We start from the raw sequence: 144,179 nt of genomic DNA on the forward strand, positions 1-144,179 counted from the left end.
TATTTCACATTTGGCAACAGGTTTTGATTATTTGAAATATGGGGAAACTAATAGAAATCAGAGACTGAGTTCTCAAAAATCTGTTTAGGTCTTTTCACATTCTTGCTCAGTGTGCAACCTATACACCGTTACATGTGTGATTATAGCAGCTCAGTGCATGTGTTCTGCAACAGTTTTTACAGACACCCTAAGGGGACGTCATTAAGTATAAGTTCCTAGGAAATACTCACAGCACTCAGGCCTGGCTGTGTGCTGGGTGTACAATGCTGAAAAAGTTATACAAGCAGTATTCACTCAAGAAGGCCTTTCCTCCAAAAGACACTACAACTAACTTGATTCTTCTGTTGAAATAGACATGTATAACTTCATAATTCCAGTCTGATACATATATATTTTATTTCCACCTGTAAGAAATTTAAGAAGTCATTCTATGATGGCAGCAAAATTCAGGTGATTTTCTTTAAGGAGGGTCTGTCAGAAATATGTGACAAAACATTTGGAGAAGTCTTAGAGGATCTTGGTGGCTTTTGCGGGGGGAGTAAATCTAGAGATATTTGCTTTACACTGGTTATCACGGCAGAAACCAAGGAAGATGAACTCTAAGTATAAATCTTTTATAAGCTGAGGGCTGCTCTATTGGCCCAGATCAGAAGCCACTAAAACTTAGTGAGGTTAGGATTTCAGGCTAAATTAAGATTTTTGTTATTTGCCAGTTGCAAAAAAAAGTGACTTTAGCTTTTTTTCACGAGGAAAAGACAGTCTTCTTGGCTCTAGCTGAATAAAATTTTAGTCATGAGATATAGATGGATCATTGATGTAGGAACCAAGTTTCTATTACTCGGTGGTTGACATTCAAAACTGCAGACAGGCTGTGCAAATGTCTTTGGGGTTTATTCAAAACCTAAGCATACGAGCAATGGTTCTGGGTGATTAATGAGCCCATAACAATGCCGGGATTTCATCCACCCTAACATGGCAACAGACACAGGAAACAGCCTGCATTTAGGAACGGTGGTTGGCTCTCAGAGAGCAGAGAGCTAAGGGCAGACTGTTCGTCAGATAAGAGTAGTTGTACTTTTTATTATTTCTCATGAACATAGTTGCAAGAATGCTCAACAAAAATACTAGAAAATTGAAATTAACAATATATTAAAATAACAATAATACTACATCATGGCCAAATGAGGTTTATTCCAGGAATGCAAGGTGGGTTGTATATTTGAAATCTAATGATATAATTCACTATATCAACAGATAAAATAATAAAAACTATCTCAATAGATAGTTTGACAAAAAACAATATTCATTAATGACAATAATTCAAAAGAAACTAGGAATAAAAGGGGTTAAGTACAAGATAAAAGGAATCTACAAGAAAAGCTTACAGCTAACATCATGCTTAGTGGTGAAAGACTAAATGCTTTCCTCCTAAAATCAGGAACAAGGCAAAGATGTCTCCGTTCACCTTTCCTATTCATCATCATACTGGAGGTCCTAGCAGAGTGATAGGCAAGAAAAAGAAGTAAAGTGCATATATATTGGGAAGGAAGAAATAAGCCTGTCTCTATTCATAGATGATATGATTGCCTATGTAGAAAGTCCCAACATGTCAAAAAATGTCTCCTAAAACTAATAAGTGTGTTTAGCATGATTGAGGACATAAGGCCAACATACAAAATAAATTGTAATTCTATATATACTAGCAATAAGCAATTGGAAATAAATTTTTTAAGTACCATTTATAGTATTGCCAAAAAAATGTGAACTATTTAGACATAAGTCCAACAAAATAAACACAAGATTTGTATCCTGGAAACTAAAGACATTGATGATAGAAATCAAATAAGATCTATATAAATCAAAAGATATATCAAATTCATGGACTGGGAGACAGTATCGTTAAGATATGAATTCTTCCTAAATTTATCATTGATTCAATGTACTGCCAATCAGTCCCACAATACATTTTTTTGGTAGGAATTGACAAGCAGATTCTAAAATTTCTATGGAGGCAAAGGAACTTGAATAGGCAAAATGATTTTGCAAAAGAAGGGCAAAGTTGGATAACTCATATTATGTGAGTTCAAGACATTACAAAGCTACAAAAAAAAAAAAAAAAAAAGACTGTGGTGTTGATGTAAAGATAAACCAATGGAACAGAACATAGAATCCATAAATAGACCCACACATACATATCAATTGAATTTCAATAGAGGCAATTGAATGGAGAAAGGCTTGTCTTTTCAACAAATAGTGTTAGAACATTTTTTCTGCATATGCAGAAAAATAAAAGAACATCAACCTATACCTCACATCTTCCACAAAAATTAGCTCACAATGGATTATAGACCTACAACTGAGAGCTAAAATTATAAAACTTCTAGAAGAAAACATAAGAGGAAATCTTGGTAATTTCTTAATTATTTCACTAAAATCACAATTCATAAAAGAAAAAACTTGATAAACTAAACGAATAAAATTTAAAACTTGTGCTATATAGAAGACACTGTTAAGAAAAGTAAACAGTCAAGCCACACACTGGAAGAAAATATATGTTAATCATGTATCTGACAAAACACTCATTTCCAGACTACTTAAAACATTTTATAACTCAAAAATAAGTAAACAAGCAACCCAATTAAAAGAAATGGACAAAATATTTTAAAAGACACTTCACTTCGACGATATCTGGATGGCACATGAAGAGATGCTCAACATCATTAGTCATTAGGGAAATGCAAATTAAAACCACAGTGAGACATCACTGCACACCTGTGAGAATGGCTAAAGTTTTAAAATAGAAAAATCCAGGTGCTGGCAAAGATGTAGAGCAACTGAAACTCTCACACAGTACCAGTAAGAATGCAAATGGTACTCCACTTTAGAAAGCATTTTGACAGTTTCAGACAAAGGTAAACACACACACACTTAACATATGACTAACAAAGTCCACTTCTGGAGAAATAAAAGCTTATGTTCACAGAAAGTCCTGTACACGAACATTTATAGAGGCTTTATACACAAGCACCCCAAATCAGAAACTACTCAAATGTCCTTCCATCTGGTAAGTGCATAATCACACTGTGGCATATTTATACAACGGAACAGTACTCAGGAAGTAAAAGGATGACTCCATGTGGTAACACCAGGTACGAATCTCAAAGGCATTAAGCTCATTCAGAGTGAAGGCAGGCTCAGAAGTCTGTATGGTCCCTTTTACATGACATTCTGGAAAAGGCGAAATTATAAAGACAGAAAACAGGTCAGTTGGTGACAGGGCTGGCGATGGGGAAAAGGAATTTTGGGGGTGATGGAATTTAATTATATTGGTGGTTACATGACTGTATGAATTTGTCAAGATTCACAGAGATGTACGCTACAAAGCGTGAATTCTGAACAGAAAAAATTTTTAGGTGAATAAAAACACGTTATACATACACACACACTCACACAGGAATGTTATTCAACCTTAAAAAAGGAGGTCATGTTTGAGCCCAGAGGACATTAAGCTGTGTGAAATAAGCCAGTCACAAAGGGCATGTACTAATGATTCCACTTATAGGAGGAATCTAAAATAGTCAAACTCATAGAAGCAGAGAGTAGAATGATGTTTGCCAAGGACTGGCAGAGGGGAAAATGAAGACTTAGTAGTCTACAAAGTTTCAATTATGCAAGATGAGTAAGTCATGGAGATCCACTGTACAGCATAGGGGCTATAGTAACACTGTATTATATACTTGAAAATTTGCAAAGAGCATAGATCTTACATTGTGTTCTCATCACATGCGAAAATAATAATAAAGAGGGTGTGAGGAAACTTTCGAAGGTGATACATATGTTTGTGGCATAGATTGTGGTGTTGGTTTCACAAGTGTAGACTTATCTCCAAACCCATCAAGTTTTATATATTAATTATACACAGCTTTTTGTATGTCACTCATAGCTCAATAAAATGGCTTAAAAATAAAAAATGAAAACAAAGAATGAATCTGTACTTGGAAAGGTCTCTGGAACTTAGTAAGGACTTATTACAATTGGCTATTATAGATGTATGGATGGATGTATTAATGGTGTTCACCTTGTATTTGAACTGTGAAGCAGATTACAAGGTATATTCCAACTCAATCAGTACATGAAATATCCTGACTACAGGCAAAGCCGTGAATTTATACCAAGAAAATCTTCTGGACTGGTCAACAAGCTTTGTACCTCTCAGACCACCATTTGTTTTTCATTAACCAGAACATTCCCAAGGGAGAGACCACATTTTCCAATTCAGCATCAAAAGCTAACAGAGAAGTCGTCACCAAATAAATATTTCCTATACAACAAGGCAGCCCAGAAACGTTGCAAATGGAATTTAGAGAGTCTCAAAACAGCTGTGCTTCACACGGACATAAAACAATAGAGATGACAGCTCACAGAGAAACAAACATAAAATACCCATCACTTAGATATTATTTCACCAAGCTTCGAAAGAAGTCCAGCTTTTCGAGTATTGTCTTAGGGTAGAGTGTGAACTCTGAGATGGGCATGAACTCTGTGTGTTTGTTATTCATTCACACTCCCTGGCACTTGTTGTCATGGAAAGTTTGTTGAATTAAAGAAAGGATGGATAAATGCTGAACAGTGGAGAAAGCCTGGCATTGTTGCTAAACATCACCATGTACTGAGGGCACAAGTTAGGTGGCATCCACTCTCCCGACATGGCCCTGGGTCTGCAGTTGGGTCCCATGAAGTCCTGGGCCAGAGTGAGCGTGTAGTGCCTGGGAGCAGCTGGCCATACACAGTCATTCCTGAAGGATCCTCAGCTTAGTAGGGCAGGACCAGCTCCCATAGAGAGCTTTCGAGATCCATCTGTGAATTGCCCCACTTTTTCATCCTGAGGCAAACCCATACATTTCCAAACCTTTCAAGGTTTGGTAGTGGGGTGGGGCTTACTGGGGTCTTGTTAGGGTCTCGTGAGGGTGGCGGGCGGTCTGGAAGCGATGCCTGCGCAGGGCCAGGTGGGAGGGCCATGAAGCGTGTGTGCGCGGCACGTGCGCAGGGACGGACGGGAGAGAAGGCAGAGCGCTCCTGAGTCTGGGGTCCCAGGAGGCGACTGGGAGGAGTAACCCCAGGTTCAGCCCCGCGCGAGGAGAGGCGTGGGTGCTTTTCCCCCTGAAGCTGACTAGACCTTTGAGGGCAACAAACCCAGCTTCTCTCCCTTTGGCCTCGGCAGCGGCCAGCACAGCGCTGAGTGCCCAACAAACGCTGAGCGAGTCCTTGATAAATGGAACTAAATGAGAAGCTGTTGCTGAACAAAGCCAAGTTTGTCAACTAAGGCAAAAACGGGGGTGGAAAACACAGAGTTAATTCAAACTATCAATTCTCCTCTATTCCAACCACATAATATGGGGCCCTGAGAAGGAAAGTTTAGTTTTTGTCAGGAATCAAAACTAAGAGACATTGGGACTTCCCTGGCGGTCCAGTGGTTAGGAGTCCACGCTTCCATGGCAAGGGGCATGGGTTCGATCCCTCATCGGGGAGCTAAGATCCCACAGGCTGGGCGGCATGGCCAAAAAAAAAAGCCCAAGAGACATTTACAGGGATGAGACAGTGTAGCGTGGGGACCGCAGGCATGTCTGAATTTGACTACGGGTGCTGTTCAGCTGAGAGCACTGCTGAGAGGTCAGCGTTGACAGTGATGCAGCTTCTGCCTCGATCAACTGGCGACGTCCGCCACAATCAGGGAAATCGTGGTAGCCGGATGCTCATACCTGCCATTCCTGCTGCTGGGAGAGCAGGGCCTGTAGCTAGCTGTGTGCCTTTGGCAGGTGATTTCAGCTTTCCGGGTCTCAGTTTCCTTAACTATATGATGATTTAAACTAAATGTCCTTGAAAGTCTCTACCAGCTCCAAGAAGAAAAGGGAGTATGAAGGCCCTTTCTATTTAAATGAGCTCTCTAAAAATTGTCTTTAACTAATTTTTGCTAATGGTATCATGATGGGCTAAAAGTAACGAATGATTGCAAAAGATGCATTAGCACTTCCCAGAAGTGGTAGATGCCTCTAATCGTGTCTCTGCAGATCTGCTCTCTTCCTTTCTTCACCCTGCTCTCTGTGGCAGGAGCCAACCTGTTTCAACCTCATCAACCAGCCTCCTTGCCACCTGGCTTCCAGGTGGGTTTGGGTAACGAGGACCCTGGCAGGAAATAGGAGGGAAGGTGAGAGGAAGGGGAAAGAGAAAAGGAAGGGAGGAGAGTGAGCAGGGGAAACCTGGGCTCCCTCCCTGCAGGGTTGCTTGATCCATTGAGTGAGGTCATCACTTCTCTAAAGCTGGGCTTGTCTGTCAGACTGTCCTTCTGGATTCTGCCAACCACTCCTCCCTCTGGCCCTCCAGGCTGCAGGTAATAACAGCCCACTGATGCACTATTCCTTGTGGTTCCCCACCTGCACCCACATAAACAATCCCTTTCTTAAACCTCCTTTAATTATCCTAATTTGAAGGTGACATCTGTTTACTGGTGGGGTGCTAATCCATCATCACAGGGCCTTCTACAAGTTAGTAAATAATAAATGTTCGCCTAATTAATGAAATATGTATAAGGTCTATATCTGCTCAGATGGCTGCATCATCTTTGAAGAAATGGGTCAAAAGTTGCAAACAGCAAGGATAGAGAAGAATTTGTGGAGCAGAAACCAAGGTTTCTGATTGAGAGCAAACATCTGGACCAAACAGACAGATGTGGTACCTGTAGACCAGCGTGGCTCTTCTGGCATCTCTCTTGCTCCCTGAGCCTCTCTCTTGGTATCACTGTTGAAAATCTTGATGGTGTTATTACCCCTAATCTATCTATCTATCTATCTATCTATCTATCTATCTATCATCTATCTATCTATCCATCCATCCATCCATCCATCCATCCATCCATCCATCCATTCATCTATCATTCTACTCCCTACCTACCTATCAACTCCATAAAGGGATATGTAATCTGATGGATGCATCTCAACATTCCCTATTGTCACGCTGTAGTTCCAGAACTGTTCTTATCCAACGAGAATTGGATAGTGTAGCCAACTTTTGCTCCTTCACAAAGCTGCTTTTCTCAGAAAGGGACAGTGGATTGAAGCGTAAATTGCAGGTGCTCTGAGGGGTCCTGTCCAGTACAAGTAGACTGCAAATACATGAAAGACAGGCCAGAGAGGAGCAGGAAGGCAAGAAGTCAACATAGAGATCCATCTTTAGAATCTTTCTCACCACCCCTTCCCTAGCCTGAGACACAGCTCCCACCCAGGCCCTTCTACTACCTGGCATCAACCAGCCTTCTGGAAGACAGGGGAAGGAGTAGACTTCTTGGGGCCCCTATTTGCATGGGTTTTTCCTCCCCTGCTCAATTTTTTTTTTGCCCAACTACAAGTTTCTCTGCTATCAGACAGAAAGAAAAAAACGAAATAGGCTTGATTTACCAACCTTTTATATTCCAGGTTCTATGTTACAAATGACCTACAGTGTATCTCATCTCCAATTTCTAAATGGAAAAAAAATCACAGAAACCAAAAACATTGTCACAGAACTGGAAATAAGCTAACAGAGGACCATTGTCAGACACTGGACAGATTTCTCCGTGCCAATGGGACTTCCTTGAGAAAATGATCTTGGCCTCAAATTCTCTGAAACAAAGTGAACAGGGCCAGCAGACCGAACGAAGTAGGACACATAGAAGAAATGCACTCAGAGGAGAGCACAGAGCACCAGGGTCTGTGTTAGATGGCAGGATGTGATATAGTAAATGAAATAACAGATGTGGCCTTGTTACCGAACCAAACTTGGGTCCGCTTGGTCACTCACAGCAAAGCCAATCTACTGAGACTGGGTTGTGCTGAAAGAAAGTGCAGCATTTATCGCAGGTACCAAACAAGGAGTCCAGGAAGTTAGTGCTCAAAAGACACGAACTCCCCGAAGACTTTCAGGGAAAGGTTTTTAAAGAGGGGGTGAGGGAGGGGGATTGTGGGGTGTGTGATCAGCTCGTGGACATGCTTCTGATTGGTTGGTGGTGATGTAATTGGGAGTCAACATCATCAACCTTCTGGTTCCAGCCATTCTGGGGTCCACATGCTTGTGGCAGCACACAGTTAACTTCTTCCACCTGGTGGGGGTTTCAGTATCTGAAAAACAGCTCAAAGGTTATGGCTTAGGATATTACCTATAGCTCTTGAGGAGGAACTAAAAGTCCTTGACTTTGTTTAATGGCTAAACTATTATTATTGTGTCTTGCCTGACTGTTTTCCTCTCTTTCTGCAATTTCTCACTTCTCTGATTAAACTTATTCTTTGACTAAAATTCTTCTACAGACAAAAGGCAGGCAGATGACACAGTGTGATGGGGGGGGGGCATCTGTTCTGGGAAGGCCCCATAGGATCCTGCTCTGTTACAGCCTCTGCCTTCATAAAACTGATAATTCAGTGAGTGGTGGAAATTGGTATGGCAAAGTTCCAGAAAAGATAGACACCAATTAATTTTTCTGTTGGAAGGGAGATTTCAGCTCATCATGAGGTAAATGCCTTTTGTTCTGGGAAAATTACAAAAGGACCCTTTTTCCACCCAAACATAAAGTCAGTAGCCAGTCACTGTTGAGAGGAGGGACGAGGCCTGGCTGGGTGATTCTGGGTGCAAGACCCCTGCTGTCCCTCTCCTCTCCCCTACTGATGTGTGGAGCTTGAAGATGGGTGATTAGTTGGATGGGTGGACTTGGATTGGGGTCAGCCCTCCTTTGGGTGGGACAGGAACAAGACGTTTTCCTTTATGGTGTCAAACTTTTAGCAACATAATGGGTCAACTAGGTTAGTTCTACTGAATTCAAAGACCAGAAGATGAGTATTATTTTATTATTGCCTTTTAAAGTCAGGTCTGAGGTCCCACATGCCAAGGCAGAAACCCTTCGGTCTCAGGGGTTGCTGGTGCTCCCTCCATGCCCACCTCCCTTCTCTCCAGCCACTGAGGAGCCTCTTCACTGCTTTAGGTCCCCACTTGCCCACGACACAGTCATCTGCTCTGTTTGTCCCATTCACTTCCACCAGCTGACACCTGGTCACTGGCTTGTGTGTCTTCTGTCTGCTCCGCGAGGATACAGTCTCCACGAGGGCAGGGATCGTGTGTATTTTGGGCACCCTGCAGCCTGGAAAAGGGTCTAGAAGGATGTCCGGCATGGATTTTGGATTCAGTTGACATCTGCTGAGTGGATAAGAGGCATAGCTGTCACTAATGCAGTGTCCACACCCAGGCCTCCGTGGCCCTGGAAGGCAAACACCCTCCTGCTCCCCGCCCCGTGGGGTGGGATGGGCTCGGATGGGGTGAGCTGGAAGCCTCCCTTCACCCAGGTCCAGCCTCATCAGCTCCCCACGGTCATCCTCACCCCGCTGTGTTCCCAGGGAGATGGAGAGAGAGAGGTCTGTGGGGCCCTGCTCCTCCTAGAACCCCAACTAGCGTCCTCCCCCCGTCTTGGGGGGATGTCTCCTGCACTGCTCTTACCCGTCTTCCCCCCAACTCCACAAAGACCCCGTAATACCCACCTTCCTCCTCCCCCACCTCAAATAATCTATTTATGTGTTTAGGCTTTTGAAAGAAAAGCCAGGGGAGAAAGTCGCCAGAGTCACCCTGAAACACCAAAGCCCCTGAAACAAGGACCAGGAAGGCTCGGATGCCTTTGGAGCTGGGAGGGAAGGTCCAGGTAGGAGATGGTTCAAGAAGGACACGCTGTCAAGTGCCGCCGAAAGATCACAACAGAAATAGCCTGACCAGTGTCCACTGGATGTAGCCACCAGGAGAGACCTGGGAGAGCTGAGCTGCGAGAGGCCAGGGTGTGGCCGTGTAAGAAATACAGGGGAGTGGGTGGCGAGGGGATGGAATGGGGGTGATTAATTCAGGAACTGAGCTCAAAGCCAGCACAGTGTGAAGGGAGTAGCTGAAGGGGACCACGGGTGTTGAAAAATTTTTTTAATTCGAATTAAAAAATTTTTAAGATGAGAAGCACTAGAGCACGTCTGAACGTTGGGGAAGGATCTTCCAAAAGGGAGACACTGCAGTTACAGATCAGAGTCTGGTCCTGGGCCGGAGCGGGCAGCTCTTTGTGAGGATGGCAGGATGGACGCGCTGCAGGTGCGTGGAGATCTGCCATCTGCCTGGTGAAGTGAGGTGGGGTCTTCCGAAGTGGGAGGGGAAGCGGATGGAGGTGAGTGGCGACGCGGGGTGAAGCGTGAAGATCATGGGCGTGGTCTGACAAACCGTTGCAGAAAACCACAGGGAGCTGAGAGGGACTCAGACGGCTTAGCAGGCTGGAGGGGCACATATTTGTTCATGGACAGGGAGGCAAGAACAACTGCTCGCTCACCTCCACGACCTGGCAGCACCTCCCGCAAGTTATTCCCTGTCCTGAGACCACGTGGTCCAACCTCACTTAAACCCTTTCCTTAACACTTGAGGGCATTTCTGTTCTTGGCCAACAAACAATCTCTGCTTGAGAGAGAACTGCTTTCCCAATTTGGACCAAGAATTTTTGTGTGTGTGTTAAATTTATCAGCCTCCATTTCTGTGTTGATTTTATTTCCCTTTATCTTAAATCCTTATGTGCTTAGCTCTCATCATGATTTTTTAAATGTGTACATTGATAATCTTACAGTTAATATTTAAACTCGATCGCCATTCATGACAAGTACACTTTGTGTTTTCATACAATTTTCCTGACTCAGCCTAATCTGAGAATGGGGACATGGGGTGATTGGGAAGATATTTTCAAATTCACTTCTTGTCTCCAATTGTAAACTAGTTACATCTTAAGGAGATGATTTTAAGGCATCTACAACCTGTATTCTGTTGCAGAAGTGTGGGCTGATTCTGTTGGTGGAATTGTTTTATTGTTGTTGTTGTTTTAGAATTTTGTAAGAAATACATTTGTGCTTTTCATTAAGGAAGGATTTTTGCATTGAGTTTTACTTTTCTACCTGACTTTAAGATAACTATATATACTGAAAGGAACCACTCTGAATCACAAGGCTCATTCTGGCCTGATCCACCCAATTTGATGCCGTGTATCCTTGAACAGTCCTTTTCTTCAGTTTCCTCATCTTTATTTTTTTGTTTGTTTTGTTTTGGCTGTGCTGAACAGCATGCGGGATCTAGTAGTTCCCCGACTAGGGATCAAACCCGTGTCCCCAGCAGTGGAAGTGCAGAGTCCTAACCATTGGACCACCAGTGGGGTTATAATTACGCATAGTGACTGAGATCTGTGTTCTGTACAGAGAGGCAAACGCGTTTTAACCCCATTCATCACCACATTCTCAAATTCCCCACCCTCCTGAACTGACCAAGATACATGGCTTGAATAGGTCAAAAAGGGAAAAATAAATAAGTCAAGACTCATCTTGTAAAAGCTGGAAATTATGTTTTAACCAAATGGTTATATTAAATATGCATGAAGTCCCCTAGAGACCATAATACTTCCTGAGACCACAGCACAGAGGGCTTGACCAACAGGAAACTGGGGGACCCGGATCAACTGCTCAATGCAGAGTTCAGATTTGCTAGTTAGATAATAAATATAACTCAAGTCAGAGAAGAGCCAACAAACATCTATTAAGTAGCATGTGCTAGTTTTAAAATCTGGACTTTGCTAAAACCTTCTTTAAACCTCAAGAAAACTCTAATCTACAGCTATACAGACTTTGTCTTATAGGGTAAATATTTTAGGCCTTGGAACCATGTATGGTCTCCATTGCACAATATTGGTGTTTTTGCTTGGACTGTTTGTTTACAACCCTTTAAATGTATAGAAAAACCATTCTGAGCTCACAGGCCAATTAAAAACAGGCTGAGGGCCTCAAATTGCAAGTTTAGACATTTCCAGCTATATTTAAGGGTTTTCAGGGATGAACATCTCAGTATTTTCCAACAAGGCTCATTTGGTAATTAAACTCCTCTAATTTGACATGGAATGGTTTCCAGACCCTCTACTATCTTGAATGCCCCCTTCTTGGCACCCCGCTGCCAATGGAGTCCCTAAAACGTGTCCTCCAGGACCACACAGCACTAGAAACTTGATGTGACCGCTGTGGACTCATTTGAACTATTGCATAACCTAATTTGGAGAGAATATTGAGAATACGATCACCTTTGCATAAATTCAGTGTTTTTGTTTTGGTTGCGCTATCATCTGGGATTTGCAGTAATTTCTATAAAGAACTGCAAACATCTCTTTGTTATAGAAGTTCAGCTTTCCAGAATCAAATACAGTCTAAGGTTCCAGATGGGGCTCAAAAAACATTGCCTGAATGAACACCAGTGATATCTTTGTATTTCTGTGAAGTAAGGAAATCCTTCTGAGGGAAACATGTCCTTTTGTGTATGAAATGAGTGTAAAACCTTTCAGGGTGAGGCCGACAGGGAACACGACGTTTAATGTGTGAAAGTGTGAATCACAGAGGAGAGGTGCCTGCATCTCTGTGTTGGACCTGACCCCCCATCTCTTCCGCGGGAGGCCCCAGAACAAAGATGGGTTTATTAGGAAAATTCACTTATATTTAAAGATCTTATCCTTGCTTGTTATTGTGAAGCATGTTTGAATGTTAGTGTGGAAAATAGGTGTTTTTTAGACACCCTTTTAAACAATTCCCCTTTTATGTACAAGAGCCCCAGAAACCCAGAAGATTCCTATCCTAGTATTTTCCCAGACTGTCAGAACGCCTGCATTTTCTTCACTGTTGTTTACCGTAGAAGAGGGAATTGTGGCCACTGGGGAAGATGTCAGCTCCCGCTGCCCCATCACAAAAATCCCGCAGTGACTTATTTCCTGTTTTATCTTCAAACTTAGCGGACACATCAGGCTTCACCTCAACACGCTGCTGGCACCGAAAATAACTGATTCCAGTAGGCGGAATGCTTTCTGCCATTACATCGTTTACGTAGTGGTACAGCCCCCGGGCCCCAGAAGTGTGTCTGCCTCTGGCTCATTCCCACTACTGGTTCTTCTACCCTGAAACTTAGGAGAGAAGAGAAACCCTTCGTTCCCCAGAGCTGCCTGAAGACGTGGAGGTGCCACTCACATGGAAAGGACACCAAGTTTTAAGAAGAATTAAAGTGTCATTAAATAAACCCTCTCATGCTGCAGTTGAGAGGGGTAAGATGCTTATGTTTCAAGGAGTAGATACTGAGCTAGGCAGGAGAGGCGAAAGAAGTTTTTTTAAACTGGATTTTAAAATCATCTGGGACCTAAAATCTTAATCTGGAAACTTACTGGATATGTCCTCACAGAGACCACCAGCCCATTTCTCACGTGAGGATGGAAGGTGGAAATCACTCAGTTTGCCACTGGCTCACAGCTCGCATCGCTGCACCCCAATCATTTCCACAGCTCGGCAGCATTCACAGAAAGAACACATACCTTTCCATTCCTGCCGTGTTATACAGAGTACATGTTCTTTGGACCCTTCTAAAAAGATGTTAATAAACAGCACCTCTGCTCCAAAAAGTCCCACACACATTTATCTAGTGAACAAGTACAAATTTAGCAATTTTAATCAATGTCTTTGCAGACAAGTGTGGATATGTATATGCATATATACATATATATATATATATATATATATATATATATATATATATCAAAATTGAGAATTTACAAATAAGATTTGATACAATTGGTCTAGTGGTGGGTAAGTCCATAGAATAAATCTTAAGTAGGCTACATTTCCTTTGGTGGCATTTTTAGTAATTCAGTTCTACTGCATAGAAAGGGATCCAAAGCTTAAATTTAGCTATTTTTGGAGGAGTCCAGTGAGAACAAAGAACGTGGGTGGTGTTCCACAAAGCAAGCATGGCGTGTTTATGCTGGTCCCTGGAGATACCAAAGCGTCTGAACTTTGTGCCTGAAAAGTATGAAAATCACACCAGGCGTCCCGGTAGCTGCGCATTTCTGCCGTGTCTGGGATGAGCTATTATAAGCAAAACATGTGGAGAAGCAAAGTCAACAGCAACATTGAATCCTGTGTGTGGTCCAGGCCAAGAAGTAGGACTGAGCTCCAGATCAAAGATGCCTGAAGTGTCCGGTGTCCACCGTGTGGCCTTGCTGACACTGGGGACAGTGAGGCCTGGGACACCACCTCTTCTCCTGCTCACGGGCCCTAGTGCAAGTCAGTCGAGGGGGCCGGGCAGGGCGGGCTTCCAGCACGACCGTCCTGGGGTTACCACTTCCCTGGGATGGAAACCCCACACTCGTACCAGCCCACGTAGTAGTAGGGGCTTCCAAAACCTATGTTGCCAAAGCTGACCGGCTCCTGGCGGTACTGGCGATAGTAGCCTGGAAGGCAAAAGGAAAGAGAGGGAAAGAATAATGAGTAATATTGTGATTTATAATAGAAAACGTATATTTGGTCTTCATCTCCATTGTTGGCACAGAGCTCCTGAAGCCCTTGGGATTTCCTGAGTGACAAGAGCTATAAAGGTGTGTGGAATATTATTATATTCATAGTAAACCCTGTTCAACCACACCGGAGTTTATGCTAATGACGTGACTTTCCAAAAGCACCTAAGAATGAGGGCTGGTCGCCAGAGGAACCAACCGTGTGATTGTAGGCTGGGAAACTTCAGCCCCACCCACAACCTCCAGGGAGGAGAGAGGGGCTGGAGATTGAGTTCAATCACTAATGGTCAATGACTTCATCAATTGTGCCTATGTAATGAAGCCTCCAGAAAACCCCCAAAGGACAGGTTTGGAGAGCTTGCAGGTTGGCGAGCATGTGGAGATTCAGGCAGAGTGGTGCTTGGAAGGGGCATGGAAGCTTCCTGCCCTCCCCCATACCTTGCTTGCCCTATGCATCTCCTCCACCTGGCTCTTCCCAAGTTACCTCCTTTTATAATAAACCTCAATTTAGTAAGTGAAGTGTCTCTCTGAGTTTTGTGAGCCCCTCTAGCAAGTTAATCAAATCCAAAGAGGGGATCATGGGAACCTCTGATTTATAGCCTGTCCTTATCAGAAGGACAGGTGACAATGTGGACTTGTGATTGGCATCTAAAGTGGATGAAGAGGGGCAGTCCTGTAGGACTGAGGTCTGAAACTATGGCATCTGATGCTCTCTCTGGGTAAATGGTTTCGGAATAGAGTTGAACTGTAGAGCACTCACTGGTGTTGGAGAATTGCGTGGTGGTGCGGGAAAAGAACCCACACTTGGAATTGGTGTCCGTATCGTAGCATCAAAAGCACCTGAACCAACAGGAAGAATCCTCACCCTTACAACCTCCTTTCAGACAGAAGATTTCTGATAAGTTGGCCCTGTGACAGAAGTTACTTCCAGATAAATATGACCATTTTTGTGTGGAGTCACAATACCCACCCTCTGAGGTTTATCCCAAGGATGATTTGTGGGGCTAATCCAGTCACCACACGTGTGACACAGGTAGGAAAGAGTGCTCATTAGTCCTCCCTCTCTCCCTCTCTCCACAGAGGAAGATCATTTTAGTCAATCACAATGCAGCACTCCCAGTAGGGCAGGTCCTGAGCTGGGCAAGCAACCTTAACCAAGATTCCCACAGGATCTGGGGCCCCTGACTTGCCTAGAACCTCAGGCCTCCAAGATTTACTTCTTGGAATCTGCAGTAGACTTTCAGATCTTTCAAGCAAATCTCTCAGAGGAAAGAATCCTGTAGCAGTTCTGACCACTTCTCCTTTCAAGAAGAAGTGATACTCCAACCTCCTCAGAAAATGTTGGCAACTCAACAACTGCTCTCACCCCTTTGGCCCTGTGTCCTCTTGTAAGATGAAAGGTTACCTGCCATTCCACCAGTGAGTTTCTGATGAACCAGCACCTCTGTTCAGAGCCAAAACCATGACAACAGTCACAGAAACACAGTGAAATACAAATAATGCATTTAGTACTAATCCTGGGGCACTGCAAGATCCTGAAACAATTAAGAGATGTGGTGTATTATGTATGTTTATTGTGATTGTTTATTTTCTGTGTAAACTTGGCTAGGACATGGCATCCAGCTATTTGGTCAAATATTATTCTAGCTGTTTCTGTGAAATGATTTTCTAGATGAGATTAACATTTCAATCAGCAGACTTTAAGTAAAGCAGATTACTCTCCACAATGTGGGTGGGCCTCATCCAATTAGTTGAAGGCCCTAGTAGGAAAGGACTGACTTTCCCTGAAGAGAGGGGTCTTCTGCCAGAAGCCTGCCTTCGGACTAACTGCAGCATTGGCTCTTCCCGGGGTCTCTAGCAGGCTTGCTGGCCCACCCCGTAGATTTTGGACTTGCCAGCCTCCACAATCATAGAGCCAGTTCCTTAAAATAAATCTTGTTCTCTCTCTCTCTTTCCCTCTCTCCATCTCTGTCTCTCTCTCTCTCTCTCTTTCTCCCATTGGTTCTGTTTCTCTGGAGAACCCTGCCTAATATACTTGTTTTACTGTTTTGTGTATTTTAATGTATCTTAATTTTTTGAAAATGGGTAATCTTGGTACCACCGATGGTATTTTTTTCCAAACTAAAAAATGTTAAAGATCAGAACATCTTATATCTTAAAAAATGCCAGATCACTAGAAGTGCTGGACTTCATTCAGTTGTTCTGTTTATTTGTTTATTTGGGGGCTTGGGGTAGTTAGTAATGTATTACAAGTTGTTAACTTTGAGATTAATACACTTATTTTCACCTTGCAATGCCATCATGAAATAGTTGACACATGATCTCCTGAAGCATACCATGGTTGGTTTGTATTTGTTTATTTTTTCTTTCACTGGACTCTTGTTCATGGCATTCTCCACCTGGAAGGCTCTCTAATCTTTGCATGTATTTTTATGACTCAGCTCAGACTCTGCCTCTTCTGAAAACCTTCCCTGGAAGCCTCAAGTGGCAGCCCGCACTCTTTGAACTCAGACAGTAACTATAATCTGCACAATTACCTGACAATGGGACAATCATGTGACATAACTCTTGTCATTATTTGTACTTTAAGTTGCTTGCTCTTAGTTACCTTTCACATATTTGTCCTCCCTTCCCAATTACTGACCATGTTTCCTGAGAGTAGGGGTAAGGTCTTATATTCCTTTGTATCCCTACCTCTCCAAGGCTCACCCTAAACCCAGCATGTGGTAGGAGTATTTTGGTTCTTCCTTATTTTTATGCTCCAAAATTCCGCTAATATCCATCTTCAAATGGTAAACCAAGTGCGGAGCTATAGTGAATTTTCTCCTTATATCAGCCCTCCTCTCCACCCCCCAGTATATTACATTGGGCCTTTGTTCACATTACCTTGAATGGCAGGGAGGGCTTCTATGTAGGACTGAGGTCCTGTTCTTCCATCCAGGTGAGAATCCACAAATTGACAATGGTCTTCACCTCTTCCCCAACTGTCCCCAATGCTGTAGAATGTATCTGCATAAAGGAATACGATGAGTCAGTGACTGCTCCAGAACTGCCACAGCTGGCTTAGGAATTTGCACAAGCTTTGAAGTGGGCACATTACTTAAACTCTGTGTGTCATACTTTCCATGTTTGAAAGATGGTGATAATAGCACCGATCTCAAAGTGTTACAAGGATTCAGCAAGATCATGTAGGCTAAACACTTAGCAAGTGTTCATTAAAATGGAAACTACTAATATTATAGGCATTTTCAGCCTGTAAATGGGAGACCTTTCTACTCTTTGTTTTAAAAAGAAGGAGGAAACTCTGATAGGCAGAGAATGTATTATGAAATAATTATGAAAAGCATGAATACCTAGAAAAATAGAAGAAACTATTTTCATACATAACTAGAGGTAGGGTGTGTGTCTGTAGCATGTGGCGCTGTCCTTGGTCCTGAACCAGAGCTGCACAGTAGGGCAAAGTTGTTTCTCTCAACCCTGGGATACCAGACATGGCTGTGTAACCTCTCCCGGGAATTCTGAAGCAGAAGAGTAAAAGGGCAGTGTGCAAGAGGGGAAAAAAGAGCAGCAAGAATCAAACAGACTGGTTGTAGGGAGAGGCATATACACGGAGAAATTGCAAGAGTGGGGGATGGTTGGGGAGATTTTGACATTATCTAGAAATGATGAGCACTAGCAAGAAACAAAACAACAAAAAAACTGACCTATGACAAAATATAAACCAGCCGAGGAAAAGTTTTCTTTCTTTTTAAATGTATGTACTAGAAAAATTAAAAGTCGTGCAAATTTTGAAATACAAAACAATTTTCAGTAGGTGGGTGAGTTAAAACCAGCTGGGTAGAAATGGCATTTTGAAATGTTAGTAGTTCAAAGTAAATACTTATGTTATTCTTTGTTTTAATCCCCTACCATGATGAAAACAATGTAACTTTTGGACACAGAACAAATAGTGCAGCTCAGGTATGTTTCACCATCTACATTGTTTCTCTGTAAAGTTGTTCCAATGGCAAAAATCATAGGGGGTACTTTTCCTCAATACTTCCAGCTTACACTCATACCTTAAAGAAACTTAAAGGCCATTTTTCTTTGTTGTTAATGTTATGGGATTAACAACAAAGAGAAACGGCCTTTACGTTTCTAACAGAATTTTGGATTTCATTCCTAAAAAGTAGTAGATTTAAAATATATACATATATTCCTGGGTACCAATGTAAATACTAGTCACTCCAGAATAGAGCCTGCAAAACTGGTTTGCACTTGAGCCAGACTGAGATGTGATGCGTCCATACCTCAAATGCATTCTGATGCACCTGCTATGTCAAGATAGCATCTGATAAACTAAAAGCTTTCCACACCTTCCCATAGCACACCGTCCCTAAAGACCTACCTTTCAGGTTATCACTGAGGTAGATCTTATACCGCAGTGAATTACAAAGAACAACTCCCACAAACTTTCTGTACCACGTCCGCTTCACATACTGTCGGCCGTGGCAGTCCGTGTAGCCAGGGTCATGTTTGAAAGCAAATGGGATCCAGATGGGCTCACCACCTAGACAACACACAGCACACCTTCTAAGTCATGGCGTTTCACAGTGTTTATTCTTGCACAAAATACCAGAGAATTTGATTTATTCACTGGGACTTCCCCTTCTCTCAGGGCTTTTCTGAGCAGTTTTCCCACCTCCCAGTGGTCTCTCTCTCTCTGTCTGTCTTTTCTCTTCTTTCTTTGTACTGAAGTACAACTGGGGAGTTCCCTGTACCTGAATGCAGTTAACGTATTTGCATTTCTATAAAGGATTCTCAGAGTAAGAAAAAGCCTAATTTAAGCCAAGGAACATAAGCTATAATGGCAAATTTGACCTTGCCAGGGCATGTCACCCTACCTCCCCAGCCCCCAAATCCCTCAGCACAGGCACCTCCTGTTCTTGTCACTCATAAGACCAGTCTTGAACTTAAGCAATAGGTCTTCCTTGGTTTATTTGCAAAACAAAGTAAAATTTTGTCGTACACTTAATGCATTTTGCTATCTTTTCAGCAATTTAAAATATTCAAAGGGGTTATGGAAATAAAGTTATCTATTTTCATAGATACTGGCCACCCATAATGGTTTTTATAGATATTGGCTGCTATGGCCCTATTTAATAATTTCCAGAACATGCTTTTCCCTAGATTAGGATGATGGGTGCAAAGAAACCATAGAAGTTGTCAGAAAATTATGAAAATACAAAAACGGTTCAGCGTGTCTACCTGTAACCATAACAATCTCATATTCAATATTCAACTTGATTACTAGAATGTCAAGTTTATCAAGAAGAGAAACTTACCTGGTGGCCTCACAACAAGCAAAGGATTATCTGTAGAATGAAAAATAAATAATTGACTTCACTACTTCATCACACAGCCATGCAACTGTTGGAATGTTTTTTTTGTAATTAAAAGAACTAACCAAGCTAGAATAGATAAAGAAAGTGTAAGATTCATTTGACAGATGCCAAGACATTCCCTTAGTTTTTATTTTCTAGGCATTTCCTTTCAAGAAATACTCTTTTCTATTTATATTGTCTTGTTATTTATATAGAAGGTGTGGGTCCTTGAAGATAATATTTTGACATTGGGTACTACAAAATAATTCAATACTCATTTTGTTTTAAAATGTGTCCATCTTGGGAAAACAGTTCAGTGGTTTCTTAAAAAAGTAAAAACACACACCTACTATGCAATCCATCCATTCTACTCTTGAGTATTTACCCAAGAGAAATTAAAGCATATGTCCTGAAAAATACTTGTACATGAATGCTCATGGCAGATTTATTTGTAATAGTCCAAAAGTAGGAACAATCCAATGTCTATTAACAGGTGAAGAGATACAAACTGTGGCACATACAATGGAATACTGCTAAACAATAAAAAAGAATGAACTACTTATAAATATGACAACATGGATGGATCTCAAAAGGATGCTAAGTGAAAGAAGCCAGACAAAAGAACTCACACTGTATGATTCCATTGATACAAAATTCTAGAAAGTGCAAATGAATCCATAGCGACAGAAGGCCAATGAGTGGTTGTCTGAGAAGAGGGGAGAGGATGGGCACACGGGGAGGGAAGGGAGGGCTGGATTGTACAGCAGCAGGAGGAAACCGTCGGGGTGATGGAGCTGTTCACCAGCATGAGTGCAGTGACGGCCCCAGGGGTATAAACATACCTCACACCTTCCTCAGCTGTACACTTTGAGGATGAACAGTTTACTGTATGCCATTTCTACCTCGATAAAGCTGTTTTAAAACATGTCTATATCTTAGCCCAAATAGTGCCACTTAATATGAAACTGCATTGTAAGGAATTCTGCTTTAGAAGAAGTTCATTTTTATAAAATACAGGCCAGGTAAACATGGGCCATCCTTTTTTTTTTTTTCTTAATTATCACAGAGTAAAATTACTCTTTTAGGGTACACATCCTATGAATTTTTAACACACGTATAGACTCATGGAACTCCACCACGATCACACCGAACATTTTCATCACCCCAAATCTGCTTTGTGCTGCCCCTTTGTACAGCCCGTTCACTCTGACATCATCTGCTATCTATAAAATAAAGTGACATACCATTAGCTGTAAGTGTAAATGCTTGTTTTACTCTCCTGCTCTTAGGAAATAATCTAACCAAATGGAAGCGACAGCCACGTTAGTGTGGAGCCGACCCAGCTGGGCTTCTGTAAGTGCCTGTCTTGGGACCATGGGTACCAACTCTCCAGCCTGGCTTCCTATACAGAAAGGCTGCCAACCCGGCACCTGCCACCATGGGCCAGCTCTGTGTGTACCGCCTCAGAGCACGACGACGGGGACATTTCCCTGAAGGGCTTGAGAGCTCTGCACACCAGCATCCCAAAGTAGGGACATCCTCTGAGTGATATTGCTTGCAAGACGGACAGTATTTTAATTAGACCCTCCATATTAAGTAGAGACATTTTTGTCTCCTAGTAAAGGAAGCAACTTAGAGATTTGACTAATTGAAAGAAACAACTGCTCCTCAGGTCACATGACATTTATGCTCTTCAGCTGTTCGCAATTAAAAACACAAAAGGAATTTATCTCTGTAACTAAATCTCTACAGATAGATTCAAACTTTTCCCACACAGTTGAAAACTAGATTTTTTTTCCCCCCCTTTTCATTGGAATTTGACCTTTTCACTTCCCAGGCAGTTCCAATGAAGATTACTTTAAACTTTATTATCCAACTTTTAGCTTAGCAGAAAGAAAATCATGTTTATCTTATAAAATGACATCCAATATGAACTGATTAAAGAGAAGAGGATTTAACTTCTTCAGTTTTTATTCTATTGTAGACATGATTTCAGATTACTTGTTTTTAAGAAAAGGAAAAAAACGAGAACATGAAGTCACCCATACCTGATTCTGTGACAAATGAGACCGAAGGGCTGATAGGTCCATAGCCGTGAGGATTTTTGGCCTGAACTTTAAAATAATACCTGAAATTGGAAGAAAACATTTTTTGAAAGAGAACCTTGTTTAATTTTTGTGTAATGAGACAAACACCCAAACTATTCAGCACCTACTCTGTGGCAGGGTTTGAGTCCTATTTTTTACAAATGCATACACCACTGCTATTTCTTCATGTTATTTCTAAACTTTCTCATTTTCAAATAACTTTTCAAAACAATACATGTGACTAATGGGAACACAGGGGCATACTGGGCAAACAGGTCACTTAGATTGTGTGTGTTACTTAGAGCATCAAGGGTTGAACTGCCCCGCGCAGGCCCGTCCTTGGATGGAATGGTCTCCTCTTGTCCCGTCTTGAGTTCTACTGACCCAGAGGGAGAAGCCGGAGCAGTGAAACGCTTACCAAGCAGAATTCCAATTTTAACCTAATTCTAATCACTGGACTTTGTGTGAAAAAGCAGCATGTTTGACAGTGTGATGATGCAAACCCATTGTTGGCAGGGAGAAGGCTAAGCCGTCCAGAGGCTGGTCTCCTCGGGGGAACTAACATGACAACAGTGTTCTGGGTGCAGGACAAGTGCTATGCTTGGCTCTGGAGCCTTAAAGTCACTGAGTTTCCAGCTTCTGTGCCTCGAGGAAAGAGAAGCAAGTCCGGGAAGGGGAAGTGGAAAAGGCCTGGAGAGGCTTTGCTGTGGATTAATCTTTTTCTTGGAACAGAGAATGTGCTAGAAAGCACATTGTCTGAATCAGCCTGTTCATCTAGAGGGAGAATGACAAGCCCGGTAGATTGGGGGTCCCAGAGCATCTTACTTTGGACTCTGATGACCTATAAGGACCAAAAGTAGTGATGAGAAAATACCGGAAACCAACACAGTTAAGACCCACTCTACCTACTGCTAATCTCTGTGTTGTCCTCCCCTCTGGGATTCCAGGTATTATCTGTGGTCTCTTAGCCCCTAACTATCAATACTTCCAGGTAAAGAAGGCGGGTAAAAAAATCCCTGTGAGGGGAAGCTCTCCACCACTTCAGAGAGTTCAGAAGGAGTCTTGGTTTCCAGCCAGCAGAAGCTACACTTCAATGTTACAAAATCCTGTATTTGATTGTCAGACACACAGATCACGTGCACTAATAAAGATACCCTAAATTTTTAAAAGGAGAATTATTTACATTTAGAGAGCAAAGGCATGTGTCTGCGGCACCTCTGCCCTGGCACCAAGCCTCCTGAGTTTCTGAGCTTCTGAGAACCCCAAGGGAGCCTCTGGTCTCACAGTTACACAGAGATATTTGACTTGGGGTTTGATTAAACAGAGAGCAAAGAAAAGCCCATTCGGTAAAATCAAGTCTTCTTTTAAGCTTTCCAAGAAAGTATACTCACACCTCATTTAGGACAGAATCCATTTTTAAATTTCATTTTTTTTAAAAAAAAGGTATGCACAATTAAGAACATAGGAATTCCCAAATCTCAATTCACTCAGCATTTCGTGTTTTCTCAGTTGTGCGTACTTTTAACTCGGCGGTCGTGGAGTTATTTAAGGCAAACTCTGCTGGCAGTTCAAGCAGTGGGTTGGGCATACATCAATGATAACAGTCAAACTTTATGGATACTTTTTTTTCCTTAAAAAAGTAGGAAATCGAAACCTAGAGAGTGACACTGATATTCGGAGGCTACAGGGGACCTTTCTGTTGACTATTTCTCAAGCCATCCCTGGAGCCAACCTGCTACCCCCTCCCCAACTCCACAGAGGGAAACACCCTGTGCAGTTGAGGAGATGGCAGAGGGATGACCAATTGGCTGAGAGAGACTATTCCGATTTCTTGCTTGTATCCATTTTGATTTACCACTGAAACCTACGTATTCTCCAAATCTACCCCCCTGTTCACACAATAATTCCAGCCCTCCACAAAGCCCACATGGCCCGGTTCTAGAGATGTATTCCCACTTGAACTCACCTAATATGTCAAAGTAAGTTTAAATATGCTGAGCTGAAAAACAACATGGGATTATGAAAGAAGTAAAATTCCTATTTTCAAATACCACATTAAATTTTTCCTACAGACTAACATGTATATTTCATACCCTGAAGAGTCTCTGTCTCACCCAAGTAACAAAAGCAATCCATGCCTTGCCTTCTTATACAAGCTTCTGGCACCTTCTTTTGAATAGCCTGCCTCCATGGTGACAAATCTTTGTACTTTAGGTATGGACTTAAAATATGAAGATTCCAGAAAGCGATTCAGGGCTGAGTTGGGTGAATAAGGTGGACAATGCCCACTTAATCTTGTCAAAAAAGAAGATTCAGTTATAAAGAACCAAAGCCAGTTTTTACATCCTGTCTCCTCTTGGGCCGGACCGACTTCTGCGTCTCTTACAAGGACTCTGAAGGGGGTCCTGAGAAGCCCTGAGGACTGTGCAGAGGATGGGGAGACGCAGCCTCCGTGGAATAAGCACGTGGATACTCCAGTGAGCCCATCGGAGATGCCCTGTGTTAGGGTAACGCGGGGAAAAATGAGCGTCCTTACATCGTGGCACGCTTCCCGAGCTGTAAAAATTCAGCAGCTGTTGGAGGGGTCCGGAGGAAGTCTCTGTGGGAGGCAGCACACGCCCCGCTTCTTTCCGGCCAGCCCACTCCCTCCGCAGAACGAACGAACCACGGGGCAGAGGCAGCTGCTGCTCTCAGCCTGTCTATCAGGGCGCTCAGTGTGGGTGGACGCAGGACTCGAGCCTCAGGGGACACTAGGGCCCTCTGGGACCGGCTGGTCCAGCCTCCAGCCTCCTCTCCTCCACATTCCCCCGTCCCCCCACCACATCAGCCTCCTTCTCTTCCTTAAACACACCGGCTTCCCAACACCCTTCCTGCCTGGAGCAACTTGACCCCCTCACCCACCTTCTCCAGGTGAAGTGCTGCTTATCTTACTCGCCATGGAAGCTCACCTGACTACACGCTAACCCCCAAGCTCAGGCAAAAAGCCCCCTATTATACCCTCAGAGCACAGTGTACTTCTCCCTCACGACACTGGCCGGGGAAAGTTCATACTTATGCGTCTATAAACCATCTGTCTCCACCAGGCTGTGCGAGCCATGAGGGGCCGCGGTGTACTGTGTACCCCTGCCCCACGCCCTCCCCACGCCCACTGCTCTCTCCTGTGTGAGGCCCGGTGCCTGGCCCTGAGCAGACACCCAGTAAGCGCTTACCGGTGGATCGTGGACACTCAGCCATACCTACTGAAAGAATGAATAAACCATCCTACATGACCGTGCCCTGATATTATGCAAACCTCACCATCAGTTTGGTACCAAAAGTTGCCACAGGAACGCTGGACTGTGGAGGGTGCAGGAGACTGGGATTTGCAAGGAGCCATGAGGCCAAACATCCCTAAGGCCTCTTTCAGCTGATACTGAGGCTGTGCTGTAAAAACGTTCACTCTGCCCACAATAAAAAAATGGGATGTTGACTTCGTTTTCTTTAGTTTTATTCTTTTTGTAATGAATCAACTTTTCGTTACTACGAGGGAAGAGCTAAGAAAAGTGCTCTCTCAGTTTCCTGTTTTTTATTTGCTGAATCTCAAAATTTATAACAGTTTATGAAAGCTCAGTCCAAGGGAGCCCAGGACATTAACAGGCCCTGAGGAAAGTTCTCCGCTAGTGCAGAAGCCTCTCGGTGCCCGAGGATATTGTCCAGTTTCTATCCCTTTCAACACATTTCCGTTTAAGGAGAGTATTTTGTTCCAATCTCCTCTGTGTTCCTCTGACTCTATAAAAAATGGGAGACCTGGGTCCAAGTCACTTCACTTAGAACACTTTGCTATGGAAATACAGTGGCTTGACGTGACACGGTGTGCTAGAGCCATTCTACAGGCTTCAGAGAGCCGATCGTTAAATATCAAGAATTCCGCAGACCCAGGGTAGCTCAAAATTGGCCATGGTGGGAGAAATTGGCAAATACCATTAACCAGTTGTTATTGTTTTTGGTTTTTTTTTTCCCAGAGAGCCAGTTTACAAGCACACCACAGTTCGACCATTGTTTTCTTTCCTGATGGTTGTTACCAGCAAAACCAGATAGTATAAAACAGGAAATGCACACTCATGCTGTTTGTACCCTCGAAACAAGTTCTGCATATTTCACACTGGGGGCTCACTCTCAGATGGCCCTCTGGCTAGCGAGCCACTGCCCCGACTAGGTTACATGCTTCTTGTAACCGTTATTAATGTGTAAAATACATCTTTCTTGAATGATCTGAACTTGTACAGTATAGAGTCTGAGTAATTGCTGCTCCATCAATGTCACGTACAAAGCTTGTGCTGCCTAAGCCACCATGGGGTGAGTGCAAACAGATCGATCCCCTTTCAACACACAGAGCAACCTTTCCTTCCCCAGTGGTGGGTAGTTTTAGTCTCCGGAAAATAGGGAACAAAATAGAAATACAATAATCTAACAATTACGGTGCCCATAGTGCTTTCTCCTAAGAAAAATACATGACATATGGTAAGCATTCATTGATAGTCTATGAGAACTAACTAGAGAATTCAAAAGAAATCATAAAAACATTTTTGATTAATCCTTTCCTTTTCAACCTAAGGATATCCATGACCAGGCACGCAGGTCTCATTTTCCGTTTGTAAATGAGTGACACATCATACCTTGTGTTTGGCTTCAGGTTCTCAATGGGCAGGTGAGTTACTGATGAAGCTTGGGTGGACCACTTGTTCCTGATGAAGTCTTCATAGGATGCACTGTAAACTAAGTAACCTACAAGTGAAAAGGAGGCAGAACCCAATGAGCATCAAGGAACCGCATCACACCGGAGGCATAACCCAGGGGAGGATGATGGGGAGGAAACAGTGGCGTGGAGGCAGCTCTGTGGGAGAAGTCAAGAAGGGGAGTGTGTTGGGTCAGGATGGGGTAGAACGCTGGTACCCACTGGTGAGACCAGACGCAGATAACAAAATTAAAGACGCTTCCCGATGACTAGCTGGTTCCCTACTTCTCTTCCTTGTCCTCATCTCCCACATTCCCTGGCCTTCCTCATCTCCTTAGAACTAATAACATCTGTGAACACGCAGCAGAAGAAAAGAGCAGTGACCTCCACACAAGTATTTAAGAAGTTCCCGGTATAGATATATACAATTGTCCTTCACGTGAAACAAAGAAACCGTGATGGTGAATGCCGTGTGTGTGGCTGAAAGACCCCAGACTCACGGTGGGTGATCTCCTCACCTACTGCTATCGGCTCTCCTTTGGTTTCTAGTTGTTGAATACCTCTGCCTGCCCTTGACCTCATGTCTAGTGACAACAATCAGGCAGCTCTTTTCTCTGCCTTATCTGCTGTTAATGGGCCTCAGCAGGTGGGCCCTCAGCCCTGGCACCTGCCCAGCCTTCAAGGCTGCCTCATTAGGCCAAGTGAAGCTCACGTCACAGCTTCACACATTCTTTACTTACGTTGGAAGGAAATCGTTGTCAAGTACTTTCTACGTGCCAAACATTATGCCGAATCCTTTGGATTAAGTTTTACTTTGATGAATTCTCCTGGTCCTAGTACATAGGTTTCCCTGCCCTCATTCTGACACATGAGGAGACTGAGTCTTAGAGAGGGGGTAAAAATCTGGTCCAAGTTCACACTCGTTAATTCATTCAACAAATATTTGTTGTGTGCCTTCTATGTGTCAGACACTATACTAAGTGCTGGAGGTCAAATGGTGACTCGCTTTATCTAAAACTCCAGGGGCAGTAGGCAGGCAGACAAACAGGATTATACAGCTGTGATGAGAACTAAGAAGGAGCAGTCCATGTGCTGGGGGACGGGGGGTGGGCAGAGCTTCCCCAGGGCCCCGAAATGGGGCTGACGACTGAAGGATGGGAAGCAGCTAAGATGCATGGTAGGAGGTGGGGTGGATTCCAGGTAGAGGGAAGTCCTGGGCAAAGATGCTGAAGAGGGAGGAACCAGGAGAAGGCGGAGCCTCAGAGTGGCAGGGTGGGAGTGGGGGCGACATGAAATGAAGCTGAGGAAGCACAAAATGGAAAAAATATGCAGGGCCCTATGGTCATGAAGGCTTTTCCTTTTCATTCTAGAAGAAATGGAACACACTGAAGGGGTGACACAACAAGACTGTCTTCAGCGCATCTCTCTGGTGCCAAACGGAGAACCGACAGGCTGTGGGGCATGGGTGGGGTGGTCTAGCTGGACAGCTGTCACAATATCCAGGTGAGAGGTGGTGACAACTCAGGTACCGTGGTAGTTAATGCAGAGAAACGGATGTGTGCAAGAGAAATCTGAAAGGTGAAGCTGACAGGATTTAGTGATCAACTGAATATGGAGGGGAAATAAAAGGAGATTTTAAGATGACTCCAAAGCTTCACGCTTGCAAAAATGGGTGGAAAAGTGAGGGCTTCTCTGCGATAGAAAACCCAGATGAGCAGGTTTGGGGCTCAGAAGGATCATGAGTTTGCTTCTGGATTCGCTGACTCTGAGATGCTTTGGAGACATCCCGGTGTCGATGTCAAGTGGACATGATTTTACTGTTTGAGGCTCAGAGGAGAGGCGGGCTGGGCCTTGAGCTATAAACCAGTGACTCCTCTCCCAGATGAAGTAAAACCGTGTGCGTGCGTAAAATCCTGGAGCGAGAGAACACAGAGTAAGAGGAAAAGAGAACTTAGGACCAAGGCTTTGGCAAGTCCGATCTTTAATGTTTGGTCAAAGAGGGTGAGCCTGTGAGGGAGACTTGGGTTGAGAGAATTGGATCGCAGGGCAAGGAGGAAAAGATCAAGAGCATCAAACGCATCTAAGAGGCAGACAACTTTATCTAGCGACCCGTTCTCTCTGACTGCCTCCAGTAAGACCTATTCTGGGGATGGAAAGAGCGGATGAGAGTCACACGGCTAATTACCAGGCACACAGGGAGCAGAAAGCAGCAGAGGCACTGGGCTCTGAAGCCCTTCCACGCTGCTTTCCGGAGGAATTCATTCTTCTCTTTTTTCAACAAGTATTTCATGGGGGCCTGGGAAGGGCTGCTGCTCTCTCCCTAGGGTTCCCTCCTCCTCTGAGGACAGCTACATCAAGCCACACATGCTGCATATAACAAGGGCACATCCTCGCACATGTGCCCGAGGAACCCTGTTTTGACGGGTCTGCCTGGCTCACCCGCCTTGAAATCAACTCCATCAGAACCCTGTGCTTCGTCCCACGTGCTACGCAGGTTTCTCTGCTTATCCTTGGGTCTGAATTTTTATAATGTGCTTTCTGAGCACGTGTAACTCCTGCTTTCTCTGTTCTTGTCAAAACCTGTCCTGGAAAATCTCAGAGGCCATCATGTGGGTGATTTCCTACGGAGTCACTCCTGACGGAGTAACTGCCTCATTCACTGGGACTGATCAGGGAAAGCAACGGGTTGCAGGCCTATTCACTCTGCAGGAGTTTCGTATCGTTTGGATACCACCTGGTTACATGTTGACTCAACCGCTTGTGAAAGAAAGTAGAGCTGGTGGAAACCAGCAGAGCGCTCAATATCTCACGGAGCTACCAGGACCCAAATGCCCTGCAGTGGGTCCAGAAGTGTGATGTTCTGTTTGGGTCTAGGAGGTATCTGTGTATCCACTTTGCTTCGCTGTTCTACAGCTAAAAGAGCTGGTGCTTGACTCATTTGCTGATGAAGAGCTCCCACGATATTCTCTTTTAGCCTCTGGGGTCTAAACAGCCCTGCATATTGCAGGGCTGTCGTGCGCTGAACTATTCCACAGTAAACAGCTTCATAGTATCCGCACAACTTCTACTGGGAGTGCCCGAATCCCTATAAATACCTCAGCCATATTATCTATGCTCGTGGCATGAGTACTCGTGATTAGGGCACTGAGGTTTGGTTTAGGGTTAGGTGTAGAGTATGTGTTGATGAGATGACCTCAAAGTCTCCAGGGAGCTCTGGAAGGCTTGGGATGTGAAGTTAACAAGAGCATGTGTTTCAGAAGCACGCCCTCTATGGGATGATACAGGAACTGCTTCGGAGTTAAGTCCAATGACATTTACCGGGAGTTCTCTGAAGGCTCCTCACGCTCCAGCCCTTGAGGCATGTCTAAGGTGGCTGGCGCTCTCATCCTGTATCCATCCTTCTGTTTTTCAGAAGCCCCGTGGCTCAGGGCACAGTGGTATATTTATTCTAAGTAACATCTGTTATGCAAGAGATCAAAAGCTAAATAGCTTAAGATTTTCCATTATTTTTTTTTTTCTGTATGCTTGCTTGCTTGCTTTTCAAAATTGCCATTCGTAAAATCATATTCAGTTAATAAAAGGATTTTCTGGCTGTTCTGACTACAAGCTTTCCTCCTTCCATTGACTTATTCGTTTTCTATTAGGAACATGCTGGACTTCACAGAAGCTGGCCTCTGCGGCCTATGCAGCTCACAGGCTGGGGGGGACCAGCACTTACAGTTACACCAAGACTCCGCCCCCTTGATCTGTACCCTCTCTCTCCCCTGGCCCTTCCACCTTACCTGGCACAATAGCCAGGCACTCTTTCCTGTGTTCCTTATCCTGGTTTTGGAGCTGCTGTGCAAACTCCATTAGAAAAGTTGCTCTTTGGATGTGCTTGGATATTTTCTTATTTTAAGAGATAATATTGGGGACATAAAGCAAAAGCACTAAAAATTTTGAATTCGATGAACCACACTAGCATAATAGTGACAGATAATATGTCAAACTCTGACTTACAGCACCATCTCCAGTCCCGAGTCACACACACACACATATGTTCCTTCCTCTTACATAACTAACTGACCCGAAAAGAATCATTTGCAAAAGAAGGGTCTATTCAAAAAAACATTAATTCTTTACTGTAAGAACTTATCTCAACAAATTTATCCTCAAATATATCCTTGGCAGAATCAAATGAACTCATGAACATCTCACAGGCCAAGACCTAGGAGGCTCAAGATCCCTGGGCACTTTTCCATCACATCTGGGTCCCATCTAAGGAATTCAGGGACACAGAGACTGGTTTGGAAGCACCCAGCAGACATGGAAAAAAGGGAAGAGGCTGAGTCACGACCCCAGGGTTGACTGTGACTCCGGGTAGCGCACAATAGGAGCTCTTTAATCACCCATGCTGTGGGATCTCATCTTACATGTGGCTCTGTGGACTCCCTGGCTATTTGCAGGATTATAGAGTATAAGAGCTGTAACGACATTTTGCATAGGAGGAAAACAAGGTCCAGAGAGATGAAGTAGGTAGGAGGAAAAGCAAGGTCCAGAGAGATGAGGTAGGTAGCTCAAAGTCAGAAAAACCAATTTGGGACTAGGATTCAGGACTTCTGACTTCCATCTAGTGCTCTTCATACTACCCCACAAGGCTTCCCGTACTGCCTCTATTTCATCCTTTTAAAGGAAGACATCTGCGTTCATCCATCCAATTCATCATCCAATTCATGCATCTGTCCATCCATTTAACCTATCCATCCATCCTTGCATCCATCCATCATTCATTTATCCAATCCACCCATTCACGTATCCCTCCTTCCATCCATCCACCCACTCATCCATCATCCATCCACTCATCCATCATCCATCCACTCATCCATCCATCCACCCACTCATCCATCATCCATCCACTCATCCATCATCCATCCACTCATCCATCATCCATCCACTCATCCATCATCCACCCACTCATCCATCCATCCACCCACTCATCCATCATCCATCCACTCATCCATCATCCATCCACTCATCCATCATCCATCCACTCATCCATCATCCACCCACTCATCCATCATCCACCCACTCATCCATCATCCATCCACTCATCCATCATCCATCCACTCATCCATCATCCATCCACTCATCCATCCATCCACCCACTCATCCATCATCCATCCACTCATCCATCATCCATCCACTCATCCATCATCCATCCACTCATCCATCATCCATCCACTCATCCATCATCCACCCACTCATCCATCATCCATCCACTCATCCATCATCCATCCACTCATCCATCCATCCACCCACTCATCCATCATCCATCCACTCATCCATCATCCATCCATCCCTTATTGTCTGTATTCCTGTCCTGGTTGAGAGGAACTCTGAGCATCTGCCTTGGACACACCTGTTATCATATCTCCCGGGGCGGATTTGTCCCAGTCCACAATGACAAACGAGTGGCAGCCTTCCACGGCGACCACGGTGATGTTGCGGGGGGCACGCTGAGGAGGCAGGGCACTCTTCTTCAGGTCGTTTGGAATGATTTCATCCAGGCTGTCCACTTGGAAGTGATCCAGAGCATCAGTCAGAGAGCATGGGGCAGACGGGTCTTTATTTAGGTACGTCACATAAGGAGCTGGAAAAGAACAAAGATACCCAATCGGATTGCTGAAGGCTTTCTCTGGAGGCAGAAACGTGACGTCTGCTCCACGGAGTAGACCCCCCGATTCAGTCTCTTCCTGCTAAGCATCCAGGGTCATCAGCCCTGATGCCAAACTCAGACGCACATCCCTAGCTCTCTTGTATGGATCTATATATTTATATCTTTTAATACGATGGTGTCAAAAGAGCTTATTGCCCCATCAACATCAATGATTACGACCTCAGCGGTTTTGAAACATCTCTGAACTACAATTCAATGTTAACATAAGCCTGCAGCATTCTGCCATTCCTATGCCCAAAAACTTAGAAGGGTGTGAATCAGCCCGACTTAAGAGTTCTCTCAACTCAGTTCATTCCCTAGACTGTCTTGGGACCAGAAAAAACCATACACTGATCAAGATACACAGCCTCAGTCTCAGTTCTGGGTGGCCTTCCCTGGGACTTCAGGAACTCACATAACTACCTGGAATGTCCACACAGGCCAGGCCTGAATACCCTTCTACAACATTACCGCTCAGGACGCTAATAGCTACCTCACCTTTATGGATAGGCTCAAGCTCTCTCTACACACGTGATCTCAGTAGATACACGGGCCCCAGAATTAAGGCAGGACAAGAACTGATAACCCACACTCCAGCTGAGCCTGCGGATGCTGACAGAGGCCCCCAGAGCAGGGGGCAAACAGAAGCTTCTCTCTCTAGTCCACAGCTCTTCTTATTACATATGCTCTAGAAGTCAGAAAACCCAAGGAACTGGATTTGAGCTCTATATATTCAAGACCCCCAAGTGCTCCCAAGTAACAATTTCTAGAACTTTCTAAACGTTCCTTTGCATCTTTTCGTACAGGTTCTCATTTTCAGTGGCTGTGAGGACTGAAAGCAATTTTTAGATCCTCTACATGCCAATACTGTGTATAAAATTAGGCCTTTCGAGCTTGTTCATGATCTCATCAGGAAGTTTGGGGGAGTCGTCTACTATGCTTTATAGAGTTATAGGCATATGAAAATAGCCAGACAATAGTAAGCCTTTCAGTCTTTGAAGAGTTCTTTGGAGCAGTTAATCATAGCACTGAAAGCATTTCTATTTCTGTCACGGGACTACAGAGAGAAAAGTCAGCACATTCGGTGGATACACCCAGGCTGCGGCATGCCATGGGCCAGCATTACCATTTGCCTCAGGACTCCTCCTTCCAATTAAGATTCTTACAATTCAAAAAAATAAAAAAATAAAGTACTTCAAACAGATAACACACACACACACACACACACACAAACACACACACACACAGATTCTTGTTCTTCAAGTACGTGTGGTTCAGACACTCAGTACTACATCTTGGCTGGCAAGAGTTCTCTGCTGATGGCAGAACATTTGTTTTGGAAACAGAAAAGTGTGATATTAGTTTAAGCTGTTGCCTGTCTCCACTCAGTAATAACTTATTTTTTTTCCACTTATTAATATGTTAATCTGTCTTGTTAGCGAAGTTCATTAAGGGCATGGGAAAAGAAGACTCCCAAAGGGAATGAAACACAGTTTAGTGAAACAGAATATCCTCCTGAAATCGTTTTAATAATTGAGAAAAAAGAATAAAATCAATTTCTAGATCGCAAGTCCTTGAGGCTAACAAAAATTATAGGAAATTGGGGGCTTCCCTGGTGGCGCAGTGGTTGAGAATCTGCCTGCCAATGCAGGGGACACGGGTTCGAGCCCTGGTCTGGGAAGATCCCACATGCCGCGCAGCAACTAGGCCCGTGAGCCACAATTACTGAGCCTGCGCGTCTGGAGCCTGTGCTCTGCAACGAGAGGCCGCGATAGTGAGAGGCCCACGCACTGCGATGAAGAGTGGCCCCCACTTACCACAACTAGAGAAAGCCCTCGCACAGAAAAAAAGACCCAACACAGCCATAAATAAATAAATAAATAAATAAATAAATAAATAAAAAGTAAAAAAAAAAAAAAAAGATAACCTGAAAATGACAGTTCCATTTAAAAAAAAAAAAAACTATAGGAAATAAACTGAAGGGTAAACGAACCTATTTACAAAACATAAGTTGAGTCACAGATGTAGAAAACAAAACTGCAGTTACTGGGGGGAAAGAAGAGGGAGGGATAAATTGGGAGATTGGGATTGACATACACAGTACTATATATAGAAAAGATAATAAGAACCTGCTGAATAGCACAGGGAACTCTATTCAGTACTCTGTAATGACCTATATAGGAAAAGAATGTAAAAAAGAGTGGAAGAAAAAACTGAAGGAATGGGCTTCCCTGGTGGCCACTGGTTAAGAATCCGCCTGCGTATGCAGGGGACACGGGTTCGAGCCCTAGTCCAGGAAGACCCACATGCCGCGGAGCAACTAAGGCCATGCACCACAACTACTGCGCCTGCGCTCTAGAGCCCGCGAACCACAACTACTGAGTCTGCGCACCTAGAGCCCGTGAGCCACAACTACTGAGCCCATGAGCCACAACTACTGAGCCCGTGAGCCACAACTACTGAAGCCCGCATGCTTAAAGCCCATGCTCCGCAACAAGAGAAGCCACTGCAATGAGAAGTCCATGCACCACAACTAGAGAAAGCCCGCGCGCTGCCACGAAGACCCAACGCAGCCAACAATAAATAAATTAATTTAAAAAAAAAAGCTGAAGGAAAACAGCTTCAGCTCTTTGACACTAAGTAGCTCAATTCAGTAGACTGCTCATCTTTTAGGAAGAAGTTAATGAAGTGCAGGCAAGGCCTAGGGGAAGTCTCATCTCAGAAAAGTTGACTACAATAAGAATACTCATATTCCCTGGACTGGTGATTATCGAAAGTGTTCCTTCCTCTCCGTCTACACAAGGCAGCCTCTCTAAACTCTATTCTGTCGGATACCAAACGTTCTCCTGCATGCACCACCCCCTCCTGACTTCTGCAGAAAGCAAGTTCATGTGCATCTAAACAGGAATGACTCGCTGAATCAGCCCAAATGGAAAATTCACTCTGGGAAAATAAGCTACCGCTGCAAATGCGCTGCCTTGGCCAATCCAAGGGATTAGTTGTGCTCTTCTTCAAAGAACGAAAGTTAAAACCCATGGCTCTCTGATTCAGGAAGTTCTATTTACCAACAAATCGTTTCTTTCCAGCCAGATCGAACTCTTCTTCAGGGTAGGAACTGATGGAGCCTTCTGGGGGGATGACGGCAGGAGTGGCGGCAGTGGTGGAGGGCTTGGTGGTGGCCGGCAGCCTTGAGGTCTCAACTTCATAATCTGAAACGATGTGATGGCTTTGTAATTGGGCACTTCCAGAAAAGGGGCGCTGTGTGCCATCAAAAGATACCTTCTTAAGATTGATCTCTACACGAAAGCATGTACGCGCACACAGCCCGCCACCCCCTAGAATAAATGCTATGCCTGAACAGAATTTTTTTGCTAACAAAACAGTATTTCCTCCCATTTCAGTCCTCTCGGAAAAGCAGCTCCTGGTAAAAGAAAGGAAGGAAAAAAAGAAACACAATGACCAGAAAAATGAGATTTTTAGAATCAAGGCTGGACAGAACCTTAGAATTCACCCAGTTTTGCAGGCTCCTGTTACTGGTCCAAGACCATTCTCTGCCTAAATAATTTTCCCTTTTAAAGCCATAAAAAATTCACATGAGAAAAGAAACTTGATTTTTTAAAAAAATTTATCTTCTGTGTATGGGCTTTTCTCTGGGGAGGGGTGTAGGATTAATCCTATTCAGAGAACTAATCCGTTAACAAAAAAGAAAACTCTGCTCCCTTTCAACAGCTCCAAATCATAAGAAAGGTGCTATTTTCAAAGATGCTAAGAAAGCTTCCTTTGCTTTCTCACATCTGCTGTTTTTCTTTTAAGTCCATTTTTTTTTTTTTTTGAAAACTGGGGGATTAAACCACGACATGGAACGATCGTGATTGCATCAAAGGTGACATTATTGCCACATTCGTGATTTAAGAGCCTTGGAACTACAGACAGCAGCAGGCAGGCAGAGCACAAAAGTGGGGACAGACACCCCGAGTGTCAAAGGCCAGCACTGGGGTGGGGACAAGATTTCCACGTGAATTCCTTCAATTTCGGAGGTAACTTACAAAACACACAGACCAATCGCAGGGTAATAAGTATAATGACAGGATTAGTTGCCATTGATGGAGTGACTGTTCCAGATGTCATGCAAGGCATGTGTATTCTTTATCTTAGAAACTTACCCTGACTTGAAAACATGCTATGATTAAAAAAAAAAGAAAATCAGCACATCTAGAGCACTGCATTTTTAAATGTAATTAGAAAAGGAGAGAAAGGAAAGAATGAGAATGGGAAGAGTCAAGGCTGGAGGCGGGGACTTGGTTAAACCAAGTCATTTTACTAACAGTGTGGATGGGGGACGGGGAGGTTCAGAATGAAGCAGCTCCAGAATTTCTAGAGGAAGGAGGGGTGAGAGGGAGGGAAAGGGGGGCTCAGGGAGCTTGTCTGGAAGCTGCATCTGTGCATCAAGCACACTGTTTTCCTTTAGGTTAACCTGTATTGGGGGGTAACTTGGAGGGGGACAGTATAACCACCCTTCCCTAAGCGTTGCCACCCACCCAAGTCCCGAAGGAAACAGAAATTGAGATCATCCACTTAGTCATTAAAATAAGATTCTCCCATCAGAAAAGTATCCAAATAATGTGTTTAAAAACATTCGTACCTTCATCATAGATCACGTACGCCTCTTCCGTGGGCACTGCCGTGTCTGTCTCCAATCCTGAGAACTCATCTAGTGAAGGAGGAGAGGGGAAGGATCAGCAAATGCCCCGGGGTTTCTTCTCAGCATCACGCCAAGGGCACAGCGATCCAGCCCCATGATGATTCCAGGGGAATAAGCGCCCCCTGCCAGGGGCTCCTAGCTTCCTCAGAAGGAAGGGAGTTGGAACCCAGATTTTCTCTCGTTTGTACTCAGAGAAGGGCACTGGGATGCCCTCAAGGATCAAAACAAAGACACCTCCCCAGCTTTCCCTACCAGCACAAGGGGCTGTTTCTGACCTTCCTCCCACCTCTGCGGTGCCCAGGCTCCCCACCTGCCCAGGGGCCCCCTGGCCCGGGATGTTGCAGGCCTGAGAACAGGCATTCCGGGAGAGCAGAGAGTGGCAGCTGGTACCCAGGATGGGGACAAAAATCCTTCTTCCGGGAGCTCCTTTGTTCATGGTACCCTCATTCTCTCCAACCCCGGGATCTTGCCACTCACATGTTCCAGAAGCAGGGTGACCTCCTGCCTCTCCTGTTTTCCAATCTGGCTTCACTGCCCCTCTAAGCTCCCACCCTCTCTCAACGACGCGGGAGATAAATCTGTACTGATTAGACTTCTTAACTTGCATATGAAGTTTGGAAATAATATTCCAATGATTACAAACTTCTCTTTACAAACAGGTAGGGCTTTATTTACAAAACCAAGAGATCTATTATGACTACAAAATCATCCTCTAAATGCAATTGATGGACTTTTATATGTGATTTTTTTGATGTCTTCCAGAAAGCCCTAATTGTAAGAACCATTGTTAAAATGACTATTATTAACGACTGAACTGATACCACGAGCATGGATGACAACTTGTTTAAGAAAGGTGAGTGAAAGCAAAAAACACATTTTTTGCCTCCACCATCTGGGTCCTTTCAGCAGAAGCTTTTTTGAGAAGGTGGGAGGAGATCAATATATTACTTCTCGACTTGTGGGAGGAAAATGCAGCTGCAAAAAAGAGACCGTTTCTTTGTAGCTGGTAAAATCTTGAGGCACCTTAAAAGTTCAGAGGAATTCCTTTCTTCCTTTTGACCTGAAGCCACAGCAATTATATAGAACTCTCAATTCAAGGCACACTTAAAAGGCAGAGGGGGTGTGAGGAGACAGGAAGCAGGAACTAGGATTTATCACTTGCCTTCTGGGCATCAGGCACTGTCACATATATATTGTTCGAGTTAATCCCCACATAAGATAAATGGGGTTCATTATACCCACTTCTCAGCCAAGGACACCACGGATTTATAACATGCCTGGAGTGACACAGCTGGTAAAGGACAAAGAGCTGGAACAGAATTGGACTTGAAGGCCTTGGCTCCAAGGACTATGTTCTTTATACTTCATCAAACTGCCGCCACTGTTTAAAAGTTGGACTAACCAATCTTTTGCTTGTAAACCCTAAGGCGCTTTATTAGAATCGTCATTCCGCAGCATAATGAAGGGGGAATTGAATTAGAAAGTACACCGATCTCCTTCACTCAAAAAATTACAGGCACCAATTTTGAATTGTTTTCTTGCTAGGAAATCATTGATCATTCCTGAGAAATACACCAATGTAATCATTCTGCTAGCCTTGTCTGAGCCTACTTTGAATAACTTCATGAATGGGATGCCGAAACAAATTCCACCAGCCGAGGACAGTGGCAACCTTGCCTCGCCTGTCTGGCCCCTCTGCGATGAAAAGCCCCACATACACCCGAGGCCCGTGACATGACCCCCCACCTGCCTCACCATGGAGGTGGTGATGCTGGGGATGTTCTGACGGGGCCAACGAAAGTCAACAAAGAGAAGTTGTAAATGATCCGCCTTTCAGGATGGGCATTTCGAGAAAAACGATTAGACGCGAGTTTTTTTTAGGTCATTCCAATGTCAACATGCCTGGATCCAAGAGGAATTACTTCTGGGCTGGTTTAAATTAGACAGTTTTCAGGTTGACATCACCTAACGTTTGGAGTTATCTGGCTGTTGTTTCCCAGAAACCATTGTCCTCCCTGTGTCCATTTAACTTTTAAGAACGTAGTCTTGTTTTACCTCATTATCACCTCAGGTTCATTTCCTTTCATTATTATTTTTGGTCAGGTCAAAATGAATAAATTGTACAATTTTTGCATCCCGGAGTGAACGAGAAAAGGGGAAAGTATAGGGTTTCCTTCATGGATTCCTGATACTAAACACAATTCCTTGAGGAGCTGAAACGCTCTGGTCCAGCACCAGGCAACAGAAACACTGTCTTTCACCTGCGAACTTGGATCACTTCTTGAGATGAGTGACAGTGAAGTCTTCTGGCAAAAGTAAACATCCTACTGAGTGATTTAGTGCTCCTTTTTTTGTTTTAAGACCAAATAAAGTCAGGCATAATTTTTCTAAAATAGCACCATCTTGATTCCAAGTAAAAGAAACTTCCAGATGTAATGAAATAGATTTACAGTTTTGGGGGAAAAGCTGACCCTCAGAATTTGCCCCACCTGAATGCCATTTTGAAGCATTTGGAGCTACATAAAACTGGATGTTTTATAAGCCAACCCAGAATCAATGTCCAAAGCTTCCACCTCTTCATATAAAAGTAGCTGCCAGCCACCAACCATGTGGTACTCAAGTTTATTTTCTTGAGTAGTTTGTCCAAACAGTCATGAAAAAAAATGAGCGCAAAATGTTCGGGTATTAGCTCCAGAGATATTTTTTTTAAACTATAAAAAAGATTCTCATTAGAAGTTTAGAGAGAAGGTAAATTCCAGCTGTTTGAAACCCAAGGATATTTGCAAATTATTTGGTTGGTCCAGCTCAAGTGAATTTTCAATTATTCTGTTTGTATTCTCTGTCTTGAGAGTGCGCTGTGGCAGGAGGGAACTGTTTTCCACGATGACTGATGTTCTTCTAAAACATGCCCCAAGGTCATGTTACAAATTGTTGAAGATATTCAGCTGGCTCGTAACATTTCCAGACACACACGATACCATCAGATCTGCTGTCGAAATGGAACCTGAAAAACAAGGATCGCTGGTAAAAGACTCCTCAGTAGAAAACAGAGAATGCCTATGGCTTGGGGTATGGTGTAGATATTCAAAGATGCATAATTAGGTACCATGAGGAATCTGAGATGAAGCAGAGGATGCGGTCTCTACTGCAAGGAGTTTATTATTTAATAGAGAAGTCATAGCAAGCAAAAAAGTGTGCGTGTGTGTGTGTGTGTGTGTGTGTGTGTGTGAGTGTAAGAGAGAGAAAGAGCACCAATATGCTGGAAACAAGCATATAATATGCATCTATGCTTACAGGACTATGCAAACAATATGGCCTCTATAACAAATGCTTAAATTACTGGAATGATTTAATGACACAAGGTTATTCCCAGAACACTATTTTAAAGCAGTGTTTTTAAGGGAAAGAGGGGCATGATTTAACCAGGGGAGCCAAAACTAAGAGATGTGAAAAGATGATTTTAAAATTGGAGGGCTAGAAACAAAATGTTAGGACTTTGCCAATGGAAGATAATGACAAATGGTCAGCTATATGGGGGTTGAAGAGGGGACTGTTGGAAGGGCAGGTATTCTCTCAGGGATCACAACACAGGTTCTAAATCATCATCCCTGCAACAGCAATTTCAGGTTACTAGGTTGCAAAGTGCCATGGCCAAAATTTGCTTGGTAAATAAATATTGGTTGTATACACATGGAGCCCCAGCACTTGTGGGTGTACATTATAAACTGAACTACAGTTGTCTCTAGATATACACTGGGAATTGGTCCAGGAGCCCCTGTGAATACCAAAATCTGTGGATGCTCAAGTCCTTTTTATAAAATAGTGTAGTACAAGGAATCCAAGTTTGGTTGAATCCGCAGATGTGAAACCCGCGGTACAGAGGGCCCACTGTACACCGAATACAACAAAAAAAGTACTTGAGAGAAAACACAAACACGAGAGCAGAGCAAGAGGCAGGGAGGCACGGTACAGGTGGTTCTGGGGGTGAAGTGTGAGGGGGAGAGTTGGGACTGTCGCTCCACTGACATCAGCATCTGTCCTGAGTCTCACTGTCCCATTTACAGGATGCGTTTTTGCAGGTCGAGGCCACTGGAACGTGTTCAACCAAGAAATGGCAAACTCTACTGTACTTTATAGATAATGCAGAGGATTTTCGTGAATAATTTTGACTGTGATTTTCAAATTACAAGTCGTCTTTAGAAGCTAATTCCCCCCTAAGATGCTCCCTTCCACCTCTACCTCTCTCCAGGATTAGCCCTGACAGTTGCATTCCATTGGTGGATGAAGCGGGGACTCTGCTTTCTATTTCTGAGGCAAGCGCAGTGCTTGGATCAGAGTCGCATTCAAGGAATGTGTGTCTAGCTGCACATCTGGATAGGAGACGCATGGAGGCTGGTGTAAGGAAGCCCAGTAAGGAGTAATAATTTGAGTGTTAGGCCAATAGGGTCAGCCTAGCAATGGAGGTATGAAGTCTAAGAAATGTGACGGAGGAAGAGTAGGTGGGAATTGATGAGACCTGACAACAGAGATGAGAGAACAAAAGGAGACACGAGACACCAAAGCCTCAGGCCTGGAGAAATGGATCTTTAATCCCATCTTGCTCTGCCATAAAGATAGAACAACTTTGTTTCCTAATGAGAGGGAGCTGTTTCTATCTACTGTAATTTCAGGTAGATTGTGCATTAGATTGTGAGGTTTCAGAGGCACAGCTATGTCACCGACTTTTCTATGTTTCCCACAGACCCCAACCCATGTGGAGTAGATGATTAATGATCATTTGCTGACATTATTTTCCAAAATTATGAATGAAGCCAGAAAAACAAAAACAAGAGCTACTCCATCCTCTTCAAATTACCACATGGGTTTTCTCATAATGAAATCACTGTACAATGATAAAGAAACATTTATCAAACGAATTCACTAAATCAGGGTTTATCTAGACACAAGACTTAATCATGCTCCCTTTCAATTTCAGAACCTATACACAGAAAGTATAAAAAATAGCTATGTCAACATCATTAGTTATCAGGGAACTATGAATCTAAACCACAATGAGATACCACTTCACACCCACTGTGAATGAAAAAGACAGATAATAACAAGTGTTGGTGAAGATGGAGAGAAATTGGACACCTCATACATTACTGGTGGGAATAAAAATGGTGCAGCTGCTATGGAAAGCAGTTTGGTGGTTCCTCAAAAAGTTAAACAGAGAGTTACCATTCGACACAGCAACTCTACACAAGAGAATTAAAAACAGGAATTCAAAAAAAAAAAGGAACAAACCTGTACACGAATGTTCATAGCAGCACTAATCATAACAGACAAAAGGTGGAAACAACCCAAACGTCCATCAACTGATAAATGGACAAAATGTGGTCTCTCCACACAATGGAATATTAATCAGCAATAAAAGGAATGAAGTACAGACATATTCTACAATGTGGATGAAACTTGAAAACAAATTATGCTAATTGAAAGAAGCCAGACACAAAAGGACACATTTCATATGATTCTATTTACATGAAATGTCCAGAATAGGCAACTACAGAGACAGAAAGTAGATTAGTGGTTTCCCGGAGTTGGGAGGAGCAGGGAATGGGGAGTGACTACTAATGAGTATAGGGTTTGTTTTGGAGGGTGATGAAAATGTTCTGGAATTTAATAGTGGTGCTTGTTGCACAACTCTATGAATATGCTAAAAACTATACACTTTAAAAGGGAGAACTTGATGGCATGTGATTTTTGTCTTAAGAAAGCTATTATTAAAGATGTTTTTAATAAAAACAACTATGATTAGAAATGATACTAGGAAGAAAATGTTTAATAAAGTTGTTAGTGGAGCAGCAGAAATAAAAAAGGAAGGTAAGCCATACAGAAGTATTTTTAAAATCATAAATTATAGTACATTACAATATTGTTTGAGGATGATAGGTTGCTCTCCCCAAATTTAATTTTTTTTCCAAGACTTTGTACTTATTTTCAAAATGCTGTCTAGAGGAAAATTATTACTTTTTTTTTTTTACTACCATTGCATTTCTTTTTATTTTTATTTTTTTATTTTTATTGGAGTATAGTTGCTTTTAGAGATAAATTATTATTAACACTTGGACACTAATTTGGCTTGGGCTAGGCTATCAGATGAATGGACAGGAGTGAAGTAAAAAATACACATCTCTATCATGATTTGCAAAGAAAAGAAGAAACAAAAATACCGAGAAAAATCTTGACTTTCATGCCAACTAAAAAGCCCCAAAATACAAAGGAAATGCAAAGAACATGCAATAAGGCCTACATCAGAGGAGACAAAAGAAAATGTAAAATAGTAATAGTAATAGTAGTAGTAATTAGAACCAAATCCAAAATAGTCACTTTTCTGTTTACAACCAATTATTAAACAAATATCTGTTCTAATTATACTTCAGTTAAAAAAAATAAACACATCAAAGTATGCAGAAGTAAGGAAAATACATAATATTTTCATACCGGAAACCCAAAGGTAAATTCCAATTTGTACTCACTGGGTTAGATGGTAGTGTGAGAATTTTCTTCCCAATCGTCCTCTTCTTCAGTGTGTTCCTTGTTCTTTGGTGTGAAATTTTCAGATATGTCAAATGTTCCTGTTTCTTTGAAACTTGTCCATGGAAAGACTAACTTCAAACAGAATTCCCAGTTTGGAGACAGCATTCACGTTCAAACTGATTGGGTTTATCAGGTCAATGATGCTATGTAAGAATTCGGGGCATGAGTGTGATTTCCTGAAATGAAGGGTCTTCACTCTGCGTTAGCTTAAAAAGACAGAAGCTTTACAGCCTGCATTGCAATTCATTTCAACCCGAGGGAAAGGGGGTGAATTCGCCTTCTCGAGCCTGAGGCAAATACACGATGACACAGCCGGGGCGCAGGACAGCCCTGGCTGGGTGTCCCAGAGCAGGGAAAGGGTTCAGTCTTAGCCAGTGGGCGGCCCCTGCTGCCACGCAAGGATAAGCATTTTCCAAAGGGACTGCTGATCAAACACGCTTGGGAAATGCTACTTTACTTGAAAATTCACAATGAGACTATTCAACAGTTAGAGTTCAACAGTAAGAAATTCCTTTAACCTTGTTTAAATCACACAGCTAATCACAGAACCTTTTCTTTAAAAATTACTGTATAATAATAATTATTATTATAATTATTATTATAACAAGTACTAATCTACTAATATCCAGTGGGACTCACTTTGGGAAGCTCTGGTCCAAACTAACAATGTCCCATGTTTCAGCCAGATGTTTGACTTGGGTGGTGACAAGGGTTGCCAGATAAAACAGAGGATGCCCACTTAGATTTGAATTTTAGAGAAGTTTTCATATAAGCACGTCCCACGCAGTATTTTTGTTTGCTAAATCTGACCACCCTAGTTGTGACACAGCACGGTCAATACACGCCGTGAGCTACAAATGCCTGCAGCTGCTGCCCCACTGTGCACCCCACTCACCACCCCGCAGTCTCTGCGACCCTAGTTGGCAGCGCAGCGCGCCATCACGCGAGTTACCAGTAGAACGAAGACGGTTACCTTCCTCAGGGTGGCACTCCGGGATCCCATCTGAGCCCATGACGAGGTTGCCATCCTCGTCATGTCGCTCCAGGGTCCCAGGGCGACAGGTGGGGATGCGGGTGGTGGGCTCGGGGGCAGTGGTAGTGGTGGTTGACCGCGTAGTGGTTCGGGTGGTCGTTGGCCGCGTGGTGGTGGTCGTGGTGGGCCGAGGGGGCGTGGTGGTCGTGGGTCGCGTGATGGCGGTGGAGGCACGGGTGGTTGTCTTGATGACCCCCAAGCCCACCAGGGGCTTCCCTCCAAGACTCAAAATGGGCTTATCCTGGGGACTGGCCAAGGGTTTTCCATGTCGCCCCTGCCCGAAGAGGGGGAGGCCATCGGGGCTCACCACGGGGGTCCCTCCCAGGTCTGAAACAAAATCAAACAAAAGCTGTGCAACAAGGTGAGATGACACAGGGGAAGCAAAAAGCAAGCGGAAAATGTCTTCTCAGAGGCTTCTATTTTCATCAGTAAAAGGCGAAGAAATAATTAAAGGGACATCAGCTGAGGGAGCAGTATCTGCTGCTATCCAGAAATTTCTAGGCTATTTATATTGTCCATTACTCTGTACTACCTTATATAAATATATAAATATTTCATTGCTATGCCCCATTACCTGCAATAACTCGAAGTCTCCAGTAAGGAAAGTAATTCTTTCCCCCTCTTCATTCTTATCCCTAAAGACTTAAGTGTTACTGTGGACAGTAAGGTGGCAAACTTATTCTGTAAAGGGCCAGAGAGTAAATATTTTAAGCTTTATGACGCCACTACTCAACTTTGCCACTACAGGGCAAAAAAGCCATAGACAATACACCAGCAAATGCATGTTTCTATGCTCCACTGAAACTTTGTGTATGGATAGTGAAATGTGAATTTAATATAATATTCACATGTCACAAATATTATCATTCTATGATTTTTTGGCAGTCATTTAAAATTGTAAAAACTATTCTGAGTTCCCAGGCTATATAAACACAGGCAGCAGACAGGGTTTGGCTTTAGAAGCTGCTTTGCTGACTCCTGCTCTCCACTGCCCAATCCCAAGAATGAAGTCAAGAGCCACCTTTTCTAGAGGGTGGAGTCTGTAAGAAGACAGTTGGATCAGGGAAGAAGCTAAGTTCCGCCCCCTTCTGAGGCACCTCCTTTTCCACATGGCTCAAGGGCCCCCATTAAAAATGAGTAGGAGGAGAAAGAGAGAAGTTGTCACTCTACAGCTAAGTCAGGACACTTTCGTTCCTTAAAAAACACTCTCACTTACCCACAATGGTTCGACCATCTCCTCCTAGTTTAACTCGAAGGGGGTTTCCTTGTGAATCTTGGAGGTACCTTCCTTCTCCGTTCAATACTAACCCACGATCAAGATCCACGACCTAAATCCATGACACAGATTAAAGGATATGTTGAACATTTCAAAATGTTCACCTTAATCCAACTACATGAACATATGTGAATAGGAAATATTATTTTTGTCAGCATCATTCATAAGGTTTAATAAGAATAAAGTATGAAACAGTCACATTTCATATTATAATTGCTTATCTATATAATATGTAAATTGTTTTAAGTCTCTCAAATATTCAAAAGATGTTCAAAATACTTTTACCATTTAATATGTTGTAGCATGTAAACAGGAGGAAACAACCTAAGTGTTCATCAACAGAGGAAAGAGATTAAGTAAATTATGGCCCATCCATCCAGTGAAATACTATGCAGCCAATGAAAAGGATGTGGAAATTCTATATTTATTGACATATCCTGATGCAGACTTAGATTATAGGACTGATTATGTTGCAAAACTAAAATATATTCATTTGTGTATATAAACTTAAAAGTGCAGAGAGAAAATTCTGGACAGATTATATCCCAAACTGTTAACAGTGGTTATTTCTAATAAGTGGTTTGGGATGCTTATTATCTCTTTCATATATTTCTGAATTGTTTTAACTTCTTACAATGAACATGACATGTTTCTATTTGGCTGTTAGTGTTAAAAATCAAAGTTGCTATAACAAAACCAATTTAATTTGTAATTAAATTGCCTATTACGGTATGCATGCAAAATTTTCATATTCTAAGGAATTATAAAACTTGAACAAAAGGTATTAATTATTATCTCTGTTAAGAAACAACTCATACTCTACACTGTTGGTTCTCAAAGTGTGGTCCTGGACCAGCTGCCCCAGCCTCACCTGGGAACTTGTCGGATATGAGAATTACCTGGCCCTACCCAGACTGCACTGACAAGCCCCCCAGGGATTCTGATGCTCACCAATGTTTGAAAACCATGACTCTGCACAATCAGGACATTGGAGGAGCCCCTGCAAGCAGGCCACTTTGTTGGGTGCTGTCTCAGTAATTAAAATAAAACTTATTTATATAAACCCTACTTTTGAAATCTACTCCATGCAGTTTCAATTCAAAATTGTTTACAATGACACTTTGCTTTAATATGCATTCTTCCTTCCATAAATTTCTGTTCCTTTGAGAAATGATAAAATGGATCTTTAGGTCACCTGTGACTGAAAATTCTTTGAAGTTCTTCAGTATGTTTTCCTAAACCTTATTGTTTTAAATGGGAAGTTTTGACTGGGAATTCTACTATAAATAATATTTTGACTCTCTGAAAAAATATTTTAAAACTCTGAACATTGTAAGGTGTTCTGCCTGTCACCCCCAACCCACCAAAAACTCCTAAACATTTATCTTAACCCCAGGAAGTTAAAGTCATTTAGCTTAAACATACATAAAGCACTAATACTTATTTTTTATTTTGGTCAAATTGTTGGAAGGTTCAAAAGGTGATCTGATAAAAACTGCCTATTTGATGCAGGGATTTTTGGTTTGTTCAATTGTTTTTACCCTGCTTCCTTTTACAAAGGATTTGAGACAATTTACAGAAAATATGTATACTCTTTAATCGAACAATAACGAGAAATAAAATAAAGCTATCAGGCAGGAGTGGGAAAAAAGAAGTTCATTTGAGAGGTTGTGCCTCAGGTTTTCTGTAACTGGTTGGCCCAAACATTTGTGTGACCTTCCTAACCAATCAAGGCAAATGGGAACAAAGGCCCATGTCTGACCTAATTAGTTATGAGAAGAAAGCAAACTAGTTACTCAGGAGAATCAAGGATTTTTCTGAGCACTGGAAGAAACAATATAGTATAAGTATATTGACATACAAGTGGTTAAAACTAGAGAAAAAAAAAAAAAGACCGCTTCATTTTTTATTACACAACGCCCACCATTTTTCTCTTCCCAACAGCATGAAAACAACCGGTATGTGTAAAGAAGTTTACCCTACCCACTTTGTTCCTTGAGGGCCATTGATAATTCTTTGTCCACTTGGTTTTCCATTACTACCAGTAAGTACTCTCCCTTCTGGATTTGGTCTTCCATTATAACCTACACAGTACAAAAAAAAAAAAAAACCAAAAAACAAACCAAAACAGAAACAAAAAAATCCAACAACAGAACCTGGTAAATTCAACATTCCTGGAAAGTTGGCTTCATGCCAAACTATATGTAGTAACACATCTTTTCACAGGAACACTAAACAAAATTTTAAACCAATAGCTCAAATATATTAGATAATGATAGTCTTAAACTGTGACTTCTACATGACAAATATGAATGTCTATGAAAAGTATGGTAAAGTCACAGTTTTCTGACATTACTGGGGGAATAAGCATGTTCAACATAAGTAAATTTTCCAGAGAAGGCTTAAGACCTTAAAGCTAGTAGCTGTAGCTTTATTTTAGCCAGTTGGAAGGTGGAGGGAAGGAGAGTTGGAAGGATGGGGATAATTCTCTCTAAAGTGTACGAGATGCTGTCCTGCTCTCCTCCACAGATTATACTTAACATGCGCACTATTTCTAGCTGACTTGGGTCCCGACTGTCAATTGCAGAGCATAAACCCACAGAGCTGACTAAAAGCTTGACTTCAGTGGGGCTGCTTGAGAAGTATCTGCTCAGAGAGGAAGTGGCAGGCCCAGTTGGCTGGCCTTCAGTTGCTGTCTGTCTGCTCCTTGCACCTGCCCTCTCTCTTCACCTCATGCCCTTTCTGATCAGCCGCAGTTTGGTTGAGGCCTCCACTGGGAGCATTCTGCTCCAGCGTGGCCCACCAGATAAAGTGCTTGGGCTTCCTGACAACTATTTGCAGGTCAGAGACATTTCTCTCGCTCAAATAGTTCCTGAAAATTTAAAATTTATTGAGTTTTTTCTATGTACAAGGGAATGTGGGTTTTACATCTATTATCAGGGTCTTAGGTTTGTGTAAAAGAGTCCGTTTTAATGGAAAACTGAACTCCACGTGGGGTACCGTTCTATGTCTTTACGCTGGGCTAAATTAACAACATATTGCACAGATTAACAAATATTAATACATTCATTCAAAAGTGTTCTATTAAGCCCTGATTCCATGCAAGGAGAGGGTAAGGCACCACTTAACTGAATGCAGATTTCGGGTAAATACCTTAGATCCTGCCCTGGGGTCCATGCAGACTCCAGTTCACAGCTGCCTACATTCCGTCCTCAACCTAAGTCACACATCGGCCTGCTACTCCGCTGTGTGACATTCGCCTTTAACATGCCTTTTCTGGAGGTTTGAAACAACATTCACTGATTGCAATGCCTGAGCGATCCTCACCCAAGACGTTTGAGTTTGTCCCGGGGTATTTTCAGCTGAGGGTTTTATATGCAGAACAACAAGCACAAGATCCAGCCCACACAGGGAGATACTCCTTCCTGTGGACTCCTTAATATGCCCTGGCACAGGGACAACTAAAAATAACCTAAAACACAGGAACCTGAGTTTGGCATCACGGCTGCGACATAGTTTCAGATTTAGAGCATATGTTAAGGAACTCAAAGAAGCAGCATGGGAGAGCGGAATGGCCGAGGGCTGTGGAGTTAGTGTTTGGGAATGGAATTGCAGCTCAGCCACTTGACGGCTGTCTGGCCTCCAGCAAACCACTCAGACCCCTAAGCACTGGCTTCCTCATCTGAAGACCAGGAGAAGCAATGCAAACCCAGGCGACGGTTAAGAGGATGCGATCATGTTATATCGGCAAAGCTCCTAACACAAGGCTTGGACAGAGCAGATGCTCGATAAAATAAAAGGCTCTCAGGACTTTCTACGAGCACTGCTGAGAACCGTAAAGAAAATGTTAAGTTAAAAACAAATTACCTTGTCTGGAAGGGGGTCTCACAGGCGGTCGTGAGAAAGGGTTCCGGAATCTTGAGTTCATCATGCGCTGGCGCAAGGAGAGCATAGGGGTGGTGGACGAGTAGATGGCAGGGGCGCGTGTGGTGAACCGCGGCGGGGAGGGGGTGCCCTCCGTGGGGCTTGGGGTGGCAGGGCTGCGAGGGGGGTGTCTGGGCGGGAGGTGCGTGGCTCTCGGGGAGCTGCCCGGAGGTGCAGGAGGAGGACGCTTCAGCGGGGTGGCGTTCTTGTCCTGCGGGGAGCTCACTCTGGGGGGCGCAAGCACGATAGCAGGCTCTGTCTCCCCCTTGGCGATGTTCCCATCCACGTGCTTGCCGCTCCTGGGGATGAAGGAGGAGGGCCACTTTGGAACAGAGGAAGACGGTGGGTCCTTGTCCTTGTCCTTTCCTCCTTTAAAAAACATCACGTCTTCATCTTCCTCCTCGGCCGAGACCGACTGCTGCGATTTTGACGGGAGGGGCTCCCTTCTGGATGGCGCGGCCTGGGCCGCACCGCCCTTCTTCCCCACCGCCTGGGGCCCTGCTGTGCCCGGAAGCCTGGGGCGGCCTTGGGGGTGGAGGCTGCCGGGCCTGCCTGGGGGTCTGCGGAGGTGACTGTCGCCGGCGCTTCTTGCCTGAGCCTCCACCTGGCGGTGCTTGGGAAGGGACGGGGTGGCGACCTTGGCACCCGCCGAGTATGCGGGCGCCCGGATGCCCCTGGTCTCCGCTTCTGCGCTGTCGCCGGAATCCTCGCTCTGATTCTGGGGTGACGCGGGAAGCGCCCCCTGGGAGCTCGCCGTGAGGGAGGACTGCCTGCCTCTGGACGAGTAAGGGTCTGAGAAGGAGGCGCTTTCCTGCGACGTGGGGTGGGGACGCCCGGCCTGGGGTTTGGAAGGCGGACGCCCCTCTTCCTTGCTCTGCGGGCCGCGGGGCTGCTGCTGGGGCGCGGAGACGGCCGATGAAGGCAGCTTTTCCGGAGCGGCGGAGCCGGCACCCATCCTTCGGGGCACGCCGGCCCCGGGGTGGTGCTGTGAGCGAGGCGCAGGAGACAGCGTTTGGGGAGACCCGCCCTCCACGCCCGCGTCGGAGCTCTGCTGAACACCCTGCGCCTTAGAGGGCGGAGATTTGGCCTGAGGATGCGCCCCCGCCCAAGTCCCCGCGGCCTTGGGGTTCTCTTCGAGGGGCTCCTTCCGCTGCAGGCTCGCCGCTCTCTGGGGGCCTCTTCTCAGGTGGTCCGCGCCCCGGGAGGCAGGCTGGGAGGAGGAGGACGCGCGGTCATTCGCCACGGTGGCCGGGAGCGGCTGTTCGTCTCCTGCCTCTTCTTCGCTGTCTTCGTGGCCGCCCAAGCCTCGCCTGTGGTCAGAAGCTGGGTGAGAACTCACCGTCGAGGGAACCCGGGGGGCCACGGTGGACGGCGGGGAGCTGGGGGGCCGTAACCGGGGTCCGCGGCCGCCGCCAAGCCTGTGTGGGTATCTCCCGGGGGCAGCGAAGGGCCTGTTCCTGAGCACGCCGAAATGTCCAGAGACAGGCGCCCGGGACCGAGATGCCGGGGCCGGGGCTTCAGCCTGCTTCCTTTCCTCTTCAGCATCATGGTCGCCGCCGCCGTCCGAGTCATCTGCGCCTTCAGAGGCCTGTGTCCTTGAGGGGAGACGAGAGGAGACCGAGGAGGGCTGGGTAGCCCATAACGGCGCGGTGGACTTGGCGGCTGGGGCATCGTGACCATCCTTCCCGCCCCTGGAGAGCGGGGACCCGGCCTGTGGTTGGGTGGGCAGCAGCCGAGATGAACCCCCGTGGGATGGAGACAGTCTCGCGGGTGGGGCTGAAGCCCTGGAATTTTCCTCCCCATCCTCAGAGTGGGGCGCCCTCCGAGCGGGCAAGACTGGTTTTGCGCCGTGGTACGCGGAGCCTCTGTCGCGCAGGGCGCCCCAGGCTGGGTGCCGGCCGGGCGACAGGGCGGGCCGGGCGTGGGCTGCGCTCTTGGGAGGCGGCTGCGGGGAGCCTGCGGCTGGCCCTTCCTCCTCTTGGCCCACGGAGTCATTGTCACCAGGGCTGGAAGGGCGGTGAGCGGGGCCCTCAGGGGGTGTGGCTGGGACCGAAGAGGCGGAGGGGGGCGCCCCTGGGCGAGGGTGAGAGGCGGCCGAGGAGCCACGCTTGTCCACGCCGTCTTTCCGGGGCAGCCCCGGCGTTCGGGCTCTCCCTGGAGTCCGCCCCGCAGGGAGGACCGGGTGGGCAGGTCTACTTGGTGGCCTCTGCTGGGACTTCTGGCCTTGGGTCTCCGAGGGCGAGGTTGGTGGGTGCCCTCGGGAATCCAGCGCTTCCTCCTCGGTGATTTCTGTCGACTGAAGATCCACCCCTTCACTCTTCCGAGGGGGAAGCTGGGGTTTTCTGAGCAGCCCACCATTAGCCAATATTTTGTTCTTCAAGTCAAGAAGCAGGTTCTTGACATTTCTCCCTTGGGGAGAAACAGGCAAACGAGTGTCTTTTGAGGAAGCTGGAGCTTTGGGCGAAGATGAGGGAGGCTCGGGCTTTTCAGGCTTGTGATGATCTCCCGTGTCTGTTTTCTGCTGAACATCAGACTCACTGGTAGGGGCTGTAATAGATTTTAAAGGATTTGATGTCAAAGAAGAAACATGAAAGATATGCAACGGAAAATGAGTAAGATGGCAGTATGGAGGTGTTTAAAGTTAGTAATAATACATGATAACTTCTCCTCCTTTAGACAGGACACTTATTTTCCCAATTATAGCAATCTCTTTTAAAGTTCTATTTTGCTTTAAGTAACATAGTCCTAGAAAATATGTGTATTGAGTTTCTATAAATTGAATCAGGCTATGCCACGGCTTATTTGAAGGAATTCTGAAATGAGTACTTGGAAGTAATTCATTGATTTTGTAAGCACAAAATCTTATATAGGACTTTCTTAATATAACTGTCAAGATACTACAAGTGCATTATAGCCATTCTTTACAATGTAGGCAAGAAATACACACAAGCCTGGCACAAAATGTTGAATGATCTATACTGAAAGCTATATGGAGATGTGTTGTGTGTAATTTGCAAATGACTGGGGTGAGCAACAAATTTGTAATTTTTGAGGCATTACAAAGAGTTCCCTATTCCACATGACATGTCCTTACTTGCTTTTTTCTTGCTTAAAATCCCTTTTATAATGGATACATTTGTAATCCCACAATAAAACCTAAAATAAAAAGACCCCTGGGGTAGGCAAAACATTATATTATGTGTACCCTATAATTTACCCTTTATTGAGAGCAGGATGGAATGTGGGAAGGGATGCCGTAAGGGGAGAAGAACTTATATAGCAATGGGGGATCCAGAGGGAGCAAACTTCATCTATTTCAGGGTTTTTTTAGGATAGAACTGTTGAATATTGCAGTATACTGTGGATCCTCTCAGCATATAATGAAGGAGAAAGCTCCCAATATCTGGTGTAAATGTAGACAAGCAGGAAAGAAAACACAGTCCAGAAACACCCCACTCCAATTTTGGCTTTTATTAACCTGCTGGGGTTTGATACTGAGCAGATAAACAAGGTAACTGAAATTCTTCTGAGTAAGGTTGCATTCCAAAATAATGGCATACAAACTATAAAAATTTTATGTGCCATTTATTCATTAAAATGAGCTAACAACTAAAAATGTCACATTCTGCCTGTAAAAATGTTCTTTCCCTGTCATCATAAACCCCAAATTACACAATGATATACGATGAATCACATAATGAATACATTAGTCACATAATTACTAGATAATTCATAATTACTATTATAATAGTAATTAATGTTATTAGCCATCAATAACATTTTAGCGTTTGGGGAGACCAATTTCTAAAGGGACCACAAAAATATTATAGACATCAATACGGTACCTTAACCCCAAAATTCATCAACAGAGCCGTTCTAAACCCAAGAGCGTGATTCAAAGTAACACACCACAATTAGCAGTAATGAAGAGGGAGAAAAAGAGAGCCACAAATACACAATGCTTACTTACTTGTTGGCAGAGCGACAATGAAGGCTTTGGAATGAGGCCCCAATCCTCTCCTGTTTGCGGCCCGGATTTTGAAAAGATAGCGTTCCCCAGGCTGCAGACCATCCACTAGGGCAGAAGTAGTCTCTCCAGGATAGGTGAGGGACTTTGCTCCAAATGGTTTGAGAGCCGGGGCGTATGAAAGAATGTATTCTGAAATGATTTGGCAGACGGTTGGAAGGAGGAAACTGAAAACAGTCCTGTGTCCAGTAGACAGACTGTATGGGCAGGATGAATTAGAACGTGCATTACTAAAATTAATTCTCTAGCGATGCACGCCAAGTCAGTAGCTGGAGCAGAAAGACACAGTAGAAGGTGAACGGGCAATTCAATCAGGCTACCAGACAGGCCTACAGAGTCAGTCAGCTGGCAACTTTCCATATACAGCAAACTAACTGTATGGACCCCAGGAGGCCAGTCTTCATACATTTACCAAAAATATTTACCCTTGTGTTTGGGTTTTTTCTTCATTGTGTTTATTTACTAATTTACTATGACAGACTGTATGCAGAAGAGAAAAAACCACAGGAAAAAAGATGACAACTCCTAGGAACTGATTCTGAATAGCTGCTGACACCTTTTAAGAGTTCCATTTTATTAATCTGGGCTATCTGCATTTGTGCATTAAGCCAGATAAATTCCATATTTGGAATATAATTTCACTTTTGTAGGAATTATGAAAGTTCTTAATATATTCGGGTAAGGATTTTTCACAGTACTTAAAACTGTGAGGAAAAGTTGCTGAGTCACGGATTTATGTGATGTTTAATGTCTCCATCCTTAATTGGCTATATCTATAAACATATAATGCCCTGGGCCTTTGAAAATCATAGCAAATTCAGTCCAAGGAACTAATATATCTCTATGCTTATATGGAAATACTGCAACATAAGGAAGCCACGTTTTAAAGCATAATTTTAACCCTCAACTAAAAACTCTCATGCCTATTTTCCTGCCAATGAACTCAAGATTCACAAAACTTACCAAATTAATATGAGTAGGAGCTAACCAAGAAAAATAATTTAAATTACAGAATGACCAAGCAATTATCATACTTCCTGGGGGGGCATGGATGATCTTTCCTTTTCCCTAAGCTCTAATCTTTAAAAAGTACATTTGTCTGAAAAACAAAAAACAAAAAAACCCAGCATTCTTTTCTCATTGAAAATGAACAAACTAGTCATTTGTGGTGGTCAAAAGTAAGAATTAAAAGAACCCACTGTCTACAAAATTTTGTAATTCTAATTTTTTTTTTTTTGTGGATTCAATTCATCTGGAAAAAATTTAACCATGTCAAAGTTTATTCTTTTATTATGTTTTCTATTTCTCAGGCATAAAAAATGCCCCGGGATAATTATGAATTTATAATCCTACCACTACACCTTTAGGTTAGTGAGGTACATGAGTTCTTTCGGACATAAAAACTCAGTAGCTATTTATTACTTCTGGCAATATTTAATTGACTAGCAGGGAGCTTCTTTTGCCAAAGAGCTATAAATATAAACTAAGATGTGGGAGAGGGGAAAAAAATAAGTAGCATGGTAATAAGGTCACCAAAGGAGCAATAACTGACTTTTTTTTAATAACTTCATAACTTTTTTTTATAAAAAAGGTAGTCAGCTAAAACATGTCTTTATTCAAGTTTCAGAAGTCTTTTCAGCATCACAATAATGATACAGAAGCCAATGTTCAAACTGTCATAAAAAGAACGATTAAAAGGGGGTATCCTAACTATTTTTTCTCTTCATTTGTTTCTGATTTATTCCATTGAAAAAATGAGCAAGAATGGTACAATATATTCTTTAAAAACACGAGAAGTGAGAAAGCATTAAGTTTAGAAAATACTATCCTACCTCTACCTTCCGTAATTTCTACTGTTCAGTGAAAAGTTATCCTTATAGGTCAGAAAAGATAACTTACAGTTGAATATAAAACAGAACCACCCAATTTCTTCAATTAAGAAATTCTCAAAGAAGATCAGTAATAATTTTCTGAATTTTCTTAAGCTTACACAAACTTTCCATATTAGAGTTTTCTTCCAAAATCAAGCAACAATAAAAAGTAGCCTTAGAGTACATTTGTATAGGCGATGTCAGGGGAACCCTCAACACCACCCTTTTAAGTGTCTCCAGATAGACTTCCAAAAGGTTCTTGAATGTTTTTACATTAAAAAGAAATTATCTGTGCTTTTATTTAATGTTCTCAACAGACCATTTTAAAATTTAACTAGTTGTGGATATTCTATGCTATTTTTAAATCTACAGTATTTTTTTTCTATTTTAAGGTCATATTTTCCTCAACCAGCCCCCCACCCAAAATCAATTGTTCAAAATGCTGACAAATAGGGAAAAAAATCTATTTAACATTTTATTTTATTACTTGATTTTCAAGCCCATTAAATATTTATAGTCCCGTTCGAGACATTTATGGTCCCGTGGGATTTCTGCTCACTCCTACCTGCCATGATCTTACTGGCACCATGAAAAGGCCCACAGCATGAAAAACAGGGTGTCATTTTGTTTGGTTAAAGGTTATGATGTCACATCCATACAATTAAAAACAGCCCTCTTGATAATAGCATCAAAATCCCTGCATAGAGGGAAGATGAAAAGTCATCTTCATGATGACCTGGGTCTTACTGACAATGAAAACCCTTCATGAAATATCCTTGTCCATTGCGTTAGCACCCCGTATAGGTATGTTGTTTCCCTGCTGCTTTTGCAGTCACCAAGCCTGCGATTAGAACCAGTTTTTATCAGAGTCAATGTACACAGCTCTCTTTGGGGTATTTCACTCCCACGTGCTTCTCATACTTTAAGTAATGAGGTTCCTACCTTTCACTTTCCCCTCGGTCTCAGGCAGCGCATCCCAAGCTACAGTGACAGCCGTAGGTTTGCCATTGACTGGCCAGACGGTTAAATTTTCAGGAGCTGTGGTAGGAGCTACAAAAGGACAAGGATCCAAGGTTTAAGAATGCCCTTATGGGTATTCTAAAAGTAAATGACATGTGGTCCCTACATACACAATTTTATTGCAGAGCCACTGTGTTAATTTTTATTATACACGAGAGAAAATTCTCCACTTGCTCTTTGTGTGATTTATATCAGTTTTACCAACTCATATGGTAAGGTTAGACATACATAGGGAAATGCTTTTAGGAATTCAGAATTTCTCTCGTTGCTGAATATTGAAATATACAAAGAAGATGAAAATCCAGTTTCAACTTCTTTTGAATAAGGTTTCTAAAGACACAGTTTAAAAGAAAATAATTGTAGTCTTAAATATAGAACAAATTTCTCCCCCAAAATCAAACATGACCTCAGCCTTAAAAAAAGAAGAGTCTCTCCTCTATTCTAGAGCCACGTGTTGTCCAGGGGCAATCACACATACAGTGGGGATTTATGGAGGCTCCACGTGGTTTTAATGTGCTCCGCATGTCAGAATAACATGCTCATGAAAATAGCCAGTGAAGGATACAACATGGACCCAAGGAAACTTCTTTGTGTTCATACATAGAAACGCTCCCAAAAGTTAGGGTTAATGTTACTTGGAAAAATGCCTCTGCTGGCCCTTATCACTACTGGCTTCTTAAACTGTCTTTAAATCTTCCTTTAGTGGTAATTCCCAAGTTGAAAGTCCAAAGGCCGTTTTGAATACAGACCAGATTCTGGTGTTCTCTGGAAGACAGATGTACTCCATTTGCCGTCTCGTTCACCCTGTGAGATGCGGACTGCAAATTCATACATGGTGTCTGGAATCAGGTTCTCTATCAGCACTCGTCTGTTGGAGACGGGCTTGTAATCCCACCTTGCGGACTCCCCCTTTTCTCGGTAGCGCACAGTGTACTGTCTGTAAGAAAATGCAAGGCAACAGCACAGCCCTCTGACCAATTCTCTGCACCTGAACACTGGATTCCTTGACGTTTTCCCTTCCCCACAAGTGATGACTTTTGGAAGTAAGTAGAGAAATCAAAGAGGAGAAAATTCTAAACTTTTAACTTTGTTATTGGCTCAAAGGATCTACTTAAGTTCCAGGGAGATGTGTCTAAAATAGCCCAGAAGAGATGGACCTTATTGTCTTTTCAACACCAAAATGTCTTATTGCTCAAAAGGTCAAGCAGCGATTAAAAGGAAGGGATAGAAGGGAGACTGTTTTTATGAGGCAAGGGCCTTATTAGGGGTGTGTGTGTGTGTGTGTGTGTGTGTGTGTGTGTACGTTGTGTGGAAGAGGCAATATTAAGAACCAGAACTGGCCCGAAGTACCTTGGGCTCTCCAGAAAAGAAAGACAAGAAGACTCATTTCATGCCAAAGCAGGCATGTTTTCTATAAGTTCTATAAGGAAAGGCAGCATGTGGTTTTGAGTAGACTTATTACCATGAGATGGAACAAAAATGTGTAACAAACAGAGCAGGAGGAGGAGCTTATGAAAGGAACTCTGCTGTGTGATTATCAGGCAGAGAAGTACGGTGTGACCCAACATGGTCACGCTGGCCAATCCCCGACATAAGACATCCTCAACACTTGACATTAAGAATTGCAAATGCCATTACTGGACTGCTTTTCTAAGAAGTTTTCTTTGTGGCCACTTTACAGTAGAAAGCACTTGATGCATTAAAAGTGTACTATTCATTACGATATTTAATTAGTTAGGATAAGACTTCAGTTGCAGACACAGCACACCAATTTGCAATAAAAGTTCTGCTAAGAAAACTGAAGCCCTCTTTTGTTTTCATCAAGATGTTGGAAATCAAAGTCCAGTGGTAATCAGGAACACTTCATGTTGGGGGAGGCCCTATGGCTTGGGAGAGAATCACTATGCATTTTCTGAGGTCTTTGACAAGAAGCAGATGTCTTTTTTTACTAGCAGACAGTAACAGAAGCTCTATCTAGTACAAATAATATATATAATATATATCTAATATATAATATCTCTATATATAATATATATGATATATATATATGATATATATACACACACACACACACACACACACACACACACACACACACTCAGCGTTATATTCCATTCATCTTCTAAAGTATAATCACTTTTCCTGGTTGCAAATAGGTTCAAAAATTAATACATAGTGACTAGACCACCAAATCTTTGGCTTTCTCTTGGCTATGTACACTACTTAGTCATTTAACACACAAAATCTTTATGACTCTATTAATCTACCACTAACTAGAAATGGCATTCACCAGTGGCCTTTTAAGCACAAAAATGATTTTAACCTTATGGTTTTTCCTCCATTGCTATTGCAAATGAACGTAAAAACCAGAATAGCGTAAGATCATGGCTTAAGACAAAATACAGTGCACTTTGTTACACACAGAGGAGTTGGACAGGAAACAGTGCAGTGTCTGAAGACTGTCTAAAGAAGAAGCACTGTGTGCAAGGCATCAGACAAACGGCCACCACTCTACATAGGACCCTTCCTGCTGCCACGCTTCCCGGATAACAGGAAGACGGTAAGACTCTTCCCAAGATGGACCCACGTCCCCTGTGCGTGAACAGAACATTCATGAGACAAAGCAAAACACAACTGGGGGCAAAGAAAGAAACAGAATCTAGGAAAATTCCAAACACAAGTTAAGACTTTGAACAGATGAGAGGTGAGGTCCTGCTGTGTGTCTTACACAAATCTGATTTGTGGGCAATGTGTACCACACTCGAGATTAGCTAGACTGTCATACAACAGTCTACCCGTCAGCTACAGAAGAGGTCAGCGTTCACATAGGTCCAAAAATACAATCGTTCAAATAGATACACGTCTCTTCAGGGCAGGAAAAACCATGTCTCTCGTATAGAAAACAAAGACAAAGAAAGAAGGAAAGGTACCTTGATGCAACAACTTTCTTCTGTTTTTCCAAAACAGGATCCACCCAGGCTACCAGCACAGATTGGGATGATATTACCCGGACATTGATGTCTTCAGGTACATCCAGTTCATCCTCTTCTGCAATGACAATTGTGCACATGGAAAGGCTGTCCCCAACAGTAGGCTCTGCCCTGAGTCCCTCTGGTCCCCAGAGTTTATTTTTTTAATTGCTTATGCTTGAGGTAGATAAGATGAAATGAATAGAAAGTCAAGCAATTATTTGACTGGTCAACGCAGAAAACCAAAACTCCCCACTCTTCCTCTTCTTAAACACATTCTAAGCTGCCTAACCCAATCGACATAAGAACAGTAGCACAAAAGGAGGTGCTTTGCCCTTGGTCAGAGATACTCCAGATCACTCAGCGTTTTCTCAATATACACTGTGAGTTTCTGGGAAATAATGCAATTTTTACAGGAAGCAAAAGTTTAGGGGAAGAAAGGGTCAATTCAGAGCATTTCCTGGGCAATCATGGCATGAAATAAAAATTCTAGCTCAACGATTGCACAAGTCACATTGACTCCAAGGTCCTCACAATTTAGAATCTGTGATTCCAAGGCAGATTAAAAGTAATATTCAGACAGAAAAGAGAATTCAGTTTGCCAGTTTCCAATGGAATACAGTAAAGTCACAAAGTTTATAGTTTCTGTTCAATCTGTAACACTGAGACTCACAAGACGTCTTCAATTTTGCTTTTAGTCTCTTGGAGTTTTTTGGGTTTTTTGTTTGTTTTGTTTTTTTCTTTTCATCTTTCAGGGATCATGTTTCAAAAGGATGTGGCTTTCACTACAAGTAGGGGAAGGTGGAAATATGTAGCCCATTAGAAAAGTGATACAGGGACTTCTTCTAGAGCAGCAATTAAAGAACTTAAAAAGTGAAACAACAAACATGTGGGATTTTTCTTATACAACGTACAATTATAATAATTATCAGTATAAAAGTATAATATATAGATATATGCTATATTATATAATTCAAATAAATTGTGAATTCATGAAAATCATTATGCTGTAGGTTCCCTCTTTAAATTAAGGCACATGATCCAGAAAAGGTATCTTTAATTTGTTACTATATGATTGATATAAAAAATATCTGTGAGTGGATGTGGAAAAAAGTATCCCTTAGTAAGTAACCAATGATCAGGCTACCAGCAAGACACTATTACAATTCTTCTCACTCTTCTCAATGCTATTTTTTAGGCAATTTTAGCTGAAATAAAGTTTGAGTGCATCTCTTGCATGCTGCCCCCTCCACACCTACTCTTCTTTCTCTCCCTTTGTTCCCAGTCTCTCACCAAGGGTAGTTTATGCATGGATCAGACAGCGCCTGTTAAATGGAATAAATGCTCGGCACTCCTATCATGACAGATCTGAAGCCATTCAAATATACACAGAGATAGATTTCATCACAAGAACACTCTAGCCTCTGAGTCCAAAGGAAACACACATGCCTCCAAAATGTGAGCAAGTCTGCTCTGCTGTTTCCTTTTATACTCAATAAAATCCATGTGCATTGTCGCTCAGCCAGCATCATTTAGAAACAAGCAAGCCCTAGACCATGGCTTGACCAGACGCGTCCTTGGAGACATACCTGAAATCTTCCGCTTTGTTAGGGCGGCCCTGTAGACGGGCTGACTCTGCCCCCGGGAGTTCAGGGACTGCAGCGAGACCACGTACACGGACTCGGAGGCTGTGGACCAACAAGCAAGGGATGAGGCTCTGCAGCTGGTTTTCTGGAAAGCACGCCCCTGCTCGTCTGTGCTCCTCTCCCCTTACCTTCTCGTCTCTCTCGGGCATTCCTACTCATTCAGACACCCCTGCTCGTCTGTGCTCCTCTCCCCTTACCTTCTCGTCTCTCTCGGGCATTCCTACTCATTCAGGACAACTACAGATGAGACCAAGGACTGTGGGAACTAAACTCAAAAAGAACACGATTTATGTCAGGAAATGTGGACGGGATTTTTACCTATAATTCCTGAAAAATGGGTTTCTAGCTCATTAGCATCAAAGAAAGATGAGCAATGTTTAAAAAAGAAATGAATAGTATATTTACCCACACAATTCCCTAAATTTTTTTTTACCTCCAAATATAGAGGAGGGAATGACTCTGTTTTTATTTGTCATCAAAAAGAAGGGAGGGAGACAAGGAGAGCCGGTGCACCAGGCTTGCAGCCCGGATGGCATGCCGTGCCCTTCGAGCTAAAATCCTCAGAACGGGGGTCTCTGAAGATTAGCTAAGAGCAAATGGAAGAGTTTAAATTCATCCTTTATTTCTGGATTGTTCTTTCAGTTAGTTCACCTCCACCCCACCCTCCCAAATTGTGCATTGGGCCCACTAATGTCCAACTTAACCTACACTTGAAAACTTTATTTGGAAACAAATTACAATAATGAACTAAAACTTACAACTCTCAAGTGCTATGGAATCACGGAGTCTGAGACCCCAGTGAAACCTTGGCTAGCTTCCAATTTGACCTTCTTAGTTTACAAATAAGGACATAAAGCCATAAAATTGGATTGACTTGCCCAAGGTCACACCCCTAAAAGGACTCATAATCTTCCCTAAATCTAGAGTTGCTAATGCCCAACTCCAGGTTCTATCGACCTAGTTTCCTGTAGCAGCCTTGATCAATTCAAGAATAAAAATGAGGCAACCTGACATACTTCGAACGTGGATAGTTATATCATCAGGTAATACCTCAGCACATTAACAAGGCGGCACTAAGACCCTAAAGGAAACTTCTAACACTGGTGTCCTGCCTGCAGGAATTGCAAACCTCAATATGGCAGTGGGAAAATAAACCTGTCATTTTTACAAACAGCATATCAAGTTAAACATAAAAGGAGACCCATGCTCAAAAAAACTCACACTGAGAGCCCTGTTTATGTAAAGTAAACTTCTGTAGCCTAATCACATTTCAAGGGAAGGGGCAATACTTGACAACCTGCTCCCTCCCGTGTGTGTGTGTGTGTGTGTGTGTGTGTGTGTGAATACACACACACATAGGGCAGGTGAAACTCATACTGTGACATGAGTAAATTATTTAGACTGAGGCTCTCACATCTTATTCTGTCAGAGAATTTTGAAATATATGTTTTACAAAAGGGAAGAATCAAGTTTGTAACGCTTGAATTCATAGAACATCAATCTAAGCTTCTCACCATTGGAGTCCTTTCAGGTGTGTTCATTTCTTGCTGCTACTGGCAAGTAAACCAAATGTCAACAAAGAAAAAACTCTGCCATTCAACCTCATAATCCAGGAACATGTATAAATAACTAAATGTGAAAAGCAGTGGCTTATCATTTATCAGGAACCACCAAGAAAAGAATAATTTCCCACAATTGACTCTTTTACATATCTGCGATGCATTTCTTAAAGTTCTTGGATTTGCTGAATGCCCAGGTTCTTGATTTGCTGTGCTCTCCAAGTCAGCTTGGCCCGAGATGATCTCAAAGGAACAGTCTACACTGCAGTAAACCGTAACAATGGTTTCACACGTACTGGGTCTAGTCTCTGTGCCGTGTTAAGCATTGCACATCAATTCTTCATTTAGTGCCAACAAAGCCCCACGAGGAAGCTACTCTCATTGCCTCCTTTTCACAGGTGAGGAACCAGCTCAGTGGGGTGAGGTGACCCTAAGGTCATGGCCTAAATGCAGGAGTGGTCTCACACACAGCTCTGCACGGCTCCAAACCCCAGGCTGTTACTAATGCAGGTGAGGAAGGGGCAGGGCCCAGGGCTCACCGGGCACTGACCCCGGGCCCGAGAAAGCACCTGACAGTTGGGTATGCACCCGTCCATCTCTTTTTCATAGAAATATAATAAAGACACAGTGGTATAAAAGCACCCTTCTTTCTGTGCTCCTGATTATTGAATAAAGGGTAGAAATAAAATTTCCAAAATGACTGCAGCGTCACCAGCCCAGGGACCACAGGACCCCAAGCCCCACCCCTCCCTGTCAGAGCCCCCGTTTTCCCTCACTTCCCAACCTCGGCGTAATGTGGCAGAAACTACTTCTGAAGGTCCGTGGAAACTTTCCGAAGGACTCCAAATGTACACCTGCTCATTCTTCGTTACTGTCCGGCTCCCACCCCACCTGGGCTGGCTACCTCCTCCCCCTGTGTATTCCCACGCCCCCAGGGACCCCTTTGACCACAGGATTCAACACTGGCGCCCTCCCTCCCCCCGCAGAAGGCCCAGAGCTTCCTGCCTCCGGTGCCTGCTTTTCCCTCTCCAGCTGCTTTCACAACAGTGAGCGCTACACACTCTGGGTACCGTCTGCCCTTGTGCGCGACCGCCGGGGAGCTGGTACCCAGGATGGTGCCTGACATGGAAGATGCCCAGGAGGACATGTTTAATGGATGACTCCGAGGGCAGGGTTTCTGCTGACAGGACCACAGGCCCACCACTTTTCTCCAAGTTTCCTTAACATTTGGCCATTCCTTGCAGTACCACACTTTCAATGGCATCTGGGTCATCAATGGAATTAAAATCCTATGCAGGATAAAATAAGGAGACAGGCATCCCCTAACGTAGCAGGCCACTCCGACATCCACAGGAATTCACATCATCCCATCCTCATCCCATCCTCCTGGCCAGCATGGAGCAAGTGTCCAGTGAGACCTCCTCCTCAAGGTGACCACTGAGATCGTTCACAATGGCAAGTCCAACGCTTTTTATTTGGTGAAAATTCCTAAGCTAGCAGGTTGTAGTGGAAGCCCCAGAGTCCTGAGCTGTCAGTTCAGGCCAGGATCCGGGCCCACCACTGACCTCAGTTCCAACATTTGCTCAAGTTCAGGAAGCAAAAAAAAAAAAAAAAAAAAAAATCCTTCTGCGACACTCAGGTGAGCCAGGGGTTCACTACTGAGAAAACAAAAAGTTAACAGAACCAGTCAGATGAAAAAGCTGTCGACACCAAAGGACATTTTAATGTGTGGTGTCTATGAAAGATGCAGAACAATGAAAACTTTCCACTTACAAAATGCTCTCTCTACAGTATCAGAAATGCAAAACTAGTGACTACTTATCTGCTGATATCCTGGGTAGAATTTGGCCTGAATCACCAGAACAGAGCCACTTAACCTGCACAGTACAACCACTCAAGGCAAGGGGGAGGCCCAGGAATGAATGAATGAAGAGTCCCCAAATTACTCTGTGGCTCCAGGTGTTGAGCCTCTAGCTCTGGGTCTCACTGCTAATACTGAAGCCAGGCTTCACGAAGCATGGACAGTTCAGATTTCTCCATTCGCTCCCATGATCCCTCGTGGTTTCGTGCAGCTTTGGAGCAGACAGGTAGCTAGTCTCTTCTGGCTGGAAAAAGTCTGGAGTCTATTTTGAGGCTTCGATGCCACGCCTGGCTCACCGCTGCCTGTGCCACCACGTGGAGACCCCGTAAAGCCCACAGAACGCCAGGCTGACCCTGTGCCGTGAGCACCCAACAGACTTTTCCAACAGTGGGTGTGTGAGCAGAGCAGTGAAGGTAACTTCCGAGAATCTTCCAGGGAGCAAATCCAGCCTGGCCTCCCGCTCGGTGTCTCCACCAGCTCAAATCTGCCCAGGTCAGTCTCCAGCCCCTCACTGCGTAGGCTGGGAGCCAAGCCACGCCTGATGACCGTGTCGTGAAGAGACCCTCGTTCCCACTGGAGTCTTGGGAAGGCCCAGTAAATCACACTCTCTTCCTTGCCTGAGCACTGATCTAATTAGAAAGCGAACAAGAATAAGCAGTGGAGGCCAAAATATCTGTGGCTCGTACAAACTAAGCTGGAGAACACGGGGCAGGTGTACGTTCTAACACCAAAGCCCAGAGTCAGACAGACCTTGCTGCCCCAGGAGCCCTGGGCCCTCCACGACTCGGGCACAGAGGGGCAGAACAGAATGCGTACTCTGCAGCCTGACTTCCCCCAGAGGAGGCGGCAGGGAGGGGCCGAGCCACGCTTGCCCAGCGCCTCCTGCCAAACCCATCACGTAGGTGAGGGGGCATGAGGGAAGGGAGAAAAGCAGAAGTGTTGCACGAGTGTTGCAGTGTCTCCACCCCCAAGGAAGCGCCAGGCGTGAGGGATCATTGCTGCGCCCCTGGGAGCGTGGCCCGGGTCCACTGTCCAGGCCTATCGAGGAGCAAGGCCAGCAGAGGTCAGGCCTGGAACCAAGCAACCAAGCACATAACCTCTCAGGGTCACAGCCTCCACGGCCTGTGCTTTGATGCTTCCTTCACCCAATGAGGGTTTGCAAAGAGGAAGGAGGGCAGGCTCGGTCCGCAGGCTCCATCAGCTGCCACCACATTTCATCTCGATGGGATGCAAGGTCCAGTGTCCCAGGATCTAAGATGCAGCTTCGAGTGCAAAACGATGAAAGCAGAGCCGAGATGGAAAAGCATTAGCCCCGCCCCCTCACGTCCAGAAAAATGACCCAGTGCAACTGGGTCAGGAAGCCACTGAAGGGCACTTGTTGGGCAGCCTTGTCCCACCACTAACAGAAGGTGGAAAGGATGGAGGCATGGATGGAGGATAGAACAGAGAATGAGTTTTTGAATACCTGTAATACCTGGAAAATGAACATTACAACTGAAATACGACGTTCTGTCACAAACAGGCTTCAAAATCTTGAAATGACAGCCAACATCATTAAAACATCGAATAGCAATGAACATGAAACTCACCTAGCTTTTTAATTTCGTGTGTTCGCTCATCTCTCGTCAGTGGAACATAATTCATCTTCCGGCCATTTTCTCCATAGCCCAGAAGGAAGCCCCGTGATCTGCGTGGACTCTTAGCTCCAGACAGGTGCGGCGCCTTCCACGCCACGGACAGCTGGTCGTTGGAGGAGCGGACTCGGACCCGCAAGGGCTTGTTGGGCACGTCCTTTTCTTAAAGAGGACACGACACAGAGACCATTAAACAGCAAACCCTGGAGCTCGCCATCAAGGATGGAAAGCGTATCCAAAGACTGGCCGCCACAATTAGCAGTTGGGCTTAAAACATCCATTTTTGGTAACCAGTTCTAGTGAGAACATCCTTCCCCCAAGGGCATCGACACTCCGTGTCCACGTTCCTCTCCACACTGCAGACCGAGGGATCTCAAGGACTTAAAGTGAAAACATACTGTGTGTGAGACTGGCAGCCAGAAATCTTGGATGTTTTACAATGTTCCTTTTCATCTATTTCCTCTTGCCCCCTTAAAGCCAAACCACTTTCGCTGGGGTTATACTAAAACAATTTCAGTTTTATTCCAAGTTCAAGGGTAGGCTCTCCATTTCAAGGTCTAGCCTCTATAAAAATTAGGGACCACCAAGCAATTATGGAAATGACAACTATGCTCATCGCTATAATTCAGCGTGAAATATAGCAAACACTTTCATGCTATTTTTAACTGTCCTCCTGGAAGCTTCTCCACTATACTGTTGAAAAAAACAGGCTTTCCTTGTCTTTATGGTGAATCACTAAGAACTAAATACCGCTTTCTGGCCTTGATCTTAATTTCTCTTACATGTCCAAGTCCTGCCCCTTCAGACAAACCCAGCTGCTATTCCCCATGTCTGTTGTTGCCTTCCTGCTAAATGAATCCATTTAGAGAACTCTTCTTACTAAACTGAAAATCTCAAGAATCGCTCTAGGCACTTCCCTGGTGGCTCAGTGGTTAAGACTCCGCACTCCCAATGCAGGGGGCCCGGGTTCGATCCCTGGTCAGGGGACTATATTCCACAGGCATGCTGCAACTGAGACTCAGCACAACCAAATTAAAAAAAAAAAAAGAATCTCTCTCATTGTTAACATACTCAAGGCAAGGCATTCCAGTGGCCAATACTTAGTGTTCAACGTTTTGCTTTTACATCAGTTTAGAGCTGATAAGCTTGGGAACAAGGGCTATGGACCATGTGACAACTACACTGCCTGGTTCTGACAGTGGGTCACATTCTAGCCCTTTCTGGGGATCCAGTTACCTCATGAGTTTCCGTATATCAACCCCGCCATCAGTTCTGACTGATTTTATTAAACTGGAAAATTCCCACCTAAGCTAACATTTCAACACTAAGACAAAATACAAAAACAAACGTCATGAGTTAGTGAGTTTCAACAGCACAGTAAATAGCCATTGGAGATGGTGATTCCGAAAAGCCAGACACCTGGCTCCAATGTCTTAAATAGGAACCAAAGGAATATCCTTTTGAATATTAGCTGGAGCTATCTAATCAGTCACTGGGCACCGCCATTCCTAAAGGCTACTAAGAGAATACCATACAATGGTTCAACAAATATTTTCCCCAGTACACACAGTAGAGATTACTGAGATATTTTTTGTTTTTAATCCAATAATGTAATCAATGAACTAAGTATACAAAACTTTGTCTTGCACCCTGGTGATGTGAGTGTAACCACTTTCGCTGGGGTTATACTACAACAATTTCAGTTTTATTCCAAGTTAAGGGATAGGCTCTCCATTTCAAGGTCCAGCCTCTGTAAAAATTAGGGACCACCAAGCAATTACGGAAATGACAAATACGCTCATCGCTATAATTCAAAAGAAAATAATTTGCCCAAAGTGTTCAGTACCGATAGTCCAAGTCATTAATGGCACAGCATTGATGAATCGATTAAGTTCCTGTATTAATCCTATGAGTTGATTACTCTTATGAGTTCCTAGTGGGAATCTCTTGTTACATACTCATAACAACGCAACATCCAGTGTTTCTAGAAAGGTACAGGCTGGCAAATCTTGTTAAGTGTTGTGGGTGACTGTGGACATGGATTTTCTCCATCAGCATGTGTCACTGCTGAACAGACTTTGTGTGGGGCTAGGGTAAGAATAGTTTTTTAAAAACAAATAGGGAAAATATCTTGTAAAAACCACTTATGGAAAGCAAAATCTGGAAAAGGAGCAGCATGTTTAGTCTCAGTGAAGCTTTGGTTTGGTTTTTGAAGTTAGCACATTTTTGGAGGACATTCATCAGAACAAAATACACAACCGAGTTTAACTTTTCAGGAATGGCGTTTGTGTCATTTTCAGATTTATGCAAAGTTATGAAATAAACTTGACATGAGCCATAAGCAGGGGAATAGAGGTCGAGAGAAGAAATTCTAAAGGAAGCAAAACACCTTGCTTCATTCTCTTTACATCTTCTAAGTCATGTTTTACTCTGTGTGCCCCCGATACAAACTATCACCACCCACAAAACTGTTTTAAGAGAAGGCCCTCTCACGAGTGACGCCACAGCCTCTCCGAGGTAACCCCCTGAGGTTGGTGTTTGGTTCCAGAGTGTCCAGCTTTGGGCAGGGGTCAGGGCTATGTTTTTTAAGAAGTCTATAAGGTGAAAATGATCTCTGCCAACAACATACGATGTTTATTTTACTTTTAAGAAAAGCTCATACCTCCTCAAGGGAACCTCAGGGACACGGGGGCGAGAAATGACTCCTGTTCAGGCTGCCACAGGCCATTTGCTCTGCTCATTTTCCCAGTGGGACTGGGAACTTCCCCCCAACCAACCTGGCTACCAGAGCCTATCTCCCCAGGGGCAGCAGTAAACGTGGTGGGTGTCCACGGCGCTGTCACCGACTTGACCAGCCTCAGGGCTGCCCTCCACAGCTCTCGTTCTAACGCCCCGTGGGACACAAACACGCTCCCCTCCATTGCAGAAGGCAGCACATCCGCGTGGGACTTCTGGGATGATCTCCAGCAAAATGGGCAAAGCTACCGAAAACACACGCCTGGGTCTCGCAGGAGTCAGCTACAACATAAATTACTGACCAGAGGTGGCATTCCCCGCTCTGTGGCTCTGCCCCTGTCCTGGGACCCTGCCAGCCTCCCATTTTACAGTGGAACCAGCGTCCGTGGACAGCGCGCTTTTACTGGGGGACCTTGGGGAGTGTTGTCGGGCTGGGCTCCAGGACAAACAGCCCCTGACACTCAACAGCAAAATTCTGAACAAACAGTAATAAGGAAAAAGACCACTGGAATGCCCCAAAATGACAGGGTCCCTGAGGAAGAGGAAGGGGTGAGGTTCCAGGAACAAGGAGCTCGGTCCCAGACGGCACAGGTTTTTGCCTGAGGTTCTGACCCACGCCAGGCCCACTAAACGTCGGCCACGCCACCCCGTCAGACTGTACAGGCTTTCCCCCAGGCTCCAGCCTGCTGTCTAACCCTCCGCACCAGGGTTCGAGGACGAGGTGAGGCCTGCTGAGCAAGCTTTGGGCACAGGTCTGAGGCTAGTACAACCAACCACACTGACTGCTCTCTACAGAGCCTCCCAGTTTGTCACGAGCTCTTGCATGGTTCATTTTAATTGTCCTTCCAACATTCCCCAGGTGAGTAGGATCAATGTCATAATCCCCACGAGAAAACTGAGGTTCTAGAGGTGAAGTAACAGACCCAAGGCCACACGGCTAAGTGCCAAGCAGCCACCTGAATTCAGCCACTGATGCCAAGTTCCCTTCTCGCGCACCTACGCCCCTTCCATTCATGCTCTCCCCTCACCCACGAGCCATCCCACCAAACACCCAACCTCTTCTGCTAATGAATGTGGGACAAGGGTTCTGAGCTGGACAGGCCCCCTTCCGAGTGAGAGCATAATGCCTTGCACAGTAGGCATTACATTTGCATGTATGCGTTCTTTTTAATGGATCAGACAGTATACTCAGCAGGTAGCTAAGGAACCAGAGAAGGCCCCTCCCCCAAGACTGTCCCAGACAACTGTCCCCAGACTGCGCAGAGGCCACTGACTCTGGAAACCAGAGTGAGGTGACAGTGTCATCCCTCAGCGCACAGCCCTCCATCCTTCAAATCTCTGAGTTTAGAAAAGCCAACCACAATTTTTTTCAAGTACTTTCAAATTTTCTTTCCTTTGAAATTCTGGTGATACATACTTTCAACAGCTTTTATAGATCTTTTATAGATAATCTGGGAGTCCTCTTTTAGGCTGATGCGCACATGAAGAAAAACTATTCATATGGTTCAAATTCATTTGCAAAGAGATTATCTGTTTTCTCTAAGCCGTATGTGATAGCCTCACAGAAGCCTTCTGAAAATTTTCTAATAAATCCCTGTAAATCTTTTATCTTGAAAACAGGAAGTCACAATTGCCAAGGGTAGTCAAGTTCACATCCACTAGTGCCGCGTGTATTTTAAACTTGGCAGGACACACTCCGTCCATTGCTCTGGGCACCACGTAACCAGGTAGATGTTGCACAGAACGGGTCAATCACAGAAGACCTACAGTGATTACACACCGTACACTAGGCAGGTCAGCTGGGTGAAACAATTACCGTGTAGATTATGATAAGTATCCAAAAACCAGGCACAATTAGGACGTCTCTCCCAGGACTTCCCTGGTGGTGCAGTGGTTAAGAATCCGCCTGCCAATGCAGGGGACACGGGTTCGAGCCCTGGTCCGGGAAGATCCCACATGCCATGGAGCAACTAAGCCCGTGTGCCACAATTACTGAGCCTGCGCTCTAGAACCCACGAGCCACAACTACTGAGCCCACATGCCACAACTACTGAGGCCTGCGCACCTAGAGCCCGTGCTCTGCAACAAGAGAAGCCACTGCAATGAGAAGCCCGCACACCGCAACGAAGAGTAGCCCCCACTCGCCGCAACTAAAGAAAACCCGGATGCAGCAACGAAGACCCAACGCAGCCAAAAATAAATAAATAAATAAATGTATAAAAATAAATAAGTAGAAGAATGTCCCTCCTGATTTGTGTCGCCAGCTATGCAAATTGGCAAGTATTCTGAAATTGGAGGGAATTAAAATCTGTTTTTATCACAAAGAAAAAAAATCCAAAATTCATCATGACGCTTTGCCCGTTTACAATTCAATGCTAGTTAAACGTGTAGCTTCTGAATTGGGCTTCCACAGGCTCAGAAGCAGGGGTCTGAATCTGCGTCTACCTCTCACTGCCTGTGTGATTTTGAGAATCCTCCCCAAACCTCAATTTCCTCCTCTGTAAACTAGTGTCTAGCACACTGGGTTTTGTAATCGAATCCACGTAAAGCATTTCGCATCGTACTGGCATCTATCAAGCACACATTAAGTGCCTGTTGTGTTTGTGGTCGTGATAAAAATGAAATCGCCCATTTATCAGATGCAGTGGATGGGTGGGGGGCTCCTTCCAGAAAGTGAGCTGCGGGTGTATTACAAAGCTTTCCGTGATGCCTGACGCACAGTGGGCACTAAAAGAATGGGTTCCAAAGAACCAGACGTGAGCAAGAGAGACGGACTTATTGCCAAAGCCTCTACAAACGTGAGGCTGTCTCCATCCAGGTGACTTTTTTTGCACCATAAGCGCTGTTCATTTTCCTCATCAGCATCTCAGTTACCAGTCACTCTGAGCGGGTCCCTCCTCTTCGTTGGCATAAAAGTACACGGCCACTGCTGTCTGGGACCGCTTTCCCTGGACTGGTCTCAGCTAGCAGGACATTCTCGTTTTCCAGGAGAACGTGAGGGATCACTCAGTCTGGAGCTTCGCAGAGTAAGTGGTCTGTCCCACTTACGGACCAACCTGACTCCCACTGTGCTGACCTCCAAGCTTTGAGAAGATGGTCCTTACCCTCATCCCGGGGTGCTCACTGGCCTTCCACTCGCCCAGCCTCTGCCCCAGGCAGCCTCCCCGCCCTCCGCAAGCAGCAGACCTCAAGGCCACCAGGGACACTGGTCTGAGGGCGGGCGGGGCGGGATTCCGGCCCACAAGGCGCTGTCCTCAGGCTGTATTGTGCATCAGAACACCTGAGGGCTTGTGAAAACACACCCCACCCCCCACGTCTATCCGTCTGGGTGAGATTCCAGAGCTTGTACGTGCTTTTGATGAATAAGCATGATTAGGAAGAGGAGAGGGGGCAGGAGAGGGGGAGGGAAGATGCGTTAGAGGAGGTGACACGAGCAGTCTCAGCCAGAGGAGACAGACACGCGCTTTGCGGCCCTCACTGTGAGTCTGGGTCCCCTGCCCCCGACACCGGGGCAGGTCGGCAACACCTCACAGCCTCTGTCTGCCAAGGGCTCCTTCTTCCTGGCTGAATTCTGACACATAATCCTCCTGCAACACCTCTGATGTGTCCCAAAGCTCTGCAGGACCTCAGCACATTTAATGATGTACCGAGCTGTTGTCTGTTTGGACAGGCCCAGCTATTTAACAAGGAGAAAGGAAATCTCATGGCTTCATTTTGGAGTGTCTGTCAGAGTATCACCAACCTTCCTAATCTATTGGATCCCTACCAGGTAAGTCATCTGACAAGCGTCCTCACAATAACCCAATAAACACCCCACTGACAGACAATAAAAGTGAGGCTCAGAAAGATTAAGGGAGAATCTTGAAGCTGGGCAGCAACAGGCACTAAGCTGGCATTGGAACCCAGGTCTGTCGGAGCCGTAGCCCTGGTTCTCTGCACTGTTATTCCGAAACTCACGGCGGCTGCAGAGTTGGTGTCGCGAGCAGCGCACTGTGGCAGAAGCGTGGTGGCCGTCTGGGAGGGGGTCCCCTTGGTGCCTCACAGACACCTCTGGTGAAGGGCTGGTCTGCAGAGCTAGGCATCACCATCGAAGACTTTCACGCCGTGAGTACCCCTGCTTCAGAAGATGCCAGCTAAGTTCCTTCCCAAGGGCCTGGCTGCTCTTCAGGAAATGTGGGTCCATTTGTTCCGTCAGGATCCACTCATCACACTATTCCCCTTACATTTACCCGTGGTTCTGTCTCCAAGGAGCGACCATCTGCTGAAGAGCCAAGTACGTGGTCAGCTACCCCAGTGGCCTGGCTGCCTGACTCATCCCGGGAGGCACTGTGGACACCAAGGGGAGAATGAGTGTGGCAGGCACGCATCTCAACGTCCTTCAGAGACACCAGAACAGCACCCCGAAACCATCGCCTGGAGTCAGTCCATCGGTGCTGCTTCTTGAGGGGTTGGGAGAAGAGAGAAGGTCTTGAAAGAAAAAAAAAAAAAAAAAAAAAAGAACCTTGATCTCCCCCGAGCTAATCAATGTCAATTACTAATAATGTTAAAGATTGGGGAAGCCTTTCATAAAGCATTTAAAACTAACTTTTAATACCGACAAACCTAAGTGCCCTCAGTTTAAGATTTCTGCCGCCCCCTGTCCAGGTTTCACAGAGACTCCTCTTTCCTGCTTCCTAGGATCATGCAGGGACAGACAGGCTGTCACCAGATGAGGAAGCCACAGGGAATCCTACTCAACGTGGGGTGTAGAAAGGGACGGTGCAGTCAGAGGCCAAACCCACGGGCTGGCACAAGGCTGCCAGCATCTGTGCCCCCAGCGGGGTCCTCAAAATCCAGCAGGACTGTCTCAGAAACAAAGCAAACGCTTCAACCACCCCGGGACCACTCCATTCCAGCCATGTTGTTTTGTTTGGCTGTTTGTTTCACAAAAGCGCTGGCTCGCTTTACCCCTGAACAGAGCTCCTCAAACACTTCACCAACGTTTATGTAACAGCGAAGAACATGAGCTCAAGCCCCAGAAGCCTGGAGCATGGCAATTTAGCCCCAATCTCGGTTTTATCTCAAAATTGCATTTGAATTTTATAGACTACTCTATAATATTTTGGTGTTTGTTTTAAAGTCAAAAATAACATTTTAAATGACCGGCCATCAAGAAACCACTTCCCGTCAGATCTGCGTCGTTTATCTCATGCCTTCCCAGACTCCTAGCAGTGCCATGTTCCCCCGAGTTCTGAGAACCCAGTTTGAGAAGCCCCAAGAATGACCGGTATCTCAGCAGCTTCAGGATGTCATCCAAAAATGTCCATCAGTGGCTGACTCTGACCCCAGTGGTGCTATGAACGTCAGTGAAAATTACACCATCAATGTCACCGCACAGGACTGAGGCTGCAAAGGCCAGGTCGCCCCAAGATGGCAGCCAGCAGGACATTAGCGACACAGGCAAACTCCGCACAAGCTGGCGATGAAGCCGTGCTCTCCTACCAGAACAAGAAATCGGCAGTCCTGTAACTGTTTGCACGGACACATCCCTCAGTCTTGCAGATCATAAGCCCTTTGAGGGGCGCCTCTCCCTACATTAAGCCAATAATTTTTCTCCACCACCACGAAGGCAGAGCTAAGGTCTCTGCGTCCTACTCAGGGCAGTGGCTCAGCTACAAGCCTGGAACAGTGACACAGCTGTCGACGTGCTCGGCCACCTGCACCAGGGCCTAGGGTGAGCCCTTGCCTGGGCCCAGCTCACTCGCTCCCCATCCCCGGCCCAGAGCCCCCCCTGACTCAGGGTGGAAGGAAGGATGGGGAGCTCCTGCAGCTGACCTGCTGCAAAGCCTCCTCCATGAGGGATGTGAAAGCACATCATTAGAAGCATCTGCTGGACCCATCTGGTGGTGCTTCAGTTTTCAGCCATACTTCCTGAGGACTCAAGAGGGCCACAGAAAGCAAAGGAAGCAATCATCCTTTCCTGAGCTCCTTAAGGGCTGAAATGCGGACATCTGGCGTTTCCTCACCCCACAGCGGACACAGAGCCTGCTGGTCGATGTAAGCTAAGAGGAAGGGGTGTTAAAAATTCTGAGAAAAATTATTCAAAGCTTGTTTTTGGTTTGGTTTGTTTTAGTCTAAAGCTCTTCTGCATTTGTTTCATTTGGGAGTAGGATACTCTGCAATGCAGTTGTTTTCTGGGTATGAAAGACCTTTTTCTGTTGAACGGCTATTCATTATTTCAATATTTAGCGCTATCCAACATGTCATTTGCAAATGAAAGAGCCAGTTACAATATATGAATAGGCTGACAAGTGAGAAAAGAAAGTGCTTTCTTTCAGGACTGACATCTTCCTTTGCAGGGAGCCTATATTAGAAGCTGCAACCCTCTTCAGTGACACCACTGTCCCTCCCACCCTCTTCTTCACTCAGACATCGAAAGAAAAGCCGGTGACAGATACGCAGTCAGAAAGTGGCATCCAGCCCCCAAGATGCTGGCCTTATTGGGACGTTAGATTTATTAACTACTGCAGGTTCCTCTAAGACTTGACGGCAAGGTCGGCCGACATTCCATTCAAGGCCACACACGTGGGGACGGTGGGGACAGTTCATCTCCCCAGCTGTCCACAGCCCCTGCCCCGCCCACTCGAAGCAGCCACTCATCAGCCTCTGAAATAAGCGCCCGTCCATCGGAGGAAAGGGCCTCTCTCACAGTCGCTCGTTTCCTAACAATTCACTGAAGGGAAAATCTGTGCACAGATATTTACACTCATCAGTGTAGACATGGAGATGAAACACCGCAAAATGTGGGTTTCAGCCCTGCTGTCCTGGAAGGCTGCTCACCACTGCTGCCTCTTCCCGGCAGCTGGCCGGCGCTGAGTCCTTCCCACGGCATTCTTGTTTGGGCTGAAACTCCCGAGTTCCCACCCAAGAACGTCTGGCTAAGTGACGTTAAACAGCTCTGCACACAAGCCTCTACTGCCTACTTTTTATGATTAAAGAACAGCCTCTAAGGTTGGTGAAGTCTAACCACATTCTGATGTGAGAGGCGGCTTTGAAACAGGCACTCACGTAAAGAGACCTGAGCCCCAGGATGAACGTGGAGGGAGGTAAGCCCACAGCAGGTGGATCTGACTCTGTCTCCACAGGGCGGCCAGCCCTGAGGAACTCCAATCTCCAAATGCATTCAACGCCATCCTTCCCCCAGGCCCCGCCAAGAAACAGGGGGCAAGAACTAGGATCTCTGACTAATGACAGCACCACAGAGTGACGACAAAGTGGCCTGCCCGGGGCCAGCCCCAGAGTCAGCGGCTAAACGAGACGGGGGTGCCCGACCTCCTGACACACTGCGCAGCCTCCAGAGCACAGGTGTGGAGAAGAAGCAGCCTCCAAATTTATTTCACTCAACAAACATCTCTTGAGCACATACTATGCGCTTGGCCCAGGCTCTGGAGATACAAAGATGAGTATATCATTGTGCCCTGCCCCGGAGGAGCTCACCATCCAGGCCAGGAACCACAAACCAGGTCTGCCCTGTGAATTGCACACTTAAAAAAAAACACTAATAATTGCATGAAAGAGCTACTGAAAATATAATGTCACAGACATTATTAATTCCCTGTGGGCCAAAGAACTGTTAAATTGAAACCAGTGTGTGCAAAGAGGACAGTCTTTGATTCATAATTAAAAAGTTTGAACTGGGCTACACTTAAAGCTCAGGTCCAACACTCTGCAGCCCCAGGATCTGGCTCCAGGATTATCTGACGACCGCCCAGGGCGGCAGTGCTGTCTGCGGTTCGCCTACTGCTGTACCACACAGGCTACTCTTTCCCAGAGTCATGCACACACACATCAGTTTAAGTGAGTTAACATGACCGGCTCCTTGGCTCATTTGGCAGAATGCCTGCCACTAGCATCCAGAGGAGGGGAGGGCGCCACTTCCAGTGTATCACTGGAGACAGTTCTTTATCCTGGGCACCTTTGTGTATGCAGTCACAAACCCAACACCCAGAAACTATAATTCAGTGTTTCTTCCTTGGCTCATACGCTTCCTGGATTTGCTGACCTAAGACACTCCAAGTACGGTGGAGACCAAGGCAAACAGCCATTGCTCAGCAAGGCTTCCCAACTGCTTGCAAAGCTTAGGATCGCTCATTCAAAGTGCCTTAGTGTCATTAATGCGTGAAATTTCAAAGCTGAAAGGAAGCCTAGAACCTTAGAAGGAAGCTTAGAACCTGAGAAGGTTCTTAGAACAGAACCTGGAGCCTTCCTGGGGAGCCCCATCATTGTATGGCTGAGGGGCTCAGAAGATCAGCTCTCACTGTTGGCTGAGCCTGAGTCTGGGCTGCAAGAGTGTGCAGTGGAGATGATTACGGTTTGATGGATTAATTATGCTGTAAGTTAAGAGATTAGGGAAGGAGCCCATCTCAAGACAATGGGTTAGAATTTTCAAATTCCACATCAGTCACATCTATATAAACAAACTAGCAAGAAAATGTACCTGGAGATGGGCGCTCATTTTGATGAACTACTGATAGAAAAGACCAAAACGCATGCTCGGGGCATGCCTTCCTGATATGTCCACAGACATTTCCTATGAAAGGAGTGCCAGGGAAGAAAGGAAAGAGGCCAAGCTTTGGTTTTCAGGGTTTCATAGTTTCACTGTTTCAGTGTCAAATAATTTGACACCTGTTCAAATCAGCTTTTGAGTCAGTTCCTATGGGGGAGGGGAGGCTCCAAAGATGAATCCAACCCCAGAACAGCCCTCGGGTCTAACCACGCTTGCAAAGAAGCTTTATGTTGTCTGAAGTCAGCCTTAAAGAGAACAGCAACCTTTCCTCAGAGCCAGGAGGAGGGAAGGGAGCCGTGAAGGCTTAGAAGTCAAGAGAGGGAGGACAAGAGATGTCACCCTGATGACCTTTATTTCCCAGGGAGGCAGGAAACAAGGTTACTTGCTAGAAGTGAGAGGAAGGCAGGCGGAGGAAGGAGCCTGAAGAAAGTGGCCAAATGTTGGACTAGCCATTGTGGGAGAAAGAAAGGAAACTGAGTAAGGACAAATAATTGCCAAGCAGAGCCAAGGGCCCAGATGAAGTTAGAAAACCAGCTATAAGAAGCTGTCACAATGCGTATCAGCTTAGCTCTTTATTTCTCCCACGAGGCTCAGCAGTTAGCACGCCGGAAGGAAAACCAGAGAGCTGGGGGGAGTGGGGTGGCTGGCATGGCCATGCTGACACGAGTGTGGTTGAAATGCTGGGGACCCAGATAAACTAAGCAAGAAATGAGCCAGGAGACGGCTTCTGGACTCTGGAAAGGGGAAGGGTCTACAGACCCAAAGCCTGATTGGCTCTGAAACAAGCTTCTGACATGAGGGCACTGAAGAAGTGAGATGATGGGGAATTTCATGACTCTAGATTGTGGAGGGGAGCAACTTCATCTTAAGTGACAGGAGTGAGAGTCTCCAATGGACCACTGTCACGGAGGTGGATGCAGTCCAGGACGTAGGTGCGGCGAGGCGCATGATGAGCCAAGTGCCCTCAAGCTACCTGGATTCAGGGAGCAACCTGGGGATCCGGGGGTGACTGTGATAAGGAAAGGAAGGGCTGGGCCACAGGTATCATGCCAGTGCTGGTTGCAAATGGCCTAAGAGAATTGTGAACTCTGTGCTGAACTTGAGTCTGAGCTATAATTTAACTGTAAAAAAAAAAAAAAAAAAGTAGTAAGCTTCATGAACTAAGTATAATGTAAAGAAAATATGAGGCATAAATCTGACTTTCATTTTATGTCTAGTTTGGGTACCATAGTTTAAGGAAAGCACAAAGGACTAGGTTTTTAGAAAACCATAACATTATTAAAAATACACGGGATCCTACTGAGAGCTAAAATTTCCCAGATGAAGAGCTAGTGAAAGCAGATGAATTGCCCTCCGAGTCCCTGGGCTGGCTGGAAGCAGAGGTGGACCGTGGTCCTCATCCTGGACCGTGGTCCTCATTTTGACTCCCAGTGCCTGGCTCTGCACAGAGCAGATTACCCAGATCCCGTCACAGGAAAAAAAGCTCAAACAACTTCAGAAAAGTCTGCAGGAAAGCTAAATAATAGGATTCCAATATGTGAGGGGACTTGCAACATCTCTTCCCTGGGGACAAAACAAAGGGAGATGGGTTTACATCTCAACAGGAGAGATTTTACATTTACATACTAAGAACACTTTCTAACAAAAAGATATGAGATGAGCTACCCAAAGAGGAAGTCTAAGCTTCTGCCCTAGGGTTGCATTTTCTGAGTCCTGAGAGTGTCCACATTTGCTTGAGTGACCCTCTGAGAATCACTCAGGTCCAGCCCACCTCCAGGACTCCCTGCACGTTTTTCCTCCCCTCTTGTGGCTTCTCAGACAGTCCCCATAGGGTCTCAGTCATCTTATCGGCACCTCCCAGGCTCCGCCACCCTGCTTGTTCTATTTCACAGTGCTGTTGGTTTTTCAAAGAATTTATGATTATGTTACAGGCTAAATTTTGTGTCTCCCCACCCCCCAAATTTTTATGTGTAAGACCTAAACCCTAGTTACCTCAGAATGTGACTGTGTTTGGAGACTGGGCCTCTTAAGAAGTGATCAAGTTAAAATGAGGTTATTACTAAAGTGGCCCTAATCCCATCTGACTGGTGTCCTTAGAAGGAGCAGAAATTTGGACACACAAAGATACCAAGGATGCACGCCCACAGAGGGAAGATAAGCCAAAGAGAAGGACCTCAGGAGAAATCAAATCTGCTGACACCTTCATCTTGGACTTCTAGCCTCTAGAACTGTGAGCAAATAAATATCTATTGTTTAAGGTAACCAGTCGGTGATATTTTGTTATGGCATCCCTACCAAACTCATACACGTTGTATGCATTACTTTTTGCTTACAGGTTTATTGTCTTTCTTTCCCACTAGAATACAGTCTTCATTAAGGCCATTAAGGCCCTTGTCTATCTTACTCACTATTGCGTCTTTTGCACCCAGAACTCTGCCTGGAAAGCCGCAGGCCCTGAATGAATGAATTAAATAATTAAAGTCCTATTTTTAAGTAAAGACAATGAGGTCAAGATAGATTCCAGCCAGCAAAGGAGGCCTTCTGAAATCTGAACTGAAACCACTGTTTCCAGCAGAATAAAAGAACGGATTTTCCTCTGGTTTCAAATAAACACCGGAAGAACGTGAGGTATTACTGATCAAAGCACTAGAGCCAACCCTTGGGGCCTCACACCAGGTGCAGATGCTAATGTCTGCGTTTCTAGGACAAATCCCTTACTTTGCATGAAGATACCTGGAATTCAGAATAGTACTTCTTTTGTTTAACAGCATTATCATATATTAACAATTTTCTCAGAACAATAGCATAGCGTATTTTCCAGGCCATATTAAAAAAGGTACAGATGCATGTTGATCCCTTATTGATAATTTCTCAAAAGTTATTTTTATTATTTTCATTAACAATGAAATGTAATTATTTTCTGCAACACTGTAACCAAGCCTATGCATTCTGGATATGCATTTTTTTAAAGTTCTGCTTTATATCATATACTGCAAAAGGTTTTGGCTAGCAATTTCTTCCAGCATCTTTTTTAACATAATGTATGGCAAATACAGTGTTATGTATTTTAGCAGAGCATTCTTTGGCAACTAGGGCCTACAGAGGCTCCTGCAAAGAGAGGTTAAAGGATCTCACTGTCCATAAAACCAAGAGTGAGCTGGGGCATGACTGTCTGTGGTTCCCAGTTCCCAGGGTTTCTGTCACATGTGCTTACTCAGAAAGGACACACACACCCACTCTCACACACACACCTGTTTCTATTAAAGAAGGCATAAGAAATTAACTGCTTAAGAAAAAGTAAGAAAATTACTTGTTCTAAAACTGCCATTCAGAAAACTCTATCAGGAAGATGATAAAAATAAAATGGTTATTTAAAATACAAAGTATGAAATTCAAATACAAGGCACAGTACATCTGTCAGTAAAAGGTTTATGTCTGCCTGTGAATGTTTACATGTGTATCTTTAGGGGTAGACAACCTCTGAAATAAACATCCTTTCCTATTTTGCACATTTTCTAGGTGTACTACCTTCTTGACTCTTTCACTGTCAATGTCTTCCAAGGTTTGATCCTTGGCTTCTACTCTTGTCTCTCCTAATTCTCACCCGCTCATCACTCTCCCTCCTTTAGTTCTCACTCTACAGCATGACTCCTAAACCCACGCCTACCTCTTGCTTCTCTCTTCCAACTTTCAGGCCCTCATCTCCAATCACCTATAAGACATCACCACTACATCCCCTCACGTCCAACGTATTTAAACAAGAACATATCACCTTTCCTAGAAATCCAGTTTCCTTTTCTGGTTGTTTTGTTCTTCCACTCCCTTTTTGTATAAAGCAGACTTTGAAAACTGCCTACACCCATCAAATCTGACCCGAGAAGCAGATTAGCGTTGTTGGTTTCCACATACTCACCTTCCTCTCAACAACAATACCAGATTGATGTATTTAAAAACACTGCTCCTTGCCACACTGCCTTTGGGACATCACCCAACCACACTCTGAAAACACTGCTTTCATTTTGCATTATCGTTTAACCATTAATCAAATATATTCATGAAGCACACAGGAAATGTCAACACTTCTCTCAACAAGTAAAACAATGTGGCCAGACAACATCAACATCCAAATGATAAAACACACATATATACAAATATGGAGCAGAGATGGAAGGCAGGTTATCTAACATATCACAAAATATCCCATGGATAAGAAAAGAGAGAAAGCCTTGATGCAGCATATTAGCCAATAAAAGCCACTGTTTGGTGGGCCCCATTCATTTCTGCATCCACAGGTAGAAGAGCTGTAAATATCCTCATCGGGCCAGGGCTGCCATCTCAACCACCATATTTGCCTGTGACCAGCACAACAGCTTCCCCAGATGTAGACGAGGACATGCCCCCACGCCAGAACACGGAAGAGCAGTGAGGAGTGAGCAACACGGGCTGCAGTCTGGTCCACCCGGTGCAGAGCGGATCGACCAAAACTGTGCGGCATGTGTGTTAGTTTAGCGATGGGAACCAAATGAAGGTTTGTGAGCACATGTGTGTGTGACAGAAGCACAGCCCTCTTTTGAGATGGTGCTTCAGTGAAGACATGAACCGAATGAGCAAATAGTACCTGTGACGGTTTCATTAAATGGTCCTGGACCCTTAATGGGAAAACCATCAATCTTGATCCATTCACCTCCTAAATTAGGAAAATGTAACTTGATAGTTAGAAAGGAGGACTGTTGGAGTGCCCACATTTCAGTGCATCCCTAAACGCATATTTCAACGGTCTCTTCAACAATCTTCCAAAGGATCTGCTCAGGCCATACGAGTGACTAGGTCCCTAACCTGTATGGACAACACACATTTTTGGTCTTTTATACATAGTTTACTGTAATGAGTACTCTGAAATTTAAGACAAAACGCTAATAGCCTACATCAAAATTACTTTAAAAGAAGGGATAAATCTCTCCTAGTTTTCAATCTTTCGGCTTGCCATACAAGTCTAAAAATTTATTGTTTGGGAACTCTTTAATGATTCTAGATTTGTATTGACCTGATGAAGCAAAGAACCTCCCAATCTAAATCACAAAAATACAGCCTCCAATTCTAGATAAGACTTACCAGGCAGGCTTTCAGCTCTGTAAACTGGACGGCTCACTCCACTGTTGTTTTCTGCAGTAACCAGCACAAAGTACACTACCCCCGGCTCTGAAACATATGGTTTATATCAAGCCACCGTTTCAAATCTCCAAGAATGACAATTTAAGTCACCGTCTTCCTTATACCAGTTATAACCAAATATAAAAATCTGAATTAAGTGACTAGTCTAACTATAGCTTTCTCTCTTTTCTTTAATCAAAATCACTGACATTCATCCCAGGCAACTGAAGCACACCTGACCAAAAGAACACAAAATTTATTTAATACAAAGTATATGACATGTGTAATAAACCTGGATTCATGAACAGTCAACAAGAAAAGCTTTTGCGTTTTTTTTTAATGTGAAATCAATGGAGGAAACAGGCATGCACTGTCCACTAGATAACTGGTTTAACCCACAGTGTTAGTAACTACAAAGAATATTTCCCAGTGGAAACTCCAAATGGCAACCTCCAAAAAATAGTGAGAAAATTTCAGTGTAACTCATAAAATTTAGTGCATGGGAAATCTTCATTGCAATAAATAAAGCTACATGGAATTTTCCTCTTTTCATAATAAAATATTTCCCTTACTATGTGTACATGCTGTCTTTGACTATTTCAACAAAAATCTAGAAAAACATTTCCTGGGATCTTGGATATGCTAAGCTTGAAATAATTGGGCTTCACTTTTTGACGTGCATCTACAGGTCAAGGACACACAGCGAAGGTCTCTTTGGCTGAGATCCTGAAGTTGCTGGGACGCAAAAGGAAACCCAGACACTGTGTTACAAATTGAGGGCACCCTGAACTTGCAGCTTCGAAAAGCAAAACTCTAGTAGTGCTGGTTTTCCTCCAAATGAACTATTATCTTATGAAAGGTAAGTGAAGGTGCCAATTCCTGGAAGAGATGAAAGTCTGTGGGCATTTGAGGGCATGAAGCGTTGGAGAGGTAAGAGCTCTGTCAAAGGCAATAACATTAATTGCATTGCTCAAAGTGAGGAGAGTTCCTTTCACAAAACTTCAGTTCTCAAAGCCAGAGGCCCAGGGGCGCCACACATCTGGGACCCCTGCTACGCTCAAGACTGGTCCGCCTTCTGTCTGACCACGGCAGGGCCTGGTGGCATTGAGGGTTTGGCACGACCTGCCGGACTAACTGGGAAATGCTCTAGGTTCAGACAAAAAGCAAAACCAGGCTTCGCCAGGCACTTTCTCTCTTCGCTCTGAGCTTATTCGTATTTCAAAGAAATTTCATCAACGTTGTCTCTGATTCTGTTCAGTTAACTCATCAGAAAGATGCCGGGGAGACACTCTCAGTTTGCAGTGTGTTCTAGGGCTTTCTCTCTGCATGTTTTTCTTCTCTGCAGCAACCCTAACAACCCAAGGGTTGAGCAAGCAAATGTGACGCTGCTCGTGCCTTTGGTGGGATAGAAACTCCAATTAACCTCACGGTAGGACTCTGTGGGGCCCTAGTGATGTGGAGGAGATTCAGATCCAGTGAAACGTATGTTTTGCTGGAACCATGAAGACGGGAATCTGTCCCTCTTTGTCTCCCCTCCGTGCACTTTCTGCTCTGCTGCCCAGAAAGCTTAATATCACAGTGCAGGAGGCGGAGGAGGAGTCAGTGTACTGGATGGTGACCAGGAAACTAAGAAGCCACGAGCGGGTTCTGATCCACTGAAGGAAGGCAGCAGGACGCTAACGTGGCCGGCGGGGAACCTGGTTCTCACAGGTGCTGACTTCTGTTACTTCCTAGGATCCATCTTAAGGTTGGGCCATGAGATGACTGTAGAATAAACAGGGTTTCAGGCCAGTGGGACCAAAAAAGCAGAAGATAGAGCATCCACTGGAGGCAGCTCAAAGCCTGAGTTCAAAACCACCTACACCTGCGCTTATAAAAGAATATATTTAGGCAAAATGCTAAATCCCCCAAACTTCCAGAATCAAATCTAATGGCGAGAAATGTTATATCTTTGAACCACGTGTGGCAAAGCATGACACATCACACACCCCTACAGGGACATATTACTTGAGTAATCCCTAATTATAAAATGGTTTATCAATTAGAAATCTCAAGATCAAGCTACAGACTCGTCCAGTTGTCAAGTTGCTATGAGATAAAAAAGGGTCGACGTACTTTCCAAAAGCACATCCAGAAACTAAAAATTGTTTCCTACGTCAATTTGGAGAGAGATCCAGGAACGCTGGACTTCAAATGCAGGTTGGGGAAGCCCATGGGCAAGATGAAGGCTGTTGCTTAATAGCCTCTTGACTTTGGCTGTCCATCCCCAAAGAACCACTGGGTACCATTTTTGTCCCACAAATAGTCACCCTGAGAATGGAAGGAGAAGGTAGGTGTACAGTTAGTTCTGACCGGGAACAAGACCAGAGCGTCACTTACCCACATCCTCAATAAGGAAGGAGTGTGTCTCCGCATTCACCTTGATGTATTTAAGACTTTTCAGTGACTTCCCATAGGCAATGTTGTAATGCTCCACGGGTCTACTGGTAGCATCTTTGGGTGGGTCCCACGTGACTTTCAGGCCCATTTTAGTGGACAGCAGTTTCACATGCCTTGGCTTCAGTGGGTGGTCAGCTATGCAAACAGCGCAACTATCAACTCATGGGAAGGGCAGATTGGGAAAACGAATTTTTTCCAACGTTCTCTGACATGGTTAGCAAAAGAGCAAATGACTTTCAATCTGTCTGACCCTGAAGACTTTAAGTACCGTCACATTTGGACATCGTTACAGTGCGACAGCAAAACAGACATACCAAACCCACAAGCTTTTATGTATTTCAGGGAATTGTGGGTGGTAAATTTAAACCAAAAGAAAGACAAATCAAAATAAACTCTAGGTGTTCTCCAGCTTGATCATGTTGCCTTGCTAGTGCAAGATTAACAAAATAGTAATTTGACATATTCTCCAGAAGCATTCATGTATTAAATAACTTCTTAGGATTTTGCATGGTACAGCTGGACAATCTTTCAAACAACTCTGAGAAGAATAACATAAAACTCTCATGATCAGGAAGAATTTCCATTGTATCCAAAGTGAGATAACAGAATCATTCATTTCCACAAAGAAAACAAACCAAGATCAACACCTTGTACGAGAGGTAACCCGCTGGTTTTATCTGCATGTAGCTAATTTAAATGTTTCCATATTTTGTCCCAGAAGAGGAAGGACAAACTATTAAGAAGCACATGTTTATCTCCAGTTATGAAGTTCCAAAAGAGTGTTCTTGATTTTCAAAAATAACCAAAATGAAACATAACATTTTGTCAAACAAAATATCTCAGCTCATAATGTAACCGATATTGCAATGCAACATAATATAAACAGATGCTAATATTCACGCAACAGTCAATTCTAGGGCAAATCTGGATCTGAAACTGATTATTCAATGATGCAAGGCATTCTCAGGGGGGGCAAAGTAATCTTAAAAACCCAGAAACATTTAAACTTAGTAACATTAAGAAAAATGAATTTAGACTCTCATAGAAGAAGAAAGGGAAAAAGGAGTGTTTCGTGATAACATATAGATTGGTTAGTATGTGACTGTAACACGAATGAAGATTCTGAACAAAATAAGTATGGCTGATTCTAACGTATATCACTTATTCTTCCCAAAATTACCCTGCTGCCTCAGGAGTAAAGATGATAAAAGTAGAGAACTCCTGGGACCCCCCCACTAAAGAAGTTCAAGGAATGAAAAAATAGAGTCTGAATATAATAATTTTCGAGGCACTAGAGAAAGAATGTCCACTTTGGAGACAAACACACAGTGTCAGAAGATGAGCACGGACCAGACCCCAGAAAGCATTCCTTCCCCATTGTCAGAGGTGAGGGTCCTGTAAACCCGAGATGGGAGAAATCACAGACAAGAAACTTAACACCATCGGGGAAATTTTGAGTTGAGGAGACAATAAAGATAGCACACTAGTGAGTTTCTGGATATTTAAGATTAGCAATCATGGCGACTCTGCCATAATTTTCACTGACCCTTCCTCGCCTACGAGAAACTTTTCAGGATTTACTTTGTCTGAGGCCCGGAGCTCCCTCTCCTCAGTTTCCTTTATTTCTCCCAAGGCCTCACTACAAAAACCTCCCCTCCTTCTCTGCCACGTGTTTGACCCTTTCTAGTTGCAATCCCCATTTCCCACAATAGCAGAAATCATTCCCAGGAATCCAATATTTCACCCTGACCAAAATATCGGTGGAAACAAAGCAAGGACTCCAACACCACGAAAGGATGTTCATGGTTAGGTGATTCTCCTAAGGAAGAAAACAAATGAATGAATAAGTGAATAATGCTTTTCTTTACAGTTCAATTCCAAACCTCCCTTCAGACAGATGGTCTGAAATGTGAGACTTGCGAAGCCCTAACACCATCACATTTTCCTCTGGGTGCGAGTGATTCAATCAGTACACAACGGCCGGGGTCTGAAGATGATTTATATTCATTACTGACATCTGAAAAGAGGAACAATCTATAAATATGCTCATGGTTCATTCCTGCTCTGCCTTACATCTGTCCTTGGACACAACATGGAATAATTTCTAAGTCACATGAGAATCGCAGTCAAATGGTTGCATCAGCCCAGCATAGGGGGACATTCAAAACCTCAAGGAGCTCCAATAAGATGAGGAAAGTAAAGAAGAACAAGAGGCAAATCCCCCTGGGTCGCCAAAACCTAATGCACATCATTGCATTCCGCTTACCCCATCAGTTTCCAAGTGTGTCCATGCATGAGTTTGTTTGTTCTCCTCTTGCCAATGATCAAGTACCATCAGTGTGTCTCAACTCGATAACTGCCTGCATCAGCATTTGTGCACTAAGAAAAAGGCCATATGGTGTAAAACAACTCTAAAGTATAAAAATGGCAGAGGGAAATGGACAGGAAAAGAGGGCTTTTTGAGTGCCTACCAGCTGCCACCCTCTGCCCTGAAACTTACACTGCAATAGGTGCTCTTAACACACACAACCTGGGAGGTGTTATTTACTCCCTCCATATGGCAGATGAAGAAAGCAAGGCCTGGAACAGAGAGGTTAGGAGAACTGCCCAGAGTCACACAGCTGTGTGGAACAGGGGTGGAACCAAATGCAAATCCTGCTGTGTCCAACTCCAAAACCAGGCTCTTCCCACAGCTCACAGACCCTCGGACTCTGTCCCTGCTCATAAATGACCAATGACCACACTCATGCAAAATTAATTTAGGAAGCCACTAGTATCCTAAAACCAACTGTGAGGCTTCCAGCTGTGTTTATCATTTGCTCCACCATCTATCCCACCTCCCCACACGGTTTTCGCCTCTGGGGGGTACTCTGCCTTCCCCTACAGTCATCTTGCCTCCTGCTGCCTGTGTTCACCCTCTCCTCTCCCTGGAAGGAATGGAGTAAGTGAACAATATTTGCATTCTTATAACAAAATCTTAGGCCAAAGGAACAACTTTCTAATGGTGACATTTTAGGCCTTGGAGAGTTACCTAATAAAGGTCATTTTTGAACACGAAGACCTTTGGGGACCCTGAAATCATCCCTTAGAGGCAGCCTTAGGGTCAATCTGCTTGTAAAATCAGTCCTGAATTTAAGATTCTCCAAAGGCTTTAGACCAATGTACCATCCCCCCACCCAACTCCCCAACACACACAAATTGGGCCAAGTAGACAAAATACTACAGTGACTTAATTAAGCGACATTTTCATTCCCTGGATTCTCATCAACTTTGATATTTAAACTTGATTTCATTGTTGATGCTGCCTAGTCAACATCACCCATGCCTCAGAAAGGCCTGGACGAAAAGAAGAACAGGAGGGCTAAGTGAAAGGGAATCTGTGGTCATTCCAGGCCTACCCCTCACCCCCGACGTGCCTGAGCTCTGAGAGTATTCATCAAACCAGCCTCTATCTAAGGAAGAACCGTTCTAGGCAGGTACAGATCAGTGTGCATGAACTTGGATTACTTGACAGAAGACTTATTCTTGGGGCTAGAAACATGGCAGTTTGTTCTATTCCTGATCATCGTTTTGTAGGTCTCATGACTTCATTCCTTAAATGTGAAGTAGAGACATAAGGAGTGTGAAATTGGTTTCAGGGTCTGCAGACTGCATTCTGGGTTCCAGATCAGCATTCTGGTAGCATAAAGTTGATACATGACATACACTGGCTCCTTATTTATTTTTAAGTGTTCTTAGAAACTTAGAACAGACCCTCCTGTCTGCTAGATAAATGAAGCACAGAACCCTCTTGTAATAGTTTTCAGTATTCTCATCTGATGAAGATGATACAGGGGTATACTCTTTAAAGCCATGTATGCCCTGAACAGCTTCTCCAAAGAGAAGAAGGACACACCCAAAGTTAACAGAACAGGAATCACATGACCCAATACAGGGGATGTTGGGGGAGGGCACCTCACAGAGTGTGTGTGACAGGTTAGGGCTGTGACAAGCTGTTTTTTCATCTCCACAGAAGGCAAAATGAGGACGTGAGCTCAAGCTGCACCCTAAGGGATTTCAGAGGAAACAAAAAGAATTTCCTGTCCGTGTCCTTCCCCATCACCCCCCATTCGAGGCTGTCTTTGATGGAGACAGATGGTAAGGTGCTCGAGACAGAAGCAGCAGCCAGCAGAGTCTGCTATGACTTGAGCAATTTCATACCACGACAGAGTCATCCCACAGTTCATACCAGTAAACCTCATCCAGATTCAAGAATGTTTTACCAGGTACTGAGTGGCAAAATGGTATTTTGATGATATTTCAGATACCTGGTAATTGCCAAGCTAGACATCTCCGTGCCATGGCTCCCATGAGACCTCTATTGGTCCGTTTGAGAATGAAAAATAAGGGACAGTCAGCACCCAGAGTTCTTACTTTGGTCTAAGCTCCAAACTCCAGGTCTCACTCAAGAGGGCCCTAGCAGGCCAATTTGGTTGAAGGGTCCAAGTATGGCTCCACGTCTGTTCAAGGATGGATTTCAAGATTCCAAGGGCTCTGCAGTGTCGGTCCTCAGAGAGTCCGTAGAGTGGCCTCAAGGGATTCTCCAGGGCTGACGGAAGTCCTCGGGAAGGCTGGGTCCAGAGCTAGGTCCCACGGCCGGCCTGGTCTGCCCAACATCTACAGGGCTCATTTATCATAGTGGACAGGGCACAATCCCTCACCTGTCCCTTCCCCACCTCCCCACTCTGGCACCTCTCTGGGCATCGGATACTGACCACACACTCAGTACTCACTTAAATGGCTAATGGATTGAAGAGAAAGACGTTAGGATGGCTTAGACTAATGAGGTCAACCGAGGGTCCCCAACCCAAACACCTCCAAGGACCAGGAAGATGAAGCAAATAAGCGAAGACATATTAAGGAATGTACACTCTGACCAAAGGCACAATTTACTTTCTGGCACCTGTTGACCAAAAGGAATTCAGGATCCAGATTGTCCAATATTCTGGGGATTTTTTTCTAAGAAGCTAGAAATCCTGATTTTTGTGTGAAGTCTCCCAATTTTATACTAATTCACTTAAGTTTTAAGAAACACTATATGAAGAAACACACACACACACACACACACACCAGCTGGCCAGACTCAGTCCACTGGCAGCCAGCTGGTGACCTCTACCTTAACTCCAGAAGAAACCATGTAGTTGCTGATCCTGACAACTTCCCAATGTCCTGTGTGAATGCTGAGTCCCATGGGAGTCTGGGTCCATCAGTAAGAGCGCCAGGTCAAGGTGCATGCTAAAGTCTGGAGAAGAACCAGCACTAACCCAGCCCCTGAAGGCTTGAGGTACAGATCTGTTCAAGGACTCATTTCCCACCTCCAGAATTCCCTCTCTCTCCCAAGAGACCCAAAAGCTGTGAAAAAAACTTGCCTAGGCTCCAAGGAAGTAAGGAGGACCCATCTCAGGATGCGTCTAGGGAGGGGAGTGTGAGGTGCTACCTAGGCTTCAACTACTCGTACAGTCAATGACTTCCACATGCCCAGCTCTGCCCTAACCATCCCAGACGGAGAGTTCCTACTGCCTATTTGATAGGCCCACGTGAGTTCCAAACTGAGCGTGTTGAAAATGAAACTCTTGGTTCAGACTCACCACCCATCCTTAAGGGTACACACCTATCCGCAACAGCCGAAAATAAATACGTTCCTAGAAAGGGAGCTCTGTCAAGGGCTACTTCTCAGATTAAGAGAAGGAAAGTTCAGAATCCATTCATACAATGAATCAAGGATAAAAGTGATCCAAAAAAAAGGACACAATCCATGGGGAAATCCTGCTTAAGACTGTGATTCAGAATAGTAACTGGATCTTTCTGGATCCAAAGTGTTGTGTTTGTTAGTTTGTTTTGTTTTGTTCTACTTTTAAAAAATATCCTCCAGTTACTTCATTACATTCTCCAGACAGGCAAAAAGAGGAGGGAAGGGAGATGGATGGCAGACGTGAGGGAGAAGTTGTGAGACCACTATTAACCCGCCTGTGTGCTTCCTCTGTACCTGCTCCATCACAGCTTTCCAAGTTGACTGACTTTAGTCAAATCCGCTACACCAAAGCGTTGGCACACAGAGTTCAACGAATATCAGAGGAATGAATGAATACTTTGAGCTGGATTTACGGTCAACCTACCATCTAGAAACAGAACAGTAGCTGACAAACAAGCTCAAATCCTTTCATTCCTGTGACTGCACTGGACAGAGCAACCCCTCACAGAATCATCTAGACAAGGAGGCTACCCCCCAGCTGAGGTAGGAAAATCCACCGATAACATGGTAATTGGTAGAACCCAATATTTTCTGAGACAATAACTGATGCAGTCATTACAAGAAAAATAAATATTTCTTCTTCGAGTTTTCTACTGCATACTTACTGAGGGAAATGACTCAAACGATAGTTTGATTTGACTTGAAAATTAAATATGAAAAAGAGATTTGTATCTCAAAACTCACGGTCATATTGAACTACACAATTTATAGACTGACGTTAGATAGCAACAATGGACAACAATGAAAAAGGGTCTGTACGTTTCTCCTGAGCTGATAAATAACAAATCACATACAATTTTATCTCACCTGACTAAACGTGTGAAGGACCTTTTCCGTGATTTAAAGGGTAGGGGACAAAAGTGGTCCTTATGAACGTTTAAGCTCAACCAATTTGAGAAAGTAGACAAAGGAGTCAGAAATCAAACTATCAGGTTTATTACTGAGGAGGTTGCACTGGAGAAGGTGGGTCTAATGTGTGACCTCCATCATGCCTCCTGTGCCCACTCCCGTCCCCCCTCCCGCCTCCAATTCTGGGTGGACACAGCTGAGCCTGCAGAGCAGACCAGCTCAGGACCACTGCCTCACAGGTTGGGTGAGAGCAACAGGCCTGGGCCTCCCCCCAGCGCTCCCCATGGGTAGGCAGGATTGGAGCCGAATGCAGCCTTCCTACAGCAAAGCAGGCTCCAAGAGGACACCTGTGTGCCTGTCTCTTCTTATTCGTGAGTGCCACCGAGTAGAGAAAGTAGACCAGTGGAGACTGGGCTCTCACCACTCACCCCTCCAATCAGCACGCCTCAAGGAGGGAAGGGAGCAGGATGAGGACAGAGGCCAAAGCAAACATCAAGGGAGGACAATGGAAGTCCCGGAGCATCCCCGGAAGCTTGCTCCCTCACCCCACTGGGCATGACCTCAACCTGAGGTCAAGTGTGACTGCCTCTTCAGAGCGAGGGTCAGGACCACTTGCCCCCCCTTCAGAGCCTCCCCCAGTACTAATCGTAGGTGGGGACTGCCCCCCCCCCCGGGTCCCCAAAAAGCTCTGAAATGAGGAAGGCTCATTCTTTAACCAAGTCCAAAGCCAAGTTGACCTCTAGCCTGAAAATCCACTTCTGGCCTTTCCTATTTCAATCCCAAATTTTGCCCACCTCATGGTGTCCAAAATAGCCCACGGGATTTCAGCAACGAGATGAAATGACAGAATAAAGATACTCTGAAAATGTAATACTAGCAACATAAAAAAGTCCCCGTTTCAATTTGTCTCTCCTATTACAAAAGTCCCAGGGACAAGGTAAAGTCCAAGAGTGAAGGCTTCTCAGCCTCACAGCTTAAATAAAATAGAAAGATTTGAAGTCCAGATTGCTTTATTCCCTTACTTCTTATCCTGTTTAGCCTCAGCCAGAAGAGATTCATTCAAATGCCCAGAGGGGGTCAGGGTTCTCTCAGAACTGCAATCTCTGCCATCTTTCACTGGAATTGGTGTCGATTCTTCAGGATTCCCTGGACTAAAATTAATTGAATCCAAAGTCTCTCAGCTCCCTACATTCCTAAAGAGTCCTAATAAGACCCTAAAATCTCTGCAAGGCAGGGAACCAAAAATGTGCTGTGTGAAGGACACATATCATTTTTCTCTACCCAGTGAAGCCTCCCCCAATTCTCTGGTAACAGACCTCCGGTCCTGTGACCCAGCCAGCCCCCAAAACTTCACAGGAATTGTTCTCATTGGAGCTGGACCCTGAGCACTGCCTTTGCTTTCGGTTGGAATTGTGGGCGACCAGTTCTTGCTGTCACATGGCGAAGAGACTAGAGATGGAGAGAAAGAGTCTGGGCATCCCTAAGACCAGCTCAACCCCTGCCCTTCCCAATGTACGGTTCCACAAGCCATGAATTCTGGAATTTAAATTAGTTCAAGTTGGGTTTTCGCCACTTGCAGTCAGAACCTAATGGATTAAGAGCCTATTAATCAAAATCTTCTATGGAAGTCAAAAATAACTTTTTTGAAGCTACTCCAGCAGCCAGTACATTTGGTCACAAAAGGCTGCCAGTGCAGACACACCCAAAGAAATTAAGGCAAATACCAGCCAGGGATGGCCGCCATTCTTAGCTGAGGGCGCCCTGTAGCCCACCCAGTCTGGCAGTGGAGGCCAAGGACCAGGAGGGGACAACCTTGGTTAAGGAGAAAACCCCCAAAGGAATGTTAAAAGCTTTGGAAATAAACTGGTCCCTTAAAACCCAAAAATGCTAAAATTATTTCTTAAGTATACCAAGGATTGCTCTTTAATGCAAAAAAGACTTCATGTTTGTGTAAGTCTCTCTACTGCTTCTTTGTCTGAAATTCAAGTTTGACTTTCCACTGAAAACCGCCAAATACTTCCCAGACTCTGAAATGAAGAAAACACAGATCTCAGTGTAACCACAAATGTTTGACCAAAAATCCAATCGATACGCCAAAAAAGGTTAGGACGTACTGAAATTGCAGTGTAGCTTGGGGGAGGAAGCAATGTGATCTACAAATCTGACTATGATTCCGAGGAAAGCTGGAAAAATTCAACAATTATCCATAAGATACCAGACAGCACAGGACTCTCCAGAAATGCAGAAACAACCAGATGGTTGGCAACATGTGGGCAAAACACTGAAATGACTGCTTTTTAACTAATTTTTCAAATGGATGTTGGAATTCTATTTGCCAAAGAGTTATGACCCTTCCCTTCAAAAAAAAGGGGAGGGGGGAAGTGCGTGGTGTTTTGCAACTGTGCGAAGTAAAACTGATACTAGTAACATTTACAGGTGGCTGATTGAGTTTTCCACCTGGAAATCTGGGGTTGGGTAGACAGAGTCAGAGCATGAAAATAATGGCCTGGCTCCTCTTCTGACACTTCACGCTAGGCATGGGGTTCAACCAAAGTGTTCCCCACGGCTGGCATGGTTCTTTAGGTATAACTGCATAAAAAATGAAACCAAACTCTAGGTCTTTGGGGTCTTTAAACGTAAAAAACACTCCAGGGAGCTGAAAGAGCTTTGCAGACAGAACCTCTGACCCCACCACGGGGATCCACACAGTGCCGGCCTCACGCAGAGAGAAACACCAAGGCAAGCAGATGTTCCGGGTCCCTCGGGAGATCAAGGGTAGCCAGGGCTCTCCGGACTTTAACCCTGGTTCACATCCCTCAAAACCCAGTCAATTTCTCCAGGTTAATGGTGACTTACTGGATTCTACACTCTACCCCACGCCCCCAAATATGGCAAATATGTCCTGTCGTATTTACCTGGTAAGGGTGTATGTGAGTAGAGAAGCTAGAAGATTCCAAATGGCCCGGGCAGCTCTTGTGTGTGGCTGGAGCATCAGTCCGGGTTTCCTAATGACCAGAGGGACCAGCCGGGCCCTGGGTGCAACTGCACTCCTGCGCACCTCACCAGCAGCCTCTGCTAAACCCGAATTCCCTGCAAGGTTCCCGGCCCCTCGGGCATTGTCCAGTATTTTGATAACAACAGAGCATCATTTTATTCAGACGAAAAGACCAAATTCATATGCATATCTGCCACTGTGCTTATAAGGGCGCTGGATGGTCACTGAATACAATTGTGAATCACATTTTTTCTCCATCAGCTCAAAGAAGCCAAATGGTAAAGCCATCCAAATCTCAGAATTCGAGCCGCTGGCTAGTCTTTAAGTAGAGTTTGTCTGAGTCCATTTCCATCCTCTCTCGCTGGCAGCACCACTGCACCCACATCCAGCTCTGCGCAAGCACCCTCCCCCTTGCGCCAGCTTCAGGCAGCCTCGTGTCATGGGCTGAGCTGATCCCCACACTTGGCTTCGGGAAACTACTCCCCTTGGGGGCTGCACACAAGCTGGTCAAGCCTGAGGCCACCAGGCACCCCTGTGGGCACATGGAGACTTCCCAAGGGAAGAGCCCAATGCCACATGGGCAGCGCTTTCTCCTTTGTCCCCTTCTCCACAGGAGATGGCCCCCAGCTTCCCACCCAAGGCCACTTGCACCCTCAACACAGCCACAGTCCCTTGATGCTGGTAAACAACGCTGTCATTCCAACACTCTCACGTCACCTCAAGGGTTAACAGCTCCCGATGGACAAAGTTTGCTTAGAATGTTCTAGATTCTAGGCTGTGTGTTTGTATTTGGGGGGATACTGGGGTGAAGAGTGGAAGCCAGAATACTTGCTAATATAGTTTAACCTCATTTTATTCCCCTTCATTATCTTCTTTCTTTCTTCTCTCCTGACCCCCAGCACCTTGGGAAAGATCTACAAAGCAGAAAAACACACAAATGGACCAAAAAATGAAGCAGCAAAGAATTCTGTTTCAAAACAAACAGCAAGTGGCAAAGCCAAAATCAAATTCTCAAGTCCAAAGGATACTCTTAAAATGAATCTGCCTTTTCCCTCAGGATGTTTTCTGAGACGTTTTAGGTTGAATTTTTATTAGTCCCGTTCAAGCCAAGTTTCCCAACTAATTAAGAACAGTTTAGCAGTTCGCATTGAATTCAGAAACTGCTGTATAGACACTGTGGGTTGGGTACCCAAGAGCCATGCCCAGCTTCTTCTTCCTCCCATGCCTTCTTCTATAGTAGAGGCTGAGATACTGAATATTCATAACGCTTCAGCTACTGAATATTCATAACGCTTCAGCTACTGAATATTCATAACGCTTCAGCTACTGAATATTCATAATGCTTCAGCTTCCCCTATAGCTAAGGGTAGTCATGTGGTCAATTCTAGCCAATGACATATGAGAAAGTTACTGCTGCCATCTCCAGGAAAGCATTATCAAAGGGTCAGGATCTGCTGTCCTATGCTTTTGCCTTTTGTATCTTCCTCCATTTCCCCCTCCCCGGGATGTCAATGTGATACCTGGAGATGCAGCAGCCATCTTGGAACATCAATCAAGTAACAAGTCTGAGAATGATGACCTGGCCTGGGGTGGCAGAGTGGAAATACAAAAAGATCCTGGGTCCCTGAGAACCTCTCTGCTCCCGAGTTTATTGGTAAGATAAACAATTCCCTAACCTGTTGAGCCACTGCTCACCAGATAGCGTGTTATCAGCAGCCCAATCCATTGCTACCTGATATCATCATTTCTGGATCCATAAAAACAAATCACTTTTTCTCTTGATTTCTAAATAAGAACTGCTTTAACTTTAATTTCTTTCTGTTTGTTGTTTTTAAGGGATCCACTCCAGGAATTTAATTTTTTTTTTTTATTTTATACATTTATGTGTCTTTTTTTTCACACACACTAAGGAATTTAATTTTGACAATGTCAATGATTTATTTGTCAGTATGCCATGGACTTGAGTAAGTACTTCTACCCAGATCATGATGCAGCCAGAAAGGGTGAACTTAACCAGCAGAGCTGGCAGAATTTGAACATTAGGAGTTAAGGTTTTAAAGCCCTTGGCCATTTTATTCAGGAACCAATGTAAGCAAAAGCTACTATTCCAGAGACAAAAACAAGAATTTTTCCCCATCTAAACCACCAGCTTTCCAGAATGGTTTAGGGAAATGTAATTGGAGGAATTCCATAGACATATTTATCTATGACAATAAGAAAACAAGGGACCCTAAAAAGAAAATGCCTAGATATGAGAAGGGAATATAGGACTCCTTCCTGATGTTGACTGGCATCAGAGACCCTACAAGAAACCAGTACTTTCCAGGCTTTTGTGGGATCTTTTGCACATTCTTCAAATTCAATTCGCAGCTGAGAAATAGCTGGTGCAGCTTAAACTCAGCCTACTACAAACTGCTTGACATGCCAGCCAAAAAAAACTCCCTGAAAATTCATTCCTTGTCCCAAAATGTGAAAGTCATTGTCTGACTATGTTAAACACTTGGGCATTACTGTCGCTATAATCAACGCTCATCTTACTCAGAAAGCTCCCTGAAAAAATACCCTTAGAAGAGAGGCCAAGCAAATGTTGTGGAGAGGAAGGTATGAAACAGAGTAAATGAGGCAGACGTGACCGGAAGCCAACCCCACATGGACCCAGTGACAACCCAGATTGCTAAGGATAATCACTTTCTGAAATACGTTTTCATATTTAAAATTTTAAAATATTTCAGATCATCACTTACTGGTTACGAATGGGCAGAGGCAAATCATCTATCGATGAAGATGAAAAAATGCACAACACACCCAAGGAGCAAAAAGTTTTAAGTTTTGCAATGGGACCATTTGTGAAAAGGAAAAAATAGAGAAGTAAAAGAGAAGGAAGGAAATGAACAATTGCTGTGTACCTACTCAGTGCCAGCCATTTCATTTACTTCTGTAACAGATATTTACTGAGCACCTACTACGTGTCAGATTCTGGGCTACGCACTGGGGGTCCAGAGGTGGCTAAAGCGTTCACGTGATCATAACCTCTAGCTCTTGAATCTCCATAACAACCCAGTGAACTGCACTTTGGTATGCTCATTTTTATTCAATATTTTGTTTTTATTAAAGCATAGTTGATTTACAATGTTGTGTTCATTTCTGCTGTACAGCAAAGTGACTCAGTTATACATGTATATACATTCCTTTTTTATATACTCCTTTCCATTATGGTTTATCATGGGATATTGAACATAGTTCCCTGTGCTCTACAGTAGGACCTTGTTGTTTATCCATTCTATATATAAAAGTTCACATCTGCTCACCCAAACAGTATCCTCATTTGCATAAATGAGGAAACTGAGTCTTCGAGAGTCGAGTGACTCGCCAGGGGCACACAGCTAGTAAGTGATAGTGGTCACTATCTGAAATCATAGACCATGCTCTTCCTACTATACCTGGTTGCCTCTCAGCTGTCATTATAACTACAAGGAATCAATGTAGGCCTGGAGAGAAATCAGAACCAAAGGTGTAAAACTGAAAGTCATTAGTGGAAGCTGAATTCACTGGGACACATGAGCTCACTGCACTGAACGAGCTCTTGTAAGTGTCAGGAAGATGTCGTGTTGCCAAATCCTCCTTCTCGGTCCTTCACTTGCGCTGCTTCCAGCAACAGCTGAATCATGTTCCTCGTGGAAGTACCTCTCCTGTCCTCCCTGACCCACAGTCTCCCACCTTCCAGGACACCATACTCCCTGGTTTCTCTTCCCCATCACTTGTCTCCTTCGGCAGCTCCTCCCTCTTTGCCAGAACTCAAAACGTTCAAGTGCTTCCAAGCCCCGCTCTGGACCCCCCTCTTCTCTGCGTACCCTTCCTGGGCCTTCTCTAAGTTAGCACATCCAGTCCCAGGACTGCAAACACCATCCATGTGCTGATGGCTCCCGAATTCATAACTCTAGCTCTGGCTTTTCCTCTGAGCACCAGCGCATTCAACTGTCCACTTAGCACCTCCAATGAAACCCAAAGAACACTGGTGTCTACAGGATGACTGGGACCAAAATGTTTTAAATCTGAAACATTAGTGATAAAGAGGAGAACCAGGATTCAAGTTGCATCATGGAAGACAGGAGTGGAGAGATTTTCAGGAAGAAGGGAATGTCCGTCAGTGTCAAGTCAAGTAAAGGCTCAGAAGAGCTCATTTTTTCTCCGCTTGTTATTAGGACATGCCCACTCCCATTCAAAGCCCCCCAACCAAGCAAATATGCCACCCATGTTTCATGCTGCAAATATCAAACTTAATTCGTTCCTTTTCTATAGCTACCCTCCAAGCATTCTTGTGAGAATAAAATGTGAAAGAAAATCATAAAGCACTCAATAAATGTGAGATACAACAGTAGGAAGAAGAGCCACAGAAGGACCAATGTCACCAATTACAACCCAATAGAAAACGACCCGGCAGGATTCCCAGTACCTGGGCTTTTGGCCAGCGCTCCCTCCTCACACAGCAGGAGAGGGCTTTGGGTCCTCATTTCCCTCAATCTCAGGAAATACGCTTACATAATATACTTATTAGAATTTTTAAATCTTGAGAGTTGAAAGTTGGGTAATCTGATCCAGTCTCCCCTCTTCAATCTGCCTATCAACTGTGTGTCTAAAATGGTCTTCAATGTTTTCCATGACTAGATGGTTCTACCCAAATTCCAATAGGTTTCCCCCACCTTCAAGGGTAAACATCTATGAATGTGTTACTCAATTGGGTGAGGCAGGGTTATTAAGCAGGGATACAAGTGAGGTAATCACAGATATATAAGAAAGGCAAAGGTCTTCAGTCTCCTGAGGGAAGCACTATATTGGCATCCAAAAGGAAGAGCAAGGGCATCCGGCATTAAATATCAGCTGAGTGCTACTAACAATAAACTTTATCAGGGCTCAGAAGGTCCTCTTCAGGCTAGGATGATCAGAGAACAAAGTATGGCATCAAGGACAGCCTTTGCTAGAGGTTTCTCCCATGAGTGGCGCACTGGCCACTGCTTTCCACAACTTGGATTCTAATAAGACATTTAATCTCTTAAGACTCTAACCCAGCCTACCCTTTAACCCTCAGAATGTTCCTGAATTGCTCCCTGCAAGGAAAGCTCATTACAACTTCAGGGCATCATCAGACCCTACGGAACTCATCCCAGACACCCCTCATGTTCTACAAGAGACACACAATCTACTCAGACAGTAGCCTGTGCCTCATCTCCCAGACCTCTCTCTCCCTGGGTGTTACAGTCAAAATGTCATCACGACAACTGTAGAATAAGATCAGCCCAGGTCTCAGGAAAGTCAAGGAGCTTAGTATTCTCTGCCCCTCTTTTCTCTTCCCTTTGACTATGGTTTGCTTGGATATCTGTAGGTATGTATGTGGGTTCTGAGAGTTATTCAACGTAAGAAGATGCTGCAATCCTCCCAGTCTATCAGAAAATAATAGAAAGAAATTGTTGGGTAGGGTAGAAAATAGTATTATAAACAGCAGAGCCAGGGAGGTATTACAGCAGAAAGAGAACATGGTGGCTTTCCATAACACAAAGAATGTCAGGGAGTCAGACACTCTGGGAGAGCAAGTCTGCCACATCACACCACCTAGAAGACACCACTAGAGAATACAACCTAGATAAAAGAAAGACAGCAACACATCTCAACTTTTACTAAATAGGAAAAAAACGTAGATTGTGTCAACTTCAAAGTGCACCCGCCAGGCCAAGTCCTAGGACACATCTGGTGATTTCTCTTGCTGATCTTACGATTCTATGTGCATCAGTGTAAAAACATTCAGAACTTAACACTCTATCTGGCAGGTGGAAGTTGATTAGAAAGTACTAGATGATCCTGTATTGCTACACTGATCACATCTGATGCCATTATTTATTGTTGCATCAATTCCAACTTCTTTATTAAGTCTTTGTAGCCTGTGTCTTAGAGCCTAACAGAGTTACTTGCCCATAGAAGACCTGATTTAACTATTTAATTACTTACTTTATGAACGAAGGCTTTAGCCAGGCTGGATCTATGAATTAGGCTCACTGAATGTGCGTAGGTGTTTGGAGCTCTGGGTTGACAGTTCAGCACACAATGCAACACAGTGACTCATATCTGCCCACTTCTCAACTACGGCCCAGTGCTGGAAGTTGTGTGAATTCTTTCACCTACTGAAAAGGAACTGTGTTGGTATGAAGGCATACCATATGCTGTAGGTTGAATTGCGTCCTCCAGAAAGGTATGTTGAGCCCTAATTCCCAGTACCTGTGAACGGGATTTAGAAACAGGGTTTTTGCAGATGTAATCAAATTAGGATGAGATCATGCTTGACTAGGGTTGGCCTTAATCCAGTATGACCAATATCCTTATAAGATGACACACAGGGAGAATGCCAAGTGACAACGGAGACAGAGATTGGAGTGACACATCTACAAACCAAGAAACACCAATGATTCTGGAAACCACCAGAAGCTAAGAAAGGAAGGATTCTTCCCTAGAGCCTTCAGAAAGAGTATGACCTTGCCCTGCAGATTTCAGATTTCTAGCCTCCAGAACTACGAGAGAATAAATTTCTGTTGTTTAAAGGGCCACCCAGTTTGTGGCCCTTTGTTACGGCAGCCCTAGGAAACAAGAATACCATGTGAATAAAATTCTTCACTCCCGCTGCAGACGGGACTTCCAACACAAGCCAACACCCCTCAAAATTCATGTGCTGACTCCACAGGTTAGAGTGAGAGGGAAGCAGGGGCCTGCCCCACACCCACCAACTGCACATATCCTGCTGGCCTCAGGTCAACATACATAAAGAGACTGAATGTATATCATATGTAATTAATACCAAACAAAGCATATCCCATCATTCAGTGAATATCTACTAAGTACCCACTATTTTCAGGCAACGTTCCAGGCAATGGGGAAAATTCAGTGAACAAAACTGACAAAATGGAGCTTCCGTTCCAGAGGAGAAAGACAGGCAATTACCACCACACACGTGAAATACGCACACTCTCAGGTAGTGATAGAGGTTGAGGAGAAAAATAAAACTGGGATAAGAAGTGCTGTGGGGTAAGGGTAAGATTATACTGTTAAATGGTGGGAAGTGGTCAGGTGAGGCCTCACGAGAAGATGATACCGCATAAAGAACCTGAAGACGGTGAGGGATATCCCATACATGTTTATGGAAAGTTGTTCAGGCCAAGGGAACAGCAAGTGCAAAGGCACTGGGGCTGGAAGGTGCCTAGCACATTAGGGAAGCAGCAAGGAGGCCCAGGGGCTGAAGCTGATAGTGAGGGAAGGCCTGGTGAGGAAGATGATCATATGTAGCCTTGAAAACTTGCTAGGACTTCGGTTTTTATCTGAGAGAGGTAGAAGGCTCTGTGACTTCATGCATCATGAGAATCACTGTGATGCTGTTTTAAAAGCAGAGTGTGGGGGAGGAGGGCAGGAGCAGGGGGACCAGTGAGAAGGTTATCGCAATAATCCAGGTAAGGTGGCTTGGACCAGGGTGGGCGTAGTACTTCCCTGCCATGCCAAATTACTCACCATAATATCTCAGTACACACAAAATACTTGCAAACTAACTGTAGTGATCTCAAGCAGAATGGGCAAAAATATATACTTTTTAAAAATAGGCTTTTACCAATCTCAAAAGTTTATATATACAATTCCATTGATATGACATGACATTTTTTTTTTTTTTGGCCCTAGTTCCCTGACCAGGGATTGGAGCCCCCTTGCCCCCTGCAGTGGAAGCTCAGAATCTTAACCACTGGACCACCAGGGAAGTCCCTGATATGACATTCTTGAAATGACAAAATTACAAAGATGGAGCACAGATTAGTGGTTGCCAAGGAGGAGGGGAAGAAGGAAGGTGGGCATGGCTATAAAAGAAAAGCAGGAGGGGTCCTTCTGATGGAATGTTCTGTATGTTGACTGTGGTGCTTACACAATCTACACGTGTGCTGAAATTACACAGAAACACACACACAAAAGCACATGAAACTGGTGAGCTCTGAATAGAGTTGATGACTTGCACCAGTGTCATCTCCCCGACCAGGGCAGCGCACTGCCCTCATGCAAGATGTGCCCTTCGGGAGAAACTGGGTGACGCAAGGGAATCTACAACTCTCTGAAAATAAAAACTTTTAAAAACGATTTTAAAAAATGACCTTTTACACACATAATGTCGTCCGAAGTCCTGACCCTTCTGGCTGGGGAAATGCTCTCGTAAAGCTGTCTTTACACTGACCTACAACAAATACAATAAGCCCCCCTGGCCTCCGTGTGACAGGCTCACCCACGCTCTCTACTTTCTAGGTGGAAGCATCAGTGTGACGATCACACAGCTGGGCCATCGCTAGTCCGGAGAGCCTGAGCCTTTGCTGTAGAGGATTTTGTTTTATAAAACACTATAAGGATGAGGTGGTGCTGCCCCCGTGAGATTGTGCTGGCAGCTTTCCCCTCTGTCGACCCAAAGTACCCGTCGGTGTCAACAGGTCTTCAGATCCCAGCCAGCAGGGCCCGCCTGGCCGGGGCCGCCCTCACCTGGCCTGGCCTGGCTCGGGGGGCTCCTCTGAGCTCCCAGGAGGCCACGCGTGACCAAACAGGTCTCCCGCCTCTTTGGCCCTGCCCCGCGCTGGGTGGTCCAGCTGCGGGTGACTGTCAGTGGGACTGCATCTGCAGACACATGTGGTGTCGTCTCAGATTAGGAGCCGTGGCTGCACACCTGCTCGGATTGTTGACTACGATGCTAAGCGGTTCCGGCCACAGCACTAGGGAGCAGGGACCCACCGTCCACCCTTCTCGCAAGAGCAACACAGGTGCATCCCCAATCCGTGACTGCTGGCTTTGACCAGCCATCTGCCTGCGACGAAACAATACAGCTGCCCTGGACCTTCCAGTCCTAACACGCATCACACTGTCTGTCCCCTCCCCTCCCCTCCCCTCCCCATGCCTGTGCTGTCACAGACGGACTGCGTTTACTGGACTTGGCATTCCTGTGCTTGCTGAATGAATGGACACCTTCCAATGGAAACTCCCACAAAGTGAGAGCTGGAAGGGGCCCTTCTCCAGATCTCTAGTCCAATCCCCTAATTGTGCAGATGAGAAAACCGAGGCCTGAAGAGTCATGACCTGCCCAAGGTCATAGTGCAAATGAGCGGCTGGGTCAGGACCACTGGAGTGAATGAAGAGATGTGACACCAGAGAATAATCCCTAAAAGACAAATCGCAGCATTTAAATGGCACATCTCTTCTGAGAAGTCTGAAACACTTCCACGCTCTTAGTACTACAGTCTCACCAGGTGGGGATCTGTCAACCCCACAGATAAGCAGCTCCTGTTTCTCAGCATTGTTGGCTTGGTTTAACCCTCCGCTGTAATCAAACTTGAATTCTGGGAGCCTTCTGGTGAAAATCCAAGGCCAGCGGTTCAGGGTTATGAATCCCATCACATGGATCAAACATTCACAGAGAACCCCTGCGTTAAAGGTTGAAGGGTTCATGTAACAAACTAGACCCAGAGCACTGGTCTCCAGGGCCCACTAAGTAGAGGGCACTTCCCACAATGAGGATCTTGCTTATGTCCAAATGCCAAATCGATTTCGTAACAGGGAATAGGGTTCACTAAAACCCCATCTGAAGTTAAGCCCTACCAGAGTTTAACATGCTTCCGTGTACGACAGAATCATTTCTCAACAGCAATGTTACCAAAGCACAGATTTGGAAGGGTATCCAGAGCAAATCAGAAACGGTTGTACCGGCCTAACGAGGAGACCAAGGGGAACATAGGAAACGTCCAAGCCAGCGGGAGCCAGGGAGTCTGTGTAGGAAGAACATGGGATCTCAATCCAGAAGACTGAAGTCCAAATCCCAGGACAACCACTTAACTAGATGTCCGACTCTGGGAAAACCAGCTAACCTCTCTGCACCCAGTCGCCTCGGGGTTAGATGAGGACGTCACCAACTTCACAAGGCTGCAGGGAAAATTAAATGAAATGACATACAGGGAAATGGTAAACGGAGGCACTTTTAACTGCCAGTTCATATTAAAAAGAAAGTAAATGCACACCTAAGAACGCCTCATAAAGATGAACATAGGATTAATTAGACTGTACTTTAAGGATTCTGATGATGTTATAATTTTATCATGGTCTCCACATACAGGAGGCCACAGGAGAAGAATTAGCAGCTCTCCAGTTATTATGGTGCACTTCTAAACCCGTCTTAGGATTTGCATTACTCTCCCTGGTTACAAAAAGAATCCAGTGAGCATGGAGGGGAGATACTGAGAGAGACAGTTTCACCAAAACTCACTCAAAACTGACTTGCAGTGCCCAGGAGGCAGGTACCTCCCCTCAGGGTCCCTTGTGCTCACCCATCCTCCAGCGGCTGCAGCTTTGGCCAGAACCTGCAGATATAACAGGGGTACCCCAGCAGCTAAAGCGCCGCTGACCCCAGCTTTAGGTTTAGGCTTCAAATTCTTTCTCACCAATGAGCAACTGAAAATTGCTAACTTGCAGGCATGTCCACTCTCAGTGCGCGATTTGTCCTTCCCAGCTTAATATTTGAAGGAAACTCCAATGAGTAGCAAAATTGAAAAAAAAAAAAAAAAAAAAAAAGGGCAAACACCAAGGGAAAACCAAAGCAGGTAACTGAACGTGTGTCCTAAGTTTCTTGTCTCTGTAAAGCCCCGGAGACGGGGGCTGGAACGCGAGGGGCCAGCGGGCGGCGGCAACGGGGCAACGCGGCGGGAAGGCCCCGAGCGCCCTCTAAGGGCCATGGACCGCAAGTGCTGCCGCCTGCCGGGCCAGGAGCCGAAAAAGGAAGGAACTGGGAGAAAATTGTGTCTTCCGCATCTTCCATGTGGCATCACCTAATACTCAGGGGCAGAAAAATTCCTTATTCACAATTTCTAAATTTTAATCATCTGATCCATACTGGAGAATTTTCCTTAATAAGATGATACTAATAACACAATTCCCCCAAATTAAATTAAATTCATCTTCTTTGTAACTAAGACAAGGATAATGTCTTAGAAGGAAAAAAGGATGTTCGCCATGTGTTTAACCAATATCTCCCTGATTCCAAATGCTCTAAAATATGTCTACTAAAATAATGCAACAGGGACTACCCTGGTGGTAGAGTGGTTAAGACTCTGCGCTCCCAATGCAGGGGGCCCAGGTTCCATCCCTGGTCAGGGAACTAGATCCCAAATGCATGCCGCAACTAAGAGTTCGCACGCTGCAACTAAGGAGCCCGCCTGACGCATCTAAGACCCAGTGCAACCAAATAAATATTTTTAAAAATTATTTAAAATAATGAAATAATATCCATTCCCTGCCCTCAGCTACCCAGTTCTCCCCAAAGGCAGCCAAGGTCTCAACGTCAGGTGTATCCTAACATAAATATTCTATGGTTAAACATGTGAATACACATACATATATATTCTTTTCTCTCCTTTATCTTTATACGTTTAAATACTCACGTCCATATTTTCTAACTGAAATAAAAGCTTCTGAATAGAAGTTTTACTAGAACTCAAGACATTCCTAAATTCCATAGGGACCAATGAAAACAGCTCTGCGCCTTAATGAGCAAATCATGATGGGGCCTTTCCTGAAATGCTTGCATCTAGGCTCCCTTTACCCACACCCTCACCCTTTGCAGTAGGGAAATAATGGCCCCTAAAAATGGGTATGTCCTAACCCCAGAACCTGTGAATGCGTGATCTCACACAGCAAAATAGACTTTGCACATGTGATTCAGTTAACAATCTGGAGATGGGAGGTTGTCCGATGTAATCACAAGGGTCCTTCTAAGTGAAAGAGGGAGAAGGAAGGTCAGAGTCAGAGAAGGTGATGCATGGATGGAAGTTTAGTGATGCCATTGCTGGAGAGGTCACCAGCTGAGGATCGCCGGCACCTCTAGAAGCTGAAAAAGTTGAGAACTGGATTCTCCCTAGAGCCCCAGGAGGAACAAAACCTTTGATGTTAGGCCAGTGAGACCCATTGCAGACTTCTAACCTCCAGAACTCTAAGATAATAAATTTGTGTTATTTTAAGCCACTAAGTTTGTGGTAATTTGTTATAACAGCAACAGGAAACTAATACACCCCTCCACTCCTCACCCCCAACAGGGCCGGTTTTCAGGGAATGGGCCTTTGTGTCTTAAATAGAGCTACGAATGGTCTTGGTAAAATGACGCTCTGGAACTGACCAGTGATAACTTTCCAAGGACATAAATTATCACTCTGCAATTCTATTACAACCTGTAATTCCAACTAATGAATTGTGTGCTCAGTTGACAAATAAAACAGTTCTTTCATCTGGGGGAGGAGGGGCTCCAATGTACAAGATAAAAGGAAAGGGTGTATTCACCTCCTCCTCTCAAAGAGGACAGGAATAGGAGGGGAACCCTACAGAGCTGCATGTAGGTTGGGCCACAGGAAAATCTGTGAGGGCTTCTAGAGGTGGAAGGAATCTTTCCATTTGCTTGGTCTAGTGGGGATTGACTAACTGGCCCGAAGCCACACAGCAGGTGAATGGCAGTGCTGAGACTCAAACCCAGGCGCCTTGATGTTGAACCTACATCCTTTCTATACGGCAGTGGTTATCAAACTTCCTTTTCTCAGATTCCTATCTACTCTTAAATTAATGAGGATCTCACAGAGTTTGTGTTTTTGTGGATTTTATCTATCCATATCTACTGACCAGAAATTAAATCTAGGAAGAGGTTAAACTACATACTTATTAATTCATGTTAAAATAGCAATAGTAAACCATTACAAGCTGACATAACAAACTGTATTTTATGAAAAATAACTGTTTTCCAAAACACAAAGAAAATGAGAAGAATGGCATTTTTTGGCATTCTGGCAAATCTCTTTCATAGAAGACAGCGGGATCTCCTATCCAGTTATGCCTTCAACCTATTGCAGTATGTTGTTTTGGCTGAAGTACCTGAAGAAAATCTGACCTCATACAGATATGGGAAAGGTATTTTAATAGCCTTACAGATAATTTTGGAAAATCTTTGATACTACACCAAAACTCATCAAGTAGCAGTTTCTTAAAGGTTAGTTGCAATGTACAATCTGAAACCATAAAAAGAATTTTTCACATTTTGTTACATTAAAAATCCACTGGGCTATTTTGCACTTTGATGGACCTTTTAGTCAGGCAAGATTTTGTAACACTGTGCATCGGTCACTTGGATTTACCAGTTCACTTGCTTATGCAGAGCATCTAAATGTTGACACATTTTATAACACAGTATTTCAAAATCACATTCTTTTATATCACCACCTATCTTGTTAGAAAAGTTTCTAAGTATTGGGAAGCTTTCAAGCTTAGGACGTTGGAGGTGACATGGCAAAATTCTAATTTTCACTTGACAGCTCAATTTTCTCACTGACAAGACATACTAGCAGTTATTTTACCAAAAGCGGCAGACTGCCTTTGTTCATTTTTTGAGATGTCTGCCAAATACTCAAGTCAAAACAACTGGTCTGTCTGCAGCCATTCTTTCTGGTAAAGGTGGCATTCCATGAAAAAAAGCGGCTAGTTCAGCTCACAACTCAAACTACCACACAACTGCTTTTCTGCAGGATTACTGATGAAATTGGGCAGTCAGCAGAAGTGCTTTATGTGCCTTTCCCATTTCCTCACACGGAATATTAAAAAAACATGCATACAAGGGTGGAGATTTGGTTAAATTAATAATTTTTACTGTTGCACCAAGGGCATTCTTCATTGAAACTGGCATATCCTTTCTTAACTTCAAAAGCCTGAAAAATGCAATGATTACCAACTCACGATGGCACCAGCGCTAAGATTCACACTACAGCACCCGCAGTTGAAGTTTTCTCACTAAGCTTTTGTACCCTCACTACAGACATCAACACTGTGAAAAAGGCAAATAATATCTTAGTATTACTTTGAAAATCGCTTTGACCTTGCGGATTCCCTGAAAGGGTCCTCAAGCTTTAAAGAAAAAAGCTTTTAAATCACCCAAAACCATCCTAAGATAACCACTATAAATGTATGAGAGTATTTGTGTCCTCACATGTTTTTAGAAAAACATATCTTATCAGACTGGCAAGTGCAATCACAATTCTAACGGTTGCGTAGTATTTTATTGTAGGGATGGGGGGGGAGCGTGCATCACTTGCTTATTTTGTTTTACATTTTAATTGACCACCAAGTTGAAGGGTTTATTTAGATCTTCAGCATGCCCTGCAAATCACCTCTGTTTTAAGGAAAGCTCCTCTGAGCTGTGATGGGTCAGCCACTAGGAAGGTGGCTCTGGGTGATTTCATGACAGGGATTCTGGTCCCAAAGGTCTGGGGGATAGGAGAGGGCTTGACTCGAGCAGCTTGCTAAGCCCATGCATTCATTCAGTGAGAGACGAAGCAGTGTGTCCACAGCCCTGCTGTAAGTACCAGAGTACAAGTCTGGAGCAGTGACTGTAGCTATGACAGCAAGACAGGCAGGAAGCCTTCCAGAGAAGCAGATGAATAAATTACGTGCCCCCTGATTTCTTCCCCAGCACATGGAGCTCTCTGCAGGTGACGTCGCTTCCTTTCCTTCTGTCATTTAAATGCAGTAGATATGCATTTCAAAATGTGTTTGTCCTCCTTTGTCTGCTTCTAGTCTGGTCATCATTTTATTGCAAATCCCACGTCAACACAGTAGAGAGAAGTGCCAGCAAGCGTTCCAGCTCCAACATTCCACAGCTCAGTGATTTACAGAGCAGAAAGCGAGACAAGGAGCAGCACGCAGAAGACAGGATTCCGGGAGCGATCACAAGCCACCCAGACTTCAGACCCACTCAAATGTAAACCCATCGGGCAGGTGGCAGTGGAATCTAACAGGTACAAGGCTGTAAAATGCCAGTGTGCCACTGGTTCCACTTTCAGTCTGTTTTCTGACACAAAAACTCTTTCAAATTCAGAGAATTTGAATTTAGGAAAAAAAAAAAAAAAAGCCACGGGCTGTAGGTGGGGAAGTTGAAGGGCTTTAAAATAGTTTTATTCTTGGTAAGTACTATACAAATATTCAGTGAATGCTTTCCTAGAAGTAGCTAACAGAGACGAAAACAACCTACAACTGGACCCTCGTTTTATGAAAAAGTGGCATTTAGCATCCCAGCGCTTGGCATAATCCTGAGACAAGCGTTATGCATGATGCACCCACCAAAAAGACTCAGAAGGCAATGTGACCCCCAACTTTTCCCCTTTCCCTTGTAGCAGGAGGGCAATCGAGACACTAAATAGAATCATAAAGCCCTCCTGAGAATCGCATCTGAATTTTTATAACCCAGCTGGGAGTGAGCAGTATCAACAAAAATGTTGACTTCTTGGATTCCTACAAACCGATGACATAAATAAAAGCCACGCAGTTGTCAAGTGTGAAAATGCCTGCACAGGAGGTGGAAACAAGGGCCACCAACGGCTTAGGGATGAAAAATTTGTCTCGCTCTGCGGGAGACGTACAAGAAATCTGAAAACATCGCGCTTGCATTTTCTGAAAAGCGTTGCTCACATTTCTGCCCCCAAAGAAAGCATCCACCCCCGTCTCCAGCCTCAGCCTTCGGGGAATGGTGAGCTTCTCCCGAACTGACTCTCCCTCTCCCCTCTCCCTCCTCTCAAGACAGATGTCCTCTTCCCAGCTCCAAACTTCCCACCGAGAGGCAACGTAAGAGCGCGGCTTCTCCTTGGGCACCGAGGTACCCGATCGCCCCGCGGCGGCTCACAGCTATCCCTGTGCCCTTCTAGAACAGTCCTGCCTCTCTGCCTCCCTCTGGTCTCCCGAGTGCCGTCCTTCACCGGGCATCCCTGCCTCGGGGCAGGTGAACTGGAGGAAAGAAGGATGCCCACGGGGAAATTCTGGGCAAAGGAAAGCGTCACCCCTCCCCCCACCGCAGCGCCGAGAGGTCGCCTTTCTTTTCTTTTTTCCCCCCCTTCTTTTCTTTGCCGGAATGTTCCCGGAATGTTAGACTGCTGAGTCTCCCGACTCCGGGCGTTCGACGGCAAAGCTGAAACCGCTTTGCGCTGAGGTCCCCTGCCGCCAACCGTGTCCCCGGGCCCGCCTGTAGCGCGCGAGGCTCCGAATGCCCGGACCCGCGTCCCCAGCCGCCCCTCCGCGCCCCGACCCGCGAGCGGTGAGGACGCACAGGTTAGTGACAGGACATGCAGCCAGTGCAGCGCAGGCCGGCGGCCCCCCGAGCGACACGCGGTGAGCGGCGCACGGAAGGCGGACAGGGAAGCGGTGAGGAGGCGCGGAGAGCCGGGCGGCCGAGGCCGGGACTGCGCATACCTGGAGCCCCCGCCGAGGAGACGACCGGCAGCAGCAGCGCGGCCAGGAGCAGCAGCGCCGCCCAGGGCAGCGGGGGCCGAGCCCGCGGGGACGCCCCGACCTCGGGCGCCATCGGGAGCCCGGGGTGCGCGGCGGGCTGGGCCGGGCGGCTGCCGGGTGGGCGCTGGGCTGGAGCCTGGGAGCGCAGAGGGGCCGCCGTCGGGTCCCCGCCGTCGGTGTGCGTCGGAGCGCTCTGCGTCGCGCCTGCGCGCCCGGGCCCTGCGCCGATCGCTCCCTGCTCGCGCCGCGGCCGCCGCGCTCCGCACTGAGGCCGCCGGCCGCCGGCCGCGCCTTTTAGCCGCGCGCGGGCGCCCCCTGCCGACGTGCGGGCTGCGGGGCGGCGAGGGTGGCGGGGTGACGGCCCGAGGCGGGCGGGGCGCGGGGCCGCGGCTCAGGGTGCCCAGGCGCCCGGGAAAAGCGCTGGGCGGGTCTAGAAACGCAGGGATTGCTGTGCGGGCGTGCGCTCCCGCTGTCTAACCTCTCCGGCTTTCTGGCTGCGGGGATGGCCCATCACCTCCAATCCTTGCCAAGCCCAGGCATGCCCTCTGTCACCTTAAATACCTCTGGCTTCAACGTTGGGGACCCGAGCCAGGCGCCTTCAGCTCTATCAGCCTGTTGCGGTCGTCCCTGCGGCTCTCCCCGGTCTTCCCCACACCCCGCGCCCGGGAAAGGGGGGTTTAATGTGCTGAGATACCGCTGCTCCCGGCTGTGGTTTCTGCGGAGCGCCTGAACTGGGTTCAAAGGCAGCGTTCTGTAAGCGCGGAGCACTCAGGGCCGAGCACTCGCCCGGCCTCGCTTCCTCCGATCTCTATGATGTTAGCACGGCCTAGGGCTCCCTCTCCCGATTCCCACCTATCTGTGGTCGGCTCTCCGCCTCGGAAGCCTCGCCGCCCGTCCGAGCGGACTGGGAGAGCCCCTGGAGGCGAGCAGGACGCCTGCGCCCGGGCAGGTCCGCGCTCTGGGCGCAGGTGCCGCCGTCGCCCAGCAGCGTCCTCGCAGACCTCATGTGACTGCAGCTCACAACCTAAGGTCGAGTCAGCCCTCCGTCGTGACAGGCCACAACTTGACCAGACTTGTGTCCTTCTGCAAAGAGGAAAAGATTGCAAGACGAATTCTCGACTGACGAAAAAGAAACACAGCATCTCTTTTCTGAACGGAAACACCATATCCGCGCGGTTAAGCCCTGGCAGGCGCCGCTTGCCCAGTGAGCACCCAGGAAAGGCAGAATTCTATGGCCTTCCTTTCGGGAAAACGTTCCCCTGGGTCCCAGGTCTTCATTCATCCTGCAAGGTCTATGAGCTCCCAGAACTCTTCCTGCAGGTTGCAACCATTTTAATGTTTAATTACTCCCCAGTTTTGCAATGTTTCCCCCCCGCCATTTAACGCGCTATGGCCTTGGTCTGCCCAGCACCCCCCCTCCCTGCTCTTATTCCGGGAACAATAGCCCCCTCCTCTACTTCAACCAAGCGGCTCCAATGGGGCCTGTCCCCTCCCAACCACCCTCTTTCCCACCCAAGTTGGTCCAAGGATCGCCAGTGGCCCAAGCAGGGTCAGTCAGAGTCAGGACTTTTCTCGTTGGAGCTGGTGAAAAAGTTTTTTTCCTCCGGTCATTCATGGATGCTGAAGGATGGTAGCTGAGGTAGGCTGAAATATGCCCCCCCCCCCCCACCAAAGATGTCCATGTCTTAATCCCTGGAACCCATGAATGTTACCTTATACAGAGGGGGGAAAAAAGTCTTTGCAGATGTGATTAAGTGAAGCATCTTGAGATGGAGAGATTGTCCTGGATTATCTGGTGGGCCCTAAATACTGTTACATGTGTCCTTATAAGAAGGAGAAGGAGATCTGAGATACATAGAAGAGGAGACAATGTGTGCACAGAGGTAGAGATGGGAGTGATGCAGCCACAAGCCAAGGCACACAAGCAGCCATGAGCAGCTGTCAGAGGCAAGGACCAGATTCTCCCCTAGAGCTTCTGCAGGGAGCACAGTCCTGCCAGCATCTTGATTTCAGTCCAGTGGAAAGAATTTCAGGCTTTTGGCCTCCAGAACTGAGAGAATAAATTTTGGTTGTTTTAAGCCCACAACCTGGTAATTGTTACAACGGCCGCAAGAAACGGATACAGTAGCCAAGAGGGGCCTGTGTGTCTGGCTCCAGCCTCGAGGGTACCATCCAGAGAGACTGAAGCCAAAACATAGAGAACAACCAATCAGGGAGAAAGAATCGTGCAAGTGGGCAAGTCCTGGGCTCCAGCCCCAGCTCTGTCCTTCCTGAAGATTGCTTCCGGGAGACAAAAGTTTTCTTTGGCTAAGTTGGAGTAGGATTTCTACCTCGCAACCCATGAGTTCTAACCAGTACCTTCCCCCTGTCCTCAGGAGGATGAGAATCAAGATTTACCTTTATGTCCTGTCTGCCACCCAAAAAGGCCATCACAGTACCAAGCACACAGTAAGTTCCAGGAAATACTGATAGATCAGCTGCCATTCATTTGCTCACTCAACCAATATTTATTGTGTATCTACTTCGTGCCTGACACTGCTCTAGGCACGGGGGATCTAAAACACTAAAAACAGCAGTGATTGAAAGTTAGCAGGAGGTAAGTTTTAGAAGATGGGGAACATCGTAGTAAGGACAATGCAGGCTCCATTAAGATTTAGGCTTTTATCCCACGGTGGAGGGGCGGGGGAGCGCATTGGAGGACCCTGATGAGAAGAGTGCGTGACAAGGTTTACGTGGAAGCGAAAGGCCAGTAAGCAGGCTTTTATGATCAAGGCGAGGGAAGATGGTGCTCGGACTGGATAGCCATGGAGGAGATGAGAACTAATGAGACTCTCGGTACAGCTTGAAGGTACAGGTAAGATGATTTTCTGACACACTGGACGAGAGGGAACAGAGAAAGAGAATTGGCAATACAAGAAGTCACACTGTTCTCACCCTGGGCATTAACTCTCCATTAGGACTTTTGTAATTTCAGGATTTCACTCTTCAGTTTAGTTTTAAGAAAATGATTACATGGCATAGCGTGCAGAAGCTCACAGGGAAGGCTCATCGAAGGGTAGTTTCCTTCCTTCCTCGTGAAATACACGTGCATTCACCTACCTCCCCAGCATGTTCGTTATTAGAGCCACTTTCTTCTTTGGACATCTCAGAGTAAAGTAAAATGCAAAATCACCTCCAACTTTAGAGTTTTGATGACTAGATCAGAACAACTGGCCATGGGCTGTTCGATAGTGAATGAAATACCTAACATTTATGACTCTGGATTGTGATTTGATTACAAACTTAAGAGTGTGTTTAATCTTAAAAGTCGTAAGAGAAATTGTAAAGGTTTTTAAAACCTTTTAAAAGATCTCAAAACACCTGACCTAAGAGCCATGGTACTCTGTCCTGAATGTGATCATCTCAAAAATATAAGCTCTCTGAAGTGTCCTTCCTTCTGGTCATTTCTTTGTCCACTCTATTGTTGCACTTGTCCTGATAGACTTTATTATTTTTTCACATAATTTCTTAAGCTCGTGGTTGTTGCTTCTATTTTGTTTGTCAGAACGAAACAGAACAATGTCATCTTTGGGCTAGGCAGATCATCAGCTATTTAATTGCAATCCTTTACTAGCCTGCCTCCAAGTTATTTCTATGGCTTATTCCTAGCTTTACAAATCAATCTGTGTCCAGGCACGCTATCTCTGGTTCTAGTTAATTTTTAAATAACTATACATTCAGAGAGTTCAGCACTCCCCATACACATTGTCATGGCATTCCTATGCAGCAAAATAGATTCAAATGCTGTTTTCCTGTTTCATGTGGAGAAATAGAAACCTAGTTCAGATGGCCATCCAGTACCAACTACAATGCATGTCTCATACTGTCATCCGACATCAAATCTTGTTCAGGCTTCAGTCTGGCTCTTGGCTCTTGAATTCCTTTTTAAGCACCATATTTGAATGTGTCTCTGTGCCGTGACAGCAGCAGGACATTGTACGATATCCATTACACAATGGTGATGTGCACAAGACTTTTAAAAGACTCTACATAGAAGTAGAATGAAAGAGATGGCATACCCACAGTGCTTGGAGTGATGGGGGGAGAGCATTAATTCAGGCACAACAGGCCTGGAGGAAACCATCAGTCTCTAGGTTTCCATAAACAGAGGGGAAAGGGAAAAGAAAGGAGCAAATCGACATAGGCAAGTAGATTCCACCTTGACATGGGAGAAAAAAGCTGGTTGCTTCTAACCAGCGATGAAATAAAATAACGCTTCATCAAATTTTCTTGAGCGGTAACCATTTTGTTCCACGTCCCACAAGAACGTCAGAGGCATCACTCTGATTTTACAGAGAGAAAACCAAGGCCCTGAGAGGTCATATGCCTTGTCCATCCACACTAGTGACCCGTGAGGGTGAGAGTCCAACACGCCTGACCCCAAATGCATGTCTTTGCCATGATACCGTGCATCTCCAAAAGCCCCTTCTCTATCAGATTTTCAATAAAAGCATCAGGACCAAGGCAGAAAGTGCAAATAAAAATATGTTTTGCCTGGCCTGCCCCATGTCCACTACACATTTATCAGAGACACCTCCTTATCATCCAAATGGTGAGAGATCCTTCTGAGCCAACAATCGCCAAGACCTGAATATTACATCATGCATCTTCTCAGGGTTTGGAAGGTACTCCTTAAACAAACTGCTGTAAATCCATCACTGCCTGAAACGTGCTTTCTTTGCACAGAAGTTCTAACTTGTTCCCCCTGCAAGGCAGTGCCAAGGCAAGTTCTCTTTTGTACAGATATCCTGGGAATTAGTGAAACATAAAGGATTAAGATGTCAGATATCCAGTCTAGCACAGTAACTGTTAGGGATTCTGAGAATGTTTCTCTTGCCATGATGTACAAGCCCACAGACCTGTATCCTGGGACCATAAGTCACACATACTGTAAATGGAAGCAGCTAGATACTCCAGTTCTATCATCTACCTCTTGTCAACGGGCTTAGGGCTTGGGCTATAGGGAAATCATTCATGAATCTATTCCTTTCTAGGACCTTTATTGAACAGATATTTTTGTGTCAAGTGATGTGTTAGCATCTGGGGATGCACATGTGGCTGAGAGTCAGGCAGCCCTTACCTCACGCAGCTCACACTCCAGGTCAGAGAGGAACGAATTACAGCCCAGAGGGCTGTGAGGTCAGCCCTTGAAGCTTACAGGAATTGTTCTCAGTATTACCTCTCCCTACCCTTCCCTTGTTCTCTTTTTTTCCCCAAGGAGGCTTTAACCCTATGTGTGCTTTCCATAGGGGGATATCAAGTGCATCCACTGTAATCCTGTGGAATTAAAAGAGCCCAGTTGGGGCGGGGGGAGGCGTTAATCAATTGGAGTGGAACAAGAGCTCAGGAAGGACGGTCTTCAGGTTGCAGTTGGCAGTTTCAGAAGTTGGCCCAGGCACTGTGCTAAGAAAGCACATCTGGCCGCCTTCCACCTGCCTTTGTCTGACCCCGCCTCATGTCCATGACTGAACGGTTACCCAGAGATATGACAGGCTTGTTTTTTTGTGTTTTCGCTTATTTTCCAGAAGGATTGTGTTCCAATTATTCCAAATATTAGTGGCTGAAAGCAATACTCATAGACTATTCTTCATAGTGTCTGTGGGTCAGGAATTTGGAAGCAGCTTGGTGGGGCTGCTGGAGGTCTCTTGTGAGTTGCAGTCAGAATGTCTGCTGGGGCTGCTGTCATCTGAAGGTTGGACTGGGCTGGAGGATGCACTTCCGAGGAGCCTCACTCATGTGGCTGGCAAGTCCGTGCTGGCTGTTGGATGGGGACCTCGGCTCCTCTCCGACTGGGCCTCCCAGGGAGCTGAGTGTCTGCAGTTGGTATTCCCTGGAGCAGGCAATGCAGAAGTCCAAGGCAGAAGTAGCAATCCTTTTACCACCAGCCTTGGAAGTCACCCACAGTCACTTCCAACATATTCTGTTGGTGGCACAGACCAACCTTGATTTAACGTGGGAGGGGACTACACAAAGGCATGAATACCAGGAGGTGCAGATCATGGAGGGCCGACCTGGAGGCCAGCTACCACGGGTTGATGCTGTAGCAGCACCCCTGCTTTCATGCAGATCCCCAGGTTCACTGACCAATGATTTGTTTCTCTTTGAATCTTTCCTCCAAGCTCACTCACCTTTGTTCCAGCTGAGGCCATGTTGCTGGGGAGGACATGCCACCTGCACAGGCCCCAGAATGCCTACTCTACAGGGTCACCAAACATGACATTCTACCCTCCACTGCCTCCCCTTCTTATTTATGCCATTGTCTCTGGTGCCCTTTGTCAGTGTATCTCACCATCCTGTGCCCTTGGGCATGTTTTTAAACTAGATTATAATCTTCTGGTTTGCTTTCATGACAAGTATCCTTCTTGTGTGCTCATAAATATGACATATATTGCAGCTCGTAAATTCTATGAGTGGGCCCTTCCAGGATGGATTCCATTTGCAGCATCACTGCATGTAGTGGGGCCTGTATAGCATCCCATGGATGGAAATGATGCAGGGTTTCCCCCTTCGGTGCTCCACTAGGCCACCTAAGCCACCCCTCCTCTGTGCCCTCTCATGTTCCTCCTTGAACCTAGAAGCCCCAACCCATTTTCCCTTCATCTAACCATCACTTCAACAAATGTTTTTTGCAGCTTGGATTCAAATCTTATGCCACCTCCTCCTGGAAGCCTTTCCTGACTAGACCCTCAAAGAATTTCTCCCTGCAAATTTCTTAGCACTTCTAGTCTGCATCACACAGTTTATCATCATGTGTTCTTGTTCCTGACTTCATGGCAAGCTCACCTTCTTATTTGCTATCCCATAAAACCATGAAGAATGTGGAGAACACACTAGGCCCTAGAGAATCATTTTTAAATAATTTATTTCTTCAAGAAACATTCATGGAGTACCTACGATGTGTCAAGCACTATGATAAACACTGGAGGCACAAACATGAGTAAGACACAGTGTATGGAATTATCTTTCAGAAAAAAGATATTTTGGTAGCAACAAAGTACAAGATCCAATCATGAATCATTCACTTTAATGTGATTTATCTGCATGGTTTAATTAACTTTATATCAAACAGAGGTTCAAATGTAGCAATCAAATTGTGGTCGCTTTGCATATTGTGATAGTTAGCAAACTCCTGAACAGGTTAATTAGGTTAATTAATCAAGCTGGATATTCTCTTTAGGCCTTTGCTAGCTTGGTTTGTAGAGCCTAACATGAAAATGTCATTAGAATGTATTTTTAAAAGCAAGATGTCTTGTTTTAACTTTTGGCAAAAAAGAAAATATGCAATGTTTCAGAGATCACAAGGAAAACTTGAAACTGCTGAGCCAACCAACCAACTGGAGAACTGTTACAGGTTCTCCAGGAAGAGAGACTGCCAGGGCTTCTCACCTGAGGGAGAAGCATCACCTTGGCAAACACATCCTCTGGCAGGTGGACTGAGGGCCTCCAGACTGAGGGCCTCCAGACTGAGGACTGGACTGCTCTCACTATCTACCTCTGCCTTGGCTCTGATACCCCTTGATTATGGATGCCGCTACCAGACCTGTATTCTTTTCATTCATTCAAGAGTGAATCATCCATGCAAGATTGTATCTCTGGGTTTATTTTCTCCTTTTTCATATAAAACACAAATCAGTAGAGAGCCTGTTTAGCCCTGGGTTTTCAGAAGTAAGTCCCCTGGAATCATGCACTGAACACATCCCACTTCCAGTCCCACAGTTTACGATCAATCAAATATGAGATCATAAATCTCCAAAGAAACAAACACCATAAGAAGTGTCAGCAGAAACAAGACTTTGGCTCCCAAGTACTTTAGATACTAGAATTATTAGATTCAAAATATAAAATGGCAGAGGGCAGACAGCAGAAGCAAGAAGAACTACAATCCTGCAGCCTGTGGGAAAAAAAACACATTCATAGGAAGATAGACAAGATGAAAAGGCAGAGAGCTATGTACCAGATGAAGGAACAAGATAAAACCCCAGAAAAACAACTAAATGAAGTGGAGATAGGAAACCTTCCAGAAAAAGAATTCAGAATAATGATAGCGAATAAAGAGTCCCAGAAGAAAAAAACAGAATAGAGAAGAAGCAATATTCAAAGAAATAATGGCTAAAATCAATGAAAGATATAAACCCATTGATGTATGAAGCATAGCAAACACCAACCTGGATAAATACAAAAAAATACACGCCTAAGTACATTGTAGTGATGTTGAAAACACAGAGTGTAATGAGATGATTAAAAGCAGTCAGAAAAAAATGAGAGAACACCTACAAAAGGACTAAGTTGAACAGCAATCTTCTCAACAACAGGAGGTTGAAGATGGTGGAATAATATCTTCAGACTTTGAGAGAAAATAACCTCAGATCTAGAATTGTGTGCCCAGAAAAATTATCTTTTAAGAATCAAATAAAGGCTTTTTCAGATAAATAAAATTTGAGAGTACCTACTACCTATAAACCTTTACTACAGGAACTTCTAAAAGAATGAGCTCAGAATAAAGGTCTGAGATGCAAAGACGAAAGGTGAGCAAAGGACTTTGGAAATATGTAGGTAAATATAAACAAATACCAGTTGTGTAATATAATAAAAATAATATATAATTATGGAGTTACAAAAGAAGACAACTAAAACACTGGATCACAAAAGAATGAAATCTAGTTGGGGTAATCATTGTTAAGAGTGTTAAAATAAACATATATTGTCCAGAAACGAGGTTGGGAAATTTAATTTAGATTTTTAAATTAAGTACAGCAAACTTTTAAGAGTGACAAATATAAAAAATATAGAATGTATAGCTTCTAAACCAAGAGAGGAGAGAGTTCAACATTCCTTCCTCAATTATGGATATATAAATCAGATAAAGTAGTAAAGCTGTAGAATATTTAACACAATTAACAAGCTTGATTTATTGGTCATATACACAATATACATTATTATTGAGCACACATGGAACATTTATAAAAATTGGCCATGAATTAGGCCATAAAGAAGCCTCAAATTTCAAAAAAAAAAAAAAATAGGTGTCATACAGACTATGATCTCTTACCATAGTGCAGTGAAGTCAGAAATCAAAGTCAAAAATAAAATTTTTAGGGACTTCCCTGGTGGCACAGTGGCTAAGAATCCACCTGCCAATGCAGAGGACACGGGTTTGATCCCTGGTCTAGGAAGATCCTACATGCCACAGAGCAACTAAGCCCGTGCACCACAACTACTGAGCCTGCACTCTAGAGCCCGCAAGCCACAACTACTGAGCTCACATACCACAACTATGGAAGCCCGTGCACTTAGAGCCCATGCTCCGCAACAAGAGAAGCCACCACAATGAGAAGCCTGAGCACCACAATGAAGAGAAGCCCCTGCTCTCCACAGCTAGAGGAAGCCCACATGCAGCAACAAAGACCCAACTCAGCCAAAAATAAATAAATAAATTTATTTTTTAAAATAATAAAATAAAATTAAAAAATAAAATTTTTAAATCTATATTTGGAAATTAAACATAGACAAAATCATAACAGAAATTTTTAAATGTTCAGAACTGAACAATAATAAGTTCTGTACATATCATAACACATAGGATGTTGCAAAACTAGAAAGTGCATAGCCTTAAATATTCATATATGAGAAAAATATGTAACCTCAAACACCTGGATTTAAAATTATAACATTGAAAATAAGCTAAATGCCCTATTAAGAAGTTAAGAAAAGAACAACAATAGAGGATAAACTCTTTAAAGGAAAAGGAAGGAGATAGTAAAAAAAAAAAAAAAAAAAAAGAGCAGACATTAATGAAAAGAAATCCATAGCTACAACAGAGAGTATAATTTTAAAAAATAGTCCTTACTGGGGCCCCTAGATCAGGCATCCAGAGATCTTTGCTCCCTGACAGGCAGGGTCAATGCCCCTACTCAGCCTTGAAGCAGTTACAGAAGACGGACCATTGCCCCTCTGCTTCCCTTAAGAATATAGGAGTAAAATCTCTGAGGGGAAAATAAAACAGGAGCGAAGGGGGCAGGGCACAACCTTTAAAAGAATGACATAGCCCTTGAGGATATGACATAAACTGGTTAGAACCAACTAGGTCCAAGATGGCAGAAGATTCACCTTCCAGTAGACCTTGAGCCTCATTATACACTCACTGTAATGCATTAGCTAACTGATATACCCACAGGCGTCATGACAGTTCCAAGGCCAACCATAAAAGCCCAAAAGTAGGTGGTGGCTCAATTCCTGGAAATCCCCGCCCACACTCTGTCTGTGGAGTGTGTTTTTCCCAAGGCCACTTTTGCCTTTTGAGATGGACCGCATTCTGTCTATGGAATGTGTATGTCTCTAAATAAATCCACTTCTTACCTATCAAAATAAATAAATAAATAAATAAAGATAAAAATAAAAATAGAAAATGGTCCTTAGAGTAATAACTAAATATTTAGTGAAATTTATTAAGAAAAAAAGGAAAGAAGGCACAGATAAAGGGTAAATAGGAACTTAAAAAAAAGAAGACACAACTACATAAACAGCAGATATTAAAAGGAAAAGAAAATATTATGAAGTATCATAGTTGTTTTATCTGTTCATCATAATTACTTAATCTGCTCATAAATATAATGCTAATAAATTTGAAAACTTATATGAAATAAATTCCTGGAAAATTATAAGTTATTAAACTTGGCTCAAGAAGAAAGAGAAGGCCCAAATGGTCCTACAATTATTAGAGAAATTTAATCAGTACTTTAAAATCTTCCTACGAGGAAAGTAGCAAGTTCAGCCAATTTTATGAGCAAATTGTACATAACTTTCAAAGAAAAATTGTTCTTATCTTCTAGAACAGGGATCCCTAACCCCCAGGCCACGGACCAGCACCAGTTCATGACCTGTTAGGAACTGGGCCTCAGAGCAGGAGGTGAGTGGCGGGTGAGCAAGCGAAGCTTCATCTGTATTCACAGCCGCTCCCCATCGCTCACATTACTGCCCGAGCTCTGCCTCCTGTCAGATCAGCGGCCGCATCAGATTCTCATAGGAGCGCGAACCCTACTGTGAACTGTGCGTGCAAGGGATCTAGCTTGCTCGCTCCTTATGATGATCTGAGGGGGAGTCAAGGCGGTGATGCTAGCGCTGGGGGATGGCTACAAATGCAGATTATCATTAGCAGAGAGGTTTGACTACACAGAGACCATGATAGATCAATTGCTTGCAGACTCATATCAAAAATCAGTGAGTGGCAAGTGAAAACAAGTTCAGGGCTCTCACTGATTCTGCTTTATGGTGAGTTGTATAAATATTTCATTATATATTACAATGTAATAATAATAGAAATAAAGTGCACAATAAATGTAATGTGCTTGAATCATCCCCAAACCATCTTCCTCTCCACCCCCCACTCCTGGTCCATTGGAAAAATTGTCTTCCATGAAACTGGTCCCTGGTGCCAAAAACGTTGGGGACCACTGTTCTAGAAGATGTAAAATGAGCAAGTGCTCCCCTAGGAGGATTCCATGAGGTGAATATAATCTTGATGCCAAAACTAGACCAAGATGATAAAGTGAGAGAACATTAAAGACACTCTAACTGATAAACATTGATGCAAAAATCCTAAACAACATTAGCAGACCAAATCCAGTCAAGCATAAAAACAAAAATATATCTTGTCCAAACATGCTCTTTCCCAGGAATTCAGGGGAGGTTTAACATTAGCATAAATGTAATCTACCACATTAATAGACTAGAGGAGAAAAACCTTATGCTCTTCTTATTTGACTCAGAAAAATTATTAGATAAAACTTAACATCACTTCATGTTTTAAAAAAATTCTTAAGAAACTCAAAACACAAGGCAGAGTCCATAAACTGAAATAGTATCTATAAAGAACCCCCAGGAGTTACTCAGTTTTCTTGGGTCTCTCCCACATATACATGCTATTAAATTTTTGTTTGATTTTCTCTTATTTAAAAAGAAAGAAAGAAACTCCATACAGAAAACACCTTCCTTAATTGTGAAATATGAGCAGAATGCAGTGTCCACTCGCATCAGCAGTCTATACTGGAGGCCTTGGCAACTAGTCTTTATTTATTTCAGGCACTTGGCAATCTCTCTGCTGTCAGTTGTACTGCTTGCCATGTGAAAGGCAATCTTTTCCCCGTATCTTAGTAACAAAACAACACAACTTTATTTACTCAAGTGATCTTCCTTTATAAGATCCTATAAAACACATGGCGGTAACTGATTTAATTTTGCCTTATATGTTCATTTACGTTACCATACTGGCTGTCAAATATTTTGAATAGCACTCCAGCTCTCAGGCAAAACCTTGCAAAGCCCCTGTGCCAGGATATTTTAATTCTCTCTCCTCTGGACATTTTCCATTCTTCTCTAAATTTCAACAAAAGTAGGTGAAGAGAGGAGAGGAGATAAAAGTCAAATGTGTACAGTTTTTCCCCCTTATTCACACTGCAGGAAATGTTTCAAGAAGTTGGTGGTGGGCATGATTTCATTTCTCCATACTCTCCCTGGTACAATTCTTGGTAATTGAGTGCTCACTATCTTTCACCTTTACTTATGGCTCCAATTGTCCATAAGTCACCTGGACACGTTTCTTCACACAGGGCAATGAATCCTACATGTACTGCTTTCAGTGATGGTATTTGCCCAGTTGGAGGATCTGATTTTTTTTTTCATATGCCTTCAATTCAAACTGTTCAGCTCCTACAGCTGGTTTTTCTAATATACATTTAAAGTAAGAATAAAATAATTGGCAAACATGATGTGAATTAAAGGAACTTTTTGTACAATACTTGACCGTTCTTTTTGCTGATACTTGAGGATTACATCATTATTTACAGTTGCCAAGGTGACCATGTGAGAATACTCAGTTTTGGAATACCTCGAGTCCAAGTTTGTGGTTCATATCCTTGTGAATCACTCCAGTTATAAATCAAATTAACTTGACCCTGGGCCATTTCATCAACTATACTTCTGGCAAGATAATACAAGTCTGTCGCATTCTAGGAATAATAAGTTGTTTATTGGCCAAGCTACAGGAGAAAATGACATTTTACTCAGTTAGAAGTAGAATCACTGTATCAGGAAATCGAAGTGGTATTGTATTAGAAAAATTGAATAACACCACACAACTGTTTAAAGCAAATCAAAGTGAAATGAAGCCCCAAAGCTGCCAATTGTTGGTGGAAGTTTAAACAGCTACTTCAGATTGGAGGACAACTAGAGGTATTTGTCAAAATATTAAATACACATATTCTTTGTATCATTAACAAACAACACAGACACATCTAGCTAGATTTAAACAAAACAAAACAAACCCCCCCACCGCATTAGAAGAATAAGAATTAATAACAAAGTCTCTGGAAAAATAGGACTCAGTAGAGCCTTAGGGCAGAAATATTTAGCCAGCTTGATTAAGGCACCCCTTTTGGAACAAATCATCCCCAACCGTTTTCCATTTTTTGTGTTCTCGGGAGGTAGCATCTGATTGGCTTAGATGGATCACATGACTCCACTTCCCCACAAGAGGACAGGACGCTAAGTTTCTTCCCCAGGCAGTGCAAGCACTGCCCCCACTGTATTTGCTTCTAAATAACAGCAGAAGACAAAAATTTGAGATGTTTTCTTATTACATCTCCATTTCCCCAAAGGAAAAGAGGGACGCTATTATCAGAAAGAAAGAGCATGAAGGGTAGGAAGATAAAAACACATGGGGTCAACATGTTCTATGTGACAGCAGCTCCACGTCAGTGATCCATCCAGAGAATCTATTCATAGGTGTCACATAGGTGGTAAACAAATATTTTTGCAATATTATTCTTAATAGTAAATAACAAAAATAATAGGAATAAAGGACTGGTGAAAGTATTGTACATCCAGACCGTAGAATTCTAGGCAGTTGGGAAAATCAATGGATTGAAACTATACTGACACAGGATGATGTCTAATACATGCCAGTTAGTGACTAGAGGGTGTTTCAGAAGATTGTATAAAGTATAGTACAGGTCAAGTAAAAAATTTTAAGATGTATATGGAACAGGAAAGCCTCGTAAGATTTGATAAGAAAATGACTTTATTTTTGTCTTCCACTGTTCCTTTAAAATATCTACAGTGGGATCAGTTCGTCTTCTGTCTCAGGGAGAAAACTCAGGCAGTGTCATGACTTCTGTGAACTCATAGGGAGAAAACAAATTCTATGGCTGCTCTAAGTCATAAACACAGTGTCAATTCCATACCTAAAAATGTCTAATCCTGTATAGTCATAAAAATCCCAAACTTGATTTGAATTAGAGTTTCTCCCGACCTCCCCTGGAGCCGGCTGTACCCAGAAGCCCGCAGACATTGAAGCTGCTGCCCCTTGCCTTCCTGAGGTTTTCACAGCCCTCAGCTTGCTAACGGGTCCTGACCCCTCCAGGATCAAGAGTATGGAAGAGAGTGAGAAGAAGGTGGGCAGGAGAGTTCTTGGCCAACTGAGGGTCTTGTAGGCCGGCGTCACTCTCTCTTTCTCAGGGGCACCTTTGTGGATACTTTAGAGCCCCCCTCGGGAAACATGCAATTGCACTTTCCATGATGGCTGATCCCTTCACACCTGTTTCTTTGGGAGTCAGATCTACATGGATTCTCTTGGTTGACCTAGTTGTCCCTCTAGGACAGGATTTAAATAGCCAGTTCTCCCTCCCTTGTGGTCCCCATCTGGCCTACGAGCAACACGTATGCCCCACCTCCCACCTTCCCACTGCCATCTCTGCTTCTGTAACCAGCTCCGTGAGTCCAGGTTCACCTCACCCAGCTGCCTCAGGCTGAGGATAAAGCCTCTCTTTACATTCTGAGCTGTGCGTCAGATGCTAGTCCCCCCACATGGAACAGCCCCATCAAGGTTCCTGTTGACTTGAGATAAACGGGGAATCACCCCTATGCTCCCACCCCTAGGAGGTGGGGTTGGTATTCAGAGCAACTGAAGTTATATGTATATCTTTTCAAAGTAATCCTCCTGAGAAATACACTCTAGTTTGCAACAAACCAACCCCTCTCACACCTTCATGGGAGTGAGTCATTCAACCAGTTCTGGACCATCTACTTCCAAATATCTGCGCGGTTGTACATCTCAAATCTCTCTGTGTCTCTCTCTGTCTCTCTGTGTGTGTGTGTGTGTCTCTGTCTTTCTGTCTCCCTTTCTGTCTCCCTTTCTGTCTCTCTGTCTGTCTGTCTGTCTCTCTCACACACACACACACACACCCCTAATCAAAGCATCCAGCTTACCATCTGATTACTTATGTGTGTGTATGTATAAAGTTGTATAAAAAATGTGGAAGGACATGCTCTGTATCCATCAGGGTGCTAGCATTAGAGCTGAATAATTTGAAGAGAATTTGATAAAGGGATGGCTTACAAAAGTAGGGGAAGAATTTTGGGAAACAATAGGGATTAATGCAGTTCCCAGGACCAACGAAAGCAGGGAAACACAACAACCCCCAAGCCTGGGGGACATGGAGGAGATGGCTTTTTGGAAAAGGTCACCATCTGGATTTCGGTGGAGATGCAACCAACTCACAGTGACCCAACAGGGAGGGAACGAGAGGGAGTAAAACCCTGCCATCACTCCTCTCCCTCCCTCCCTCCAATCTCCTCCTAGTGCCTCCCATTGGCCAAGTCCAGTCAGAAGCTGGAGAGTAAAGGATCTCATTAATGTGGTCCCATAGGGGTCAGGCTCCCAGGGGCAGGGCAGGTAGGGTGGAGAAGGATGGGGAAGGTCAGAAAGTGCAAATAGAAGCTGACCAATACACATTCCAAAATGTCACAGCAGTTATCTATTGAGAGGGAGGCTGGAAGATGGCTTTTGCCTTTTAATCTTTTTTTCTTAATTTACTTTTTTATACAGCAGGTTCTTATTAGTTATCTATTTAATACATATTAGTGTATATTTGTCAATCCCAATCTCCCAATTCATCACACCACCACCACCCCCTGCCACTTTCCCCCCTTGGTGTCCATATGTTTGTTCTCTACATCGGTGTCTCTATTTCTGCCCTGCAAACCAGTTCATCTGTACGATTTTTCTAGGTTCCACATATATGCATTAATATACGATATTTGTTTTTCTCTTTCTGACTTACTTCACTCTGTATGACAGCCTCTAGATCCATCCACGTCTCTACAAATGACCCAATTTCCTTCTTTTTTTATGGCTGAGTGATATTCCATTGTATATATGTACCACATCTTCTTTATCCATTCCTCTGTCGATGGACATTTAGGTTGCTTCCATGACCTGGCTATTGTAAATAGTACTGCAATGAACATTAGGGTGCATGTGTCTTTTTGAATTATGGTTTTCTCTGGGTATATGCCCAGGAGTGGGATTGCTGGATCATATGGTAATTCTATGTTCTCCATAGTGGCTGTATGCATTTACATTCCCACCAACAGTGCAAGAGGGTTCTCTTTTCTCCACACCCTCTCCAGCATTTGTTGTTTGTAGATTTTCTGATGATACCCATTCTAACTGGTGTGAGGTGATACCACATTGTAGTTTTGATTTGCATTTCTCTAATAATTAGTGATGTTGAGCAGCTTTTCATGTGTTTCTGGCCATCTGTATGTCTTCTTTGGAGAAATGTCTATTTATGCCTTCTACCTGTTTTTTGATTGGGTTGTTTGTTTTTTTTTAATACTGAGCTGCATGAGCTGTTTATATATTTTGGAGATTAATCCTTTGTCCATTCATTCGTTAGCAAATATTTTCTCCCATTCTGAGAGTTGTCTTTTCATGTGGTTTGTAGTTTCCTTTGCTTTGCAAAAGCTTTTAAGTTTCATTAGGTCCCATTTATTTATTTTTGTTTTTATTTCAACTACTCTAAGAGGTGGATCAAAAAAGATCTTGCTGTGATTTATGTCAGAGAGTGTTCTTCCTATGTTTTCCTCTAAGAGTTTTATAGTGTCCAGTCTTACATTTAGGTCTCTAATCCATTTTGAGTTTATTTTTGTGTATGGTGTTAGAGAGTGTTTTAATTTCATTCTTTTACATGTAGCTGTCCAGTTTTCCCAGCACCACTTATTGAAGAGACTGTCTTTTCTCCATTGTATATCCTTGCCTCCTTTGTCATAGATTAGTTGACCATAGGTGTGTGGGTTTATCTCTGGGCTTTCTATCCCGTACCATTGATCTATAGTTCTGTTTTTGTGCCGGTACCACATTGTCTTGATTACTGCAGCTTTGTAGTGTAGTCTGAAGTCAGGGAGTCTGATTCCTCCAGCTCCGTTTCTTTCCCTCAAGACTGCTTTGGCTATTCGGGGTCTTTTGTGTCTCCATACAAATTTTAACATTTTTTGTTCTAGGTCTGTAAAAAATGCCATTGGTAATTTGATAGGGATTGCATTGAATCTGTAGATTGCTTTGGGTAGTATAGTCATTTTCACAATATTGATTCTTCCAATCCAAGAACATGGCATATCTCTCCATCTGTTTGTATCATCTTTAATTTCTTTCATAAGTGTCTTATAGTTTTCTGCATACAGGTCTTTTGTCTCCCTAGGTAGGTTTATTCCTAGGTATTTTATTCTTTTTGTTGCAGTGGTAAATGGGAGTGTTTCCTTAATTTCTCTTTCAGATTTTTCATCATTAGTGTATAGGAATGCAAGAGATTTCTGTGCATTAATTTTGTATCCTGCTGCTTTATCAAATTCATTGATTAGCTCTAGTAGTTTTCTGGTGGCATCTTTAGGATTCTCTATGTATAGTATCATGTCTGCAAACAGTGACAGTTTTACTTCTTTTTTTCCAATTTGTATTCCTTTTATTTGTTTTTTCTTCCCTGACTGCCATGGCTAGGACTTCCAAAACTATGTTGTATAATAGTGGTGAGAGTGGACATCCTTGTCTCGTTCCTGATTGTACAAGAAATGCTTTCAGTGTTTCACCATTGAGAATGATGTTTGCTGTGGAGTTATCTTATATGGCCTTTATTATGTTGAGGTAGGTTCCCTCTATGCCCACTTTCTGGAGAGATTTTATCATAAATTGGTGTTGAATCTTGTCAAAAGCCTTTTCTGCATCTATTGAGATGATCACATGGTTTTTATTCTTCAATTTGTTAATATGGTGTATCACATTGATTGATTTGCATATACTGAAGAATCCTTGCATCCCAGGGATAAATCTCTCTTGATCATGGTGTATGATCCCTTTAATGTGTTGTTGGATTCTGTTTGCTAGTATTTTGTTGAGGATTTTTGCATCTATATTCATCAGTGATATTGGTCTGTAATTTTCTTTTTTTGTAGTATCCTTGTCTGGTTTTGGTATCCTAATTTTCTTTTTTTGTAGTATCCTTGTCTGGTTTTGGTATCAGGGTGATGGTGGCCTCATAGAATGAGTTTTAATCACAGTTTCAATTTCATTACTTGTGATTGGTCTGTCCATATTTTCTATTTCTTCCTGGTTCAGTCTTGGAAGGTTACACCTTTCTAAGAATTTGTCCATTTCTTCCAGGTTCTCCATTTTATTGGCATAGAGTTGCTTGTAGTAGTCTCTTAAGATGCTTTGTATTTCTATGGTGTCTGTTGTAACATCTCCTTTTTCATTTCTAATTTTATTGATATGAGTCCTCTCCCTCTTTTTCTTCATGAGTGTGGTTAATGGTTTATCAATTTTGTTTATCTTCTCAAAGAAGCAGCTTTTAGTTTTATTGGTCTTTGCTATTGTTTTCTTTGTTTCTATTTCATTTATTTGTGCTGTGACCTTTATGATTTCTTTCCTTCTACTAACTTTGGGTTTTGTTTGTTCTTCTTTCTCTAGTTCCTTTAGGTGTAAGGTTAGATTGTTTATCTGAGATTTTTCTTGTTTCTTGAGGTAGGCTTGTATAGCTATAAACTTCCCTCTTAGAACTGCTTTTGCTGCATCCCACAGGTTTTGGATCATCGTGTTTTCATTGTCATTTGTCTCTAGGTATTTTTTGATTTCCTCTTTGGTTTCTTCAGTGATCTCTTGGCTATTTAGAAACGTATGGTTTAGCCTCTGTGTTTTTGTGTTTTTTACGGTTTTTTCCCTGTAATTGATTTCTAACCTCATAGCATTGTGGTCAGAAAAGACGCTTGTTATGATTTCAATTTTCTTAAATTTACTGAGGCTTGATTTGTGACCCAAGATATGATCTATCCTGGAGAATGTTCCATGCACACTTGAGAAGAAAGTGTAATCTGCTGTTTTTGGATGGAATGTCCTATAAATATCAATTAAATCTATCTGGTCTATTGTGTCATTTAAAGCTTCTGTTTCCTTATTTATTTTCTGTTTGGATGATCTGTCCATTGGTGTAAGTGAGGTGTTTAAGTCCCCCACTATTATTGTGTTACTCTCGATTTGCTCTTTTAGAGCTGTTAGCAGTTGCCTTATGTATTGAGGTGCTCCTATGTTGGGTGCATATATATTTATAATTGTTATATCTTCATCTTGGATTGATCCCTTGATCATTATGTAGTGTCCTTCCTTGTCTCTGGTAACATTCTTTATTTTAAAGTCTATTTTATCTGATATGAGTATTGCTAATCCAACTTTCTTTTGATTTCCATTTGTATGGAATATCTTTTTCAATCCCCTCACTTTCAGTCTGTATGTGTCCCTAGGTCTGAAGTGGGTCTCTTGTAGACAGCATATATATGGGTCTTGTTTTTGTATCCATTCAGCAAGCCTGTGGCTTTTGGTGGAGCATTTAATCCATTAAAGGTTTAAGGTAATAAGCTATATGTATGTTCCTATGACCATTTTCTTAATTGTTTTGGGTTTGTTTTTGTAGGTCCTTTTCTTCTCTTGTGTTTCCCACTTAGAGAAGTTCCTTTAGCATTTGTTGTAGAGCTGGTTTGGTGGTGCTGACCTCTCTTAGCTTTTGTTTGTCTGTAACGCTTTTGATTTCTCCGTTGAATCTGAATGAGATTCTTGCTGCTAGTAGAGTAATCTTGGTTCTAGGTTCTTCCCTTTCATCACTTTAAATACGTCATGCCACTCCCTTCTGTCTTGTAGAGTTTCTGCTGAGAAATCAGCTGTTAACCTTATGGGAGTTCCCTTGTATGTTATTTGTCATTTTTCCCTTGTTGCTTTCAATAATTTTTCTTTGTCTTTAATTTTTGCCAATTTGATTACTATGTGTCTCAGCATGTTTCTCCTTGGATTTATCCTGTATGGGACTCTCTGTGCTTCCTGGACTTGGGTAGCTATTTCCTTTCCCATGTTAGGGAAGTTTTCTACTCTAATCTCTTCAAATATTTTCTCGAGTCCTTTCTCTCTCTCTTCTCCTTCTGGGACCCCTATAATGTGAATGTTGTTGCATTTAATGTTGTCCCAGAGGTCTCTTAGGCTGTCTTCATTTCTTTTCATTCTTTTTTCTTTATTCTGTTCCACAGAGTGAGTTCCACCATTCTGTCTTCCAGGTCACTTATACATTCTTCTGCCTCAGTTACTGTGCTATTGATTCCTTCTAGTGTATTTTTCATGTCAGTTATTGTATTTTTCATCTCATTTTGTTTGTTCTTTAATTCTTCTAGGTGTTTGTTCTTTAATTCTTCTAGGTCTTTGTTAAACATTTCTTGCATCCTCTCGATCTTTGCCTCCATTCTTTTTCCGAGGTCCTTGATCATCTTCACTATCATTATTCTGAATTATTTTTCTGGAAGGTTTCCTATCTCCACTTCATTTAGTTGTTTTTCTGGGGTTTTATCTTGTTCCTCATCTGGTACAGAGCCCCTCTGTCTTTTCATCTTGTCTATCTTTCTGTGAATGTGGTTTTTGTTCCACAGGATGCAGGATTGTAGTTCTTGCTTCTGCTGTCTGCCCTCTGGTGGATGAGGCTATCTAAGAGGCTTTTCTGCCTTTCATTATTTATAGTTCTGTTTTTTTCATTTTGAATTTTTTTTACAACAAGCATATCTTCATGGGTTGTTTTTGTAATTTAAAGAAAAGTTAAAAATACACTGAGTAATTATAGTCACAACTACACGATTCTAGGCTGCAGATGGGATTGTGTACAGCATATGAGGTTCTCCTCTGTGAGTCCAATAGTGTCCAGTGATCTAGGGCTTAATTCATGCCTTATACCCTACATTACTCCGGAAGTGCTTACTAGCATTTAGAGCTAAGTAAACTTCACTGATATCCAGAGTTCAGCACAGGCCATTTCAGAGTTCTACATGGGAGTGTGGCACAAAACAGCTGGAATCCACTCCCTGCAGTAACAGAATAATGGCCCCCAAAGATGTCCTAATCTCCAGAACCTGTGAATGTGCTACCTCGCCACGGCAAAGGAGAGCTTGCAGGTGTGATTAGTTAAGGATCTCAAGATGAGGAAATTATTCTGGATTAGCTAGTTGGGCCCAATGTGATCAAAAGGTCCTTAAAAGATGGAAGAAGGAGGTGGGAGAGTCAGAGAATGACATGCAACAATGGAAGCAGAGGTCAGAGCAACGTGACCACAAAACGGGGAAGGTTCACAGTTTCTAGATGCTGAAAAAGACTAGGAAGATTGTCCCCTTGAGCCTCCAGAAGGAATGGACCCCTGCCAACACCCAGATCTGCAGATCCCCTCTAGTTTCTCTGACTCCTGGGCCAGAGTGACTAGCTGAGTGACAAAGGGCCCAGTCCCTGCAGGGCCACCACACCATCTAGGTCAGAGGCGATGAAAATGGATACAGTTTCCAGTGTCATGCTCTTGGCTTGCAGCTTGATCCTGGTTTCCAAGACTTTACATCCATCTTTGCTTCCCTGCTGCCTGCCTTTCAGACTTCAAGCTCCAGCATCGCACAAAGGCAACAGCTCCCAGAGAGATCATTGCAGCAGCTCCCAGAATTGCCCACGGTCAAATCTCTATAACTGAGCCCTTAAGATTTATGTATCTATATTTATTACTATATCTATCTGTATGTATGTGTATATTTATGTCCACAAATAGGTGTTGGATAGATAGACAGGTAGACGATAGATAGATAGACAGACAAGGAGATATATTTATCTCCCCTAGTGTCTCTGCTTCTCTGATCAAACCCTGACTGACACAGGGGCTGGTCAGCATTTCACTGTCAATATCAGTGTTAACATTATGTATCATAAAAGCACTGGTTTTCTCAGGTCATATTCTGTACCAGCCAAAGTCTCTAAAAGGATTCATCTCTTTTCTATTCTTAATAATTAGCAAGGCAAATAACATCCTCCTTATACTACAAATAGGAAAAGAAATTGATAACAGAAGTCCCTTAAGGCAGGGGTCCCCAACCCCCAGGCTGCAAGCCAAGAGCACAACACTGGAAGCTGTATCCATCTTTCATTCCAAGAGTTACCACGAAGGAAAGCCAAGGAGGAGTAACTAGCCAGGCAAACAAGTCCCTCACCCTTGTTTACCTTGAAGAGGTCACGGGGCCACTTCAGCTCTGGGCCAAATTAGGGACTCAGTAAATAGAATGCATTTATGTGTATAAAAATTAAATCCTTTGAATATTTTGCTTTTAAAGAACTGACCTCCCTCTGCTTTGTTAAACAAAACTCTTCTGATTAGTTCTAACCAGGCTTGAATTGGGGATTACTTGGCCTTGGGCAAGCTTGAAAGTGAAGCAAGTCAAAGCAAAGCATAACATGAGGGTGTGATTTTTGCATAGGATTTTTCTTATTTATTGGTTTAACCAACTCTTTGACTTCCCTGAAGGTCTACGATAGAGAGACTTGATATAAGAAGACACACGCATTGCAGAGCCTCCTTGAACCCATAAAACTGTCATATGCTCAACGCCACAGCGCTGCCTGCTGCACCATGGATTTGGTGCTTGCCCCTACATTTGGGCTGCGCATGGATCTCAGTTCTTGTTTTCTGTATGTTGACTGGATTTCTATTTTGACACCTCCTCCTATCAAGATGAAGAGAAACATAATCTCGGTCACCTTCCCCTCCTTTCCCTAAGTTTAAGAAGCTCAGAGGGTGCACAGCCTTTGGGAAGGTGCCACCTGGCCATTTCATCTAGTCACATGAGACCCCACTGAGACATCTCACATGCCTGACCACACCGTTCTTCATACTGTGGGTCTTCCTGTGACTTCTGTGCTGCACTTGGGGCACAGGGACAATTTGGCTCCCCCAGCACTCCACAGGTGGGAGGGGAGGATGGCAAAGAGTGACCTGAAGACGAAAGCATGGGCAAATATGTCTCAAATAAGATCCTGCCCCCAGGTATCACTGAACTTTATTCTACGTGCTTTACATCTCCCAAACAAGATCTTGATTCCCTCCAGACCATCAGCTGTGCCTTGTAACTCTGTATGTCCTTACTGGTCAGCAGAGTTCCAACCAATGCATTTTTATTGTTGACAATAATCCTGTGTAGATTACATACACCATACAAGGACCCGTGACTTAAGTCAGAATTCCCCAGACGTGGACCCCATGATGAAGATTCATACACAGGTGATGTGTTGATTGTGAAAGCAGTGCCCCCAGGGCCGACTGGGAAGTGAGGAAGGCAAGACGGGGGGGGGGGGGGGGGGGGGCCAGCAAAGGCTCAGTCTCAAGCCAACGCCCCATAGAGGGTCACTGCAGCCTGATTCCACAGAGGAACCTCAGAGGAACCTCAGGGACCTCAGGGTGGTCCCCACGCAAGTCAGGGAGCTGGGCCTGTTGGTATTGGGGCTAAGGTGCTCCCATAGCCAAGGGCAGTCCTTTAAAAAAGGTCGGGGAGCCCACAGACATGGAGGGAGAGGGTCCAAGAGGACGTGAGCAGATCCTGGGCACTGACCAGTATAGCAGCCCCACTGACCTGACAGGTGGGCAAGAACTCCTGAAGGCAAGTGCTGACGCCGAAACACACCACGATTCAGCAGCTGTGAGTGTAAAAAAAAACAGAGGGAAGAGAAGAAAATGTTTAAAAACTCTTCAAACAGGGGTGTGCACCCCTCTGGTTCACGGAGATCCTTCCACGTATAATGTCAGCAGTACTGTGACTTTTTGAGCCATGGCTTCGGGCCAAGAATTTATCAACTCGAACTGCAAAATATCACACAATGCACATAGTGGTAGTCAACATACACAAACGTCAGCTGGCAAGGGCTAGGACACAGAGTAGAGAATGAATTTTATCTGAAATTCAGTTTACAGGTATTGGGAGGTAGTACGTAAATAATATTTATTCATGCAGATGTGTTATTCAGCTTAAGAAAAAAACTGGTCTCATAAAAATTCCAAAATTCTTTTAGAATATTTTGCATATGATATTTTAAAGGAGCACTCATTCTAGAAAATATGGAAAAGTTGGAAAGAAGATTATTACTTCTAACTTTGAAACACCTTTTTCCTTATTTAGAACAATGGTTCTCAGAGTGATATAAGGGTGGTTCCAGGTCAGTCGCATCAGCCCATTTGAAAGCTTGTTAAAAATGCAGGTTCTCAGGCCCCACCCCAGACGGACTGAGTCAGAAATTCTGGAGGCTGGGAAGCTGTCACACCCCACCATAATTTTAAACTAGTGCCTGATTATTGGATATATAAGTTGTTCCCAGCATTTCACTGTTATAAACAATGCTGCAGAGAACATCCTTGTACTAGAACCTTTGTGCAGTCAAGTAGATATTTTGTAAATCTCCTCTCTCTGCACCTCTCTCTCTCTTTCTCTCTCTCTCCCTCCTCTTCGTCTCTCTCAAACAGAAGCTTTAAGAATGAGGAAACTGCCCTGCCTCAGCTTCTTTCTCCCTCTCTCACTCACTCCATGACAAAGCCCAGAATACCTGCTGGGGACTCGGGCGGGAGGGGAACACAAAAATAAGATTGTATTAAAAACTCTCATTTCAAAGATTATATTAAGAACTCTAGTTTTTGATCCATCTCCTTGCATTTTCTTTTTACCACCTGCGGAAAAATCCTGCCTGCCTCTCTGGAAAAGTAGCCCATAATGTTTCCTGAACTGAACTGCAAGGCAGATCTTGTCAATTTCTGTTTAAAGTTTATGGAAGGGGATCCCAAGGGGGCAGAAACGGCTACTTCCTCTTTTAGGGTAAGGCAAGAAAGAAGAGAGGAAAAGGAACAGAGAAGAAAATTGAAGATAGTGGAGGAGCAGAGGGTGAAAGGGGGTGGAAGAGAGGTGGGAACTTTTCACAGGCTTGTGTCATTAAGTGCAGAGCAAAGCAAAGCTGCTGCCTGGGGCCCCTCATCACCGGAGCACCCATTATACACCCTTTCCAGAGATACCCAGGCAATTTGCGCTTCCATAAATCCTGCAGCATTTTTTTCTTTACAACCTCAAACAAAATTCCATTTCTGCTACAGTGGCTGCAGGCCATAATAAACACATCTCCAGCAATTTCAGCCCCTAATGTTGGCAGGGTCCTTGTGCCGAATTTAATCCGAAAAGCTGAAGTTGCAGCCTCCTCAGCTACAAAATTTTCAATGTGCTTTCCCTTTGACCATATAATTGGGATAAGAAAGGTAACTCCCACAGAAATATCAAGGTGCATCTGAAATTGAAAAAGGATTTAAAAATCATCCTTAGGCTAGTGATATAAATTCATCCACATCTTTTCCATCCTACTGTGTCACTTGCACCAGTAAATGCCAACTGCACAACTTCCCAGTAAAAACTTGCTGGAGTTATTATAAGTATTTAAAATTTCAAGAGTCACCTGAGCAAGAATGTGAGACTGACTAAAACTAATAACATGGTACCACCCTGTCTGTAATGATGTCAATTAGCTGTAGCTGGGGGCCTCATCTTCCACCTCTCCTCCTTGCTACCCACCAGGATCCCCTGCAGCCGGCCCCCCATCCCAGACACCTCACTGTGCAGCTGCCGGGGCTGCAGACCCAGCCCCTCTCTCTTGCCATTGGCTCCGCCTTGTGGAGTCTCCTTCCCGGTGCTGCCTGCTGGCGCTTCCACCCACCGCATGGAGCCCACTGTGGGCCACTGTTGGGTTTGCTCCATCCTGACACTGGGTCGTGGGAACTGTATATCTCCCTGCCTGCCCCCCACCCAGACTCTGAGTCCTGTGAAGATGGGGCCAGTGTCTTCATCCTTGCTCTTTGCATGTGGGGGAGATTCCCCCCAAAGCCTCAATCCCTGGACCCACACCCCTTTGGGCTGTGAGTTTGCAGTTTCTTCCTGCCCTGCCAGGTGGCGCCGACCCCCCACCCGCTTGCAGCTGGGCTTGGCTATGTGAAGTGTCTGGGCCAATGGGACATCAGCAGAAGTGACAGGTACCACAGGAAGGATCCCAGGCCAGTCTGACAGAGAACAAGATGTGACAGCGTCCAGCGAGCGACCCAGGAGGGAGGCTACCCTAGACTAGCCGGAGAGAGGTGAGAAATCATAAAATGCCCCTGTGTGAGGACCAATGGCTCATTTACACATGAAAGGAACGGGGACTGTCCTAGTTTTCACAAACTCTGGAACCTCTGCTTACATACTTCCTTATGTTGTAGATACAGGACCTGTGTCTGTAGGTCCTGGAGAGATAGAGCCGCACTTTCAAAGGTCACTCACTGGCTTCAGGGCTAATCAGCCTGGGATTAGGAAACAACACAAGCCTGTGTTTGGGGATTTGGGTTAGAGTCACATAACCTCTGGAGTCAGGAATACCCCAGTCGGGACTCAGGGTCCCCGGTGGACCCTTCCTCACAGGCTGAAAAACCCATCCTCTACCCAGGACTGCTCTACTCCCCAGGAGGGCCGGACACCGGCCGCGCCTCCCACGAGCCTGCATTTGTGCGCGCACAGGCACACCTGCGCCAACACATTGGCGCACGTGCAGACACTGGTGACAAAGGCCATGGGCCCACCTTGGCGGGAGGCTGCTGCTTCCTTAGCCCGGCAGACTGGGCCATGCGATGGCAGAGACGCTGCTGACAGAAGGAGACCCCGACTGCGGGGGCCTGGATTCTTCCCAAGGAGCCTAGCACGCGATCAGACCTCGTGAGCAGCGGATTTATCAGAGACTGAACTCCCGCTGTAGGCCATCCTGCCGTCTTCCCACGGATGGACCTGAGGACCGCTCCCGGGCCACTTCCGGAGGACAAGAGTGAGGCTCCAGAGCCCTCGGCAGATGCACCTGAGGTACCGAGGGGGTTGGGGGTTTCCTTCTCGACTTCCCAGGAGACTTTGCAAAAAGGTTACTGCGGGGATGCAAGGAAGGAAAGCAGTGTCAAGGGCCAGCTGGCAGGTTGGACCAAGGGGACAGCGTCGCTCCTTGACTGTCTTACCTTGCTGCACTATCATTAAATATTTTAAAATCCCACATATGTCTTCCCCCCAAATTTAATTTTAAACTGTTCTTGGGCAAGAATCACATGTTATACTTTTTTAAAATGCTAAGAAAAGTGCTATGAACAATGGGAAATACACTTTGACTTGAATCAACATGAAAAGGAGGAACATACCCCAATGCCTATTATTTTTAAATGATTACAGATCAGGTCTCCACTGACAAAGTGAAGCAAAGAGCAGTTTCTCTCTATCAAAGTATCTTTAAAAATCCATATGGTGCAGGTGGGTGGTGGGGAGCACACAGGGCTGTGAGTCTGAAAGCTTCACCCCTTCTGGACATTTCCGGTTCCGCCCCCGACTACTGCTTGATGCTGGGAGAATGACGTCACTCACCTGGGACCCCCCCATTGCATCATTTGGACCACTTTTAAAGGGAAAATTTGCTCTCTCCACCCCACAGTTGGATTACTTCATTTTCTGGAATAACACATAAATTTACACAATGATAAAGTAAGGTGTAAACCATTTAGGCTTATAGCTCTTAGGTATCACTAAAGCACACGTTTAAAACATTTTAAAAATAAATAGTAGCAACACCACAGGTCAACAGGACTCAACTGGCAAAACCGACATGAGAGAGAATGTCACGTTTCTGAACAACACTGCGCCTCACCTCCAAATGCAGTATTGACAGTGTGAGTCTTTTGCACGGGTGCTTGCTTTTACTGTAGTGGCTTCGTGCAAAACCTGTATTGTTACAGGGAGCCCGAACCTCACTGGGCCTCCCTTGGCAATTGAAGTAGGAATACGTGGCACCAGCCTGACCATGAGCGCAAACCCAAATGAGAAAACAGAGCAGCAGGGCAGCGCTTAGAAGGGGACCATCCACATAACCCAGAATACACACCTGTTTCAGATTATCACCGAAATCCAAACAAAGGTTTAATCATGTAGAGAACTCAGAGGCATTTCCAGAATCTGTCACAACACTCCAGCTGGAGAAATACTGGAATCAGAAACCTCTAAAACCCTTCAAGTCCATTCTGTTCAAATCTAACCTCACTGGAGCCTCAGAAACATCCATTGCAGTGCACAGATCTGCCACCAGAGGGAAATAGAGAGCCATCACAGTAAAGATGCGGCTGACGTGGAGTCACTTCCTCCTTCACTTGCCAAGCAAAGAGCTTGTTGGCAACTGTTCCTCCTTCTCTTCCCGCGGGTCCTAAAGATATAGTTTAACCAAGCGAAGTGTGATAGGGGTACAAATAATATGAATTAATTCTTTTACTCAAATAAGAGTGTTCTCTTTTTCTTAGTTTCTATTTATCTGCATCTATTGAAGAAATTTTCACTGGATGTCTATTACGTGCAAGAAGAAGACATGTGAAAAGAAAAAGTTGTTCGCAGAATTCTAAATACACTTCTAAGCTGAAGTGAGTTGACAGTTCTCAGAGATTCTCTCTCCAAAACACACTAGTGAGGATCTTCACAGAGCATACAGAGTGCACGGTAGAAGGCGAAAAGGATGCATTGTTTGAAAATAGCAAAGAGGTATGGGTACCACGGATGGCTGTACTCGGATAGAAGGAAGCGCACTGCTTTACTGCCTCCAGGGCTCATCCCTGTAGAAAATCACTCTGTTTCCAGCCATTCATTCAGGTAACAGACAATTCTGGAATATCAGCTGTATACTCAAAATGTGGTCGATGGTTTGGGTATTGAAAAGAAAAGTGAGAGCAGGTCCCCATCCTCAAAGAGCTGCCTATATAACCTAGATGAGTAAACCAAACTAATATGCGAGACAAGAGAGAAATAAGTACTAAACTGAGTGGTGGGAAAAATAAACGAAAGGAGGAAGGGAAAGACGCCATTGTTAATTACGAGCGAAGGGACCCTTGGAGAAGGCACGGGAGGAAAGGAGAAATGGGGACAATCATACCTGAAATGCACTCATCTCATGATGGTGTGATGCAACGTGGCTTTATCAGATGTATCTCTATGACTATTTGACCTTCCTGAAAAACAAACAAAAAAATTATATCCTCTGTGGAGGGGAAGTGTCCCAAGGCCTCGCTTGCCTGCAGTGAGGAGTGAGGCTTGTGGGCATCAGGACCCAGGCTTCGGGACTGCCCCATCCCACCGCCACCCCCACCCCAGTCTGCTCTGCCCACAAGTACATGACAGCAACATCAGCACGACCTCCCACACCCTGTGCCCTGTGCTTCCTGGGCAACAGGTCGGAAGGGAAGAGAATCCCCCCCAAATTCTTTGGGGGACTGTGCTTCTGTGCCCCCAAAGCCACATCACCTGGGCTGCAGGTCTCAAGAAGCAGCTCCTCTGACCCCCCACCAGCATCAGCCTGCAGAGCTCTCTCTAGAACAGTCCCCAGAGCCATCCTGCTGCTGCCTGTCTCCCCTCTCAACCCAGACTTCTCTGCCCAAACCTTCTCTCGTCTCTTCAGCCACAAAAGAAAGCCTCATCTCCTGTTAGCACACAAGGAGTTGCGAACTAGCTTGTTCTTCCGTGTGACCCTCAGAGAACTGGCTGATCCCGGATATTGTGAATGACTCTGACCCTGACAGCAGTGTATGTATGCCCTGTGAAAGGAGCCAAGCAGAGAGACCAGGGTGAAGAATCAAAATCAGTGTGCAGAGCAAAGCCTGCTCCAAGAGTCACTTCAAATCTAGTTTACTCACAAAGTTTTGCATTGAGAGACAAACCCTGCCCTTTGGGTAGGCAAGTTTGGTAATGTTTAAATTGTCAGAAATTATGGTTTTGCTCCTATAAACTTGGGATTTTGATTTCCTCATGAGTATACATCCATCCATTCTTTCAAAAACAATAAAAAGACTGTATATCTACAAAATACCAGGCATCCTGCTGAGCCTAGAGCTACAGAGAGAAATACAACGTGATCTGCATCCTGGAAAACGCAGTGCGTTGAGGAGGCAGGTACACCCGCAAATCATAATTCAGCACACGTGTGCATATAAATGTGTAAAATAAACCACAATTAGAGACTTGACACGCAGTTTTCACTGTACCGGCTATTTGTATTTCATACCACAAGATTAAAGACAGCTAGGGGCCACTAGAGATGGAGCCACCGCCTGGTGGGCTTGGATAAGAAACGTTCACAGACGGATAAGAGACCGAGGAACCACACACAAGTGAGGCTTGAACAATGGCTACGGTGCCTGAGGAAGCTGAGAAAGCAAGGCCATCTGTAGGTTATGCCATTTTTTTGTTTAAACTCACAAAGAAAAGTTTTTGATTTGCTTTGTCTTCCAGACCTCCTTTAGCAGAAAATTACTTAGACAAACTAGATAAATGAGAACATTTGGGGTAATTTTATAAAAATCAGCCCTAACTGCTCCACTTACCATGAATTGATTTATAGGCGTTAGAGATGTAAATTTGCCAGGAGGATTCTGGAGAGACTCACAAAAATCAAAATCAGAAAACACGTGGCCCCGTGGGACCCAGTGGCTGCCGTGAGGGTCCCTCCATCTCCCACTCCGTCCTCCCTGTCCGCCTCACTCTGCTTTCCCCTTTGCAGACTGACTATCTCCTCTTCCCCAGAACACATGGGGGTAAGTGGCCCCTTGAGGCATCCCCAGCTTTTCCTCTCACAATTCCAATGCCCAAGAGGTGGTTTCTTCTCCTCATACCAGTTGCAAAATCCCTCGGAAACAACTCTGTCCTATTTTGGGTTATTCCTGGAGCAAGAATTGACTGTGGCCGGGAGCTGTGTGGAAAACTATTGGCCCAGCCAGACCCAAGCAGCCAGTGGCAGCCAGGTCGTAAAACAGCTGCTCTCCCCAAGCTGCAGGACAGGCCCCAAAGAAAGGGATGGAAATGCTATCACAGAATAGACTTCTGCATAGACTAATTGGCCAGAGGCTACATTCATTTCAGATGACCTCACCTTTCAATTGATAATCTCAGAAATACTGCCTTGCAGAAAAATCTGGAAGAGAAGCTCTTTAACTCTCAGAACTGAGAACCTGTCCCAGTTCACTTCAGTCTCCCTTTTCCTGCCCTGAAATTGCTCTTTTCCTCCCACATTATTTAAAGAAAGTTAGAGACGAATGAGACATGATTTTTTTGATATGCGACCTTAAGACAGGGACTTCATTTTTAAATATTTAACAGATTCTCTGTATTTGGAAACTACCATGAGTGTAAGTCTATACAAAGATGAACATGGTGGTTTCTAGTTGTGGTCCATGCCTGTCCTTACGTGCAGCACACAAACTAAAGGCATCTAGAACGTGCACCTTGGCATGGAATGCTGTCTTTTTACCAAATGCAAATGATAAATCCAGTATCAGAGACTATGCTGTAATATGCTGGAAGCCAAAACCAAATCAGGCTGTTCGGAGATCTTGAAGAAATTACTGATTTTGAATCTTAGTTTCTTTATTTAGAAAATTGGGAGTTGGGGCCAGATTATCTTTCAAGTTGCAGCTAAATCTAAAATTCTGAAGGATCTTCTGAACAACTATAACAGTTACTGATAGAAAATTCTTAAGAAATACATGCTTTCTGTTGATTACCAGTTAGAACTGAGTCGGTCAAAAAGCTGATAGTCACCAAAAAACAAATTTTTTAAATTAATTCTCTCAAGTTACCAGAAGAAAGCAAGTCATTTATTAGAGCTTCTCTTCTCTCTGAAAATTTTGCTCTCTGCAAAGGCGGGGAGCCGAGCGCTCTGCCTTCACCAGGGGGGCTTGTACGGCCACCTGTGCGCGCTATAAAAAGCAATTGCTCGGGGAGCCACTTTCTATTGGACACTAAGGGGAACCATGCACAGCTTTTCACTCACTGGCCCACACTGTTCTTTAGGGTAAGAGTGGCCAACAATTGATCGAAACTTCTGCAGTGAGAGGTGTTGGATGACCTGTTTCGTGCAGGAATAATCCTGTAAGTCACATTTGCTGAAAATAGACCCTTGTGGCATGAAGTTCTTTAGAACTCGGCAGGTCAAACCAAGTTAAGGGGGAAAGAGACAAAGAGATAGAAGGAAGGAGTGAGAACTCGCTACTTTTTAGCCAGTTGGCAGATACAGAAAGAGCGAGAGAGAGCGAGTGATGGAGACTGAGGGCAGGCGCATGCGCGTAGAGCCTGAGAAGTCCACTTAGAAGAGCGCTTCTCACAGCACCCCAGCCCGGAGTGGCCCGCATGTGTTCTGGCTGCTCAGGTCCAGTTTGGTCATGAGACTCTAAGCTCAGCCCCTCGCTGTCCTGGAGCAACACCAGCATGCCGGGTCCCCAGTCTCCAAGAGCATCGCCAGGGAAAAGCCGTAATGTGGTCCCCACTCCTAAGAGCATGGTGAGTAGGGAGACTTCAGTCTGAAGTCCGCTGGGCACTCAAATACTAAGGGGGTCGAGCATAGCAAACCTCCTCCCCAGAGGGGCCTAAAAATAGCCTCCAACTTAAAGACCATTGTTCATAACAGTATATATTGGTTGATCCAATATTGGTTTATGTAGATATCTAGAAGAATATGTTCATATGAAGGTCTGGAATAATCTCTACTGGAATGTTAACCATGATTAGCTTAGATGTAGGAATTTTTGTCAGTTTTGCATTTTCACTATTTATGTATTATCCATATTTTATATTTTTCTACAATGAACATATATTTCTTATTTTTTTAAGTTTTTAAAGAAATATTGGTTTAGAAATCTCAAACTAA

General features: G+C 44.3%; 1 protein-coding gene across 2 annotated transcripts; it reads right to left on the bottom strand.

Moving 5' to 3' along the window:
* Positions 1 to 13,548: 13,548 nt before the first annotated feature.
* FNDC1 (fibronectin type III domain containing 1) lies at positions 13,549 to 111,293 on the bottom strand. Of its 2 annotated transcripts, XM_059940899.1 has the most exons (23): positions 111,182 to 111,293; positions 85,170 to 85,364; positions 82,752 to 82,838; positions 82,258 to 82,326; positions 66,314 to 66,520; positions 61,248 to 61,346; positions 59,620 to 59,737; positions 57,439 to 57,626; positions 56,612 to 56,719; positions 53,742 to 53,930; positions 49,715 to 52,318; positions 47,831 to 47,931; positions 45,788 to 45,899; positions 44,512 to 44,898; positions 36,897 to 36,965; positions 35,320 to 35,463; positions 31,958 to 32,188; positions 26,501 to 26,609; positions 21,807 to 21,886; positions 19,720 to 19,749; positions 18,783 to 18,944; positions 17,282 to 17,404; positions 13,549 to 14,332 (listed from the first exon to the last, which is right to left on the bottom strand). In XM_059940899.1, exons 1-23 carry the CDS (start codon positions 111,291 to 111,293, stop codon positions 14,217 to 14,219), a joined length of 5,640 nt encoding a protein of 1,879 aa, XP_059796882.1. In that variant the 3' UTR covers positions 13,549 to 14,216. The 2 variants fall into 2 exon arrangements, with proteins under 2 accessions (XP_059796882.1, XP_059796881.1); XM_059940898.1 differs by lacking the exons at positions 82,258 to 82,326; positions 82,752 to 82,838; positions 85,170 to 85,364.
* Positions 111,294 to 144,179: the final 32,886 nt, after the last annotated feature.

The sequence above is a fragment of the Balaenoptera ricei genome, chromosome 12, assembly GCF_028023285.1.
Source record: "Balaenoptera ricei isolate mBalRic1 chromosome 12, mBalRic1.hap2, whole genome shotgun sequence".
Classification (NCBI taxonomy): Eukaryota; Metazoa; Chordata; class Mammalia; order Artiodactyla; family Balaenopteridae; genus Balaenoptera; species Balaenoptera ricei.

Excerpts from the sequence above, each read along its gene's own strand:
- FNDC1 (XM_059940899.1), bottom strand. The coding sequence starts at position 111,293 with ATGGCGCCCGAGGTCGGGGCGTCCCCGCGGGCTCGGCCCCCGCTGCCC. Across the intron at positions 82,327-82,751 it reads CAGAGCTGAAAGCCTGCCTG|GAGGTGAATGGATCAAGATT; the intron begins GTAAGTCTTATC and ends TTCCTAATTTAG. Across the intron at positions 45,900-47,830 it reads GCCCTCAAGGAACAAAGTGG|GTCGTGGATCTTGATCGTGG; the intron begins GTAGGGTAAACT and ends TCATGGATTTAG.